This window comes from Lygodium microphyllum, chromosome 2 (genome assembly GCF_053477565.2).
Source record: "Lygodium microphyllum isolate KBCC chromosome 2, Lygodium_microphyllum_v1.1.10, whole genome shotgun sequence".
Classification (NCBI taxonomy): Eukaryota; Viridiplantae; Streptophyta; class Polypodiopsida; order Schizaeales; family Lygodiaceae; genus Lygodium; species Lygodium microphyllum.
The window spans coordinates 114090793-114234971 of NC_141136.1; the positions used below are offsets into that span (position 1 = coordinate 114090793).

The 144179-nt window shown below is 42.5% G+C and overlaps 1 protein-coding gene across 1 annotated transcript; it reads right to left on the reverse strand.

Annotated features, from left to right (window-relative positions):
* Positions 1 to 3838: 3838 nt before the first annotated feature.
* Positions 3839 to 120519, reverse strand: SAC9 (sacI homology domain-containing protein / WW domain-containing protein). The gene is made up of 13 exons (XM_087697552.1): positions 120196 to 120519; positions 105738 to 106336; positions 76426 to 76558; positions 40794 to 42019; positions 24015 to 24122; positions 23712 to 23882; positions 20621 to 20863; positions 19952 to 20425; positions 19055 to 19795; positions 6063 to 6260; positions 5226 to 5663; positions 4782 to 5012; positions 3839 to 4637 (listed from the first exon to the last, which is right to left on the reverse strand). The coding sequence occupies exons 1-13, from the start codon at positions 120197 to 120199 to the stop codon at positions 4356 to 4358; spliced, it is 4848 nt and encodes a 1615-aa protein (XP_087553678.1). The 5' UTR covers positions 120200 to 120519; the 3' UTR covers positions 3839 to 4355.
* Positions 120520 to 144179: the final 23660 nt, after the last annotated feature.

Genomic DNA, 144179 nt, shown 5'->3' on the forward strand with positions numbered 1-144179 from the left:
TGGCATTTAATAAGGCAATAATATGTACTATTACTTATGTGTTTGTGTGTGCAATAACCCACATGTTTATCTACACTTTAAAGTATTTTCTTTTGTAATCTAACATTTCTCCCGAGCAAAGGTGGTGGTTAGCTACTCTACAAAGTTATGACTTTGAGATATCTTATATGGTGGGGAAAGACAATGTAATGGGACTGATGCTTTATCTTGACTCTACAAAGTTATGACTTTGAGATATCTTATATGGCGGGGAAAGACAATACAATGGGACTGATGCTTTATCTTGCATGTGGGGATGCTCCCTAGCAACTATCTCTACCATTTACACAATTTGGATTCATGAAATTCAAGAGTACTTACAAGAAAGTCATACTACCATGTTAATGCAAAATTTACAATAAGATGACAATGAAGAATTTTCCAATTTTAAGTGGCATAATAGCCTCTTATGGTTCAAGGGACAAGTCTATTTGGCACCTCTAACTAACTTCAAATAGAAAGTTCTTCAAGAGATATATTCGTCTCCAATGGAGGGACATTTAGGCATATTCAATATATTTGATAAGGTATATAAGACCTATTGAAGGAGCTTTGAAAATATGTGAAGGGTTATGTACCTCAATGTTTACCATGTCAATGAAACAAGGATTCTTCTCTCTTACTCAATGGTTTATTATAGCCATTGCTAATTCCATATGGTAAATGGATTAATATTAGTATGGATTTTACCATAGGTCTTCCAAGACCACTAAGCATGGGTGGAATGGTATCTTTATCATTGTTGATTGATTAACAAAGTCAAGTCATTTTATCCCTAACAAAACTCAATATTCAACTAAACAAGTGGTGGAATAATTTATGGAATGAATCTTCAAGCTTCACGGTATGACTTTGAAGATTATTTTTTATAGAGATACAAAGTTTATGGGAAACTTTTGGAAGAGTTTATTCATCTATATGAGCACCGTTTCAACTCCTAGTACCACCTATCATCCGCGAATGAATGGTCAAACTGAGAGAGTACATAATTGGTTAGAAGTCTATTTACATAACTTTTGCCATGACACACAATCTTTATGGGACCAACGGCTTCATCTTGCTAAATTTTGTTACAATAATACATATCACATGAGTATTGAAATGTTATGTTTTGAGGCTCCTTATGGTTGCAAATTCCAAGTACCCTCCGCTTTGCTTCATGATGATGTTAATCCTCAACAAAGCACTAATGAAGTAGTGGATTCATAAAGCTCAAGAACTACGTAGAAGTAGAAGATATGGGCTTATCCCAAACAAAGATGGAGAAAGAGAAAAAAGTATCTAGATTAGTCACTACTTAAGAAGAACTAGCAGCTCACATAGTTATCTATTTATAATATGCCATATCCAACATTTTAAAAAAATCATATACTAGAGAGAGGCAGTGACATAACTACTTGGCCACATAAGTGAGCAATGACTATGCAAAAACTCCGGAAACATCAGTAAGTTGAGTGAGACACTTAGGCCCCACCCAATATAAGGTGATTCTATAATGGTGGGGTGATTAACAAACATGATGTACAAATATGAAGAATATCCTCAAAAGATATAGAAAAAGTTTAAGAAATCATACGGTGATGATAGAAGGAGAAATTTAGAGTATGAAGTTGGAGATTGGGCATTTTTGAAGGCACCAAAGTCTAGGTACACCTCTCTTAAAGGTGGATATAATAAATTGACTCATTAATTTTATGGTCCATATCAAATCACCCAAAGAGTTGTTACTCTTGCTTATCAACTTCAATTATCTTCTTCCACATGATGAGTACTTAAAGAAATATATTTCATGTCATAACTCAAGAAATATATGGGACCTGATATTCATGTACTTGAAAAATTACCACTCAATGATAAGTACTTGAATAACCACCCATTGATTAAGATATTCTAATTATTTATGAGGATGAAAAGATTCTAAGGAATCGTACAATTATGGAACCATCAAATGGCGAGAGTTATCTATGGAGTCATCTACTTGACAATCAACTTCTCATTTGGAGACTTTTCCATGGATTCTTCAAGAGAATTCACGACTTATAAAACAAGGGACATTATTTTGTATTAAATTTCCATGGTAATATTCATTATCCTAACAATATCAAAATATGATTTTTATATCATAGATAGGTAACTTGGACTTGTCTCATTCAAAGATTTCAACCCAAATTTATGGCATTTTTACTACAACTACTATAATGTTCAAGATAGCATTTAAGATTTCTTAGTTTTACAACAGCGATGGTGCTTCCTTATCATGGAGGATTCGTTATTGCTTTAAAGAGAATATTCAATGACAAACCTTCACGATCAAGCTCTTTCCTATGATTCATCTTTGTACTCTTAACATTCTCAAGTTTTGAGGACAAAACTTATTTAAGTAGGGACGATCTATAATAAAGTAAAATTTTGCATTAGTTCATGAAAGGCTTTGTAACAGCCTTAGAGAATTAGGTCTTCTTGTAAAGTCAAGCAGTTTCCCTTATAAATAATTTTTCTATCATTTTATTTAAGCAATCTAACTTGGAGCTCTCAAGGTTCTACATCCCAACATCATAAGGTATACTCATGAACACCGTTGCATGAGGTGAGTATCAAGTTGCCTACTTCTCTATCTAGTTCTTCATACCAGCTATTATGGCTTCCTTGTACCATATGTTGCACACGAATATATGGAATGGCTATGGCTTCTCATGGATATGATTTGCATTTCTTGGTTCTAGCATAATTTTCTTCCAATTAGAAGTTCCTTCCATTACATTAAATATTCGTGAGTAGACTCTGATTTGAAGAGATCAAGGTGATAAGAACACAATCTATAGATATTTTAATTGAATTAAAGACTTTGACTTGATTACATCAAATGCGTATGCGGATAATAAACCAATACATATAGAGATTTTGTCTTAGATTTAATCCAAATGCATACTTAAATGCAAGCTCAAACGGTTTCTATTTCATGAATACTAATGAACAACTCCTCCAAGATACAAGTATTTTCACATGGTGCCAATCTGGAGTTGGCATCTTCATGCAAGGCCAGTCTAGCTCTTCAATGTTCCCCTTGCTCCCCTAATTTCAGTAGTGCTGCAGTATTGCGTGAGACAGTTTTCTTTCTATTGCTCTTTAAAATATTATAGGTTGTATATCCCCCATGAAATTTGCCCCTCTGAGCTAGAGTGAGCCAATGAAGGAGGAGTGATTCATCCTCTTAAATTCTTGGGGTCTCTGAAGCTTGCTCTCATTACCTATGTCTGTAAATTTATTTTTATAGCATGATTTGTAAACAGATGACAGATATAGTTGATGAGAGAATTCTTTTTCTGTGGAGATACTATCCTCTCCTATTGAAGTTCATTTCCCTATCATTTAGCAACCACAATTTCAGATTGCGGACTTCGGACCAAAGTTTGAACCACCCCAGTATTATAACTCGCAATCTTTTAAGCCGTCTCTGATGTACAAAGCTTTTATTATTTTCACTCCCAGTATTGAGTTTTTTTCAAAACTCATTATCAACTTGATAAGCCTCCTCACACTCCAAGCCTTGCTCTAAACATATATTAAAGTCGGTTTCCTGGTTTCAAGTTTTGTTATCCTTGTTATATTTTTGCTCCTGTTGCTTCTACCAAAATATCAGCAACTATACATACACACAAGTGGGCATGTATATACATGCTTACAAATCAGTTTCATAATACAGGGAGATCTGGTGGCTTTCGATCTCATGGAATCGTAAGTTCAACATGTATCTTTGCATTAGAATCTCTAGAAGGAAATATCAATCATAGAAAAAGGACAAGCATGCTCTGCTAGACATACATGGTTGATGAATATTATAGATTTGATAAATTGAAAAAATGAACAAGGTTAATCAATAATAGGATGTTCATGCTCATTAGTGGAAGCATGGTATAGATTACAAAGATGGCTGAGCCTGTATGTACAAACTAAGCTAAACACAATTTAGCTGTGCTTAGCAAAGCCCAGCCTTGAATTATAAATTTTTAGAGCTCAAGGATCCGAGAATATCACCAGGCTCTTCTCAAACGAGCATGGTACTGTCTTCCTCTCCATGTGAATGATTTTAAGCTGGGTAAGTGCTATATCGACTCCTAGATTAAAGATCTAAGATGTGCTTGAAGAGAGACACCAAAACTGACAATGTGATCATACTGCAGCAGTATGAAGTAAAAAAATATGGCTGAGAAAGCTCAGGTTGCGAACCTTCAGAACTTTTACACTGCTTCATTGGGCGAATGTTTATGTTACAGGCTGAAGCACCAATTCATCTGATTTTCCACATTTAAATCTATTCAAACAGCTGATAGAAGAGCCCATTTTCCCATTTCTGATGCCAGGGAATAACGATAGACTTTTATTTTGTTTGCCAATGATAGACCACTTGCCATGGGTGGATTTTTAAGGGAAGTGTCATTCTGATCTGTTCTTTCATCACTAAAAGCTGTGATGTCCCCAAGTAATTCAAAAATAAGCCCCCTTGCCTGTATCGGTGTTACGAAATCAAAATACAAAAGTGTTCCAATTTGAGCTACTGGCACAGTGAAATTGCCAACATGCACGGGTTGTCTGTTGTCCTGTATTAGAAAACCCCCAACCACACACACAAAAAAACGAAATAAAAAAGCAAGGTCAACAAGAACTCATAGAACGGCCAAACCACAACACATGAGTCTAGAAAATCATTATGGGCTTATCATCCTTCTGCTAACTATGTGTACCTGAACAGCAGCAACTTGTATAAATAGACTGCCACGATTGGTCATCAAGGTTTCAACTGAATCCAAAAGGTCATGTAGAGGGCTCTCAGGGTTTACAGGAGTGTGTTTCAAGCTGTTCTGAATGGTATACAAAGCATCCAGCCGAAATCCAGCTATACTAGAAGCTGATGGTGGAAATGCCAGTTCCACTATACGATCACTCTCTTTGTAACCCTCTGCTTCAACTTGAACCTGCTCACCGTACTGACATCTTTAGCAGCCATTAAGAACATTATGTAATGTACATCAACATCATTACCCCACTTTCTAGACTTCAGCTGAGTACTCTTCCAATTACCACCATAATATTCTAAGTCCAAACAAGATTGAGTTGTGAGAGTATTCAGGCCAGCCTTTGAAGTTCAACTACACAAAAATGCAAACATCATGAAATGAGACACTAACCTTGTATCGCCCATACAGGACAGGCTGCTCAAGTGCAGACTTCCACGCTGATTTTGAAGCTTGCTGCGCTGTATCCAAAGTCTCAACATCATGCTTTCCAACTACTAATATTCTTCTGGCATGGATACAGGAAGATTCTACCAGGCCTCCATAAGGCCGTTGTTTATGTGATGATAAGGCCGTTGACCCCAGGTTGAGAATGTCAAAGTTCACATCTTCCACCCTTGGCATAGTTGGAATTGTAAGCTTTAACCAGAGGATGCGACATTGTTCATGCTTTTTGAACCTAAAATTCAAATGGCGTGGTACTTGCCCATTAGGGAGAGCAGTCCCTTTTCCATAGAGGTGAGGGCATGCTGCTGCCTCATCTTTTATGTCCCATCTCCCAACAAATGTGCGTTCTGTCTCTGTTATCCATTTGCCACACCAGACTTCCAACTACAACCAGCAAAAAACAATATGAAATAGGTGGTGGCCTAGGACTAATACCTCATGCCCTAGTTCTGCATGAAAATCAACACATAACATGCTACAGATGGAATGTCTCAAAGAAACTAAGAAACATAGCATCATAGAACCATGGAGAACTGCAGTGTTTATGAAAAACCGAGGTTTAATATTCAATCAATTGCAAATTCTCTACCAAGAACTCAGAGATTGAGGAAGAAGGTTTAAAACCTTGAAATTTACAAAACAATCTGGTTGTTAAAATGACAAGTACTTGTCATTCATTTCTAAAAGTTTTAATTAAAGGTTTCGGTGTCTGCTGCCGAATACACTTTTAGTGGACATTGGACAACTGATGCACTCCTTGAAAAGAATGAGGAGGATACTTACAGTTGGCGTGTCTAAGGCAGAGTAGCCACATGGACTGACAAGAAGTAACACTCCAGAGACTGTGGCAAGCGTGGAAAGGACTACAGTTAGCACAACACTTGTCACACCTGCAGGTGTTTTCCAATATGCACTGGGAGACCCTAGAAAAGGACATGCCAGTAGTGAAAGTGGAGATTCCGAACCTTCTGCAGTTTCTACCTGCAGTAAATCATTTTGTATATTCAGTAAGATGAAACAAGAAATAAGCATTGTGTTTCTACTGAAAATCCACAAAAGAGTCTCTAAATGTTATTTTTAACAAACAAAGAAAGTCAACAGATTGAGCAGGTCAGTATTTTCTGCAGATGGTTTTCTGTTAAAACATCCAATCTCAAGCTAGGATGTAAATATTGCAACATGCATATCATCTCATTCAACTGTAGGCTTGTGGTGTTCATCTTAATTTCAACCTTAGCAAACTCCCTTGCAAGATGGAAATCATAATCCTCTTCATAATTGTCATTTGTAGTAAGAAATTTCTGCATGACCACTCACTCTGGTTTGCCAACCACAGGTATTCATCCACCTGAACACCACAGCACACCAAGGACATCATACTTAAGGACTTTGTGCCACCCCAATGAAGCTAGATCACCATACTGCAACTTCATCTCGAACAGAGCCCGTCAAACTCTTATACATGTAGACACCGAGAATTCAACACACTCAGATCAATATTTGCATATCAAACGAAGTATACTACAGCATGCATTTAATATACCAACCAGTGTGTGTGATTGATAGATCCACCAGAAGAACACAGAGACAAGGAAAGGACAATGATTTTCATTTATAAGACACGCTGTGAAAGACAATTCCAGGCTATAATGTGCTCTTCCTTTCAGAAAACTAAAGTGTGCTCTCTATAACTTTCAAAAGTTCTTCACCAGCACTCATCTCAATTTCATAGGACAATCTAGGCCAAAGTGGTGAAGTATTAAATATTCAATTTTCATTTTTTTGGTGAATTTGTTGCTTGCTGTAAATTGCTGTAAATCAGTGTATTCTAGGGTTCCACCACCCTTCTGTGAAAAGGCTGGTTTCAAAGCAGTACTGCCCAAGAGGACGATCACACGAGGAAAAGACCATTTTCAGCACAAAGATGAAATGTAATGGATGACTATTGTCCTGCACATAGAATGGCCAAAAGGCATCTTAGCCATACCCATTCCATTGTAGTTGTACAAGTTACTTTGTACTCAGCTTCATAGTTGGTGGTGGAGACTGTTGTCTATTTCTAGTTCAGCCAAGAAATACATGAACACCCAAGTATAAAATAATTGTCATTGGTGGACACTTTTGTTCATAAGCCCCAGCTCACAATCACTGTCTTTAAAAGCAAGTGCAAAGGAGGCCCTCAAGCACACAAGTTTTCCAATGCTTGAGTGCCTTGGAGATATGTAAAAATGCACTAGGCTGCTTGTGGATGTTTTGTATCAAGCCTTGTGCATAAAGCATGCCACTTGGGAGACACCAAGCTGAATATCTGACCATGTACTGCACAAGTACAATAAGCATCCAATAGCTTGCCGAAAAAGAGAGGTATCAAATGGTTACCCTGAATCCCTAAAAGCATGAACATATGCACTATCTCAACAGGTATAAAGATGGGCTGACATTCCCCATCTCAAAACATTGAAAAAGCAGTACAATATACTTGGACTATTAATGACCCTCCAGAGTTCCAACAAAACCAAAATAATGCCAAGATAGTAGTGTGATAGACCAAGATTTGTGACATCAAAGATCTTTGCAAACCTACCTTCAAGGCTGCAATGTGCCACTCATTTGGCCCAGTCAATCCCATACCATCTACACAAAGAATAAGGATCAGTAAATCCTTGCCATCCTTGCAAACATCAGCATGCTCTCTATCAGTGAGTTGCAAAAACCAAGAGTGATCAAGGGAGCATGGATCTTCTCATGCCATGCTTGAGGTGCCTACTTCAAACCATGCAACACCGACACGCCATGCCCTCTAACCCTTTCTATACAAAACTTGGACATTGTGTGATATAACACTCTTCGTATAAATCATTGTTATGGTCCTACTTGAGAGTTGCAGAGCGCAGAGAGTTCCCACTACCTCTAGAGGTGGGGATCTTTGTGGTTCGTAAGTCAAGGAGGGGCAAGATCCATCTACTAACGCCACCGGATGGACCAAACTATGCCTTTTTTCTTCAGTCCTCTCACTCAGGGGAGTGGACGACGACACAAATAAACAAAGAGTTGAAAAGTCAGGTGGCGGAACACACCTCCCGGTGGATGGGAGAAGAAGGACTAGCATTGTTTGCACAGCAGTGGCCTGGTTGCATGATGGACATTAACTGGTGGGCTGGTGACGAGATCCCTCGCTTGAGCATTATCTTTCGAGCCCCTCCACAATCAAGAGCTCCGAGGGATGTGATTGAGTGGCCCCTGGCATAGGCGGCCCGTTTCTACCATTGCACAGAGTCTCAACTCTCAGCATGGTTGATAAATGCATTGATAGTACCACCTGGAACTTCTATCACCCCGTTGGTCCCGCTAAGGGGCACCATGGGGGAATGGAGCTCGCCGTCCAAACCGGCGGCAAAGTGTACCTGCATGCCTTATAGCTCCTCCTCGTCATCAGCAACCTCCACACCGAACAGATGCCTGTTTGGGCAGTCACAGATTTCCCCATGAGCTTATATCTTGCATCCTAGAATGTGAATACCCTCCACTACAGTTGGGCATATGGTTCCAAGAAATTGATTGTTCGGCAAGAGTTGCAACCTGCCCTTGCCGGACGGATCGACATCTTACTTCTACAGGAGCACAAGCTCACCCCCACCCAAGCCCAATGGGTAGGAAAGGTACTCCCACGCAGCTCGCACACTTACTGGGAGCACGCCATAGGTGCCCACGGTAGGAGTGGAGGCATATGCACCTCTATTGGTCCGAGTCTTACCACTTGTGTTCGAGACCACGGGACGATAGTGGCAAGGAGGGTGCTATGGATCAGATTGGATATTGGGGACTCGTGCCTTGGAGTCCTTAATAATATCTATGCCCCTACGGAGGTTAGGGCACGCAGCAGGTTCTGGGTGGAGATCGCATAAGGACTCCTAGAGGTGGACTCCTGGATTGTTGGAGGTGACTTCAACAACCTGGAGGCTTTGGAGGACCAACAGAGCAGAGGGAGAAACTATCAAGGCATGGCTGGGGAGGAGCAGGAGGCATGGGAGGTGTTTCTATTGGCAGTAAGAGCACCAATGCCTGGAGAGACCCTGCCTTCCACAGGCAGGAGAGGTCGTCAGACTTCTCTTGGGGATACAGGTAGCTAGGTGGAGTCCTGCTGGAGCGGTTGGACAAGTTTTATGTGGGAGAGTGGGGAGGCTCTCAGGGAGGCCAGAGTGGACAGTTGGCGGGCACCAGGTTGTCCGATCATTGCCCGGTTCTCCTAACACTAGATCCCTCAACATCTACCCTAGACTCACGATCTTGTCGGATTTCTGACTCGATCTACAGGAGGGAGGAGGTAACGAGACAGATAGAGCAGATTTGGACCAGAGAGTGGGGCAGGAGGGCCAGATCATAGAGCAGGTTGCAGAGGCCCTAGCTGAGTCGAGCAGAATCTGCCAAGAGACAGCCATACAGGCCAGGCAGCAGAGCTGGGAGGAGGAGAGAGCACTCCGGCAGGACCTTGCAGCCACATAGAGATTATTACAGGTGGCACCAAGGGATCCCACTCTCCACTCACAGGAGGTGCGTGCGCGAGCAGCCATTGCTAGCTTAGAGAACAGGCGCTCTGAGTTCTCTTTCCGCACCTCAGCAGCTTTCTAGGCGCGGAAGGGGGACACAATGTGCAGGGAGTTTTTTTAGGTGCACCAGCCTCGCACCTCTGGAGAGCAAATACGCAGCCTCCAAGATCAGTATGGAAGGAACCATTCTAGCCCAGACAAGGTGATGGAGATTGCCACCGACTACTATAGTCGCCTCTTCCAGCAGGAGACGGCCTCAGCTAGAGGACAGTGATGTAGACAGTAGGTCTGGGATAATATCCCATCCCTCATCATAGAGGAGATGGGACGCTCCCTCCTAGCCCCCTTCACAGAGAAGGAATTAGAGGAGGCTTTCCATACACAGGACGGGCAGAAATGCCCGGGAGAGGATGACCTCTCTAAAGCTTTCTTCACTACCTTTTGGGAAGTGGTGAAGGACCCCCTATTGTTGGCCTTTCAGGAGATTTTCACTTCAGGACAAATGCCAGGGACTCTATCGGCAGTCCTTATCAGTCTTCTCCCCAAAGGGGGAGACCGGTTGGAGCTTTTCCAGTGGAGACCGATCACCTTACTGTCAGTGGCCTATAAGGCATTTGCAAAGATGATTGGTAGGCGACTACGCCCCTTGCTTCCAGACATCATCCATGACACACAAACAGGCTTTGTCCAGGATAGGAGCATCCTGGACAATGTATTCACCTTCTTTGAGGCAACAAAGTGGGCCTAGTACAGTGGGCAGAGACTTGCCGTACTACTCTTGGATTTTGAGAAAGCATATGACAGGGTGGACTGGGATTTCCTAGAGGGCACCATGGTGAGGTGGGGTTTCCCCCAAGCTTGGATTTCCGGGGTCTCCGCACTTTACATATCGGCCACCAACAGGGTTCTCATAGGAGGGAGGCGAGGGGAGGAGTTTCGGCTGGAGAGATCGGTCTGACAGAGTTATCCCCTGGCCCCGTACCTGTTCCTTCTCTTTGCAGAGGCAATGTCTCACTTCCTCAGGTCACGTGTAAGCAGATTACGTGGCCTCCGACTTCCAATAAGAGAGGAAACCGAGCTGTTAGACTCAGAGTATGCAGATGACACAGCGCTCTGCATAGAGGATGACGAATTGATGCCGGAGAGAGTGAGGTTGGCTCTTGAGGTATTTTGTACTGCAACGGGAGCAAAAATCAATTGGCGAAAGTCGGTTGGTTTCCTCACAGACTCGGACTCTAGCACGGAGTGGGGCATGCACCTGGGATTTAGATGGGTGAGCAGAGGACAGACCGTCTGGTACCTAGGGTTCCAGGTGGGACTCGACATCACTCCTGCCCAGTAGTTTCTTCTAGTCCTCGATTCTATTCAGAGGAAGCTAACCTATTGGAGCACGGCTCGCCTCTCACTAGCCAGCCGAGCCCTGGTAGTTAACCAAGTACACCTAGCGACGGCCTGGTACATCGCCTCGTGTTGGTGCTTCTCCTCCTCCTACGTAATATAGCTTCGTCGCCTAGTGCAGAATTTCCTTTGGTCCGGGTTAGACGGCTCCAAGGATTCCCAGGCCAAGGTGGCATGGACAACCATTATACGACATCGGTCAGAGGGAGGGTTTGGGATCATAGACCCAGAGTATCAGAGTATTGCCCTCCTGGGCAAGCTAGTTGTCCACGGCCTCACACCGGGAGGGCAGACCTGGAAGGTCCTATTGCAGGAGGGTCTTCAAGACTATTGATCGAGGCTTGGCGGTGAGTGGAGGCCGTCCCTGAGATGGATCTTCACGACAGCCCAGATCACCCCCCCAGATCACCCTTCCTACGCAGCTTGCTCCATGTGTGGCAGGGCCTCTGTAAGGCCCTTATCCAGAGCCCCCCAGGCTGCCAGGAGGAGATAGACCGTCAGCTAGTGATTTGGCCCCCAGGTCAAAGACCGGAAAGCGGCACAGATCGGCGAGCGCCCCCACATCCAGTGAGCTGGTTGGGAGGCTGGCCCGGCTCGTACAATCAGGACATGGCGGGAGGTGTACAGGATGGCGAATGAGGAGATGCTGAAGCAAGCATCAAGCTGCCAGCGAGGAGTGGAGCTGAGGAGAAGGGAGATAGACACAGCAATACCTCAGGAGTGGCTTGCTCCCCCGATCCGAGAGCCGATAGAGCTCGAGGAGGTATGGGCCGCTAGGTTTTCACCAGCAGGAATCCCCTTACAGGTGGCAGGAAGAGTGGGTGGCGCTCCAAGTGGGACCTTTTTCACAGTGCAGGAGGGGGAGCGTCTAGCTCTTGACAAAGGGCAGCAGGATGAGGGGATAGCTGTCCTTTCATGGAAGAGAATCTGGATGGTTGGCCTTCAGGGGAAGACATGGCAACTGGACCCTTTGGTCTTTTGGTAGGAGCTCAGGGAGTGGCGCCTCTGGATCTTGGAGGGAAGGCCACTTGATAAGCTGGAGTGGGATCCGGGAGAGTGGCTTTGGCCGGCCACTGCGGTCGCCAAGAAGCCACCGAGGTTCCTAGAGTATACCGCCAGGATTGGCAGACACGTATTGATGCAAGAAGAGATGGATTGGGTGTCGTTGCGTAGCAGGCACTGCGCGGAGCACAGCATCACGGAGCTGTTCCGACGGACCTTCTGACACCGCCCATGGGATAGCTGGAGGCCGAGGAGGGTTTCATACTTTTTATGGCTGGTGGCACATGGAGGCTTGGCGGTGGGAAGCTAGCTTGCCCGGATGCAAAAGGAGAGAGTTTGTAAGTGCTGCACACAGCAGTCGATGGAAACCCCAAAGCACTGCCTTTAGTCGTGTGAGGCGGCACAACTCGTGTGGAGAGGAGTATGCCGCATCCTGCGTCGCATAGCACCCAGCTATGGATGTATCTCTTAGGATGCTTTTTGTTGGCAGGCCGTTAGCCAGGGCTATCACCTTCTGTATGAGGCCGGGATGCAAGACACGATATTCATGATCAAGGCAAGGTCGTGCGCAATGGTGGGTTTAGAGGCTCTACCCATCTGCCAGGTACTGGAGCACACAACAAACCGCTCTGAGGTATGGGAAATCGTAGGAAGTCTTACTGGTTGGCATATCTGGAAGGCGCGGTGTCAGATGCCTTTCGGCGGAGAGAGACCTTCAGTACCGATGACCCTAGCAGAGCTCTGGACCTCCATCATCCACTCCCTTCGAGGCTGATGGGATCAGGTGCAGGGCGAGTCCAGGGCTTGTCAGGAGCTCCGAGGTCATTTCATGCGCACTTGGGGCGGCCAGGACTTGTTCTTCGTGATGCAGGCAAGCAGCCCCAAATGGCGATACACCCCCTCTCCATGGCTTCTTGCCCCTATCCCCCCCCAGACCGCCTTGAGAGGCTTATATATATGATGTATCTGTGACTTTTACCAGCTCCAGCTTGGTCTGTTGAGCTTGAGCACTTCTTTGCATTCAGGTTTTTTTTTTTAAAGTAGTATAATTAGCCACACTTTATTTGCAAAAAAAAAAAAAAAAAAAAAAAAAAAAACACTAGCTTTCGTTGCTCCCTCCATCTACAGCAACATTCCCCCTAGTATCACAGCAGCTAGATTGGTAGCCCTTAGCAATGACGTGCAACGGAAACCTTTGGTCAAACGCCGGTGCATTCTGCGAGTGCCCCCCAGTCAAACACCTTGCGTGTCGTCCTCTCTAAGGAACAACTCTTTTCTGTCCATGCCACTGAGCTGGAACTGAAAGAAACAAAAATCTTTGGAGAGGTCATAGGACACTCTCCATCCATGGCCCAACTTTGGGATTGGCTTCACTCCACGCTACACATTGGCACAACGCAAATTGCGGAGGCAATTCTCATGGGTCAAGGAATCTTCATGGTTCGACTCACCTCCGTGGATGCAGCCCGCGAGCTAGTGGATAGCTCACCTTATGTCTCCACGAACGGGGTCATTTATATGGTTCCCTGGTATAGTGGCTTCACAATGGAGGAGTTTGCGCTCCACAATAGGTTTCCTAGACACTCGGTCACCCTTCTATTCCCCAGACTAGCAGTAGAGTATCGTCAGTTAGTGGAGGACTTTAGACGGCTTTTCGGCACAATTCTTCCTCCCTCCTTCGCGGATGCAGTGACAGTCGCAAGAGTCCCAAAGTATGGGTGACTATGAAAGATACAAAGAACATACCTAAGTTTCTTGAGATTGAGGCAGACATACTTCACAGTACATGTAAAGATGCTTACAATGTATTGCAAGCATAGCATGCTTGAGTTGAAGAAGCATTCTTCCACTCGATTCACTTTCATGTGGTTGCTTTCGGAGCGCCTTTATTAGGTGCCATCCATAGAAATGGTGTCCACTCTATGGAATGAGTGGGATAAGTATGAGATAGAGGAGGCCAAAGCTGTGCAACACTTCTGCCTCAATGAAAACTTTGGCAAAAGATCCGTGCTATTGTGATTGCAATTGTGAGGGGTCCACCATGGGCCTTCTCATTTACTTTTTGAAATCAGCATTGATAGAGGTATGGACTTGCATTGTGATTCTAGAGAAATAGCGTACACACCTCGTCGATATAGCAAAGAGAAGATGCACATGGATGCGTAAGCCTATCCAAGGTTTTGCAACTTTGATACATCAGGCCCACAATTTCTTGGTGATCATGGATGATAGAGAGCTCTAATCGAACCAGCTTGCCTACTTGACTTATGTGGTGCCTATGAATGGCTGCAATGCAGTGCTAGAGGAGCTTGGGTTGCTATGCAAGTCATAAAGCACATGTGGCATGTGCTTCTCTCGCTTATTGGAGGAGAGATTTACTTGTGAAGCCTCTCTTTTGGTGGCAAAATTTTGGCTACACACTATAGACTCTTTGACCCTTGCCCATAAGATTCCTCACATAGGATTGCTCTTCGGGTACATGTAAGAGAAATTGGAGGCCTATTCTCTCATACACACGAAGATTCGCAATCAATTTAGCACACAATAGTTAGAGCAGCTAGTCTATTGCCATACTAACTTCCACATGACAAGGGCCATGCTTAGTATGGATAATCCTAAGCACGTTAACACTTAAACATATATGAAAAGTCAACTTGTTATTTTCAGCATCATGCTTTACAATTTAGTATTTACAATATTTAAATTTTATATGCATTGTGTAGGTGATGTTGATACCTTCAAGTTAACAATCGGCAATCTTGCGAGTGTGCATCAAGAGAGTGATGAGGAGTAGTTGATATTTGCCGAGCTCTAGAGAGAGTTAATGGCAATCAACACTTGTGATACTTGCAATCAACGTGCTTGTGGGCAAGGACTTTGGGTAGATAGCAAGAGAAGTTTGGCCGTTTGGCACACTTTGACATCAACAAGGGGTGGTTCGAGAAGTTTGCAAACATATGTGAGGTGAGGCTCTAGTAGCTCTGATCTCATGCCTCACAATGGCATCCTCACGTTGCCTAGCCATGCACTACTTAGAGAGCCAATATTTGATGATGATGGTGCCCTCATTAGTGAGGATAAGTACGAGAGTGTCTCGGCATCTGATCCCAAATCAATCTATACATACATAGACTCAAATTTCAAAAGCCTAGAATCTCTCACCTACCTAGCTTCGATGGAGGACTGAAATCTCTCTTTCTTCTTCATCATTTCAAAAACCCTCTCATAGGCAGCTTCCTCACATCATGTCGGCCATCTCAGCACCACAAAGCTCGACATTGATGCCCAAATGCTCCAACATTGTCATGTTTGCTCAAACACGTGTAGTTTTCCCATATTGTGATTCAAACTGATCATGCTCCTGCCACAGCACCTTATCTACAAGCTACCATAGGGATTTGAAACACCTATTAGTTGCTTATCTTGAGATAAAAGCATTTTTGAAAATTCTCCATGTGCTGTCCTCTAGAACTATTTTACTCATAGCCTATCAAAGCTTCCATAGCTGGGGCTTCAAGAAAGCTCAATATCTTGAATATTTACCCCTCTTCTCTTTTGTTCTCTGATAATTATCTCAGATTTCTATGAAGATTGCACCATGGAGTTCATGTATTTAGAAGGCATAATCATCATCACCTTATAATCTCCAATCTCTTCACTAACAATGGATTTCTCCCCTTAATCTTCCATGGTGAATTTTCTCACTAAAAGAGTGGTTTTATCCACTAAGAAGAACAATTCAACTTTTGCATTTTGATAAAGTTCAATATGGAGCCACAGAAGGACTCTGTCATGAAGTTTAATGGAGTCAATTACCACACTAGGTCCATGAAAATGTAGTTTTTTCTCATCAAGAAGGGGTGGTGGAACGTTGTCAATGGGAAGAACAAATGGCCTAGTGCCCCAACAAAAAAGGAAACATGGACCACCAAGGACAAAAAGGCACTAGCCACACTGGTGCTTGGTATGGATGACAGGTACCTTCACCACATTTGTGACAATGATACCTCTAAAGAAGCATGGGACATTCTTAAAGAAACATTTGGTGTTAAGGGAAACGGCTCACTTACGTGTCTACCTATTGAGTTCTTTAGTCTAAACATGGATCTTGGAATGCCATTTTCAATCTCTTCAAACTGTATGAAGAGTCTCACCTCTCAAATCATCTATCCAGGAGAGACTCTGTCTAAAGAAGTCTCCATTGCAATTCTATCACCAAGCTATGGCAACCTTGTTACCACTCTAAAGAATATGCCAAATATCTCTTTGAAGAAAGTAGACTCCTCTATCTATGAAGAGGAAAGAAGACTTGCAAATCATGATAAATATATGGATGCAGTTGTGTACTTGAAGAATGGATCTACTTCAAGCTGCAAGGGCAAGACTTCTTGCAACCACTATGGTAAGATTGGACATTTGGAAAAGGATTGCCACCTGAAAATAAAGTGCTGCATGTGTGGAAAGATTGGGCATTTAGCTCATTATTGCTTCAACAAGATGAATCAAGTGAATATAATTGAAGAAATTAAATACAATAAGAAGCTCAATGTTGTCATAAATGTTGGTCATGATAACCATGAGTATGATTGGGCTTTTTAGGCTTTCCTTTTGTAGCAGCAATAAACTCTCCCTACTTTTGTACTAACTTTTTGCTACAGCATCTTTGTAATACTATCTTAGTAGGCAAGTCAATCTCAATGCTTTTTTGGAATAGTAGCCAAGTTGTAGGACCAAGCAGGCATACTTGGAATAGTAGCTACTAGAAACGTATATTTTAGGGTTTCAAGGACATGGATGCTTCTGTTTTTTGTAAGCATGGTTGTCATCTATATGCAGGTAGGCATGTTTCATTTAAACCCTTGATGACTGCATCTTGCATAAGAGAGAGTATGCTTACAGAGACAGGGAGGGTGTATACTTTTACTTGTGGAAAGAAATTTATGTGTGGAGCTACAGTGGCTGAATAAAGGAACAAAAAGAATGAATGAAAGAGGTCCGATACTGGGGAAACTCAACTGGAATCTCTCATCAGAAGCAGCATCCTACAATTTGTCACTCTTAATGAGAACACTCAAAATCTACAGGGATCATACAATCCTCATAGAACAGTTGAGAAGTTGTGCCATGGTGTGCATATTACTCCTGCAAATCCAAGTTTTCAATAATCTAAAAGCAGAAGATTCATTTTTAAGCCCTCTCCAGAATCACCTCAAACTCCCCTTTACTTTTTCTTTCTTGATTTGATTTCACTTTAGTTGGAAAGCCATCAAGCCATGAACCTCACTTGCCCTGTAAATTTTGGTTACTCGGGCAGCCTACCTCTTGTCATCCTAATCAATGTTTGCATGTGTGTTGTACAGATGGACAGAAAGAAGATTTCAGACACATTTGTAGAGCATTGAGCTTCTCACTCCATTGAGGGCAGCAGAGTAGGAAAACAAGATTTGGATGAAGTTCTGGAGGAGACAGAGATGCCAGGAGGTGGAAACACTGTCACACTGGTGTAAGAGGTTCAGCACTTGACCATAAGATGACTCTCAATGTCACAGGCCTGAGAGGGTGGTTATTTCACAAGGGGTGAGGCCTTCTTAGACAAGACCTCCACCAGGATTTAGTAGGAGGTCAATTGAGGCCACATACCATGTAGGTTGGCATCCAACCAAGTCCAGACTACCAATAGTAAGGGCAGCAGACTTATAGGCTTAGTATGCGTCAGAGTGGTAGAGTCTTGGGTGTCACCAATACAGACTTAGCATGTCATGCTCCCATAACACTTCTCAGGATCTATTGTCAGGATAAGAGCAGGGATAAGAGTATTTGTCAGAATAATAATATTTGGTAGGGACGTTGGTAGTCATGCCCCAAGCAATCAGACGGAGCAGAGGGAAATCTAGCATGCTCTTACCTTAGGTGGAACATTGGATACTAGTAGGAGGCTTCAACATGGTGGAGTCCTTGGAGAACAGGAGATGCACTGGTACAGGGGCTATCAAAGGCTGTGAGCAGGTGGCCTAGAAGCACATTTTTAACATCAAAGGACAACCCTCGGTTTTCCATACAGTCCAGGCAATCCACAGGATCACTACAATTCTCACTAAGTCAAGGCCAATCACTTTGTAAGGAACTCCTTATAAGATCATAGAAAAGGCGATTAGCCTGAAGGTCTCCGATGATGCCATACATTATTCATGTGACTCGAGCAGCATCTGTATAGGAGTGCAGCATCCTGGAAAACCTTTTCACACTTTGGGAGCCTATGACCTTAGTCAATGCTAGAAGGCAGAATCTTACGGTGTTGCACCTCAATTTTGAGAAGGCCTATGCCAGAGTAGATTGGAAGTGCTGGGAAAGCAGAATGTTGAAGATGGACTTTCCAAGGCAGTGAATCAGAGGTATTTCAGTGCATACTCTTCAGCAGACAGTTATGTGATCTCAATGATGCCAAAGGGGAGAGAATCTTCACTCAAGTGAACTCTTAATGTATTTCTTTTTTGTTGGGAATAAGCCAGTACATGCACTTTTTCTTTGGGTATAGAAAAGAATCCAATTTTCACATGTCCACAGCATCTCTTGCATGTTCTGTCCATGCTTCTTCTGCTGCCAATAACAAAGATTTATCAAGTATTACGCATTACAGTAGAGAAGAATTTTGTGATTGCTTTTGCAGAATCTAGGGTGAATTGCACCCGGTGAAGATGTTGCAAACTACAAGCACAGTTGGTAACTTGCAGATTTGACATTTAGTACATACATGAAACATAAAGCTATTATCTTTTTCTGGGGAGGAAAATTCCCTGAACATTTCATTGTTAGTCAAGAAGAACTTACTGTAGCTAGCAAGCTTGCATTTGGGTATTCTGCTAAAGAATCTTCACCCTTAAGGAGAGCATCAAGCCATGTTCCCTTAGTTGATGTTCGTTGATCAAAATTCCTTGGAATGGAACTAAACCAGTTGCCAAAAATCTCTTCAACTGCCTTGGCTGCAGCATTCCGAATTCGGCTTTTCCTTCTTTCAGATGCTAGAGATTTCAGCCTGTCCAGAAGAAAAGCATCAATAATAATTTGCGGACAACATTTTTTGCAGATAATATCAGTTGAACTGAGTTTCTCGTAAGTTGCTTGGCTGCCATTCAAACCATCATAATTTCCTGCAAGTACAACTTCCTCCTTACAAGCACTACAAGCTGGACAAACTTTTCTTTGGCACAAAGCACATGGTGCTAGTCCTGTTAACTTGAAAGAATTTCTCATTTTCCGAAATTTGGAATTACTGTGGATTTCACAGCCATCATTCTGATCCAGAATCTTACAGCTTCCTGATTGTAGCTTACTGATCCCAATATCTGATAAGTTTTGATCCTCAAATGCTATCTGATTAATGGAGGCAAGCTGTGTTGCCACCAGGCTAACTTGACCAGAATATAAAGGTGATAGTGACCGATTGGGATCCACAAACACAGGATCCTTGCCAAGTCCCAAGAGGACTCTATCCCTTTCTGCTGCAGATAAACCAACTTTGAAACGCATTATCTCGAGCTCCATGGTTTCAGAGAATGTCAGACGCTTTGCCTGTTAAGAAGGGTGTAGACACATGCATTTCAAAGTGCCGTTAAGACAGACATTATACAGAGAAGAATTTGTCAAACCATTAGAAAACCCTTCCAACTTGAATACAAGACAAAATTTGACGTGACCAGTGACAAGTTACAACATTTTCAAGCTTACCAGGCCTGAACCACAAAACGTTTTGACAGCATCTGAATATTCTCCTGATGCACTTTTTGCTTCTGTACTACAACTGTCAGAACTTCTGCGCAGAGGATCATCAAAGGAATCTGGAATCTCTTCAGAATCAGTTAAGAAGATTTCCCAGCTCTCATCCTTCTTATATGATGGTTGTTCCCAACTTCCAGGCTCTGAAACAGAACCCTGGACTGGTGCACCTATATCACCAGTAAGAAAATCCAGACCATGTCCAAGAATATTTGAACTCTGAATAGTAGACCCTGGTTTTTTCATGGCATTGTCAGCCTTGCAGGTGGATTCATATTTTTCATCAAAGCCTGAAAAAGGGTTTTGTGCTTCAAATACACTAGACTTAATTTGAGACTCAGATCCTTTCGCAGCAACTTCCAACCAAGGCTCATCCTCACTTGTCGTAAACTTGCCCCATGGGAGAAAGAATCCAAAAATCTCGATCTATACACTCAAACAAGCCATGCATTTAGAACAGAGATAGTGCAACAGGGAGTACATGCATTCTGTACAAAACCATGTGATAACAGTTAATAATTGTCAGTATGTATTTCTAGCGGCTGCCAATCAAAATAAAGCACAGTGCATCTTTTCTTGCCACAAAGGAAAACAAAAATCAATCCTGTTAAATAATCATACCTGCCCAAGAGTCATTGCAATGTTTCCCGGTGAAGCAGGATAGAAAGTTAGAGCAACCACCCTGGTCAAAAAATCAACTTCACCTTCTTGCTCTTCAAATTCATACAACCAAGGAAAAGATTTTCCTCCTGGGTTGCCTGGCCATGATCCAGCACCAGTTATTGCAGCATCTTCGGTATTCACAACACCGACCAGAGGATAAACCAATTTTGTCCCATTTGCACATCTTGGCAAAGTTGCTCCCTGCGATCAAGTAGAAAGTCTGACAGTCAAATAACTATCACACATGTTGAGTACCTATGTCATTTGTATGAATTTTGGCCTTCCATCTATAGCCATTGATGACAGATCCCATGAGCGTGAGTGTGATTGCAGTATTCTTTTAAAAGGGCAGCTAAGTGATGAAAGAGCCATAAGTGATTGATACCATGGGCTTCAGTATGATTGGAACACTCTTAAAAGAGCAGCTAAGATGGTGAAACAGTCATGAGTAACTCATTGAATTCTCAAGGCATGCAGTCAAACTGACATTACTTAACATACCCATTTACCTACCCAACTTCCTCCTCCCTCCCTCCAACATAACTCTTATTAGAGGGCATTTTAGGTTGTGCTTCTAAATTTAAGTCTCCAAAGTTTCTTTTTCACTGCCTTAGTAGACATGATATTGTGCAAGCATTCCAAACTTCTACCTCATATCACTTTTGACATTCTGAAGAAAATCTCTTTGTTCTTTCTCTCAGCTCTTGTGCAAGTATTCGGCATGCTCTCCTATTGTACATCTTTTTCCCCTCGTGCACTATAAGACAGCTTCCTTGGTCACTGTGTGCAGCAAGTCGTCTTCATCAAATTCACCAACACCATCAAACATACCTCTTGATGCAAGTCGTGCTTAACTGTAGCCTATGGGCTGAAGTGAAAGCCATATGAATACTTAGATATAATCAAATTGGGTGGGTTAACACTTAGATATAATCAAATTGGGTGGGTTAACAGGACTTCATAAAGCTTAGATTTCTTGGAGATTTTGGAGCAAACCCGCTATTCTAAAAATCACAAATCTTGCATGTGAACAGTTAGGTTTGGAATGTGTGATAACACTTGAGGTTTGAATGTAACTGTGACATATGGTTGAACTATGAAATGGACCTTTGACAAAGATAAGGCCCACAAGCCTATAAATTTGAACTTTCTTGTCATATCAAAAGCAATCAAGTGTTCACTGTTCACTTTACTCTCTTCATATGTCCACACAATTCTCAATTTTAATCTGATTTTCTCCTTCAAATTGGCATGTAAATGCCATTATGGAAGGTTCAAATACGAGCATCACTATAGTCAAAAAAGGCACTGGCCCACCTCTAGATCTTGGCTGAACAACCCCAATAAATCTTCGCCCTGGCTGGACCTCCATAACCATCTCATGGTATGAAGTTCCAAATGAGGAACTTCATCTGTCAACTAGAAGATCTAGAGAAAGGTCAACAAAACAGTAATCTACCACATCCTTGCAAATAAAACCTGGTTAGCAGGTAAAGGCAAGCTACCTATAGCTTCACAAGGTCCCTGGAGCCAAATCTTTTTCACAAGATCAGAACTAGAGACTTGGACAGACATTTTGAGGTCAAGTTTGCGGCACCCATTATTTGAACTTGGAGATTACTTTTTTTCAAGGAGCTCTAGTTCTCCTGAAGAGATGGCACCAGTCGCTTTGGTTATTGCACCGGACCAGCCTGGGTGTAGAGTACCCACACGTTTCTACTTTACTCCTCAGGAGATGAGTGTTGTAAACACTATAGTGTTCACTCAAGCAGATAGACTGCTGAACACTGTTCCAAATTTGGCTAGGACCACTTTATCTCATCAACTGAGAGTGAGAGAACTAAATAAGGATAAATCAGCTGTGCCAGACAGAGATGGAGACAGAGAAACACTATATATGACACTGCCAGTCTATTATGGGAGTAAGAAGAGATTCATTCTCTCTTCAGAGATCGATTCAACTATTATCCAAGAAGAGGAGATCCCTTGTCTCTTCAGAGATGGATTCACTCTTCTCAAAGAGTCCAAGGTCAAGGACTTTCAAGACTAAATGCGCACTGCATGAAGTTTTGCAAGCATAGAGACAATAGAAATGAGTTTGCTCATAACCCACACTTGTTCAGCAGCTGCTTGAGTCCTTCCATAGTTCAAAGAAAGGAGGAATGCCATTGTATATGTCATCATGTTGTCTCTATGCTGTAACCTTCCACATTTCTTTGGTCTCCAGCCTATTCTAAGCAACATGTACAGCAGTTCTTGCTCCTTAGGGCCTGGGCGTCTTACACATGAGAGAGGAGCTATCTGTTTCCCTTTACCTTCATTGTAATGACTTTTTCTCATGTACCCAGATGACTGTTCTTAACATGGCATTTAATGTCATCCAAAGTTTAAACTACATATAATTAAACTAACAGAACATTTGCTATACAAAGTTCAAAAAAAAAGACCATTATTCCAGTTACACTTTCTTATGGCAGCATTAAAACATGTCCTATCAGCTCGAAATAAAGCTTGTTGGAAATTCCAACTGTTCCTTATCGGCAGCAGTAGTGCTAAATACCCCAGATGGAGGACTTGTGTTCAAACTTTTCAAGATTTCCTTACATATTCTGACAAAAAACCTCTAGCAATTTGACAGAAAAGTGTATGGCATTTATCTATATCATAATTATTAGATCTTTGGAAAAAGAAACATCCACAGTGGGAAAATGCAGCTGCTTGGCTTGAATATTTAGTAGCTTCAACAAGATGTGCTGAGAAACATAGTAAAAAAAATTAGGCATAGTGGAGCATCCAAACAGCTCATAACTAGATAGAAGGGAAGCCCTGAAGAAATCTTCTGCTCATGAGCAGAATAACTCACATCCTTGACAGTCTACCAGTTATAATGAAGTACATTTTGAGTTTTGTCAAACGAGTTGGTGATCTAATCCAAAGTATCTATTCAGCTGTTGGATGGATGCAATGACTGTTCAGCTACCGGATGGAAAAAACCAAGAACCCTAACAGAAACACAAAACAAGTTTGAACGAAAGTTCCAACACTCAACTTCCAAAATAAGCTTCAGACCATCAATATAACGCCCAGCCCTCACATCAAAAGAGACAGGAGATGTCCCATCCTCTGACCCATGGGCTACTGTCAAAAGAAGCTTGCTTATATGACAAGGATTCTTCAAAAAGATAAAGACTTCCACTATTTCAGCAGCCGATGGGCAAACCTGCAAGCAACAAAAGAAGGCTATCACATCTCACAGAAAACTTCTTTTGAAGCCTTTACACACCAAATACACCAACCAGACTCAAATGACCCACAAAGAATATTGTAGAATTTGAATCGAACTGAGTGTTACCCAGACTAAGTCTTTGGGCTTAATTCCAATCAGGTCATTTGTCGAGTACAGACCAGGAAAGCTGCTTTGGACAGGTTTCAAAACACAAGCAGGGTACCGCGACAACACCTGTGAAAACAAAACCACTTGAATGTTACACTTGGAACACACAACCCCCAACCCCAAAAACCCAAAACAACAAAAAAAAGGTGGGGGCCATCCTCCTAAAAATTGCAGTTGCATCTATTGATACCCTTATATAAATCATGAGCAACAAAGTATAGGTTTTCAATATACTCTTTGATCTAAGCAGAAACCTTTCAAATGTCCAAGAAAAGAAAGACATGATGTGCAAGACAACAAAGGAGAATGGCATTACTTTAGGTTATTGGATTTTTGATCTGTCAAAAGTGGTGTCTTTTTTCCAATTTGGATTGAAATGCCAGTTTAAATCTTGCCTGACATAGTACCCGTGTTAACTTGAAAGTTTCAAAATTCATACATGAATACCAAGCAAGAGTTGTAGTCTCCCAAAAGGTAAAAGTATTCTCCCAAACCTATGTTTCCAAAACAAAACCATATCTGAGTGGGACGTATGATGGAATGATATCTGACATCATCGAGCACAGCCTGAGACTAATTTTGATGTTATAGGAAACACAAGAGCAATATGCAGCTGAAACAGACAGCTATGGTGAGTGAAGATGGAGGAATAAAATGGTGATAAAGAAGACAGCGTGGAGAGCAAACACTTGCAGAGTGTGGGAAAAGGATGAGAGATAATACTGCCAGTTATACACAATAAATTCCTCTATTCTTTATTCACCTAAGACACTGTCTACAATGAAAAGTGTATCCTTGCCGATGGGATACAAGCATCCACATTCTCTCATACACCCATTCATACATTCAAGTTAAATCGCGGGAGGTGAAACAGTAGCAAGTGCGATGCACTAGGAAGGTCATACTCTTAAAGTCCAACAATATCTAGTCTCATACCAAAGAAAATTGCAAATATATTTTTATGGAGTTTCATTAAGATGCAACAACTTTATCTTCATACTTCCATAGAAGTGCCACTCTGAATGGAGATTTCCAAGTCCCATGGATACTAGGTGGTGCATTTTGACAATGTGGTTTACAAAAAGAGAGATGTTTGAAACTCATAACACCATAGTTGATCAGGATGTGGTACGAGGTGGTGCATTTTGACAATGTGGTTTACAAAAAGAGAGATGTTTGAAAGTCATAACACCATAGTTGATCAGGATGTGGAACTGTAAAGGAACATCAAGGGTAATCAAATCTAATGATGATACATGAGACAGTCCAGGGATTATTGACCTAGATAGTCATAGCATAGCCTTGATTGGTTAAGCTTATTATCAAGGGTCTTCTTCCAATTGAGGAGCCTTGGGAGAAGCTACTACTATGGAGGTTATGGTCTCTTACCCTCACACTTGGAAGACCATGACAGCAAGACATACACTGGATTTTCCAAGAGATCACAACCAAAAATCTAGGGAGGAGCTTGGTGGTGAGATTCACGACAGCCATTACCAATGCCTAGAGATCTATATCATTTAGCTTCCATCAAGTAGCACCAATGGCTATTGAAGAGGTCTTTTTCCTTTCTAAGGGAGATTCTTCAAGCAAGTTGCCTTTTCACTAGGAGAGTGAATCCTCCTAAGTGGAGAGAAAATCCAAGCACTTGTCAGACCTAGATAGATCTCTTCTATTGAAGGGACAGCCTATTGGGAGTAATTGCGACTAATAGAGAAAGAGTCTTTACTTTCACAATGGAGGATGACAATCAGCTTTTGAGAGGGGGTTGGATCAAAAAGAATTTGCAAGCTATACCTTGTTGGCCCAAGTGTGCAGTAATTGTGCGTGATAGAGGGTTTTTTCTTTTTTCTTTTGTTTTTCTTTTTTGGGGTGTGTGTGTGTTTTTGCCCAGGGGGTTTGTGCGCAGCTAACATACAATGATACTCGATCACAAACGAAAGCCAATCTACTAACAAATAAATGAAAGTACAATGCTCAGAAGACCACAATGAAATAATGCCATACTTTATGTGCTAGGATTGCACAATGTCTCCTTTTATAGTCAAACCTAAACCTAAAACAGCTTAATCGTCATAAGAAACTCTAATCCTAGCAACCACAACCAGGGGTAAAAACTTTCATAAATGACAGTTTAGACACATTAATGAGCCCCAATAAAGGGCACTAATGCAGACCTAGTGAGATGACCTGCAAAACCCCCTCCACAGCATGGGTGAACATCTAGGAAAGCAAAAAAATTCCTAGAAAAATAATACATGTGGTCGTGGTTACACATGTTCAACCTAATGGATATAGCAACCCATAGCAAGACAATGAATGACAGATCATGTTTAAAAGGTATCAAATGTAGAGATAGCTGAAAAGCTTTAAATTCTAATGGAGGAAGAGCCTTCATGAAAAGATCTATGAAACTGTCTTCTGAGTAACCAGCCCAATCACAATCCATAGTCCATGCATAATAAGTGAAGAAATAGCCTTGAAGAAACAGGTTAAATCCTTGGTGTCTTTGAAACATGTGAAGATACTCTTCACTGACTGCCAAAGGTCCACAAAAGGGTCGTGGATGGTCCTGCTTGCCTAGGAAGTTGATTATTGTATGCCCACTCAATGGTGACAAACTGGGGAGCCAAAGATGAACGAAACACACCAAAATAAATGACAACAGGTGACTGCTGTAAGTAATGTTTTAATGCTGCAACTTGGTCAGCATTGATCCCAATAATAACCAAATCATCAATATATGAAATGAAAATCAAAAAATCTGAAATATGTGGCCTTGAAGAACCATGTGTCATAAAAAGGTCACTTGTTGCAAGAGCACCATCAATAGAGATTTTAACATGCTACTGATTATAAGAATCAAGACAATAAAGTCATGAAGTAGAGTGCTGGTCAAAACAATAGAAAACGGTACACAAACATCATAAACCGCACAGCGAGGGCCATCAAAGATAGCTTAAAAGCCAAAAATGGAAATGACTGAGAGAAAAAAGTTCTTCGTAATGCCTAGCACATAGGGGACATCCTAGAATGTCATGGAACTACCAAAAACTCTTAATGCTGTGCACATGACCAACGCCTTTAACTACATAAGAGGCATTGTTGGCGCACATAACTACATCCCCATTAGACACATGAGAAGTAGAAGAGAACAATTCTCAACATGAGGTGATGTACTAAGAAGCACTACTATCAAAATACTAGGTAAAAACACATCAGAGATCGAGAAACATTGATCATGAATAGAAGGATTATACTAGCACCAGATGGATGAAAGTATATTTCTTGTGCCTGGTAAAGTTGACTATCTTGTTGGTGACTACTCTGAGGGAATGCATTTCTGATATTCACTGACATCATGCCCCATCTTTCAATAGCAATTGCACCTCTTTGGATTTGAAGATGTACCTTTTTGGTGTTAAGCTAGAAGAGGTGCATTATTGCTGCCATCTTCTTCAGGTGGCTACTGCCCTCCATCTCCACGTGCTGCCTTGGACATCATATCACTGCCCTTCATCATCAGGCAGGCTATGTTTGCTCCCAACCTACTAACACCATCCGTTTGATACTGTTGGGGCCCCCCATCTACTACTGGCCTGATCTAGTCGAGTTTTCATGTTGTTAACAGTTATACTATTGAGCTAAAATATGCCTTGCTTGCTGATTAGCCTCTTAAGCAGCCCCAAAACACACTAAAAATACTCTTTTAGAGTAAAACCCTAAAGTGGGGAGCGGTTCGAGAGAGTTTAGTGGAAACCCTAATTTTTGGGGCGCCCTTCCACATCTATAAATAGACAGGCTGCCCCCATTCAGAAATCATCCTTGTTTGCAGGCTACACCAGTCCACACACCCTCTGCTGCTGTTGGTGCCCAGTTTTCAGCCTGCAGCCCGCCTCCATCTACTGTCCAGCCATCATAGACTGCACCCACATCATCTTCAGCCTGTCAATTGCTGTAGGCGACAGCTCTCAGCTGCTAGCGACTGCTCCAAATTGTCCCAGACTGCTGTTCAGCCTGCTGTCCATCATCTCCAGGGTCAGCCAACCTGCGTTTTCAGCATTGCAGGCCCTAACACTCTCAGACACTATTTCAGCCTGCTGTTTGAAGGAATCGATTAGGCACGGAGATAGAGGTAGACAAACCTTACGCTCACTGAGGGAGACAAAGACTGTGCGAGTGAGCAGAGTAGAGAGTGAACACGTTTTTCCGGTACAATGACGAGTGTACCACTTTAGGTTTTAGATAGATATATGTATGAAAGTACAATGTGCTAAGGGTGTGTTCACACCCACATATAAAAGGCACGATGGCCCTTTATTCCCAACAACCTCCCACCTAAAGGCAATGTGCCTTAAGAGGAGAAAAGAATCAGCTAAGTCTAAGTATGTACAAAGCTGAAATAAATATATCTATCCAACTCCCATCATCTGTCGGCAAGGAGCAAACCGCTCTGCTGGAAGACCCTTCGTGAGAAGGTCTGCAAGATTATCATCTATATGCACTTTGACAAGCTCAATGCTCTTGCTGTCAAGTACATCTCTAATCAAGTGATACTTCACCTGTATGTGCTTTGTCTTTGCAAGAAAGACAGGATTTCGTGCTAGCATAATAGCACTCTGACTATCACAATGGAAAACAGGTAACTCTGTGATGCCAAGCTCTCCCACCAGACGTGAAAGCCATAAAGCCTCCTTGCATGCCTCACTGGCAGCTACATACTCTGCCTCTGTAGTAGACAATGCAACATACTTTTGTAGCCTAGAGATCCAAGAGACCGCTCCTCCTGTGAAAGTAAACACATACCCAGAAGTGGACTTCCTGCAGTCCGCATGACAAGCATACGTAAAGCCAACAACAGATGCCTTTTGCTTTCCAAAGCAGATACACAACTCCTTTGTGCCTTTGAGGTATCTCATAATACCTTTCACTGCATCCCAATGCTTCTTGCCAAGGGTTGCCATGTATCTGCTAACCACTCCCACTGCAAAAGCAATGTCACGACGTGTAGCAACCATAGCATACATCAAACTGCCAACAGCTGAAGCATATGGTATCTTAGCCATTTCAGCCTTCTCATCATCAGATGTAGGGCTGTCCTCTGCGCTGAGTTTCACATATGGAGGCAATGGAACCCCAAATGTTTTCCCCCCCTCCATATTGAAACGCTACAAAACTTTGGAGATATACTCTTACTGAGATAGATAGAGTAAGCCTTTAGATCTATCTCTGATTATTCGCATGCCAAGAATGTGATTTGCATCACCGAGATCCTTCATGTCAAAGCTGCCATGAAGACTTTGCTTCAATGAATCCAAGGCATGAGTATCCCTGCCAGCAATCAACATGTCATCAACATACAAAACCAAGATAATCAGGCTACCATCTGCTGCCCTCTTGGTGTACAAGCAGGATCCACTTGACTTCTATGAAAGCCTTGGGACTGCATGAATGTATCAAATTTATGATACCATTCTCTTGGTGCTTGTTTCAGCCCATACAAACTTCTTTTGAGTTTACATACCATTTGTTATTTCCCTTTTTCAACAAACCCTTCAGGCTGCTGCATATATATGTCTTCATGCAGATCACCATGTAAAAACGCAGTCTTTACATCCATCTGTATGAGTTCCATATCCTCAACTGCAACCAAGCCCAAAATGGTTCTCAATGTAGTCATCTTGACTAAAGGAGAGAAAATCCCATCAAAGTCAATTGCATGCTCCTGCTTGTACCCCTTTGCAACCAATCTTGCTTTGTACTTTGATGAGGAACCAGAAGTGACTTTCATTTTGTAAAACCATTTGCATGGAAGGGTTTTCTGCCCTTTAGGCCACTGCACCAAGTCCCAAGTGCCATTTCCTTCAAGAGATTCCATCTCTGACAGCATGGCTTTATGCCATTTCTTGTTGTCCTGTCTGTCCATTGCTTCCTTGAAGCAAGACGGTTCACCACAATCTGTCAACATGACATATTCAGCTACATTAATTACACCACGAACAAATTTGTCACGTTGTCTAGTAGCCCTAGACGATCTCCTAACCCAATGGTCATTGTTTGCTGGCTGTTCCTGCAAATTTCCACTTTCAACATGCTGTCTTCGCATTTCAGCCTGCAAATCAACATTAACAGCTTGCTGTCTTGGCTGTTCCTACACATGTAATGGCTCATTTTCATGGACAATAGCTGGTTGATCATTTCCAGCATCATTTCCTGCATTTATAGGTTCATTTACAGCAGGTATTTGCTGCTGTACAGCAAACACATTTTGCTGTCCAAAAGGTATTTCTTCCCGGAATACAACCCTACGGACCTCCTCAGTCTTTTCGGGTTGTTTGTGCATGCGATCTTCTCGGAAGATGACATCATTGCTGTGTACTATTTTCCTTTTCTCGGGATCCCACGATTTATACCCCATTTCACCCTCGTCACCATATGCATTTACAGGACTTTGGCTCAAGTTTGCTGCGTTTTTCTTTACGAATGTGCACAAAAGCCTCGCAGTCAAACACTTTCAGATGAGCATATGAAGGTGGTTTGCCTGACCATGCTTCTTGGGGAACTCCCCCTCCCAAAGACTTGTTTGGTGACCGATTAATCAAGTGAATGGCTGTCATAACAGCCTCTACCCAAAAACCATGGGGTATGCAGCATGAGACAACATCGTACGAACCTTATCCTATATGGTCCGATTCATACGCTCTGCAACTCCATTTTGGGGTGGATTATGAGGGGTAGTGAGCTTCCTCTTTATCCCTTTGCTATCACAAAATTCCTGAAAGGCTTTGGACACATATTCCCCACCATTGTCAAAGCAAAGACACTTAAGTGTCTTATCTGTCTGATTTTCAGCCAATGCCAAGAATTTTTTAAACTTGTCAAGCAGTTCATCCTTGCTACGAATAGGGTAAACCCATACTTTCCGTGTAGCATCATCGACAAAGGTGACAAAATATTTCTTTCCCCCTAAAGATAACCCTAGCATTTGGCATTTATCCGAATGTACTAGCTCTAGAGGAGAAGATTTCAAAGAAAGAGACTTTTTATGAGAAGTTTGTGAATGTTTGCCATAAATACAATGATCACAATGCTCAAAATCAACATAATGAAGACAAGGCAAGTAACCCAAACGAGAAAGCACTTTCATTCCTGTTTGACTCATGTGTCCCAACCTGCCATGCCACAAAGAAACACTTGGCTGCTCAGTCACAGCAACAACATGGTCACGCATACTAGATACATGAAGTGGATACAATGTATCACTCTTGCAACCTCTGGCAATAACCCTGGATTTCTTACAGATCTTCCATTTTCCATCACCAAAGGTGGTATGAAAACCATCATCATCTAGCTACCCTGTGCTAATCAAGCTTTTTTGAGCTGAGGTACATGCCGTACATGTTGAAATGTAAAGACAGAGCCATGCTGAAACTGTAATTGCACATTGCCGATAGCTGCAATCTCACATACATAGTTGTCCCCAAGATGGACAACACCATGTCGACCCCCTGTATATGCGGAAAACCACTCACGATGAGGGGTGACATGAATGGAAGCACCTGAATCAAGAATCCAAGTATGCATGTCATCATCTGTATCTGCAAGTAGAGCATGTGCACCAAAATGTGAAGAGACAAAGAGTACACTCCCACTGTCACTATCATGAGTGACTACATTCACCTCTTTGATTTTTACACTGCTCTTCTTAGGCTGACTGTCCTTCTTCTCTTCCTTGCAATCATCTGTCTTCTTGCCTTTTCCTTTCTCTTTCTTCCATTTATAGCAATCACATTTAAAGTGACTCTTTTTGCCACAATGATGGCATTCAACATCTTTGCCACGTGATTTACTGCGTCCCCTGCCATCATATTTGCCCTTTTGCTGTGATCTGCCCCTAGTATGCAAAGCATTGGAAGACTTACTAAATGCATTGTTCTGCCGATTCATCTCTTCCATAAGTAGAGTACTCTCTACATCAGTATACAAAAGGATCACATTAGAATTGCTCATAGCAGTCCTGAATGTATCCCAATTCTCTGGTAGAGTGCAAAGCAAGAAAGTAGCCTTAATTTCCTCATCAATCATGAACTTCAAGGCAACCAGCTGGCTGAAAATGGAGTTAAACTCAAGTGAGTAGACATTGCTGTACCTTCTTTCATACACAAATCCATAAGCTTTTTCAACCAATGCACTTTACTTGCAGCGCTCTTCTGTGCATACAGTTCTTCCAGTTTAGTCCATATAGCATATGCAGAATCCAAACCTTTAATGTTGAACAGCAAGGCATCAGAAATCGATAGCTCTATGGTTGAGCGTGCAAGCTCATTCAACTCATCCCAATCCTCCTGATCCATGTCCACAGGCTTTGACCCTTTCGTTTTGATCGGCTTTGCTTGCTTCTTTTGTAACAGGATATTGTAGCACTGCTTTTGCCACACTGCAAAATTATGTGCGCCTTCAAGCTTCTTTATATGCATCAAATTACTACTGTCATTGTTCCAGCCATGTTTTCAGCTCAAAAGTGACCAAAAAACCAGTAAATGCAGACCCAAATTGTCACCCAAGTGACCAAGGTATAAACAAGTACCAATCAGCAATAAATGACCACGCAGAAGTACAGATTTCAGATCTGTAATTCAGTTTTCAGAAGCACCAAACCAAGTGCTACAGCATTATCCAACTGATTACAGCTGTTCCAAAGGGCATGTGCATCACATTACATGAGAAATCCCAAAATTTCAGCTGCAATTTCTGTTGTGCATGTACCCACAGGCATAAAATTTGACAAAACGGTCAAAAGCCCCAAAATTTTGTGCTCAAAAGCGTTAAACACACATCTGCATTTCCTCTGTCATGCATAGGGCTGTCCAATTTTGCAAAAATAAAGCAATTTCAGCAAAAGCCCCAAATTTCACCAAGTGTTGATGCCCAAATTGCGCGGAATTCAACCTGCATGTACATAAAATGACCAAATGCTGCACAAATTTTGCCCAAATTGCAAAAGCCCCAAATTGCACGGGGTCCAATGTGTCTCAATGTCTGGAAATTGGGTTAATTTCAGCCCAATTTGTGCATGTACATGAAAAGCTCCAAATGTCGGGGACAAAATGTCACAAATTCCCGCAATTTCTAAGACAAATTTGCTTGTCCTACATCAATTTTCCCAAATCTAGGAAAAGCCCCAAATTTCTGGGCTAAATGTTGAGAAATTTCACTCGGATGAGCAAAATTTCAACAATTTTGGCGAAATCCCCAATTCAAATGCGTACAATGTCTGCAATTCCGACGCAGATGCCTCAATTTTCCACGAACAGTGCTCAGTTTTCTAGGAAAAAATTGCACAAATTTGATGTTTTGTGCTTGCACGTGCGAACCCCGGTTAGAGGAAGGAGTTTGAGAAAAGGATTTTCTTTTTTTTTTTTTTTTGGAAAAAAGATGTTTCAAATGACGGGTCCGTTGACCCGTCAGACCTGTCTCACGTCCTCCCCGTCACGCGCTCACCCATTGCTCCCGTCACCGTTGCGCGCTCACCCGCTGCTCCCGTCACCGTCGCGCGCTGGTCTAACGGAAAGACAAACCAGCTGGTCAGCGCTTGACTGTCATCGTCGCCCGCTGGTCCCGTCACCATCGCCCGCTGGTCCAAGCACCTGTTGCAGGTCAATCGCAACCTGCCATGCGACGACTGCTGCCCACTACTCTGTTCGACCATGATGCGTGTCGCCTATCGCCTTCCAGTCGCCACGAGCCTTGTCACACAGCTAGAGCCTAGCCCTCGCACACTCTCCACACCCTGTCCACTTTCTGCAGCTCACGACTGCCTCAGTCTGACTGACGATCGTACTCGGCATCTTACGCTCTGATACCAGTTTAAAGGAATCAATTAGGCACAGAGATAGAGGTAGACAGACCTTACACTCAGTGAGGGAGACAGAGAGAGTGCGAGTGAGCAGAGTAGAGAGTGAACACGTTTTTCCAGTACAATGACGAGCGTACCACTTTAGGTTTTAGATAGATATATGTATGAAAGTACAATGTGCTAAGGGTGTGTTCACACCCATGCACATATAAAAGGCATGATGGCCCTTTATTCCCAACACTGTTTACAGCAGATTGTGCACATTTTCCAGCCCCTGATCGGTGGTACACTGCTGCGTTTACCAGTTTCCAGCCTCCCGACTGCTGCGTTTTGGTGACCAGCCTGCTGCCATTCACTATTCAGCACTCCTACACTCCGACTGGTGGTCACAGACTTGGGATCCGTCTTCGGTGGACGTCACACTCCGACATTGCTTTGCCCTTGAGCACACTGTACACTCTTACATTCATTTACAGCATTCATTCACTTCAGAGTTGTGTTCTCTCTCTCCCTTCTTCTGTTTCTGTTTCTGTTTGTGTTTGTGTTTGAGTTTTGAGTTTTGAGTTTTGCGTTTTGGGTTTGAGTTTTGAGTTTTGTGTTTAGGGTTTGAGTTTTGCCCTCTGTGTCTCTGTCTATCTTTGTGTTTCTGTCGTGGTCGTACACTCTGTGTATCCTCAGTGCAAACCCTAGCAATCTTCTTAACATGGTATCAGATCCGGTGCTCTTGTAAAGAGTATCCTGCGGATATTGTTGAGAGCTAGTCTTTGTGCAAGGCACACAATACGACTCATAACCGAATGACAATGTTCTAGGCACCTTCTTCTCCAGTTCCTATGATGTCTTATCAGGCTTCTCCATCATTGGAGGCGTTGAGACGGCATTATGGACACCGTGAGGAGGAGGACACTCCACCTTCACCAGATTTCACTAACATGACAGAGGAGGACTTTGAGGAGTACTATCGCAACAAGTACGGTGATGTTTACACCCCTCATACCAGTTTTGCTACCACATTCGGACCAGTTGGTGATGCTGGCCACCTCTCCGATCATTTGGCGATCCATCTTCATCATCTCCGCCAGGTCCAATGTCAGGTTTGTACAATTCTTTTGTGTTGCATGAATCAAAACCCTCGCCTGTTTCTTCTCTTGAGGTACAAGATCCGGATGGCTTTGCGTATGTGAACTTCAATAGAGGGGGCTCACGAAGCAAACGAAATTCAAGTACATCTACAGCTTCTGTTTCATTTGAGCATATTACACACACTTCTCACTTCCCTCCCATCCCACCCTCTTCTATATCACACCTTGATCATCTCTCATCATCTTTCCAAAATCTTGAATTACACTCCACATTTGCTTCACACACCCTAGGGGTTGGATCTTCCATCTCCGCTCCTAGCACCTTTTCCTTCTCCACGCCATTCTCTACCTCTTTGCACCATGGTACTTCGTTAGGGGGAATGCCACCCTTTAACACAGTGCCTCTCACCTTTCAACAAATGAGCACACCCATCACTCCTGGGTCGACTGTGATGGGCATCCCCCTCACTATCCCTAGCTTCACATCTCCCATGGCCACTCATACGCAGGGGTTTCCATCCTCAGCTTATGGTGCGTCTTCACACTCTCCTTGGGTTACACCTACGCAGGGATTCCCATCTTCTGCTCCCCGTGTTCCCATCCTAGCTCCTTGGGTTCCTCATGTGGCTACCATGTCCATGCCTAGTCAGCCCGTCCCTACCTATGGATCCACCTTGCACACTACCCGCATGCCTAGTGGGCACTCTAGGGCCCATTCCCAAGTATACTCCACTCCCCCATCCTACCCCCACTACACTTTTTCACACTATCCATTTCCGAGCACTACCACTCCTGTTGCAATGGCCAAGAATGCCTTCACGGATAAGACACGTTTTAACAGGTCAAATTTCACTACTTAGTCAAATTTCATGCAACAAGTGCTTGAGTCTCAGGGTCTTTGGGACCTCGTCATTGGTCTAGAGCCTATGCCGGACCCTCGACTAGCTCACCCTGACTACATCCGTCAATGGAGAGTCCACAATGCTACAGCTAATGTTGAGCTAATGCAGGGATTGCTTCCTGAGTTTCACTCTCAGTTGCAGCACTTCCCGCTCGCGTCAGAGCATTGGAGTCATCTTCTCGACCGCTATGCGGCTCGTAATCGTACTCAACGCATCAATCTCAACTTTGAGCTTCAAGAGTTCTCTCTTAAGGAAGGGGATGATCTGAAAGTCAAGATGGCTACCTATAGGTAGTTACTTGCCAAGTTCGCCACTACTGGCTCTCCAAAGTCAGATGACGATCAAATTACATTCTTCTTAAATAAGTTTCCCGCAAAATACTTCAATTTCATTCAACACATCATCTTCCCAACCTCGATTGCCAACCTTCTACAAGTTTGAGTGCCAGTTCTTGCGTTACGCAAGGCTACATGATGAAGTCCACAAGAAATCCTCATCACAGTCTTATTCAGAGCAGAGAGGGTTGGTTGCTTCTTCTTCAAGAGGAAAAACCACCAGTGGCAAGAACTCGCTAGATGCGAAGGCAAGCCAATCAAAGGGTGACTCCTCTTCCTCCGATGGAACCAAAGAATCAAGACCTATCTGGCAGCAACTCCCTAAGAAAAACCGGTTTTGCACACACTGCTAGAGAGCAGGCCATGTGGATGAGGAGTGTCGCTCCAAGGTCCAAGGTCTTCCACCTAAAAAGCCTCAGCAAACCGCTGTGACTTCACAGTCCAGTGGGGCTACGCCTTCCGCTGCTGCCCCATCTGCTTCTCCAGCCCCCACAGCGACTACTAGACATGTGGCACATGGACAGCCTCAGTGGCCACCCTTCTCTACTCCTGAAGGATTGGTTGATTGGTCTGCAGGGACCGATCCCGTTGCACTTCATGCATCTATCTCACCCTCCTCCCCACCTCATCAATATCATGCTTTTAGTGGCTGCAATGGAGATTTTCCATAGGCTCGCATTGATTGGAACAAATCCTAGGAATTGTGGTTTGCAGTCAACAACCAGATTGAAAGTCACATGACAACTTCACTTGTGTTCCTTGTGTCACGAGGACATGAAAATTTGATGCTTTGCTTATGTTTAATTGACATTTGATTAAAGGATTAATCAAATGTGCAATTAAAAGATGCACATGTGTTACACATGTGAGGTGCAAGCTACTTGTTTTACAGTTGAAGGCCCAAGGACCCTGTGAAAAAATATGGGTGTCAAAGACAAAAGTTGTAACAAGTTATACTTGTTAGATTCTATGTAAATTTTGGTGTCAGTTTGCCCCTAGGACCATTAATTGGCCATTAAGTGTCAGTGGTGACACTAGGGACTAGGCATTAATTAATGGATTAATGCTTGTCCAAGGGTCAATTAATGCATAGAACCACTTTGGGTTGCAAATGGCTTAGCCAATTAATTTTTGGATGAGCAAGGTCAATTTTTTGGGTATGGATTAAGGGCTGAATTAATTTTCGAAATTAATTAATTCAAAAAATTAATTAAATGGCTGGAAATTGCTGAAAATGGATTTAAAAAGCTGCCACTTGGCAAAACTTTCCCATGCAAGTGGGGGAAAGGCTAAATAGGGCTGAAGGGAGAGGAAAATCTTGTTTTTTCATTTTGGAGTTGTTGGGAAGAGGTGTTGGAATAATGCTGCCAGCTTTTGGGGCCATTTCCCAATCATTGGAGACCATTTTGGTGATGAAGATAGCACATTCTTGACCTTGGGAAACTGGCAATTGCTGCTGATGCACTTTCTCCTGAAGATCACAATCTCTGATGCTCCTATTGTTGTTGGTGCATCCGTTTGGGGCTGGTACAACAGGGCAGCAGCTGATTTTGATCAGTTCTTCGCGACAAATCTCAAAATTCTCTCTTTACAGCATTCTCTCATCTCCTTCAGCCTATGCTCAGCAATTCTCAACCATTCGGAGGAGATCTCAGCCATTTTTGGTAGGCTGATCTGTAATTTCTGCAGTAAACCCTAACTTATAGCAGAAATTAGGGTTTGGCAGCCACCTTGGGATCCGTGCCAGAGATTGAAGGCTCAAGGGACTGAAATCAGCAGCTGATAATTAAAAATTATCAAGGGATTTCAGGAGCCAGCCCATCCCAAATTGATTTGGGGCAGCATTTGGCTAGCCAAGGGTCAAATTGGAGAAGTCTTGGGTGAATCAAGGGGCAAATGACCCAAAAGGCTTGCTGGTCATTTATGACAGCAAGAGCAATTGGTTAGCAGGAGGAGATTGAAGAATCTCAAGTTGTACTCCTTCCAATTGAATGAAAGCTAAAGAAAAACCGCAAGGGGCGCCAGTTTTAGGGCCAACAAGGAGTCTACTGTCCAAGAATGTTATGGTAAAGTGTGTATTTCATTTTATGTGCATTTATTTATTGCTGTAATTAACTCTTAAATCAGGTTATCACCACCCATTCCAAGAAGGAAGGTTGGTTTCACCTTGCAGTACTTCAATTAGGTGCCTTGGGTACTTCACTTGTGTTCCTTGCAATACTTCAATTAGGTGCATTGGGTGTCATGTGGATATTGATATCAACTCAGACCAACATCTCGCACCCTTACTCTGGAGCATTAGGCAGAAGCTCCTTTATTGATAGAGTGAGATTTCCTCGAGCAAGGTGCGTGGTTGTGGGTAACTACTCACCACCATGTGGTATATCACTTCTTGTTGGGCCTCTTTCAAGTCATGCATTGGCCAGGTCAAGCACCTCATCACGAATTTTCTTTGGTTTGGTCAAGACAGAAGCCCAATGAGGCCTATAATAGCCTAGGACATTATCATTCATCAACCCAAATGTAAGGGTGGTTTGGGTGTCATAGACCTAGACAGTCAAAGTAAAGCATTTTCAGTAAAGCTCATTGTGAAGGGTCTTGACTCTTCTTCCAGGTCAGAAGTCATGGAAGAAGTTACTACTATGGAGACTAGAGACCATTACTCCTGCTGGGAACACCACAGCAGAAATCCAGCAAATCAGACCTACAAAATCTGGGAGGTTTTGATATCAGATTTGCAGCTGCTATTATCTAAACTTGGAGATCAATATCTTCAGTACTTCACCAAATTGCTCCCCTATCTCAAACCATCTATTGATGGCAAAGCTCTCTTGGGGGAGGTTCTCTTCTCATGTAGCTTCGACAGTGGGGGAGTGGTTTGCTTTTCTTGATTTACCAGCTGATTTACAAACATACAGACTTTCAGGTATAAAGGGGGCCAAGCCCATTATGAAGGCTATTAGATAGAGAGTTTCCTAAGGTGAAGGACTAATACAGACACCTCTCAGACCTGGATTAATACATCTACCAACAAGGCATTCTTCTTACAGTGGTTGCCACCAATGAAGACAGTGTGTTTACCTTCTCAATGCAGGGGGGTGGCAGACTCACGAGAGGTTCTAGATTAGTCCCAGTTCATAGGATGCTCTTGGAAAAACGATTAGAGTGGTGGCCTGTTGTGATAGGAGTTGATACTTTGATCTGGATCTAGTGACGTGTGTGTATGGATGGTTGGAGGTATTGAGCTTATCAAAGTAGGCATTTCTAGAGATCACAATGGGACACTGAGAAGTAAGTTTGGAGAGATCACTTTGTAGAGAGACCCAGGCATGTCCCCTTTTTCAAACACACTACCAAATTGGGCAGGAGGATCCAAATGAGCAAGATTACAGCAATGTCAGCTGCTATTCCACATTGGATTGGACAGGATATCCCACCAGCTTTCTTGGCTAACTTCTAGAGGAGATTGGATGATGGCTTTCAACCTGGAAAGATTTCGCTCATTCTATGGTAACTAAAAGCTTAGCCGTTGGCACTTCCCTGCATTATCGTAGGGATTCAATTGCATGTGCTAGATGTGAAGAGCCAGAGGAGATGCAAACACACTCCATGTGACTGCCCCCATGGAACAGGAGGTTTAGAGGAGAGCCCTCAAGATGGTTTTTGATGGCACAGCAAACTATGATAGGGACATGGGGGGCTATTTCTTGGGCCATGGACAGAGGCCCAACCTGTTGTTACCAGGCACAGTGAAGTGGTCTCACAGTAAGTTGGGTCATCCAAGGAAGCCATTCACCAGATCTTTCAAGAGTCAAGGGTGGACCAAGGGCCATTGTCATGGATGGACATTGATAGCTAGCATCATTTCTTGGTGTATTTAGACCAGAAGATGCAGTCATGCTATAGATTTACTGAATATCCCCTGCACAGAGTCTCACAGATTTGGACAGAGATTGTTCACTCTCTGTGGGAGGCGGGAGAGGCTACAAAGTGACTTGGAGACCATCATCAGGAGGAGATGCTTTTCTCACAATCCAGTATTCTGATACTTTTTTTCAATTTCAGCCACACATGGTCTAGCATTATAGACCTCCTGATTGGTTTTCAATCAGGTCTCTTAATAGACTTCTGTTTTTGCTTTATGTTTGTTGCTTTTTTTTTTAAATTGAAGTCCTTTACAAGCTTCATTCTGTACTTTGTTTTGAGATATTTTGTCCCAAGGGAATTTCTCAAAGGAATTGTTCTCTTCTCTGAAAAGAAAACTCCGAAAGAATATTACTTTCATAATTGCTTAAGTGGAGCAGAGCTCAGAACCTTCGAGCAGATTATCATTAAGTTATGGTAATTAAATCAAAGATGGCTAAAACATGCAGATCTCCCATGGCATATATGGATTGCTAAATTAGTCCTGCTAAAGATGGTCTAAGTGCCACAGTCTCACCAGATTTGGGACGCACTTGAAACAAAATCAAAGTATAACTATAGAAGCATTGCTAAATAAGTGAGACGGATGAAGCTCTGTTAATTTCAAAAATGATATTGACTTTAGAGTACATACAAACCTGTAACTGTGGGTCAACAACAGTGGGAAAATATTTCTTTTGACGAAGCCCAAGAAACATTTCTAACTGTTTTTGTCGAGTGTTATCCACAATAACATTCAAATACCTCCTTTGCAGTGTTATTTTCATATTCTGTGCAGCTGCATATTGCTTGTTTGATTTAGTGGCCTCTTCACTAAAAATCTGAAGAATATGACTGTGCATTGCTTTTGAACCTGTGTACAAGGTAGCATGTACATCTCCTGCATTCAAAAAAAGTTCTGCTAAAACAGAAATCGGAGAAGCTAATGTTGCTTCTTTGAACTCATCCACAGTCATGTCATATCTTCTCCATGCCTCATCAGGACAAGGGTGCACCCATGTAGTTGTCCTTGTATTATGGTCAATGTAAAAGACTTTCCCTGTAACGGCATCACATCGGCTTTCCCAGCCAGGTGGAAGAGGACCCAAAGCACTCTTCCTTTCATTAAAAGAAAAGCGTGCCTCAAATCCCCTGCTTGAGTTCAGAGATAGACCTAGCTGTCTGCATTGTTCAACCAATACTTGTAATGCAGAAAAAAAACTTGCAGCATTTGTCCTGTCCAGAGAATCAGCGCAATTAAATCGCATTACTCCTCTCTGTTTATTCAAGATCATAAACTTACCACCACCCACTGGAACTGTATTCTCTATTAAGCATGCATCTGAAGGCTTCCTTCCATCAGACTTAGAGAAAACTCCTGTCTTGAAACCGATATCCGGTGCATAGGATTTTAAGAGCTGCCATAAGCCGTTCACTGTCCCTGGATCACCTAAAAGCTTGTTCTGTGTATGCCAATCATAGTCAATCAAAGTAAGGTTCATACCCAACACTTCACCCTTCCTGTTTACAAATTCCACACACTTATGAAAGTGATGAGACAAAACTGCTTCAGGCTTGCCCACACCATTACGAAGTAGATTAACACAAACAACTGGTACAGAGCTGTTCTGTTTCTGCTCCTCTGTGTTATTTAAAAAGAGTTGATCTCTATACCGCTGGCTGATCCTAGAGAAGTAACATTCAGCACCTCTGTAAGGTTCACTTTCAGAAATGGAGATTTCTGCTTCTGCAACTGTTGATTTTATCTCTGCTTTCCACCAGATAGGCACTGTCCCTCGTCGCCAAACATGAACACTAAAAGGAACAGGTTTGTCGAGTGAGAGACCCGATGGCCAAACAAGCTGCTCACACTCTACTTCATTGCCTGAAAACAGAATAACAAATGAATCAGTTGAGAAGTCTGATTAGGTAAATGATAAAACAGAATAATAAAAAACATAATGATGTGAATTTGAAAAAACCAATTCACTAGGCAGAACTGTAGCCCTCGAAACAAACATTTCAAAATCAGTATGACCCTGGGAGTAACTATTGCAAGCATGATTACCCAGGAACATCTGAGACAGTGAAAAGCAGATGGCCTGAAAGTCTACCAGACAAACGTACTACATGCCTGCCCAATTTATTTTTTACAAAAGAAACCAGCCCATTAGGTTTAAGCGATTATAGAGTTCCCAAGGAGGGAACAAGATAAGGTTGTTGGGAATAAAGGCCCTCATGCCTTTAAATGTGCTCGGGTGTGAACACACCCTTAGCAGTTGTACTTACACATATATATCTATCTAAAAACCTAAAGCGGTACCCTCGTCATTGTACCCAAAAATTGCACACACTCACTACTCTGCTCTCTCTAAATCTTTCTGTCTCTCCGCGCATAAGGAATGACGACTGTCTCGATCTTCGTGCCGACCCGTCACTACAAACTGGTATCATAGCTGCAGTTGAGGCATTCATACCTCTCAGAGTTCGAGCAGGACAGGCGAGCAGGACGTGAGGTTGTTTTCTGACCTGACGAGCAGTCGTGAAGCAGTCAGTCATCAGGTAGCTGACGTGTTGCCAGTCGAACAGGCGACTGGCGGGAGCTGTAGCCGTGGCATCAGGCGGCACTTTCTCTGCAATGGGACCGGACGGCGCCTATAAAACAGCTGATGGGTGACCAGCGCAACTGGGACAGAGTGTCAGGCAGCAGCTGGCGAGCTGCACAAGCGACGGAACTAGTGGCAGCCTCCACACGCAACGGGGCAGCTGACAAGACGGTGGCTCTGACGAACCACCAGCAGCGACCTGCACGGCTGGTCAACGGACCCGTCATTCGACCTTTTTTTTTCCTTCAAAATTCTTTTTCTTGAAGTTCCCCTGCCGAGGGTTCACATGTGGAAGCACACCTTCAAATTTTCGTGCAATCCAAGCCTAGAAATTTGGGGCTTTTCCCGAATTTGGGGATCTTAACGCAAAACTAGACAATCTGACTCAGAAATTGCAAAGTCGGTGCTTTTTCACATTTTAGTGAAATTCTTTCAATTTCACTGAAATTAGTGCACGCAGGACTTGGAAATTTTGAAGATTTGTCCAAATTTAGTGCGAGCAAGATGCAACAATGATATCTGTCTCAGACATTGCAAGAATTTGTGACATTTTGCCTTCGACATTTGGGGCTTTTCATGTACATGCAAGAATTAGGCTGAAATTTACCCAATTTCTCAACATTGATGCACATTGGACCCCGTGCAATTTGGGGCTTTTGCTGTTTGGGCAAAATTTGTGCGCCATTTGGTCATTTTATGTACATGCAGGTTTAATTCCATACAATTTGGACACCTGGCACTTGGAGAAATTTGGGGGTTTTGCTGAAATTTCTCTATTTTGGCAAAATTGGCCTGTTCTATACATGTCAGAGACAGTGTAGATGTATGGTTGATGCTTTGAGCACAAAAATTTTGGGGTTTTTGACCGTGCGTGTCAAATTTTGTGCCCGTGGGTGCATGTACACCAAAAATTGCAGCTAAAATTTGGGACTTCTCATGCAATGTGATGTATTTCTCCCTAAAACAGCTGTAATCAATTGTGGAGTGCTGCAGCACAAGGTTTAGTGCTTCTAAAAATTTATCTGCAGATCTGAAACTTCTGCTTCTACGTGGTTATTTATTGCTCGTTGGTACTTGTTTGTACCTTGGTCACTTGCATGACAGTTTGGGCCTGCATTTGCTGAATTTTTTTGTCACATTTGGGCTGAAAATCATGGCTGGCAACAGTGACAGCAATAATCTCATGCACATTAGATAGCTTGAAGGAGCACATAACTTTGCAGTCTGGCAAAAACAGTGCTACAATATCCTCTTGCAGAAGAAGCAAGCAAAGCCGATTAAGACCAAAGGGGCAAAGCCTGTAGATATGGAACGGGAAGATTGGGATGAGTTAAATGAGCTTGCACGCTCAACCATCGAGCTATCAATTTCTGATGCCTTATTGTTTAACATTGAAGGTTTGGATTCTGCATATGCTATTTGGACTCGACTGGAAGAACTATATGCACAAAAGAGTTCCGCAAGCAAAGTATATGGCTGAAAATGCTTATGGATTTGCGTATGAAAGAGGGTACAGCAATGTCTACTCAATTGAGTGAGTTTAACTCCATTTCCAGCTAGTTGCCTTGAAGTTCTTGATTGATGAAGAATTTAAGGCTGCGTTCTTGCTTTGCACTCTGCCAAAGGGTTGGGATACATTCAGGACTGCTATGAGCAATTCTAATGTGACTCTTTTGTATGCTGATGTAGAGAGTGCTCTACTCATGGAAGAAATGAATCAGCAAAACAATGCAACCAGTAAGTCTTCCAATGCTTTGCATACTAGAGACAGATCACAGCACAAAGGCAAATCTCATAGCAAGGGACGCAGTAAATCACATGGCAAGGATGTTGAATGCCATCATGTGGCAAGAAGGGTCACTTTAAATGTGACTGCTACAAATGGAAGAAAGAAAAAGGAAAGGGCAAGAAGACACATGATACCAAGGAAGGAAAGAAAGAAAGTCAACCTAAGAAGAGTAGTGTCAAAATTGAAGAGGTGAATGTAGTCACTCATGACAGTGACAGTGGGAATGGCGTACTCTTGGTCTCTTCACACTTTAGTACACATGCTTTAATTGCAGATACGAATGATGACATGCATACTTGGATTCTAGATTCAGGTGCTTCTTTTCATCTCACCCCTCATCAAGAGTGGTTCTCTGCCTATACAGGGGGTCGACATGGTGTTGTCCATCTTGGGGACAACATTGCATGTGACATTGCAAGTATTGGCAGTGTGCAATTACAGTTTCAGCATGGCTTTGTCTTTACACTTCAGCATGTACGGCATGTACCTCAGCTCAAGAAAAGCTTGATTAGCACAGGGCAGCTAGATGATGATGGTTTTCATACCACCTTTGGTGATGGAAAATAGAAAATCTGTAAGGGATCTAGAGTGATTGCCAGAGGTTGTAAAAGTGATACTTTGTATCCCCTCCAGGCATCTAGTGTGAGTGATCATGTTGTTGCCATGACCGAGCAGCCAAGCGTTTCTTTGTGGCATGGCCGGTTGGGACACATGAGTCAAACAGGAAATGAAAGTGCTTTCTCGTTTGGGTTACTTTCCTTGTCTTCGTTATGCTTATTTTGAGCATTGTGATCATTGTATTTATGGTAAACATGCATAGACGTCTCACAAAAAGTCTCTTTCTTTAAAATCTTTTCCTCTAGAGTTAGTACATTCAAATGTATGTCAGATGCCAAGATTATCTTTAGTAAAAAATAAATATTTTGTCACCTTTGTCGATGATGCTACACGAAAGGTATCGGTTTATCCTATTCGTAGCAAACATTAAGTGCTTAACAAGTTCAAAAAATTATTGGCATTGGTTGAAAATCAAACTAATAAGGCACTCAAGTGTCTTCGCTCTGATAATGGTGGGGAATATGTGTCCAAGGCCTTTCAAGCATTTTGTGACAGCAACGGGATAAAGAGGGGGCTCACTGCCCCTCATAATCCGCCCTGAAATGGAATTCCAAAGTGTATGAATCGGACCATACAACATAGGGTGATGTCTCATGCTGCATTACCCCATGGTTTTTGGGCAGAGGATGTTATGACAGCCGTACACCTAATTAATCAATCACCAAACAAGTCTTTTTTTTTTTTTTTTGGGGGGGTGGGGGGAGGGGGGGGGGAGGGGATTCCCCAAGAAGCACTGTCGGGCAATCCACCTTCATATACTCACCTCAGTGTGTTTGGCTACGAGGCTTTTGTACACATTCATAAAGAAAAACACAGCAAACTTGAGCCAAAGTCTTGTAAATGCATTTTCCTAGGATATGGTGACGAGGGTGAAATGGGTTATAGACTGTGGGATACCGAGAAAAGGAAAGTAGTACACAACAATGATGTTATCTTCCGGGAAGATCGCATGCATAAACAGCCCGAAAAGATTGAGGAGGTCCGTAGGGTTGTATTCCGGAAAGAAATAACTTTTGGACGGCAAAATGTGCCAACTATACAACAGCAAATACCTGCTGTAAATGAACTTGTAAATACAGAAAATAATGCTGGAAATGATCAGCCAGCTATTGCCCATGATAATGAGCCACTACATGTGTAGGAACAGCCAGGACAGCAAGCTCTCAATGCTGATTTGCAAGCTGAAATGCCAAGACAGCAAGCTGAAAATGCTCAATAGCCAGCAAAAAATGATCATTGGGTTACGAGATCGTCTAGGGCTACTAGACAACCTGATAGATTCATTCTTGGTACAAACAATGTGGCTGATTATGTCATGTTGACAGACTGTGATGAACCGCCATGCATCAAGGAAGCAATGGACAGGCAGGACAGCAAGAAATGGTATAAAGCAATATTGTCACAAATGGAATCTCTTGAGAAAAATGGCACTTGAGACTTGGTGCAATTGCCTAAAAGGCGAAAAACACTTCCATGCAAATGGGTTTACAAGATGAAGGTCGCTTCTGGTTCCTCACCAAAGTATAAAGCAAGATTGGTTGCAAAGGTGTACAAGCAAGAACATGGAGTTGACTTTGATGAGATCTTCTCTCTTGTAGTCAAGATGACTACATTGAGAACCATTTTGGGCTTGGTTGCAGCTGAAGATATGGAGCTCATACATATGGATGTAAAGACTACATTTTTACATGGTGATCTGCATGAAGACATATATATGCAGTAGCCTGAAGGGTTTGTTGAAAAAGGGAAAGAAAAGATGGTATGTAAACTTAAAAGGAGTTTGTATGGATTGAAACAAGCACCAAGAGAATGGTATCATAAATTTGATACATTTATGCAATCTCAAGGTTTCCATAGAAGTCGAGTGGATCACTGCTTGTACACTAAGAAGGCAGCAGATAGCAGCCTGATTATCTTGGTTTTGTATGTTGATGACATGTTGAGTGCTGGCAGGGATACTCATGCCTTGGATTCACTGAAGCAAAGTCTTCATGGCAGCTTTGACATGAAGGATCTTGGTGATGCAAAGCAAATTCTTGGCATGCAAATACTCAGAGATAGATCGAAAGGCTTACTCTATCTATCTCAGCAGGAGTATGTCTCCAAGGTTTTACAGTGTTTCAATATGTAGGGGGGGAAACAATTGGGGTTCCATTGTCTCCATATGTGAAACTCAGTGCAGAGGACAACCCTACATCTGATGATGAGAAGGCTGAAATGACCAAGTTACCATATGCTTCAGCTGTTGGCAGTTTGACGTATGCTATGGTTGCTACACGTCGTGACATTGCCTTTGCAGTGGAAGTGGTTAGCAGATACATGGCAAACCCTGGCAAAAAGCATTGGGATGTAGTGAATGGTATTATGAGATACCTCAAAGGCACAAAGGAGTCGTGCATTTGATTTGGAAAGCAAAAGGCATCTGTTGTTGGCTTTACGGATGCAGACTATGATGGTCATGCGGATTGCAAAAAGTCCACTTCTGGGTATATGTTTACTTTCACAAGAGGAGCAGTCTCTTAGATCTCCAGGCTACAAAAGTGTATTGCATTGTCTACTACAGAGGCAGAGTATATGAATGCCACTGAGGCATGCAAGGGGGCTTTATGGCTTTCACGTCTGGTGGGAAAGCTTGGCAGCAGTCAGAGTACTATCATGCTAGCATGAAATCCATTCTTTCATGCAAAGACAAAGCACATACAGATGAAGTACCACTTCATTAGAGATGTACTTGACAGCAAGAGCATTGAGCTTGTCAAAGTGCATACAGATGATAATCCTGCAGACCTTTTCACGAAGGGTCTTCCAACAGAGCGGTTTGCTCATTGCCGATAGATGATGGGAGTTGGATAGATATATGTATTTCAACTTTGTACATGCCTAGACTTAGCTGATTCTTTTCTCCTCTTAAGGCACATTGCCTTTAGGTGGAAGGTTGTTGGGAATAAAGGCCCTCATGCCTTTAAATGTGCTCAGGTGTAAACACACCCTTAGCACTTGTACTTACACATACATATCTATCTAAAAACCTAAAGTGGTATACTCATCATTGTACCCAAAAATCGTGCACACTCTCTACTCTGCTCTCTCTCACTCTTTTTGTCTCTCCGCACATAAGGAACAACGACTGTCTCCATCTTTGTGCCGACCCGTCACCTACAATAAGGTGCTGCACAGCAGTTGCTCTGGTCAAAGAGAGAAGTGTAGCAATCTTTTTCTCAAGAAACTAGAAATCCTATCAAGAAACCCCCTCGTGACAAAGTATCCAAATATAAGTACAAAAAATAGCCCTTTGGGGGACTTCAAAAATCATATGATAAGGAAAGCCTATCACAAAGCCTGAATTAATAAATAATCACGTCTATAATCCCAAACCATGTATGGCTGACAATGAAAGAAAGTCATTTTGGTCAACCTGGCTACAACCACCCACACACAGTTGTGCCACCTGTGTCCTAGGTAATCCAATAATAAAAATTGATGGAGATTCTCTCCAATTCTCTCGAAGGAAATTCTAAAGGGTTGAAAACTCCCACCTTTTATGTTTCAGCTTCATTGACCTGGACACTTATTATAAACAATTACACAGTCCAGGGCATCCTTATACATTCCACGCCAATCGAATTAGCTCTTAACAAGACTAAAACTCTTGTTAACTCATAAGTATTCCACATTAGGACTATCTTGACACTCATAGACAATCCACCACTCAAGTTCTTGATCCTTCAAGACATATACTCTTACCTTTGTAGAGCAGATAGCCATATTCTACAGCAAAAGCATGCATTTAGACATACAGGAGTAGGCCTCTCTAGAGGATCTATAGCACGGTGGACTATCTCTCAGGGCCCTTACCTCTCATCCCCGACATATAGTCTTTCAGAGTGTCCCCTCATCCACTAGCGGTGACAACCAACCACGCTTACCTATAGTTTACCATCACCTACAAACATGATATGATCCCTCCAGCGAGCAACCACCCGAGATTCCCCAAATACCACTTCACCAAATTGATTGTGAGCACCTACTCAAATCATCTCTATTGGAGCTTGTAGGAGATGGATCCCCACATATCCTAGCTCGTCAGAGCACCTCACACCTTAGCTGCCATGCATTTTCCCCACACATGCGCCCATTCCACCCCTCCAAGCAAGAATGTCCCATTGAATAGCTGGTATGACAAGGAGTGTAAGAAAACCAGTGTGAAGATATACTAGGGTTTGCAATGAGGAAACGCAGCATATACAACCAAGACTCAAACAAAGACAAGCAAAACTCAAACCCTAAACACAAAATGCAAAACGCAAATCAAAGCTCAAACATAGAGACAAACACAAAGAGAAGAAACTCTGAAGTGAATGAATGATGTAAATGAATGTAAGAGTGTACAAAATGCCCAAGGGCAAAGTAATGCAGTGTCGAAGAGTGACATCCACCAAAGACGGATCCCAAGTGTACTAACCACCAATCGCAGATGAGAGAGTGTTGAATAATGAAGGACAACAAGTTGGTCACCAGAACACTAGTTGAAGGCTGAAATCTAGTAAACCCAACAGTGTGCCACCACAAGATGGCTGAAAACTGATCACCCAAGGTAAAAAACTGTCAGCCCAAGCAACAACACGAGAGGTGTTTCTTGATGTAGACAGCCTCCTGGACAACAAAAACGCAGGTACTGCAACAGTCGCCCGGTGGGAGAGATGGCAGCAACCTGTCGCCTAGCACCAGATGCTGAAAACGCACACTGATCAGGTGCTATGATGACGCAGCAAATGGAGACCTCCAAACACCAACGCAATGGCTGACCTAGGGCTGGATAGTGATGGGCTGCAGTTGGTGATGGTTGAACAACAGATAATAGGTGGCCGATGGCTGAAATCTACACGGTAGAGTGAGAAACCTGCACAAAAGGATAAGGTTGATGCCCCAAAAAAGTAGGGTTTTCGGGGACGACTGAAACTCTCTCGAACCACATATTAAATTTGTGTTTTTCAATAATTAAGCATGTTTTGGAGTTGTTTAAGAATGCTAATCAGCTGTAAAGTGTGTTTTAGCTTAACAACCCGTCTTTGTCTCCACCAAGGCAAAACAGGGATACACACACACAGCCAAACACACTCGATCTTTTGTCACCTAGTGCAGTGGAAGAACAAGGCATATCTATCCAACTTGGAGCATGAATTCTACCAGCTATGCTTGGGATAGGATAGCAAAGAAGTGTGGAAGGCATTCCAAGAGCCCTGAGCCTATACACCCATTACTTCCCTAGATACGTGGCATGCATATGCTACCTTACTATATCAAGTACCCAGGCAGCCTCCATTGCCTCACAGAGGACAGTCCCATATCATCTACCTTCTTCAACACAAAGAGAATTTGCGACGTCATTGTTAAAAATGGCCAGGCTCAATACCATGATGGACTAGTAGTAGAGCAGCTATTACATACCAAAGATATACTCACAACACTTCTAGCCCACTTGTTCAACAAGACCCTATGTGAAGGCTTCCATGCCAGTTAGTCAACTAATATCAATCCTGAAAGTTGAAGAACCCATGGTTCCTACGAACTACAGAATGGTCATGGTTGGCCATGTGCTAGCCAAGCTTTATGGATCGATACTAAAGCATGAGCCAAGCAAATGGCCAAAGAAGCTCCAAAATCGAGCATGTGGACAGGTAGGGTTTAGAAGGGGATACTCAACTCTTGATCATATCCTCATACTTTGGGTTGTCATCGAGGAGAGTAAGGCACAAGGGAGGCAAGTATACTATTGTTTCAACATGGTTCTGTCTTCACATTTTAGCATGTACGACATGTACCTCGGCTCAAGAAGAGCTTGATTAGCACAAAGCAGCTAGATGACAATGGATTACATACCACCTTTGGTGATGGGAAATGGAAGATCTGTAAGAAATCTAGAGTGATTGCCAGAGGTTGTAAAAGTGATACCTTGTATTCTCTTCATGTATCTAGTGTGAGTGATCATGTTCTTGCCGTGACCGCGCAGCCAAGTGTTTCTTTGTAGCATGGCCGGTTGGGACATATAAGTCAAATTGAAATGAAAGTGCTTTCTCGTTTGGGTTACTTGCCTTGCCTTCGTTATGCTGATTTTGAGCATTGTGATCATTGTGTTTATGGTAAACATGCACAGACATCTCATAAGAAGTCTCTTTTGCTGAAATTTTCTCCTCTAGAGTCAGTACATTTCGATGTATGTCATATGCCAAGGTTATCTTTAGGGGGAAAGAAATATTTTGTCACCTTTGTCGATGATGCTACACAGAAGGTATGGGTTTACCCTATTCATAGCAAGGATGAAGTGCTTGACAAGTTTAAGAAATTATTGGCATTCGTTAAAAATCAGACTGATAGGACACTTAAGTGCCATCGCTCTGACAATGGTGGGGAATATGTGTCCAAGGCCTTTCACGCTTTTTGTGACAGCAAAGAGATAAAGAGGGAGCTCACTACCCCTTATAATCCAACCCAAAATGGAGTTGCAGAGCGTATGAATTGGACCATACAGGATAAGGTCCATACAATGCTGTCTCATGCTACATTACCCCATGCTTTTTTAGCAAGGCCGTTATGACAGCCGTACACTTGATTAATTAGTCACCAAACCGGTCTTTGAGGGGGGAGTTCCCCAAGAAGCGTGGTCGGGCAAGCCACCTTCATATGCACACTTGAAAGTGTTTGGCTGCGAAGCATTTGTGCACATTCGTAAAGAAAAACACAGCAAACTTGAGCCAAAGTCTTGTAAATGCATTTTCCTAGGATATGGTGACGAGGGTGAAATGGGGTATAAATTATGGGATCCCAAGAAAAGGAAAGTACTACGCAGCAATGATGTTATCTTCCGAGAAGATCGCCAGCATAAACAGCCCAAAAAGACTGAGAAGGTCCGTAGGGTTGTATTCCACGAAAAATAACCTTTTGTACAGAAAAATATGCCCGCTGTACAGCAGCAAATACCTGCTGTAAATGAACCTACAAATGCAGAAAATAATGCTGGAAATGATCAGCCAGCTATTGCCCATGATAATGAGCCACAACACGTGCAGGAACAGCCAGGACAGCAAGCTGTTAATGCTGATTTGCAGGCTGAAATGCTAGGACAGCAAGCTGAAAATGCTCAACAGCCAGCAAACAATGATCATTAGGTTATGAGATCGTCTAGGGCTACTATGCAACCTGATAGATTCATTCTTGGTGCAAACAATGTGGCTAATTATGTCATGTTGACAGACTGTGGTGAACCGTCATGCTTCAAAGAAGCAATGGACAGGCAGGACAGCAAGAAATGGTATAAAGCCATATTGTCAAAAATGGAATCTCTTGAGAAAAATGGCACTTGAGACTTGGTGCAATTGCCTAAAGGGCGGAAAACACTTCCATGCAAATGGATTTACAAGATGAAGGTCACTTCTGGTTCCTCACCAAAGTACAAAGCAAGATTGGTTGCAAAGGTGTACAAGCAAGAACATGGAGTTGACTTTGATGAGATCTCCTCTCTTGTAGTCAAGATGACTACATTGAGAACCATTTTGGGCTTGGTTGGAGCTGAAGATATGGAGCTCATACAGATGGATGTAAAGACTACATTCTTACATGGTGATCTGCATGAAGACATATATGCAATAGCCTGAAGGGTTTGTTGAAAAAGGGAAAGAAAAGATGGTATGTAAACTCAAAAGGAGTTTGTATGGGTTGAAACAAGCACCAAGAGAATGGTATCATAAGTTTAATACATTTATGCAATCTCAAGGTTTTCATAGAAGTCAAGTGGATCACTGCTTGTACACCAAGAAGGCAGCAGATAATAACCTGATTATCTTGGTTATCTATGTAGATGACATGCTAATTGTTGGCAGGGATACTCATGCTTTGGACTCACTAAAGCAAAGTCTTCAGGGTAGCTTTGACATAAAAGATCTTGGTGATGTAAATCACATTCTTAGCATGTGAATGCTTAGAGATAGGTCAAAAGGATTACTCAATCTATCTCAGTAGAAGTATATCTCCAAGGTTTTGCAGCGTTTCAATATGGATGGGGGGAAACAATTGGGGTTCCATTGTCTCCATATGTGAAACTCAGTGCAGAGGACAACCCTAGATCTAATGATGAGAAGGCTGAAATGGCCAAGATACCATATGCTTCAGCTGTTGGCAATTTGATGTATGCTATGGTTGCTACACGTCCTGGCATTGCCTTTGCAGTGGGAGTAGTTAGCAAATACATGGCAAACCCTAGTAAAAAGCATTGGGATGCAATGAAAGGTATTATGAGATACCTCAAAAGCACAAAGGAGTTGTGCATTTGCTTTGGGAAGCAGAAGGCATCTGTCGTTGGCTTTACACATACAGACTATGCTGTTCAAGCAGATTGCAGAAAGTCCACTTCTGGGTATGTGTTTACCTTCACAAGAGAAGATCTCCAGGCTACAAAAGTGTGTTGCATTGTCTACTATAGAGGCAGAGTATGTGGCTGCCGTTGAGACATGCAAGGAGGCTTTATGGCTTTCGCGTCTGGTGGGAGAGCTTGGCATTACAGAGTTACATGTTCTCTATTGTGATAGTCAAAGTGCTATCATGCTAGCACGAAATCCCGTCTTTCATACAAAGACGAAGCACATACAAGTGACGTATCACTTCGTTAGAGATGTACTTGACAGCAAGAGCATTGATCTTGTCAAAGTGCATGCAGATGATAATCCTGCAGATCTTCTCACGAAGGGTCTTCCAGCAGAGCAGTTTGCTCATTGCCGACAGATGATGGGAGTTGGATAGATATATGTATTTCAGCTTTGTACATACCTAGACTTAGCTGATTCTTTTCTCCTCTTAAGGCACATTGCCTTTAGGTGAGAGGTTGTTGAGGATAAAGGGCCCTCGTGCCTTTTATATGTGCTCGGATGTGAACACACCCTTAGCACACTTGTACATTCATATATATATCTATCTAAAAACCTAAAGAGGTACGCTCGTCATTGTACCCACAAGTCTTACTCACTCTCACTCTACTCTTCACTCTCTCTCTTTGTCTCTCTGTTGTGTGTAAGCACTGCGTGTCTCAATCCTCGCACCAAGGAGCTCAACAATTATGAATTGTAACAAAGCCCTCTGACTAGACATGGGCTTTTAAGGAGACATTCAAAGAGAGAGATATAGTATTCTATTCAAAGACACATCAAGGACTACATACTACGCTCCTACGAGTGAGGCTATAGGTGGGAGTCGGCTTGTAGGAAGGAGACGTGAAGAAACTACAATAGACGAGGGTCAAGAGGAATGGCAATTTTATTCAAGGAGGAGCTAAAGTAGATGATCCACGTAGTCTGCAAAGATGAGCAGGCCACATACATGTGGGTGAGTGTGTGTGGAGAGGAGTGCAATTTGTATGTCATCGTATGCTATTTCCCCCCTTTGATGTCCAGATATGTTGCACCCATGGAGCAATCACCATATGTGGCTTTGGATGAGGATATTTGGGGGGAGGGAGATGTTATCTTACTAGGAGACTTTAATGCCAGGACAACCTCCCATCAAGTGTCTTTCTTTGATGCATCTAAGGAGATGTTACAAGAGCAAGATGTATTAGAGCTACAGTTAGAGAGGACATCTTAGGATATGGGGAAGTCACAAAATATGGGAGATACCTTGTGGAGATGGGCACAACACACAGATTGGCCATCCTTAATGGGCTAGCTAGATACCCCTTATCTAGTGCCTTCACATGTTATCCTCATAGACATGGTGCCAACACAATAGACTTTGTACTCACTCCACCGGTGCCGATATCTCAACTCTAGGACCTCTCAATATCACCACACCTCCTCAAAGGTGCAGTAGATCATGCCTACCTATCATTCACCATTGACCTCCCATTCACTCATATGCAAACCCTCATGCAACTCACCGACACCCAAGATACTTATTTTTCACAGAGAGGATATTTGCTAGGCAAAGATTCTTAGACTATTACATGATGTAGACCCCGACATTCCATTACAAGAGCTAACTCAAAAGCTCAATGAGGCCCTACACATCAATGCAGGTATAGCCTTTCCACACTCAAAAATCACACAGAAAGCCTCCATCGGGCTGACACCTCGAAACAGTTGGTATGATGATGAGTCTCACGAGACCAAAGCACAGCTATAGAGAGGGATAGCACTAAGGTCCACTATCCACAAGCAGGCACAAATACTCTTTGGATGCCTCACACGGCGAAAGAAGAGAACCTTCTTGACCCAATTGGAACAAGGCCTATATCAATTGTTCTTGAGCCAAGATTCTAGAGAGGCTAGGAGGCTTTTTAGAGAGAATTGCCAGGCCACAACTATTACGTCCACTACTACATGGGAGGAGTATGCAACTAGTCTATACTACAGAGCATCAGTCACCTCTTCTTGAACCACCTGAGCCTTGTCCAAAGACCACCACTTTCTTTACAGAGAGTAGGGTCCAAGGGCCATTGATAGACTCAACAAAGGAAAAGGCACAAGATCATGATGGATAAGTAGCTAAGCACCTAATTCATGCTAGAGTTTCAGTGGCAAGATTCCTAGCTTACATATTTAACAAAGCCATGTGTGAAGGCCTCCTAGAGAGCTGAGCACGAATACTATTGTGCCTATCCTCAAGTCAAGGGACCCTACTTTACCCAATAATTATCAAGCTATCATGGTTGGGCGCACATACATTGACCAAGCTATATGCTTCTATCCTTGAGCATGAGAGTAAGTGGGCAGAGAGGTGGAGGCTTAGAGCACAAGGAGAAGCTAGCTTGAGGAGAGGCTTCTCCACATTGGATCACATCCTCACACTCAGAGTGATCGTTGAGGAGGGAAGGGCCCATGGTCGACAGACTTACTACTACTTTATGGACTTCCCCAAAGCCGTTGACACAGTGCCGAGAGACAAGTTGATACACCGGTTGCATGCCATGGAAGTACCGAAGAGCTCCTTTGGGGCATTTTGATGTTGTATGAGAGTGTTGTGGGTAGAGTACAGACACTTGAGGGCCTTTCGATCCCTATTCACTCCACCACTCGGGTGAAGTAGGGCTGCCCCCTCTCTCCACTGACATTATTTGGCCTATACATTAATGGAATTGCTAATTATATTTCACACGGAGGAGACAAAGGAGCTCCACTAGCTGGCACTTAGATAGCTCTCCTACTGTATGCAAATGACATTGTATTGATCGCAAACCTTTCAAAGGGACTACAAAGACACTTGGATGCATTACACTCTTATGCACTGGATAGTGGGCTTTCAATGAACCTTGGTAAAACCAAGGTGATAGTATTTAATACTAGACCACAGTGGGTTAGGAGATCAACATCGAAACTCACATATGGACGGGATGAGTTGGAGTATGTGGATTCTTATACATACCTAGGAGTCTTATTCACGGGGCCCGCCTTTTCTATGCAAGAGCCAGAAGACACTAGATTAACTCGTAGATACACATCACTAGATTAACTCATAGATACACATCACTAGGAGGTTTGGAGAGGATGTGCTAATAGGTATAGTTCTAGGAACCCCGCACCAAGCTATGGCTATTTGATACACTGGTTACATCCTCACTACTCTATGGAGTACAAATATGGGGGCCTAGTCTTGACCACCACGGCAGATCAGGGCATATTTATGATGGATAGAGGTCGATGGAGAGACCCCTAGTTTCCATGATATACAAGATGATCAAAGGTAAGGTCTCAAATCCACAAGATTATCAGAGCTGAGCTAGTGTTTACATTGATTGTGGTAAGGCCCTTGCCTGATCAATCACATACATACATAGCCTATGCAACTTACTCGGACACATGCACGGTTGGCTCTTTAGTCCTCTAGGAAACTTGCCAAAGAGGGTGATACTTCATGTTGGTATGCACAGATATCGACCTGGTTTGAGCTACATGGCTTTAACATGGACAAGTTACCGCCCTTCCAATACTCCTTTGATGCACCATCTCTTGATTTGAGTAGATCAGAGATTCACAGGATCATTAGGAGAGATCTTACCCAATTGGAAATCGAGTGGACATGGTTGATGTCTATGCAAGAGCTAGGAACAAAGATGGCTCTTTACTACAAACATTTTCTTCATACTAGAGATGATGGGTTTATTGTTCGCTCGAGATACATGGATACCCACCTTTCACATGGGATCTAATGTACTATTGATCAATTGCACACCTCCTCAAATCAATTAGAGATTGAGACTAGCAGATACAAATCTATCCCACCAAAGAAGCACATGTGCCAAATATGCCAATTAGAGCCAGAGACAAAGGAGCATTACATTTGTCATTGCCCAACTTATTATGAGTTTCGTGGTTGTTTCCACTATCTGTTTAAAGACAGATTTGGACCACTATCCAGAATCATGGATTTTACCGATCAACAATGTCTTGGCCTCTTCCTCCTTGAGATACGATGGCTTCGTGGCATGCTCCTCAGGAATATAGCTGCTCCCGGATGCAAAGACCCTTCACACAAGCAACTCACAATCTTCTTTGTAAGAAAGACTCAACAGACCTCGGTACACTTATAGCCCCAATCCACACAGGAGACTCTCTCAAAGTCCACACATAAACAGGAACTATTGATTGATTGAGCCATCTAGCTTAGCCAATCAAGAGGTCCTAGGCCTCAAGATAGACACCAACACCACCTTCGTAGGTGGATACAAGAGATTATCACTTGGGCTAGAGCTAGGTCCTCCATATCCACATGAGATTGTACCATCAAAAATTATAGAGTTCTATGTTTTACACATAGCCATGAATTATAGAGTTCTATATTACTTTTACACATATTTTGCTTAGACATTCGTACCATCATACACATGATTGTAACTCATGATCTCATAGGTCATTTTGGCCTTTTGCAAACGTTAATATATGGACAAAACTTCCAAAGCCATGTCAAAGTGAAGCAATGTGGAAGCGAATGACCAAGACAAAGAGTGAAGAGAGACAGAAGAGAGAGAGAGAGAGAAAGAGACAGTGAAACACAGAACATCTGTAGTGAAGAATGCTGTATAAGGATGCAAAAATATACACGGGTGCAGAGAGAATGTCTGCATATGTCTCCACCTCGAAGAACTGAATCTGTGTCAGCCCTAAGGGCAGTCTCCATAGTCTGCAGCCTGAAAACTGGGAGCACAACTCAAGAAAACTGCAAAAACCAAGGCCAATAAATAGGCCAAAAATAAAGTGCCAAACATATCAGGTCGGCTGCAGCCAATTGAACAGCAAATCTGCCTGACACGTTAGCTGCCACGTGGCACTCCTGCTGCACCTATCGCCTATTGTACCTACTGCTCCTGCCTGTCCAAGGAATGTCCAGCATTAACACCCCCTCTCAAATCCTAGACACGGAAGAATGCTAAGGGGTCTGGAGTGCTGTCAAAGTAAAGCCTAAGGAAGCGCTTTGGTAAACAAATCTACAAGATTTCCCTTTGTTTTGCAATAAACCAGGGAAATAGTCTCATCCAGAATCTTCTCCCGAATGAAATGGTACTGGATCTCAATATGCTTCGTCCGAACATGAAACACAAGATTCCTGGCCAAGGCAATGCAACTTTCATTGCCGCACTAAAGAACAATAGGACCTCTCTGTGGGCACCCAAGCTCCTCCAAGACCCTGCGAAGCCACACTTCTCACATGTAGTAGAAGACGTCGCCCAATACTCCGCCTCAATCAAAGATAGGGCACCCGTGGGTTGCTTCTTGCTGCTCTAGGAAACAGCACTAGCACCCAAGGTGAAGCAATAACCTGTCGTGGACCTCTGATGATCCACGTTGCTAGCCCAATATGAATCACTCCATCTAGTAAGTACCAAGTCTGTAGCACCAATACCAACGGGACAATAGATACCAAGATCAAGAGTCCCTCGTCTCCCCATTCAAGAAGACAGATTTCACATCCAGCTAATAGACCGGCCATCTCCTATGGCTAGCCAAGGAGAGGACTATGCAAATAGTAGCCATCCGAGCTGTAGGGGCAAAAGTATCATAGAAATCAATAACTAGGCGCCATGCAAAACCTTTAGCAACAAGGCGGGCCTTTTGCTTGTCCAACATGCCATCACTGCAGTACCTAGTCTTGAAGACCCATTTGACTCCAATGACCTTCTTATGAGGAGGCTTCGGCATGAGATACCAAGTGTTATTCCTCTCAATCGACTCCAACTCTTACTCCATCGCTTTCCACCAATGATCATGCTATAAAGGCTCCTTCACGAAGGTGGGCTCGCAATCGTGCACAACACGAGTCATCAAGCAGTAATTAGTGTAAACAAGCTCGGTGTGGTGTGCTTGGTTCCTCTAAGAATGCCATGGGCCATCCTATAGCTTCCACTCCTCAGGGACCCCCTCAATCCCTGCATCACGAAGAGTGTCACATGCCCAACGAGGAGACTGGATCTCGCCTCATTGTTCTCCATCTGCTGAAGTTTTTGGAAGGTCCACCAACGGTGGAGGAGCAATCGGTGAAACTGGTGGCTAAGAACTAAGCTCCTCATCCAAAGAAGAGTCATCAAGAGGCACGTGCTCCAGAGAAACAGTCCTTGGTGCCCAACTATCACCGAGATCTCCAAGATCAGGGTGTTCCTCATCCCCCTCTAAGGCTGGAACTTCCACGAAACTAACATTACGGTTCGTACAGACATCCTGCTTAACGAGATCATACAATCAATAGCCTTGAGACTGCGTGCTATAGCCCACAAACACTTGCCTTTTGGAAGCCGCTTCAAATTTGTCACGCTATGTCTTTAGTATGTGAACATAGGCATCACACCCAAAAACCCTAAAATAAGAAACATCTGGCTTAGCCCCAAAGTGTGCCGCATACAATGTCATACCAACAACAGCAAAAGTAGGAAAACGATTAAGGATGTGAACTACAGTAGCCATAGCCTCAACCCAAAGACACTGAGGTGTCTGACGATACTCCATCATGGTACGGGCCATCTCGATCACACTGTGATTCTTCCACTCCAATATGCCATTCTCCTAAGGGGTGTTTGTATTGGCAAACTCGTGGTGAGCACCACAATGTGCACAAAAACGAGCAAGCTCATTAGAAATAAATTATATGCCCTTATCGGATCTTAAGGTCTTCAGCTACCAGCCCAATCGGTTTTCCTCAAAGAGCAATCAATCCTTAAATTTGGAGAAAGCCTCAAACTTCAACTTCGAGAAATAAGTCCATGTCATCCTACTATAATCATCCACAATTAGCATAAAATACAAGCTCCCTCAAAGGGACTCTGTTCTCATCAGTCCCCAAAGATTGGTACAAACAAGCTCCAAGGGCACTGAAGAGTGCCTCGAAGCCTTGCTGGGAACAGTATCACGAGTCTGCATCCCACGGATGTAGGATACACAAGGCTGTTGGCTCACCACGATAGCGAGCAAACCTCGAACAAGCTATCCCTTGGATGCCTTCCAAAGGTAATCATAGTTGAGGTGGCTAAACCGAGCATGCCAAAGCTTGGGATGGGTTGGGGAGGTAAGAAGAAGATAAGTCAAGGCAGAAGAAGACTACTACTTATAGACTCCATTTTCCTCATATCCTCAAGAAAGTACATGTCTCGATCCACGATCAAGAATCCGAAAAGAATCCATATCAAATTCAACCAAGAGGCCGAGGGCACAAATCTTATGCATCGAAAGTAGATGGTACCCCAAGGCCCGCACATAAGACACCTCAGATGTATGGATACCACCTCGCCGGGCAATCCTTCTTCCAGTGACTTGTCTTGCCATAGATGTGACAAGTGGACTCCTTTTCTTTGTTTTTCTTGGATTTTTCCTCCTTTTGATCCTTCCCCTTCTTCTGAGAGGATAAACCAACCAAAGCCTCAGATTTAGAAGCATTGGTACCTTTTAACTGCTCCTCTTGGTCCAAGACCATAGGAACCAACTCTTCCCACTGAAGAGTCTCAGATAGCCCTAAAGCAATCAAGGCAAAATAAAAACCATTGAAACGGGGCGGTAACTGTGAAAGAAGAGTTGTCGCCATGCCTTCAGAAGTGATCACCTTCCCTGCGTTTTGTACCTGCATTCATCTAAAGCTACCTCAGCTTGTTAATATGCTCTTGCATGGAGGAAGACTTGTTGGCACTCACGGTCCTCATTTGCACTTCCAAAGAAACTTGCTTCATGACGGTCATATGATTATATATCTGATCAAGCTCGAGCCATATCTCCCGGGCCACCATCAAATGCTCAATATGAGAGATAACAGCTGTAGTACATGAAAGAAATAAAAACAAGCGGATGCAAGCATTGAGTTTATCCCAGTATGCCTGAGCCTTTGCTAACTCCACCTTATCATCGGAAGAGAGTATGGACTCATCTCACCAAGAAGGACAATAAATAGCCTCCGTAACAAGCTCCGCCAAATCATAGGACTCCAAAATGGCAAGCATCATGACCCGCCAGATATGGTAATTCTTGCCATCGAGCTTTTGATCTAATGGAAGAGCCGGTAAGACGGGCACCTTCCGGTCCATGATCATTTGGAACTCTATCTCGGCCTCAAAAGACAACTTCACCTACAATGCCTACACAAAAGACAAAAATCAGTCTCCCTCTGACTATGAGAATACAACCTGCTAGAGCTCTTGACCGCTCTCCCGCTCCTTCTTCACCCACTAGAGGCAATGAAAAGGTAAAAATTGCACTTGAAGGCCGAAAACACAGCTTTCTTCCTTCTCTAACAGCAAAAACCAACAGTAGCTTCAACAAATCTTCTCCTTTCTCGCAAGCCCACGCTCACCTCAACCTTGTTTCAATGTGCAACCCTCGTACTTGCCCTTGAACGCTGAAAATGCAGCCTTGTGTCGTACTGAAATCACCTCTTCAAATGGGTCCACCCTAGGTTAGTCCTTCAATGCTCTGATACCATGTTAGAGTGAAGCAATGCGGAAGTGAATGACCAAGACAAAGAGTGAATAGAGAGAGGCGAGAGAGAGACAAAGAAAGAGATAGTGAAACGCAAAAAATTTGCAGTGAAGAATGTTGTATAAGTATGCAAAAATATACACAGTGCAAAGAGAATGTCTGTGTATGTCTCCACCTCGAAGATCTCAGTCTCCGTCAGCCCCGAGGGTAGTCTCCACGGTCTGCAACCTAAAAATTGGGAGAACAACTGAAGAAGACTGCAAAAAACGAGGCCAATAAATAGACCAGCAAAAAAATGCCAAACATACTAGGTCAGCTGCATTAAATACCAGGTCTGTTCAACTAGCTATCCGACTGTAGTCTGGCATCTGCCTAACACGTCAACTGCCACATGGCACTCCTGCTGCACCTATCACCTGTTGTACCTGCTGTACCTGTTGCTCCTACAGCTCCTGCCTGTCCAAGGAATGTCCAACTCTAACACGCCCGTGGCTGCAACCTTGTCCATCATAGCTTCTTCCCTTAAGACAGCACCCTTGGGAGACGTGGACTCTTCTTCCTTGGGACATCATGATCTTGTGCTAATGCAAGAAATGGTTGTGGGCCATCCTGCACTTTGGTTGGTGGAAGGTGAAGCATCAAAGAATTTCATCCAAGACAAGTTTGTCAAGAAGTATCGTCTCCACATGGTACTCGCCAGTGTGGCACAACCCATGGAGCAATCTTTTTAGCCTAAGATGGAGACCAAAGCCAAGAAATATTACTTAAGGGAGCAAGTGCAGGACATAGCTGTCTAGCTAGAAGATTTTGAGGTTCAAGATGTTCTAGATGTGACTCCTCTCCTCAACATCGCTGTGATTTGAGGGCAACCATGGCTCTATGACCACATGGTGTTTGTGGATCATTCCTTCTGCACCATCCTCATTCAGGATCGGACATGGCACATGGTGAAGACCTTGCATGGTGTTGTTGCAACCTCTGTGGTTCAAGCTCAACACGTGGTTGTTATTTCTCAGCTCCAAGCCAAGTGAGTAGTTCATTAGGGTGATCATGCCATGATGGTGTAAATGCGGAATCTTGAAGAGTCGTCTTCTTCTTCACAACACAAAGATGTGGAATGAGACGAGATTGGCATTGTTGCGGGCATAGTTTTTTTCATACATTACCACATGGCATACGCATGCAAGTATGTAAGTAGGGAATAAGCATGGTTCCCTTCCCTTAGGTGAACCATACATGACCCTTGAATTTTCCATGCTTTCAAAATGGAATGATAGAATCTAAAGTTAAAACTTTAAGGTGATACCATTAACATTGAGAAGATCATTGTATGCATGCCTCTTGGAAGCTTTTGAAGAACAGTGACAAAATCCCATTCCTAGCTTTTTGTCCTTCACATCCCCACAATCTGTGTGAGAAGAGAAGATACTTCTCCCAAATCCATATTGAAAGTCCAAGAGAGAATTAAAAAATTGTCCACAGATTGCAGATGAAAGCATCCAAGTAGGTAAATCAGACTTTTGCCGTGAAAGAGGGCTTGTTTGTGTTCACTCTTACCAAACATGATGAATACAAGAGAAAAAAAGGCTGAAACATGACATTACCTTCAATTTTACCTGGATAGGTGAGAGAGAGGGGCTGTATGAACTTCGAGGCTGCTGCCAGCTGGTTTGTGCAGTTAACAGCTGGTCATGTGCTGGTTCATGCAGTCAACTAGCTCCAAAGAGTGCAAAGCAGTGTTTGGAGACAACACAACAACAAAAACAAACAAAAAAATGCTAAATTGTGGGAGCAAAAGGGCGATCATCACTTTTTTTTCGCCAAGGCAATGTGTGTTATTTTTTTCATACATCTTCCATACCATACCCTTGCAAATGTTTGGTATTTCAAACTCACATGTATTAAAAAACTATGGTTGCGGGAGTTTAATTCTCTTTTATTGGATGAGTTACCTCAAGAGTTACACCCATTACGACTAGGGGATTTTAAGATTGAGATAGTTCCAAAAGCAAATCAAAGGCACCCTACTGGATAAGCAAGAAGGAGGTCGAAGGCTTCGAGCACAAATTGAGGACCTTTTGAAGCAGGGACTGATTTAAGTCAGCTCTAACCCATTCGGTGCTCCAATCTCATTGGTAAAAGAGAAAGATGGGAGCCCATGCATGTGTGTGGATTACAAGGCACTCAATAAGCTCACTATCAAAAACAAGTTTCCCTTGCTGCAGCTAGATGGGTTGTTGGATCAGCTAGTAGGCTCAATGATTTTCAGAAAGCTGCATTTGAAGTCTGATTAGCACTAGATTCAGATTGCTCCGGAAGATATTCCAAAGACTACATTTTGGACTCCATTTGCATTGTTCCCGTTTGTGCTGCTTCCTTTTGGGCCATCTAATCTAGCTACTTACTTTTCTAGGCTCATGGCTTGGGTATTACAGCCTCTTCTTGGAAAGTCTTGTACTACTGCCCTAGTCCCATGGAATCCTATCCCAGATCCCCAATCAAGTCATGGCCCCTTTGGCCATGGAGGTTCTTGATGGCACTTGTTGAGAGTGATTTGAGCCTCTTCTTCAACAAACATGATTCCAAGTACCAAGGGATGTTGAGCAACCAAATTTGTCACATCCATTAACAATGAATTGTAGTGCATTAACACTTAACTTTGGTCTTCAGTAACAGTCCCAAAAAGATGGTTCTCTTGGCTCACACTCGGAGTAAGGGGTCTGGCTGCCGCACAGCTAGATAGAGAACCCTACATGGCTGGAGGTGAAAGATGGTTGCTCCAAGGAACATGGTGCCAAGGGGGGGAGGGGGGGGAGACATTATTGTGTTCCTAGATGATATCGTGGTCTACAGTAATTCTCGAGAGGAGCCTTACAATCACTTGTAGAGAGCCCTAGGGTTGTTGCAAGAGAATCAACTTTTGTAGAATAGGAAGAAGTGTGAATTGTACATGATATCAGTCTCTAATCTGGGGCACATCCTTTCCACAAGGATGATTTCTATGGATCATGAGAAGATCCAAGCAATTGTGGAGTGGCCAAGGGCCTTGTCCTAAGGATGCATCGAAGATGAGCATGTTATTGGGATTGACAATGTCTTATCGCACATTCATGGAGCATTATGCACAAGTGACATTGGCTCTTACAAATACCACAAGGCATGAGATACATGGACATGGACGTGGAAGATAGACCAAGCTTTCAAGAAGTTGAAGGCTATCTACTCTTCAAGTCTTATGTTGAGATTTGCACCTCTCAATGAAACTTATGTGGCAATGTTTTATGCCAACAAACGTGCAAAAGCGATGTTGCAATGGTGAGCCATCCAATGGCTTCTAAAAGTTAGAAATTCAAGGAAGCTAAGTTAAATAGTTTCACCTATATGACAAAGAAATATTTACCATTGCTCATGCCTTAAAGAAGTGGAGACACTATTTGATCCGACAAAATTTTTATATCAGGTCTGATCAACAAACTTTACACTATCTCCTCACTCAGACGTAGCAAGATAAGACTCCTTACCAATTGCACTAATGGAAATTCTTGTCTCAATTCAGCTACGAGATCAAGTACGTGTTGGGTTTCACTCATGCCTACGGTCACAGAGGAGTGTCGATGATCGGTAGGACATTGGGGCACTTTTTACTCTTTGTACGAGAGGTTTTCCCCCCCAGACTTACTGTCTTCTTTCATGTGTGCTTATGTTTACAGGCACTTATCGTATTCGGGTGTGAACACCCCCTACAACCCTAAGGTTTAAGGGTTGTACTTTGTACTTTCAGCTTACACTCTTTCACTCTATTGCATTGGGTGTCATGCTTCACTCTCCACACTATCTACTACACTCTCAGCTGAGCTTCGATCCTCTCACCCTCTCACATTTGGTATCAGATCTCCAACTTCTCAACTTTGCTCAACCTCCAAGAGTCCCCACTCAATACCAGATCTGCCCCCTATCCACTGTCACCTAGAGCCACCCTACTCTTGCTCAATCAGCCAGTGCCACTTTAGAAGGAGCCACCTTGCTCTCGCCCAGTCAACCAACACTGCTATGCCCGCTGCCCCTGCGCCTACCAGCCCCTTGCCCGACTGCCCTTCTTGACTATGACCTGGGCACTGCATGTGACCAGCGCCTGCCTTCTGTTCTGCGCCCGCCTGGAAGCCCCGCCAGTCTGCGCCCTCCCACTTAGACTCTACCACCCGCTTGTGGCAACGCTCGCCACGACTGCATCTAGCTCGCCATCGTCGCTCGCATGTCCGCATGGGAGCGCCGCCAGCCTGCGCCCGCCCACCTCCAATGCTGCCCCTGCCGCTTCTTGCCCTATGCCACACCCGCCTCCAGCACCGCCTGCACCTGTGTTAGCGCCGCGGTGCCACCCTACGGCCTGATCTCCTGCACTCGGCCTCCAACGCGATACGAGCCTCTCTAGATAAAGGTTAAAGTTTTTTTATTATTTAATCCAAATTCATCTCTGAACAAGGGCAAGCACAGAAATCAAAATATGTGTCTGGAACACGATTGATGCAAATTTCTTGGCAAATAAGTCAAGAATTTTGAGGCTTTAGGGGTTTCTGAAGACATTGGCACATGTACTACAGTATCAGTCAGAGATAGACTGTTTTGGAAAAATTTGGAGCAAGAAATTTTGGGGGTTTTACTCATACAATGTTGCTGAACATTGAATGCACCTTGGATTGCATGCATTACAAACAGTTTTGACAGAGTGTACCTTAGTGTACTAATTGCAACGACCTATTTGCAGTAATTTCTGAAAATTTTGGAGATTTCCAAGTTGGTCCAGCTTGGACATTACTCTTTTGCCTTCTTTTGGTATTGATTATCATGGCAAATCAGGGAGATGTATTTACCTATGTATCCAAGGAGGACAGATTGGATGGTAACAACTACTCACTTTGGTCCTTCATGATGAAGAATGTGCTTGTTGCGAAAAATCTTTGGGACTATGTCAATGGAGAAGAAGTTAGGCCCGGAGTTGTGACTCCTGCTACTACTACTCCAGGAGGACGTGGATAACGGGCACCTCAGCCTATTCAGCCTACTCCACTTCAGCCACTTCCCCAAAGATCAGCAGCTCAAAAAGCATGGGATACACGGGATGCACAGGCTTTGTCATTGATTGCATTGGCAGTTAAGCAGTCCATCATCCCTCACATTCGGTCTGTAGCTTCTTCATGAGAAGCTTGGCTAACTTTGGAGCAAATGTTTGCTGGTCAGAATGAGACCCGCATCTCTTTCTTAAAGAAAGAGCTTGAGACATTGAAGATGGATGAGGGTGATTCCATGCAAGATCACTTGAATAAAATTCAAGACTTGTGAGAGCAACTTATGAATGTCGATGAGTATTATGCAGATGCATAGCTAATATCTACTACATTGAACTCACTACCTCCTTCGTACTAGGCTTTTCATACGGCCCTAAACCTCACCATAAGGATTGCCTCACAGCCTCTTACTTTTCTTCAGCTAGTCAATTTGCTTCTAGAGGAGGAGCAAACAAGAAGAAATAATGGTGTGGATATCATAGCCTATAGGTAGGCTTTTATAACAAGACAGAAGGGCAAAGGCAACCAAGTAAAGAATGCTCTGCAAAGCTCTGGGACTTCAGGCACTTCACAAGGTAATAAAAAACAAGGGGACACGCAAGCCAAGAAGGAAAAATGCCATTATTGCAAGAAGCCAAGCCACTACATCAGTGAGTATAGAAAGAGCATCGCCAAGGAGAAGAAAAAGGAGTTAGAGATGTCTGTTTTTTATGCTCCTTCCACTGCTACTGAGTTAGTGTCCTTTGTTGTTGCACACAAGGACTATTGCTTTTACACATGCAGTTATGACTCTTCTTGGGTTGATAGAGCATTTAGCTCTATTGAGAATGCAGGCACTTGGTTTTTTGACAGTGCTGCTTCTAAGCACATCACATCTCGCAAAGATTTATTTGCTTCTGTTGGTATAGCTCCAGTTGGCAAGTCTGTACAATATGCAAACAATGCATCATACCCTATTCAAGGTATTGGGGAGATTGGGCTCACAGCCATTGATGGCTCTATTCTCCCCCTACAAGATGCTTTGTTTGTGCCAGGTATAAAGAAGAATCTGCTCTCTATTTCTTCTTTGGCACGTTGTGGATTGCAAGTCACCTTTGATGATGACAGATGCATGGTGAGGGATAAGGAACACATGACTTTGGTCTTTGCTGGCACTTTATGTCATGGGTTATATGAGTTGGATGCTCTTTCAATTGATCAGTCAGCATACTTGGCATCCACTCTTACTCCTGCTATGATACAGGCAGAGTTATGGCATGCTCGCATGGGGCATGTGAACTATGGTAGCTTGATGCTCTTATAGCATATACAGATGCTAGATGGATTACCTCTTTTGGAGAGACCTCATGAGCACTTGTGCGAAGGATGTATTTTGGAAAAAATGCATCATTTTTCGTTTCCCCATGATGTTGCTTTTAGAGCCATGGCCAAGTTATAGTTAATGCATTCGGATGTGTGTGGGACTATGCAGACAAAGTCATTGGGTGGATGTTACTATTTTGTGACTTTTTTTATGACTTTACTCGCTTCTATTGGGTTGATTCTTTGTTGAAAAAGTCATAAATATATGATGCATTCTTAGCTTTTGTAGCACTTGTTGAGAACCAATCTGGCTATAAAATAAAGTCTCTCCGTTCGGACCGAGGGGGGAATATATATCCTCTATACTAAGTTCTTTTTTGAAGTAGAAGGGCATTGTTTATCAATTCACTATTGCTTATACTCCACAGCACAATGGGGTTGCAAAGAGGAAGAATCGATCACTCATGGAGATGGCCAAATGTATGCTGAAAGCAAAGAGCTTGCCCCACAGTTTTTGGATGGAAGCTGTAATGTGTGCTTGCCATGTTTTAAACAAATGTCCCACCAAGGCATTAAAGAATGTTACACCTTTTGAGGCTTGGAATAGCCAGAAACCTTCTATTGGGCACTTTCATACCTTTGGGTGTCTTGCATATATACACATTCCCTAGGTACTTAGAAAAAAGTTAGATAACAAGGCTCTCAAATGCATTTTTGTGGGATATAGTCGTGAGAGCAAAGGCTACACACTCTATAATCCAATCCCTAAAAAGGTGTTTGTCAGTAGGGATATACTCTTTGATGAAAAATCAAAATTGTCCCTTGCTAGTTTGGACAAATATCAGGCTGCCCGTAATGTATTTAAACGGCTGTTGCCCATTTCATTTAGTGATTCAGCTGGAGTTTCAACAAGTGAACTTAATGTTCAACCAGCTGCTCTATTGGAAAATGCAAAAAATCAGCCATTGGCTAATCGGAATATTCAGCAAAGTGCTGAAACTGAAATTCAGCAACAGCTTATGCACAATAGGAGGCAAGACAAATGCCTAGATAGTATTTACAAACGATGAAAGATAGTCATCTGGATGCACCCATGGCTCGTCGTACTAGAAGGAAAGCTTGTATGCATGATACTACACATACCATGGAGTTTGCTATGGCAGCAAGTATAGTTGATGATGAGGAGCCTGAATGTTTTGAGGATGCACAAAAAGTGTGCATTGGATGGCAACAATGCAAGCTGAATTTGATTCTATCATTAAGAATCAAACATGGGATTTAGTGTCTTTGCCCTTTGGGAAGAAAGCCATTGGAACAAAATGGATCTACAAGTTGAAACGGAATGCAGATGGATCCATTGACAAATATAAGGCAAGGCTTGTAGCTAAAGGCTATGCACAGAAGAAAGGCATTGACTATGAGGAGACATTTGCTCCTACCCACTGATTGACTATCATCAGGTCTATGGTTGCTTTGGCTGCCCATTATGGATGGACTATGCATCAGGTAGATATTAAAATTGTGTTTTTACATGGGGAACTTCATGAGGAAATATATGTACAATAGCCCATAGGTTTTGTAGTTGAGGGATCCGAACACTTGGTTTGCAAGCTGAAAAAGGCTTTATATGGCTTGAAACAAGCTCCTAGAGCTTGGTATGCAAAGATTGATGCCTTTTTAATCAGCCAAGGGTTTATAAACAACTCATTTGAGTCTACCATTTACGAATGTAAAGAGGGGGCATCCATGCTGATCATTTGTCTATATATTGATGATCTTTTGCTTACAAGGACACATGCTGATCAGATTTCAGCATTTAAACAAAATTTGCAACAAACTTTCGAGATATCAAACTTGGGGTCTTTGCATTATTACTTGGGCATTCAGTTCATACATGATGCTAGAGGTATTGGTTTATCACAGTCAAGATACATTGGTAAACTTCTTGAGAAGTTTGGCTTACAAGATTGCAAGTCTGTCTGTACACCAATGGAACTTGGACTAAAGCTGTCATTACATGATGACAGTGATTTGTTTGCACACATATATGTTCCAACAATTGGATGTCTTATTTACCTATGCAACACTAGGGCGGACATACACTTTGCAGTTTCAAGCTTCAGCCCTGAGCAGATATATGCATCGGCCACACATGTCACATTGGCCAACTGTCAAGCGTGTCTTTCGTTACTTATAGGGTACTAGATCTCTTGGATTGCTTTATGCCAAGGGGGGACCACTGCAGTTACATGCTTACAGTGATTCTAATTGGGCTAGTGATTATGATTCACATCGCTCCACTAGTGACAATTGTTTCTTTCTTGGCTCATCTTGCATACCTCGGCTTAGCAAGAAACAATCCATCATTCCCACAGCGTCATGTGAAGCTGAATACAAGGCAGCTTTCACTACCACAATTGAATGCGTATGGATTAGACGCTTGCTAGTTGATTTGGATGTCTCTTACGGAACCTACTCCTTTGTTCACTAATAGTCAGAGTGCCATTGCAGTGGCACGGAACCCAGTGTTTCATGCACGCACGAAACACATTGAGATACATTATCACTTTGTCAGAGAGAGGCTACATGCAAGTGATATCAGCCTTGTCTATTGTCCTACCACCAGTAATGTGTCAGATATCTTTACCAAAGCTCTTCCTCATGGCAAATTTGAACCATTTCGCAATGCTTTAAATTTGATCTCCTTTGGTGGCGGATGATCCTTGCACTTTTGATCACTCTTCACTCCAAGGGGGTTTGTTGGGTTTCACTCACGCCTACACTCACAGAGGAGTGTTGGTGATCAATAGGACACTAGGGCACTTTTTACTCTCAGTACGAGAGGTTTTTACCCCCAAACTTATTGTCTTCTTTCGTATGTGCTTATGTTACACACTTACGGGCACTTATTGTGTTCGGGTGTGAACACCCCCTATAACCCAAAGATTTAAGGGTTATACTTTGTACTTTCAGCTTACACTCTTTCAGTCCATTGCATTGGGTGTCGTGCTTCACTCTCCACACTATCTACTGCTCTTAGTTGAGCTTTGATCCTCTCACAGTATGTACCTAAGAAGGAGAATAGAGTAGTGGATGCATTAAGCTGGTGACCACATGAAATGATATGGTTACTTCCATAGAGTTTGATTTCTTCACTATTATGAAGGAGCTCTATTAGGCTGATCCAAATTTTGGTCTAGAGAAGTAGGATGCAAGCAAGGTCTTTCCTTAGATTATGTGTTGAAGAATGGGTGGATATATTTTCATGATAGACTTTATCTTGTTGCCGCAAGGCGTTACTTGGCTACCATACTACAAGAGACGCATAATGCAACTATTGCGGGACATCACAATGCAAGTCCCACACTTGAGAAGCTTTCGCACGATTTCTTTTGCCTGCTGACCAGCCACATCAAGCCTCAAATTGCCCCTAGATTACAAGAACATGTGGGCACAAACTAGGTCTTGACCACTTGCATACAAGTCTCCAATGGCTAACAACATCAAGCCCCAAATCACCCCTTTGCTATTGCATGTAAATTAGCAAACCTGTAAATCCAAAATCTCACCTATTTTGTTGACCATTGGCTGAATTTACACCAGCAACCTTCTTGAATCACTGAGGCGCACATGCATGCATTCCAATACTTGCATACAAACCCTAATCCTCACTGGTTACACACAGAGATCAGCAAATCAGCAACCATGACACAATCAGGTTTACATCTAAGGCTCAAGTCTTCAATTGACTTCATTAGATGGCACATCTATGACCAGCAGCACAAATTCCCAAATTTCCCCTTGATTACAGGCACAATTTAGGCCTTCTCTAGCTGCATGCAAATTACTTCAGCTGTGAATGGGCAATCTTTGACAAACATGCTGTAATTATTCAGATTTGCAGCAGATCTCCTTCTTCTCTAGCTGAGATTCAATGGCACACTTCTAGAGACAGCCAATAAACCCCAATTACAGCAGTATTTGAGTCTGCATTCAGGAAAACAATGCTGAATATCTTCAGATTTGCTGAGTTGAGGGAGAAGGAAAGTAGAGGAGAGGAGAGAGAAATCTTCAATCCGATGCCAAGAAAGTGCTGTAACAGCAATCCCCTGCTGTTTTAGAGACAGAAAATCAGGTCAGCAGCTGGTTTTAAGGCTTTGTTGTTGTCTGAAACCCTAATTTGTGGACCATTATTTGTCAATGACCTCATTATTAGGGCTTTTTGGCAACTCATGCTGTCAAGTAAGGCTTTAAGAGACCCCTTCCTCTTTCGCCCTTGCTGTTCTTTGTTGCAGCACACGAAAATTCCATAAACCAAAGATCCTTTGCAAGCTATGCAAAGATATCAATTGTTGTCCTCAATTTCGCTTTGAACTAGGCATCATTATCATCTTCCCCCTCCTGATCATCTACATTTGAAGGCCTCAAAGGACCTACCTCATGATCAAATCCCACATTGTCAACATGCTGCCCATGTTGTGTACCCATAACAATATCAAGCATTGCATTTCTTTCAATGCTCTATGATCTTTCAAATTATGACGCATCACCATTGCCTGAACCCATATCACTAGAGTATGATGATAACATGCTTGTTGATTTGCCCTCGGCTGATAACAAATTCAACAAATTGCAAATGCATTGGCTTGCAATCAAGTGTTTGGGGCCCATCGAAGGAGTTGATGTATCCTGGCAATGGAACCATGAAACCAGTCTTCCCTCTTGGATAAGGTGGTAGACGACTTGATTTTACACTAATTATAGCAAGCAAATAGCTTCACAATTCTGAAATGAAACTTCACTATGAAAATCTCGGACAGCTGATACCCCATTGGCCCCAAAATTGGTGCCCCCTGCGGAATTTCTTTAACTTGGATTGCCTTGAATATGAGGTACACTGAGATATGGACTAATCTCACTACAAATTACAATGCATTGGGTTGTCACAAATGACACTAGTATCAAGGTCCAATTCGCCCCTTGATTCTGATCACATTCTGGCACAAATTACATCAAGAACACTTGCATATAGGTCAACTTCAATGTGGATGTAGAATCTCTATCAGATCTGCTGAAATCACTTCAATTCTAGCAGCTGCTCTGATCTTTGGACCTCCAGTTAATGGGCACGCTTCTCAAGATGGATGAAGAACCCTAAATTCAACAGAAATTAGGGTTTATGACAGCAAATTCAATATTGTCCCTTTCAATTCTGTTGGGAAAGGCTGAGAATTTATCAAAGAGAGAGAATCTACTGAGAAGATAGAAAATTCCGCAGTTCAGCCCTCAAATAGTGACCAACAACAAAATCCCCAAATTTGCCCCTTGATTTGAAGCACATGCAGGCACAAATTGGGTCTTCCACACTTGCATGCGAGTCAGCCTAGCTGTAGATAAGCAATCCTTCTCATAGCTGCTGTAATTTCTCAGATTTCCAGCAAATCTCCTTGTGGCATGGCTGAGATTTGATGGCACACTTCTTGAGGCACCTAAGAGACTCTAATTTCTAGAGAAATTCACAGCTATACCAACAATTAGCACTGAGAAAATTCAGATCTGCTAAGAAGAATAAATGAGCAATATATTAGACAAAAATCTTTGACTTTCTCACGATAGAAATGCTTGCACGGTAGTTGTCAAAGCCCCAGAAAGTGTTGTAGATCAGGTCTCTTTGTTGTCTCTCATGGCTTAATTGCTCTCTCTCAGCCCACCACTCAATTCTCCACCCTCAAACCTGCCCCAAAGAGCTCAAAATGGGAGAAAAACAGCCCAACATGGAAGATACACTTGCATGGCAACCCAAGACTATCCCAAACTTGATATTTGGCAAATTTCCATTTTCATTTGGGCCTCCACATGCAAAAACGAGCTGCATAGCCCTTTGGCCCTACCCTCATTTTTAATAATATATAACTATGCCCACCTTCAGTTTTAAATTCCTAACCTCTTTGGACTTGAAAGTGTTGAAACTCTCCACAAACCTTAGTCTAGGACATCAATCATTTAAATCTCTAACCCCCATGACACCAAAAGTCGTTTCCAAGGGGAAATTCAATGTCCTTGACCAAGACTTGACACTAGGCACTCATTGGCACATGTCCACAGCAACTTTTGCTAATGTACCCCACTACAAAAGCTAGGATAATCTGTCACTGTGGCACACATCTAACTTAATCACAATGACAATGGTGCCAAAACAAGTGTTTCTTTACAAGTACAAAAGGCTGCATGGAGCAAGAAGCTCAATGTTTGCTCAAAATTGGATGCTTCTTACAATTGTAGAAGAGTATTCTAAATATTTTTCAGGATTCAGAATCGAGACCCCATCATGTGGAGTCAACGAAAACAATAAGAATTATTTCTATCTATTCGATAAGACTCAGTTTCAAGAAATACCAAGCCTTTGAAAAGAGAGGCTTGGTATTTCGTTATACTGCAAGGCCAAAGAAGTATTATCTGTTTACAAAAGGAGCTTCAATAGAAGCTAAGTCTAGAGGGAAGTTATGAGCATTATGTTCGTGCATAACTTCCATACCTAAATTAGCACCGTTGACAATATCAGCCCAAGTGTTATGACTTGCTTACATGCTACAAGGAATGCCAAATTGAGGCAAGCCAGAATGTTCAATGCATGATCGAGGTGAAGACTCTTCAAGGTAAATTGAAACAGAATGAAGGGATGTCCTGGATAGGACGATTAGGTGATTTTGCACATTTGAAGTGCCGGTTCATACTCGAACTCTTGCAATTGATACTATCAAACTGTTGTGATAAAGATTTGAGAATCTCTTCCCCCTTTCTTGGGTTCTCCCATCTTCAATTGAGATGTGCATTAGGACTTTTGAGTCTTACATATGTGATCCTTCATGCAGCAGAACCATATACAAATCTCACCAGCAATGCACATATGCTTGATGTGCACAAGAACAAAGTTACTCCAATTCAAGAAGAGAAAGGAGCAAGCACGGGAGTTCAAATGTTCCATAAGGCTTTCAAATCTCCAAAAGCACTTGAACGAGAATCCCTAGTAGGTCAAGGACGAGGGATTGTAGTCAAAGGTGTCAATGTTGGCCTCGACCTTCCAAGACCAAATGGTGTAATCGGTTCCATCCAGCTTTTGGTCAAGGGTAAGATTGGGAAGGACAGGCACCTCCTCTTGGGGTGCCATGAGAGTGAGACAAGTCACACATGTCTCAAAAGAAGGGGGAAACAAGACATGAATGGATGAGGGATAGGAAGGAGTTTTGTCCAGTTAGCTATATCAGCCCTTCTTGATCTCATCAAATTTTCTGACAACCAAAAACAGGCTGAGAATTTCAAGTCCACAAATCTTTAGGTTCAAAACCCGAAAGTCCTTCAAACAAAGCCAAAACACTACATCAGTGGACTATGCAGGCCTCCCTAAGGTTTATGTTTCCAAACAGTCATTGACCCAAGTGAGATGTTACAGTAAATGAGGCAGCCTGTTGTTAGTTTTTTTATGACCAATTCGCTCGTAGGCTTGTGTTTCGTGTTGTGAGAACCATTACATAAGTGGACTGCGAATGCCTCCTTCAGGATTATGTTTCCAAGCAAATATTGACCCAACTGTGATTGTACATAGTGATCACAAACTAGGCTGCCTGTTTTCACCAATTTGATGGCTAACACCTGAAGGTTTCCATTTGGTGTGGACTTCTACATAACCAGACCCATGTAAGCACCTTATGAGAAGTAAACAGAAAACATTTACTTTCCAGAGTGGTCGCTTTAAGTCCAGGCACTACAAAGCAAATAGACTGCTTGCATTCTCCGGGCTCAGGTGAACGAAAGGAAATGCTTGTACTGCAACCTTGTAAGAATGTACATTATCAATGGATATTTAAGCCATCATTTAATCCATCATTTGAACAAACAGTAAAATTTATAAATCTCAACAGGCCACCAAAAAGGAGAGAACCTTGCAAAGCATCCAAAACCAAGGTAGATGGCAAGGCTGATACCTGTGCTAAACACAGAATTTAAACCACGTGCCAAATAGCGGGTTCCAGGATGTAATCGACTGCGCCGTGCTATCAAAGCAATTGTGACCTGCTGACCTCTTCCATCTGTAAACATTCGACTGTCTGAGAAACCCTGCCACGTAGCATTTTAAACAATATTCAAGATTCCTTATGCTTGGGAAGTTTCTGAGGTTAGAGACAATTTCCATGCATTTGTAAGTCAAGTGCAAAGTCACACAACTCAACAGCAGGGGACTATAGTCTCAGCAGTCAATATATCTAATACCCAGAGAAACCACAGAGGGAAAAAAAAGCATGTTACACTAATCGACTTACTACCCCTCAGATGAAAAAATGTACAATACCAAGTTGTGAAACCCCAAGGAAGCCTTAATTAAGCATGGACAGAACATGCAGTGAGAGACAGCATCAGAGCACTATCCTGCTTACTGCATCACCAGTGCCCAGCGATAAACTTTCAGGTTTCAGTATAGAAAACTAATGGTCTAACAAGTCTTCCATCATAGGGGGAAAACCAAATGTCATGAAGCTGCAGGGTTTCTGTACTGCTTTGAGCATAGTGATAGTTTTCAGAAGAATTTAGATATTATGGAGTTGCACAGTACTTGTCTAGCACAAAAAGCAGAACCATATAACTTTATTGGTTAAAATCAGGTGACAAAAGGTTACAGATAGATATGATCTTTGTCCACTTAGGCCATAGTTTTGGTCACCGTCCACTTTTTCAGTACACCCAGCCTATTTTTCATTTGAACACCAATCTACAGTCATTGTCTCATATTTGCTTATTTCAACACAGCCTGTGAATATGGTGCCACACGCCATCTCACACTTAACCATATTCCCAGTCTTCACCCTCAGTGCCCTCACTGCCAATGCATATTGCACCTAGTAGAATGGCTGCCACTGTATTCAGGCATCCTGAGGTAAAATACAAAGCACACCCCTGTAAAGAAAAGTTGAGTAATCATAAATACAATGGTTGAGTGGACAACCAATACATAGAGCTATACTGCCCAACCGTGTGGGGGGCTAGGTGAAAGAAGGTGCTCAAATCCCAAGTCTGCAAGAAGGCATCTCTCCTCCTCCTCATCCTTTCAAGACCAACCTACAGCTTCTCCCATCTAACAAGTGGAGAGTACGGAAGATCAATATACAAGTCTTTGAAAGAGTCTCTGCAGTCAAGACATCTTGGAGGTCTATAGCATGGATACACCTCTCAGTCCAAATGTGTCACACAATAATACTAGCAATCAGCTGCCATCTGTGACAATGTCATTGAGTCCACTGTGCTTGTGAGTAGTTTGGAGCAGGGATCCTGCTCAGATGCTGACCAATGATGAGAAAGGACCAGCGGCTCCCCTGAAAATCATATATTTGCCTGCTGCGCCTTTGTCTGTGACCCAAGCTATGGCCACCCAAGTTATAACCATCCTCTCTATTGCGCTGCAGAAGAGCATCCTGAGGATCTCTTCCACACCTCCTAAGCTCTAGTGCAGTCCCATAGACCAATGCCTCTGTGTCTCCTATGGCTTAGCACATCTCACACATGCCACTCAGGCCCTGCCATACCTGAGCCACGTGCCAAATGCTAACCTCCTATCAGCTACTAGCTATTTAAGCATTTATTTCACCTTATCCTGCTTTCACAAGCATTCCAACATGGTTATGATTACAAAACATACATATCTACTCTATAAAGTGTTATTGGGTTCCCTCTAAGGAGGCCCTTATAGTGGGGTTCTTCCGCTCTCACACATGCCAACTCTCTGAAGTCTTATATTTGTAACCTATCAAACATTGCCCTATTTGGCACTCTTCACATATCAATCCACTCATTGTGGCTCTTTGGTTAGTGCTTTGCTCTTGGCTCCAACTTGTGGTAAGTGTTTGCTCTTGGTCATGCTTCACATTATCTTCCAACTAAGTGCATGATCGTGTAATGTTGTTAACACACGTTCTAGCATGATGAGGACTCCCCAAACTTTAGACTCTTTAAGAGGAGAAGAACAAAGACTCCAGAAAAAATTGATATAGATGCATGCTCAAGAGAGTTGGGTAACCTACACACCAAGATATAGCACTACACAGATCACTTTCTAAGATTCATAGAGGACATGTTTATCAAACAAGTAGCCTACACCATGTGCACAAGTCCCAAGCTATGAGGGCTGCTATCAGCTAGATCAAAGTATTATCCCATGCATAGCTACCAAGAACAGGCAACAGCATAGGAACAGGGAGGACACATTCCAAGAATGGGGAGGAATGTTAACAAATACGAAAAATTAGGACTTTTCCAGATTATGAGATAGACATTTCACAAGCATTCAAAGACATCCTAAACACATCACACTAAAGATCATATTGCATTAGAAAAAACAAAATGAACAGTGCATCATATATTAAGACCACTCGATACTGCACAATGAATACATACTACATTAAAAAAGCTGAATAAAGTAAGGCTTAAGCTTACATATAGGCAAGCCACAAAGCCTGAAGTAGGTGCAAAAGGGCAAAGGCCAATACAAGTGTCAATGTCAAGACTGATGGCTCAAGACAATCACACATGAAAGAGAGAGAGAGAGAGAGAGGAGAACAAGAACAAGAACAAGAAAGTTATATTAATGTCTACAAAAGGCCAAATCAGCCTATGAGACCAAAATAATACATCTGAAAAGTCAGAGAACTTTCTGAAGTCCCAAAATAGCTGTCATCTAATGCTATGACTACCTAAATGGAAAATAAACAATAAACAATACATAGCTAATGAGTACAAAATGATGTCTAAGCCAAATACAATGTGGAACTGCTCAAGAGGCACTTTCATCCCAAGATATCTCGTATCTAGCATAGAGAAGTTGAAGTGGCAATTATGGTCCCCCGATGATGGTGTAGTATCCTCTGTACTTGCACGTGCGCATGCACGCACGCGCACACACGTGTGTGCGCGCGCGTGTGTGTGTGTGAAGAGTTGAAAGAGAGAGAGAGATGTTACATGAAAATCGGGCTAGAAGCACCACAAAGGAGTGTAAGTGAAAAACGATCCACTGGCAAAAAAAGATTATTGAAAAGTAATTCTTCTTTTGTGTCATTGATGTCTATTACCCACCATCACATTCCCTACAAGAGGAACGTGGCTGGAATATTTCAAATACAAAAATAGGGGCCGGAACATTTCCCCATCTTGGAATGCATTCCACATCCTTGGCCATCAAGGACCAACATTTTGGAGTTCGAAACCCACATTCCCTCCATTCCATGTCACTATGTCACACACCCTTAAGATTAAAAGTTAAAACAAGCAAAGCAGCACAGGTGGCCAAGGAGAATAGGAAATGCAAGTTTTGCTATCAAAAGATAAAGTTAGAGCATTACATTTGTAGATGCCCAATGTGCTATGAGATCAAGGGGAGATACAACTACATGATCAAAGAAAACTTTGGTATGCTTAATCAAGCAATCAAATATTGTAACCAAAGATGCCATGGCCTTATAACATGGTGGAGCTACAAAGGCATCAAGAGGAGCTTATACATATTCAAAGCCGAAGATCGCAGCCACAAATCACCGACTTTTTCAAGGCCACCCAAGCACCACACCCCCTCCTCCCCCCATACTATCCACTTGCAACAAGGACCATAGTTGCAAAGGGTTTCTAAAACGAGAGGTATAAAACGGGTTTCATAGGTTTCATATGAGTTTCCTAAAATGTTAGAAATTGGTCTCATTCAAGATATAAAAAGTAAGAAAGTTTTATATACACATACTGTATGACTCATGTGACATAGAAAACACAAATTGACATTATTCATTATTCTATACAATGCAAATGAATATTCACCATAGCATTAATATTTGTATACATCATGGTCCACTATCCATGCCCAACATCAACTTTAGTTGTAGAAGGAGTTATCAATATTTGCAATCATCATGGATAACAACTCAAAACAAAGCTCCAACAATCAATGCCAATATCCATGTCAATGTGTTGAGTAAATCCATGATATATGATGATTAAAAAAGTCCCAAGACATTTAGGGATTTCTTAAAGTTTAAGATAGGTGTTTCATACGTTTATGAAATGCCTAGGCATGAAACGGGTTTCTTGGCAACTATGGCAAGACCTTATAGACAAAAAGCCTCAAGTATTAGGGTCACTATGAGACTTGGACTAGACGTGTAGACTACCCATAGTGCCCACATCACGCACGGATTTAGACTAGTCACAGTGTTGTGCTAAGAAATGCACTTAGCCACATAAACAGCCCCAAAAAACATGGTCATTTTAGCCAAAACCCTAAAATGGGGAGCGGATCGAGAGAGTTAAGTGGGAGAGGATCTAGAACCCTAATTTTCTATAAATAGGCAGCCAGCCTCCACTCTTCTACAATCTCATTTTTGCAAATTTCAGGTGTTTCAGCTTGCTGCCCACACCCCGTTCGCAGAGGACATCTCAGCCGAAGCTATCCATTGCTGTCTCCATCAGTTGGTGCCTAATTTCCAGCCCTCTTCACGCAGTTTGGAGCTAATTCCAGCTAGGCAACTGCTGTTCCTGTGCAAACCTACTACCGTACAGCCTGCCACATCATCACAGTCCTACTGCCTGCGTTTTTAGTCTTTCTCTCTTCTACAAACTATCTTGCCTGCGTTTTTAGTCTTTCTCTCACCTATTGCCTATGTTATTAGTCTTTCTCTCTCCTACAGGTTGTCCTACTTGCGTTTTTACTCTTTCTCTCACCTACTGCCTGCGTTTTTAATCTTTCTCTCTCCTCTCTGCTATCCGCATCAGATCCAGCTTCTCACTATTGCATTTGCTGGTGTTCAACATTCGGAGGTTGCTTGCTGTGATTCGGGATCCATTCACAGTACGAAAAACTCTCCAACTCATTACCCTTGCCTTGATTCTTGAGATACAGGAGTTCGAGGTTCAGTATTCATTCACTGCATAGTGTGTTTGTTGCATAAGTATCGTATATTCAATAGTTATATCACTTCATTCATTCACTATGTTCATTATCTCTGAGTTACTCTAACCTTAACTGTGTTCTTTTATCAATCTGTGCTTTGTCGCACGGTTTCTGTTTATGTTTCTGTGTTAGGGCATTTCTTTACATGGTATTAGAGCCTGGTACTCTCTAAGAAACCTAGGCCTTTGATTTGAAAGCTCTACACAAGAAGCAAGAACAACAGTAGGTTCAAATGACTTCAAACACAACAACACCGATTCAGTCTCCAAAACCAACTATGCCAAGAACAAAGCGAGAGTGGGTCGATCAACTTGCTCCACAAAGTTTCAACATGGTGGAAGACACTTCTGATTACATGGAAGAAAAGCTAGGTAAGGTGACCTCTGAAAAATACAAACTGATCGTAGCTTATAGACGAAAGAAGATTGAGGAGCTCAATCGAAGGATTGTCCTTCAAGAAAAGCTTCTAAATGAAGGTATGCATGAATTTCTCTCTTCAGATGTTACGCATAAATCTGATGATGTTGCAGGGCCGTTGAGACCTCCATCAGGGATGGGCCCCCCTCTTGGAGAACAAGACCCAGAGTATGTTCCTTTCTTTCATCCTCTTCCGTTCACTCCGGTGCAAGGTACTTTAGATTTGTCTTTTGTTCCTTCTTCTTTTACCTCTTCCGCTTTGCAATATTATGGTAGAGATCATGTGGAAGAAAGAGTCCAGTCTATTGACTACAGAAAATGTCCTCTTGAGGACCAATTCCTATATATTAACACACATCGTGGGGATTATAAGAAAAAGCCATGTACCTCTTCTTCTACCCTTCCTTCTTTTCCGTCTACTTTCCAAAATCAGAATGAATTTGGTGTTCCTTTTTCTTCATTGTATGGTACATCATTATCTTCACATTTTCATTTCCAATCATTAAATGATAAAAATGAACAAAATGCATCTGCATCTCATACACCTCATTTTCAAAACCCACCCATCCCACCACATTCATCCAATGCTTCTCCACTTCCATTCACACCATTCACTTTTCCATTTCAGACACCTTATGTCGCACCGCACATCACACCGAGAGGTTATGGAAACATAGGCACATCCTTTAGGACCTCATCCTTACCTCTGTCGGGTGATGTTCCACCTACTTCACACACACTATCGAGATCATTGCAGCCTGGGTATCCCCTCCAGTCTCTCCCGAGTGTGGATCAATTGACTCCACAGTTTGCCTCCATGGCTTTACCTAATGGACCTTCTAGTCATATTACTGTGCCCCAACCTCACTTTTGACAAAGCTTCCATGTCCCAGTGCCACCACCTACACCAACACCCTATGGAAACATTCATGTTCCAGTGCCTCCGCCTCAATCAGCACTCATTGGACACTCACAGCCTACTTTTGCCTACCCATCATTTTCCCCTCCTCCTTATTAGACACATCCACCTCCATCATCTTACCCTCCACAATCTTATCCCCCACATCCATCTTACCCTACCTACTCGACACCTCATGGTTCTAGCTCATCTTCTGCCAAGCATGCATTTAATGACAAGACTCATTTTAACGGGTCAAACTTTACTACTTGGTCGAACTTGATGAGATATGTCCTTGACTCCCAGAACCTATGGGATCTTGTGCAGGGGTTGGAACCCCAACCCGATCCCGCATTTGTTCTATACGAGGTTGTCCGCTCATGGAAGGCTAGAAATGCCTCCGCTATAGTTGAGCTGATGCAGGGCTTATTGCCTGAATTTCATTCTCAACTTCAGCATTTTGACTTAGCGTCAAAGCAATGGGCACACTTGACTGCCCACTATGTGGCTCGAGATAAAGCCCGAGCCGTATTAATCTTGACCAAAGAGCAAAATCCATCCGGGAATCCCAAGGAACATCCCAATCTCTCAAACCTGGGTGGCAGAATGTACCTAAGAAGAATAGGCATAGAAACAGGGGACGCACGTTCTGGGCCTTAGGAATGGATTAACGCGTTCCGGCATGTGTCTACCAGCGAAACGCCCATGGAACGTTCCTGTCCGTTCCCAGCCCCGTTCCTGTCTGTTTCGCACCGTTTCGGGCCGTTCCAGCAGCCGTTCCCTGTTTAGAACAGCCGTTCCCTGGAACCCACCTGCTCTCTCCAGCTCCCGTCTCTGTCGCCTGTTCCACCTCCCTCGCCCGCCTGCTCCCGCTTGCCTCGCCTAGGCCCTACCGGCTCTTGCCTCTCCTACCCGCCTAAGTGAGTGAGTGGGTGAGACACACACACACGAGATAGATATTAGATACACATACACACATCACACATATATACAAACATGTATGCATGTGTGGGTGTGTGGGTGTGTGTGACATATGATTACTAATCATGTTGCTACTAATTGTATTGTTGGTCCCCCCTTGAAAAACGTGATACATTAGGTCACTAAATTGGCATGTCGAACATGACCTTTTTAATGCCTACCATACTACTACCCATAATCTAGTTGTCCCATATTGTACCTAGCATATCATGCCACCCTTCTCACTTCCACCATGCTACTAGATAAACCAATTTGCAATCTTTCAACTAACTTAATCTATGAACTCTCTCTCTTTTTTTTCATAAAAGGTAATTCTATTAATTACGAAAAAAAGGTACAAGTTTACATGATTACAAGATACACAATGGCTCTAAGCCAACGTGTGTAAACTGTCAGTACAAAACCAGGAAAGAGTTACACAAGTCATGGCAAGGACGCAGAGAAAATTGCCATATGCCAAGGAAGTAAGTCTTCCCGAGGGAGCAAGTCAGAGTGCCGAATGAGATCTATCTACCAAAGCAAGAGGCCTTTAAGCCTGGCAATGTGTCTCGGAACATTAGAGGCCGAATTAAAAAGAAAGGCATTCCGATTGGTCCAATTGTGCCAGCATCCCCAGTATCTAAGAAAGTGGAACAAGATCTTCATATGCAACTGAGCCGGTGTGGGGTATTTTGGGCGTACAAAAACCCAATCGAAAGGGCTTAGTGAGAAACCAACCACAGCTCGCCAAACCGCTGACAAAAGCAACCAGATCTTCTTTGCGAGAGGGCAAGAAATAAATCGATGACGGGCCGATTCCACAATAGTGGTGTAGAAGAAACAATTGTCGTTAGAGATTTGACGCTTGGAAAGGGCCGAGACAAGAGGAAGACCACCAATCATTACCCTCCAAAGAAAGACCTTGCATTTCAAAGGTGTCTTGTTCAACCAGCCCTCCATCACAGTTGCCTTCCACCATGACTGAGATTTCTGCAACCCCCATACAATATTAGCTTTAGTAACCAGCCATTGATGATCTTTAATCAGAAGATGGTACACCTAGTTAGCTGAGGCCTTTTCCAAATTCAACCTACCTGCAAGGACCCAGTCCTGCCAAGGACGATCCACAGCAAGGGCAGGAAAGGGTTGCCTACTCTGGAGCACTAAGAAAAGTTGTTCCCACAAATCATGGTATCCACGAGGGATTCTGAAAAGCCTCCTGGCAGTACGAAACGATATGAAGACATTATGACTAGCAAGGGTGGCATCTGCAAAACTGAAGTCAAACCCAAACGGCCCATGTGGTTAAATTTTGGTCTGAGCTCATGTTTGCCTTCCCATGAAAGTAATCTCGAGGCTGCCAACAATTCCAGTTGAAAAGAGTTAGTATGTAAGCGTTCCTCCGCTGGATGCCAACGCGCCTTCTGGAGAACCAATTGCCAAGATCCGACCAAATGAACAAGCAGGGATAAGGAAGGACTCGAAAACCGAGAGTTTGCATTAAGAACATGCCACCAGGAGCTTCGAATTTGTGTATTACCATGCAGAAGCACGTGGTCCTCAAGAAAAAAACGGACTATAACGGCCCACGGGTGATGTTCCACACACATGGCACGAAAAAGAGACCAATGAAGTGCCAGCATACGAGTTTCGGCATCCAAAATAGCCCCACCACCTAGGCGTTTGGGGGTACATGTATGTGACCACAAAATCCACGAAATACCTGCATGTAATGAATCCTTCTTCCATAACATGAAACGAATGGGCCGAGTGAGAGCATTCAAAGTAGTAGGAGTCCAAGGCAGCAATGATAAGAAATATGTGAGCATTGGCAGCATAATTGTCTGAGCCACTTTGAGGCGAACATGGAAGGGCCAGGCTTGCGACTTTCAATACAAAAACTTAGCTGCTAGTTTCTATGAAATCCACTGTAGTAGTTGTTTTGGCCGAACATCAACACCCAAAGGGTACCCAAGATGCCTAACAATGGAACCACGGGGAACCACCTGTCCCTGCCAACCCAATGACTGTAAATCAGACTCCGTGCAACTGAGAATGGCTGATTTGAAAGCATTGATACGAAGACCCGAAGCATGGCCAAAGAGCGTCCAAACATCTAATGCCTTGCGAATATTGTCCTTGTCCACACGCAAAATCATAAAGCTGTCATCAGCCAAAGATTGACTAATGAAGTGCTGACCAAAAGGAAGAGACAGTCCGGCCAACTGAGAAGAAGCTGCCATGGAAGATAACATCGAAAGAACCGGATGAGTCGCCAAGGCAAAGAAGAGAGGACTCAAAGGGCAACCCTGTCTCACAGAGCGTGCAAGGACAAAGGGCTCTGTAACACCACCATTTAGCATAACTCGCGAAGAAGCCGCAACACTAATGGTGTAGATCAAGCGGGACATCCGAGTACCAAAGCCCATAGTAGACATAAGTTCTACAATGAAAGACCAATCTAAATAGTCAAAAGCCTTTTCCAGATCCAATTGAATCAAGACCACCTCCTGACTAGAGTACCTTGCATAGTCAATAGCCATTTGCACATTCAAGATATTATGCAGAATATTGTGGCCCTTAATGAAACCGTATTGAAGAGGATACACAATGGCCGGAAGATGCTTGTGGAGCCGATTCGCCAGCACTTTGGAAAAGATTTTATATATCGAACCCATCAAAGAAATTGGTCTCCAATGTTGCAACATTGACGGCGAAGGAACCTTTGGAAGCACTTTGATAAGACCTTCTTTCCAGGAGGAAGGCATGAACCCTGTTTCCCAAACCTGCTAAAACATAGCCGTCAATGGCTTTACCAGTTGGGTAGCAGAACTCTCAAAGAATTCATTGGTGAGACCATCCCAACCAGGACTTTTATCCTTAGGCAGGCGTAACAAAACCTCCATAACCTCCTCCTCACAAATATCTGTCTCCAAAGCAGTTTGCATATCAAGTGGAACCTGATGTTGGACCAAATCATAGAAGACTGAATGTGCATGCGTAACCTGGTCAGAAGGTGACTGAGAAGAACCAAGAAGATCTAGAAAATAATTCCGGCACGTATTGACAATAGTCTAAGGGGCCAGTGACCATTTGACCTTCTGAATTCTTGAGTCTAGTCATATTTTCTTGAGCAGGAGAGGCATGCGGAGCGTGAAAGAACTTATGATTTTGACAAGCACTATCTTGCAAATTCTCAATCAAATTTTGCAATTTGGCGTGCTGATAAGATTTCAATTGAAACTCTTTAATAAGATCAGCCAAACGCATCGCCAGTGACAGCAGAAATTCATCATCTGGAGTGTCCACCAACAGAGAACGAACCAAAGCCAGTAAGTCCTCCACTGTGTGTCGGTGCCGCCAACAAAGAGAGGCATGGTGGATCCCATACTGCTGAGCAACTCGCTGCACATTTGAGAGCAATCGTTCAAAGGAAGCAGTCCCCTCAATGACGAAGTCCAATAAAAATCTATCAATCAATTGCTGCATATAGCCCCGAAAGATTGAGTGCTTCAAATTAGACGAGTTGAAACGTAAAGGGAGTCTATCCAGCAATTGCATAAAAGATGCAATGGGTTGTGCAAGTATCTCAAGCTGGAGAGGAAAATGGTCCGACAAGGCATATTGCTGCAAGACTGTCATTTCGAGCATCTCAGGAAGAAAATCATCATCATGCATAATGTACATTCGGGCCAACCGCCACCATGTAGTTGCATATTGCGCCGAATGGAAAGTAAACCCTGTAGAAGAAGGGTGTAGCCAAGACCATAGATCTTGCTTAAGTACCGCAAGCGCAAACGCATTCCACACCCAACTTTCCGGCGCGTCCATCACCAAATGCTCTGAAGTGGACTGTGAAGAATCAACATACATATTAAAATCCCCCATCAAAAAACCCCGTCTGCCAAGGGACAAGGAGTTCTTCAAAGAATTCCAAAGATCCTAGCGGGATAAAGGGTCATTCGGAGCATAAAGGCCCAGCAACCATAAGATCTCTCCTTCAAATAAGACTTCAACTACCACAAAGCGGCCATGTACATCATTTTTAATAAGAACAGGCTGATATTTCTCATGTACAATCATAAGCACACCAGAATAATGCCCTGCGTGTGTCCTTGCATAAAACAAGCGAAACCCATGGCAATCCATAACTTTTCCTGCTTCACCATGACTCTTGTGCTCAACCGCACACAAGACATCCCACTGATTCTCATGCAATACGGTCCACATGGCATGTTGCTTATGGTGAGAACAAAATGCTGCACACATTCCACGTGGCTATCTTCATGTGTATTCAAAAAGAAAATCAGGAGCGAGGCGCCGCTTGCCTCGATTTAACCTTTTCTGCTAGCATATCAAGGACATCCTCATCCAAAAAATCAGCTACAAGGCAAAAGAGTTCTGACGGCCAACTTTGGAGGTAGATGAAATATCCACTGTCTTGGGGATGGAACGGGGATAACGAGGATCCCATGGTGTAATCACATTCCCTCTAGTATCAAAAGCCAGCTTAGCGGGTGGGCCCTTTGGACCGTTTGTATATACTTTCCTAGTAGACTGATTACGGGGAGCAAAAGGAACCATAGTATGCACAGTGTGCTCTAAAGACAACATTTCTTTCCTGCGTACATACGTGTGCATGGAATCTTGTGAAACATAAGGCCCAGTATCTGCCAGGCCAACATCAAACTTTTTACCTTTTTTGGGACGCGCCTCTACCCAGTCATTGCCACGGGAATCCAATCCTGAAACAGATTGTTTACCTTTATCCAAAACTTTAGGTGGCTGGGTTGCATCCTGTGACGGAGCATCAAGCACCATGTCTTCCATAGGTAGCACAACATGCTCATCATCTAAAGATGGTTGCTTCTCTGGGCATTCGGCCATAAGATGCCCCAATTTTCCACACGAAAAGCAGTGACCTGCAAAGTTGCCCCATTTCAAACGAAAGTGCAAAGGATGCATGCCAGAGCAATTAATACGAAGCCATGTAGGCCTTTTCCTAGCAGTGTCCCATAACATACACAAACGGTTACGATTCATGGCCCTTAGGCTCGGGGGGACCAGAACAGTTCCCACAACGGCCATGGCATCCTTTAACAAAGGCCAATAGACAATCGGGCAATTTTCTACTTCAACTCACACCGGGCATTCACGTTGAAGCAAGCGTTGAAAGTCTGCCATAGGGCGCCATGGCACAACATGGACCAAACGGCGATCAAAGAACAATGGCAATTTAGACAGGAGATCAGCCCGATGCTTCTCCGATTTCAACAGCACCTCATAGAAGCCTCGGGGCCCAACAAAGATCACCTCAACACACTCCCCTTATAGTAAATGGTGCAGCCATTGGCGAATATGGGAAAGCACTCGGATCCTGCCAGTGAAGAAGAGTATAACAGCACGGTCATAAAACACCGAAAAAGAGCGCAAGACATTTTTCGAGTCCACCATGGCTTCCAAAACATCTTCAGATCCAGAGTCAGAAAAAGCTTCATGATTATGTTGGACATAATCGCCAAGCAGAGTGTTGGCAAACTCCAGCAAATGCTCCCAGTCAATATCTTGAGAATCCACAGAATTAGAGGCAACATGCACATAAGAGCGTTCCTAATGACCCATTGTCTCTTCTGAAGCATGCTTGGAGCGTTTGCCCGCAGGCTGAAAGTCAAGACCGGGAGGCATCTCCTCTGTGCAAGGAACCATATTCTCTGGTTCCTCTGTATCAGAATTCGGACCAAGGGCTGCCACCGTTTGATCGAGAAAAGCCATATCCAGACCAGCCATGCTTCTCTCTCTCTCTCTCTCTCTCTCTCTCTCTCTCTCTCTCTCTCTCTCTCTCTCTCTCTCTCTCTCTCTCTCTCTCTCTCTCTCTCTCTCTCTCTCTCTCTCTCTCTCTCTCTCTCTCTCTCTCTCTATCTATCTATCTATCTATCTATCTATATATATATATATATATGCCATTCCCTCCGTTCCCATTCCCCGTTCCTGGTAACTATGAGAATAGGTATTGTCAACATTGTCAAAAGGCTGGCCATTTTGACGACGAGTGTAGATCAAAGGCAAGAGGCACAGCACCAAAACCTAAGTCTCAGACCCCCGCCCCTCAGTCGGGCAACCCCTAGCAGGGGAGGGAGGGTGATGGCAACGGGCAGTTTAAAGGTCGGACTCATACTGCCACAACTCAACCATCTCAATCGACAACGTTCTCAACTCCAAAGGGCTTGTTTGACTGGTCTACAGAGGCCCACATTGTCTCCATAGAGACATCAGATGAGAGTCTCATCCACATGTGAGTTGCCTCCTGACGAGGTTACTGCAAAGGTCCACTCGTCACAGCCGGGCACTTCAGCTCTTGTTTGGATTGTGGACAGTGGAGCTATATATCATATGACTCCTATAGTGGACATTTTCCGTTCTCGAGCCCGTGCAGCCGGACGAGTCTACGTAAAAAACAAATCATCAGTCAAGATTCAGGCTCAAGGTTGCGTTAGTTTCGCCACTAACAAGTGTCCAAATCCGGCTACGCTGAACAATGTATATCATGTCCCTCAGCTTGTGGTGAACTTGTTATATGTTCAGTAGCTTTGCCGGTTGGGGCAAGCGGTTTTCTTTACAGCAACCAAAGTCGAGATGCTTGACTCCCAAACAAGTTTAGTGATTGCTCGCAGTGAGGCACAACCTAATGGCCTATACCACATGACTCACTTTCTGATCGAGCCAACAGCCAAGGGCTCCGTGTTCCATACCTTCCAAGCCTTAGCCACATCTCGAGAGCCTACGAACAATGAGCGTCTTTGGCATTTTGACTTAGGGCATCTTGGTTATGACTCACTTTATGAGTTGTCACGCCGTGAGCTAGTTGAGGGCCTTCCACGCCTGAAGCTAGCTTGAGATGTCTCTAAAGCTTCTCAGCTCGAGAAGCAACACCGTGTTGGAAAAAAAGAGCCATCGTGCCTTTTATATGTGCATGGGTGTGCACACACCCTTAGTACATTGTACTTTTATACATATATCTATCTAAAACCTAAAGTGGTACTCTGGTTATTGTACCGAAAAACGTGTTTACTCTCTACTCTGCTCACTCACACTCTCTGTCTCTCTCACTGTGCGTAAGGTCTGTCTACCTCGATCTCCGTGCCTAACCTTGCCCTACAAATTGGTATCAGAGCCACAATGGTTCGCTCAAGCCACAAGCATTAGTCACCAGTTGCAAGCCCGACAGACGAGAAGCTGTTGAAGAGGCTACAGTCGCAGGAAGAAGTCCCATACAAATAGCCAACGAACACGTCGTGAAGAAGACCAGCACGACTGCTCACGATTGGGCGGCAAGTCCAATAGGGACTAGGCGACAGCTGGCTGACGACGACTAGAAAACTGCAGCAGGCGCTGACGAGCGCGACTGCAAACTGATGACGAGCGCGACAATTGCATGACGGGCGACGGGTGCATCTGCATAACGGGCGACGGGGGCATCCAGCTGATGCGGCGTGAGAAACAGGCGAATAGGCGCCGTGTCCAGCGAGCGCCAAAGCCCACGACTGACGGCATTGACCAGTCTTTTTTTTTTCAAAAAAAAATCAACCTTTTTTTTTCTTTGATATTTGCTTCACCCACCACTAATGGGGTTTCGCACGCGTAAGCACAAGACTTCAGATCTGTGCAAAATCGGCTCAGAAATTTGGGGCTTTTCTCGAATCTGGGGATCCCAACACAGAATTGGACAATCTGACTCAGAAATTGCAAAGTCAGTGTACATTTGCCCGGGACTTTTGGGGCTTTTCACATTTTAGTGAAATTCTTTCAATTTCACTGAAATTAGTGCACGCAGGACTTGGAAAATTAGGGGATTTGTCCAATTTTCATGCGAGCAAGATGCAACAATGATATTTGTCTCAGAAATTGCAGGAATTTGTCGCATTTTGTCCCCGACATTTGGGGCTTTTCATGTGCATGCAAAAATTGGGCTGAAATTGACCCAATTTCTCGACATTGAGGCACATTGGACCCCGTGCAATTTGGGGCTTTTGCTATTTGGGCAAAATTTGTGCAGCATTTGGTCATTTTATGTATATGCAGGTTGAATTCCGCGTAATTTGGACATCAACACTTGGTGAAATTTGGGGGTTTTGCTGAAATTGCTTTATTTTGGCAAAATTGGACAGTCCTATGCATGACAGAGGAAATGCATATGTGTGTTTGACGCTTTTGAACACAAAATTTTGGGGCTTTTGACAGTTCGTGTCAAATTTTATGCGTGTGGGTACACGTACAACAAAAATTGCAGCTGAAATTTTGGGATTTCTCATGTAATGTGATGCACATGCCCTTTGGAAGAGCTGTAATCAGTTGGATAATGCTGTAGCACTTGGTTTGGTGCTTCTGAAAACTGAATTACAGATCTGAAATCTGTACTTCTGCATGGTCATTTATTGTTGACTGGTACTTGTTTGTACCTTGGTCACTTGGGTGACAATTTGGGCCTGCATTTACTGATTTTTCAGTCACATTTGACCTGAAAACCATGGCTGGCAGCAATGACAGCAGTAATTTGATGCATATAAATAAGCTTGAAGGCGCACATAATTTTGCAGTATGGCAAAAACAATGCTACAATATCCTGTTACAAAAGAAGCAAGCAAAGCCGATCAAAACTAAAGGGGCAAAGCTTGTGGGCATGGATCAGGACGATTGGGATGAGTTGAATGAGCTTGCACGCTCAACCATAGAGCTATCGATTTCTAATGCCTTGCTCTTCAACATTGAAGGTTTAGATTCTGCATATGCTATATGGACTAGACTGGAAGAACTATATGCACAGAAGAGCGTTGCAAGTAAAGTGTATTGGCTGAAAAAGCTTATGGATTTGTATATGAAAGAAGGTACAGCAATGTCTACTCACTTGAGTGAGTTTAACTCCATTTTCAGCCAGCTGGTTGCCTTGAAGTTCATGATTGATGAGGAATTTAAGGCTACTTTCTTGCTTTGCACTCTACCAGAGAGTTGGGATACATTCAGAATTGCTATGAGCAATTCTAATGTGATCCTTTTGTATGTTGATGTAGAGAGTGCTCTACTTATGGAAGAGATGAATCGGCAGAACAATGCATCCAGTAAGTCTTCCAGTGCTTTGCATACTAGGGGCAGATCACAGCAAAAGGGTAAATATGATGGCAAGGGACGCAGTAAATCACCTGGAAAGCTACGAATGGAAAAAAGAGAAAGGAAAAGGCAAGAAGACAGATGACTGCAAGGAAGAGAAGAAGGACAATCAGCCTAAGAAAAGCAGTGTAAAAATTGAAGAGGTGAATGTTGTCACTCATGAGAGTGACAATGGGAGTGATGTACTCTTTGTCTCTTCACATTTTGGTGCACATGCTCTACTAGCAGATACAGATGATGACATGCATACCTGGATTCTTAATTCAGGTGCTTCCTTTCATGTCGCCCCTCATCATGAGTGGTTTTCCACATATACAGGGGGTCACAGTTTCAGCATGGCTCTGTCTTTACACTTCAACATGTACGGCATGTACCTCAGCTCAAGAAGAGCTTGGTTAGCACAGGGCAGCTAGATGATGATGGTTTTCATACCACCTTTGGTGATGGAAAATGGAAGATCTGTAAGGAATCCAAGGTTATTGCCAGAGGTTGCAAGAGTGATACATTGTATCCACTTCATGTATCTAGTGTGCGTGACCATGTTGTTGCCGTGACCGAGCAGCCAAGTGTTTCTTTGTGGCATGGCCGGTTGGGACACATGAGTCAAAAAGGAATGAAAGTGCTTTCTCGTTTGGGTTACTTGCCTTGTCTTTGTTATGCTGATTTTGAGCATTGTGATCATTGTATTTATGGCAAACATGCACAAACTTCTCACAAAAAGTCTCTTTCTTTGAAATCTTCTCCTCTAGAGTTAGTACATTCAGATGTATGTCAAATGCCAGGATTATCTTTAGGGGGAAATAAATATTTTGTCACCTTTGTCAATGATGCTACACGGAAAGTATGGGTTTACCCTATTCGTAGCAAGGATGAAGTGCTTGACAAGTTTAAAAAATTCTTGGCATTGGCTGAAAATCAAACAGATCGGACACTTAACTGTCTTCGCTCTAACAATGTAGGAAATCTGTGTCCAAAGCCTTTCAGGCATTTTGTGACAGCAAAGGGATAAAGAGGGAGCTCACTGCCCCTCATAATCCACCCCAAAATGGAGTTGCAAGGCGTATGAATCGGACCATACAGGATAAGGTCCGTACGATGCTGTCTCATGCTGCATTACCCCATGGTTTTTGGGCAAAGGCTGTTATGGCAGCCGTTCACTTGATTAATCGGTCACCAAACAGATCTTTGGGGGGGGAGAGTTCCCCAAGAAGCATGGTTGGGAGAGCCACCTTCATATGCTCATCTGAAAGTGTTTGGCTGCGAGGCTTTTGTGCACATTCGTAAAGAAAAACACAGCAAACTTGAGCCAAAGTCCTGTAAATGCATTTTCCTAGGATATGGTGACGAGGGTGAAATGGGGTATAAATTGTGGGATCTCAAGAAAAGGAAAATAGTACATAGCAATGACGTTATCTTCCGGGAAGATCGCATGCACAAACAATCCGAAAAGACTGAGGGGGTCCGTAGGGTTGTATTCCGGGAAGAAATACCTTTTGGACAGCAAAATGTGCCCGCTGTACAGCAGCAAATACCTGCTGTAAATGAACCTATAAATGCAGGAAATAATGCTGGAAATGATCAGCCAGCTATTACCCATGAAAATGAGCCATTACATATGCAAGAACAGCCAGGACAGCAAGCTGTTAATGTTGATTTGCAAGCTGAAATGCCAGGACAGCATGCTGAAAATGGAAATTTGTAGGAACAGCCAGCAAACAATGACCATTGGGTTAGGAGATCGTCTAGGGCTACTAGACAACCTGACAGATTTGTTCCTGGTGCAATTAATATGGCTGATTATGTCATGTTGACAGACTATGGTGAACTGTCTTGCTTCAAGGAAGAAATGGACAGACAGGACAGCAAGAAATGGTATAAAGCCATGCTGTTAGAGATGGAATCTCTTGAAAAAAATGGCACTTGGGACTTAGCGCAGTTGCCTAAAGGGCAGAAAACCCTTCCATGCAAATGGGTTTACAAAATGAAGGTCACTTCTCGTGCCTCACCAAAGTACAAAGCAAGATTGGTTGCAAAATGGTACAAGCAGAAGCATGGAATTGACTTTGATGAGATTTTCTCTCCTGTAGTCAAGATGACTACATTGAGAACCATTTTGGGCTTGGTTACAGTTGAGGATATGGAGCTCATACAGATGGATGTAAAGACTGTGTTTTTACACGATGATCTGCATGAAGACATATATATGCAACAGCCTGAAGGGTTTGTTGAACAAGGGAAAGAAATAATGGTATGTAAACTCAAAAGGAGTTTAAATGGGCTGAAACAAGCACCAAGAGAATGGTATCATAAGTTTGTTACATTCATGCAGTCCCAAGGCTTTCATAAAAGTCAAGTGGATCACTGCTTGTATACCAAGAAGGCAACAAATGGCAGCCTGATTATCTTGGTTTTGTATGTTGATGACATGCTGGTTGCTGGCAGGGATACTCATGCCTTGGATTCATTGAAGCAAAGTCTTCATGGCAGCTTTGACATGAAGGATCTGGGTGATGCAAATCACATTCTTAGCATGCGAATACTCAGAGATAGGTCAAAAGGATTACTCTATCTATCTCAGCAAAAGTATATCTCCAAGGTTTTGCAACGTTTCAATATGGAGGGGGGGAAACAATTGGGGTTCCATTGTCTCCATATGTGAAACTCGGTGCAGAGGACAACTCTACATCTGATGATGAGGAGGCTGAAATGGCCAAGATACCATATGCTTCAGCTGTTGGCAATTCGATGTATGCTATGGTTGCTACACGTTCTGGCATTGCCTTTGCAGTGGGAGTGGTTAGCAAATACATGGCAAACCCTTGTAAAAAGCATTGGGATGCAATGAAAGATATTATGAGATACCTCAAAGGCACAAAGGAGTTGTGCATCTGCTTTGGGAAGAAAAAGGCATCAGTCGTTGGCTTTACAGATGCAGACTATGCTAGTCAAGCGGATTGCAGAAAGTCCACTTCTGGGTATGTGTTTACCTTCACAAGAGGAGCAGTCTCTTGGATCTCCAGGCTACAAAAGTGTGTTGCATTGTCCACTACAGAGGCAGAGTATGTGGCTGCCACTGAGACATGCAAGGAGGCTTTATGGATTTCACGTCTGGAGGGAGAGCTTGGCATTACAGAGTTACATATTCTCTATTGTGATAGTCAGAGTGCTATCATACTAGCACGAAATCCCGTCTTTTATGCAAAGACGAAGCACATACAGGTGAAGTATCACTTCGTTAGAGATGTACTTGACAGCAAGAGCATTGAGCTTGCCAAAGTGCATACAGATGATAATCATGCAAACCTTCTCACAAAGGGTCTTCCAGCAGAGCAGTTTGCTCATTGCCGACAGATAATGAGAGTTGGATAGATATATTTATTTCAGCTTTGTACATACTTAGACTTAGCTGATTTTTTTCTCATCTTAAGGCACATTGCCTTTAGGTGGAAGGTTGTTGGGAATAAAGGGCCATCGTGCCTTTTATATATGCACGGGTGTGAGCACACCCTTAGTATATTGTACTTTTATACATATATCTATCTAAAACTTAAAGTGGTACTCTGGTTATTGTACCGAAAAACGTGTTCACTCTCTACTCTGCTCACTCGCACTCTCTCTATCTCTCTCATTGCGCGTAAGGTCTGTCTACCTCAATCTCCGTGCCTAACCTTGCCCTACACACTGTACCCCATTTTCTCAACAGACCTCACATAGAGTTGAGGCACCTCTTAGATTGATTCATGTTGATCTTTGTGGGCCGACATCCACTGCTGCCTTGAGTGGCGCACTATACTTCTTTTTGATAGTGGATGATCATTCTAGATACATGTGGGTGTACTTCCTCAAGCATAAGTCCGATGCTTTCACATACTTTTCTAATTGGGTGTTGCTGGTTCATAACCAAACTCGTCGTGTTGGTTACATGAGGAGTGATAGTGGTGGTGAGTTTATCTCCCACGAGTTCTCCGAGTTTCTACAGCAACATGGCATTTCTCGCCAGCTCACCTCTACCAACTCCCCTTCTCAGAATGGAGTCATAGAGGGTAGGAACCAGACAATCATGGAAATGCCGCACTCTATTGTTGGGTATTTCACTCACGCCTCACTTATGCCTATGCTCACATCGGCGTGTCAGTGATCAGTAGGACACTGGGGCACTTTTTACTCTCAGTAGGAGAGGTTTTTTCCCCTAGACTTATGGTATTATTTCGTATGTGCTTATGACACACACTTACGGGCACTTACCGTATTCGGGTGTGAACACCCCCCTACAACCCTAAGGTTTAAGGGTTGTACCTTGTACTTTCAGTTTACACTCTTTCAGTCTATTGCATTGGGTGTCGTGCTTCACTCTCTACTGTCTACTGTTTTCTATGCTGAGCTTCGATCCTACCTCTACTCTCACATTTGGTATCGGAGCCAGGTTAGCTCTGTTTAGCTCAACTCCGTTCAGCATTCGAGACTCTCTACTTAGGTCCAGCCTCAACCTTCAAGACTACCCTGCTCTTCTGCCTGCATCCTCAGTACCCTGCTCGTCACGCGTGCCCTGCCAGTCTTCAGTTACCTGCGTCTATGGTCAGTCCAAACTGTCCCGCCAAACAGCCCGTCAGTCGTCAGGGCGTGCCGCCAGACAGCACGTCAACCAATCAGTCGTCTGAACTGCCGCCAGACAGCCGCCCATCGACTGTGCTTCTGTGCTGTTTGTCACGCCACGCCAGCTCGCCACGCCAGCTCACCTCCTGTCCGCCGTATGCTGCTGCGCCACGTCAACGACAGCACACCTCTTTTCAGCGCCGTGTCTGACGCCTCCTGTCCGCCGTGTGCTGCTGCGCCACGTCAACGACACGCAGGTTTTTTTTTTTAATTTCTTAATCCTTTCATTCCAGTAAATTTCTGGAAGAGGGGATTTCCACGCAGCAGCAGGCACAGCATTCAATAACGTGTTTGGGACACATTGAACGCAAATTTTTGGCCAAATTTATCAGACATTTTGGGGCTTTTATGTTTTTTGAGGACATTGGCATATGAACTGCAGCTATAGTCACAAAAAGACTATTTTGAACACATTTGAGGCAAGAAATTTTGGGGATTTTGCTGGTACAATGTTGCTGAACACTGATTGTACGTTGGACTGCGTGCATAACAGACAGTTTTGACAGAGTGCACCTCTGTACACTAATTGCAGAAAGTTATTTCCTACAATTTCTGGAAATTTTCAGATTTCCAGTGAAGTTCTGCTTCGACATTGCTCTTTTGCATTTTCAGTAATTGAAAAATCATGGCAAATCAGGGAGGAGATGTTTTTACCTATTGTATCCAAGGAGGACAGATTGGATGGAAATAACTATTCACTTTGGTCCTTCATGACGAAGAATGTACTTGTGGCCAAAAATCTTTGGGATTATGTTAGTGGAGAAGAAGCTTGACCTGGAGTTGTGGCTCAACCTACTCCTCCTCTAGGAGGACGTGCACCACGGGCACCTCAGCCTGCTCCACTTCAGCCACTTCCCCAAAGAAGAACAACTCAAAAAGCATGGGATACACGGGATGCACAGGCTTTGTCGCTGATTGCATTGGCACTTCAGCGGTCAATCATCCCCCACATTCGTTTAGCAGCTTCTTCACGAGAAGCTTGGCTAACTTTGGAGCAGATGTTTGTAGGCAAGAATGAGACTCACATCTCTTTCTTAAAGAAAGAGCTAGAGACATTGAAAATGGATGAAGGTGATTCTATTCAGGATCACTTCAACAAAATTCAGGACTTACGAGAGCAACTCATGAATGTTGATGAGTACTATTCGGATGCACAGATGATATCCACCACTTTGAACTCATTACCTCCTTCTTACTTGGCTTTTCATACGGCCTTAAACCTCATAACGAGGATTGCCGCGCAGCCAATCACTTTTCTTCAGTTAGTCAATTTGCTTCTAGAGGAGGAGCAAACACGGAGGAATAGTGGTGTGGATGCTATAGCCTCTGAGCAGGCTTTTATGGCTAGACAGAAGGGCAAAGGCAGCCAAGTGAAGAATGCTCCGCAGAGTTCTGGAACTTCTGGCACATCCCAGGCAAACAAAAAACAAGGAGGCACGCAAGCCAAAAAGGATAAATGCCATTACTGCAAGAAGCCAGGCCACTACATTACTGAGTGCAGAAAGCGCATTGCCAAAGAGAAGAAAAAGGAATCAGAAATGTCTGTTTCTGATGCTCCTTCCACTGCTACTGAGTCCGAGTCCTTTGTTGCAGACAGGGACTATTGTTTTTACACATGCAGTTATGACACTTCTTGGGCAGATCGAGCATTCAGCTCTACTGAGGATATAGGCACTTGGTTTTTTGACAGTGGTGCTTCTAGGCATATTACATCTCACGGAGATTTATTTGCATCTGTTCATGCAGCTCCAATTGGCAAGTCTGTACAGTGTGCCAACAATGCATCATACCCTGTTAGAGGTATTGGGGAGATTGTGCTCACAGCCATTGATAGCTCTATTCTCCGCCTACAGGATGCTTTATTTGTGCCAAGCATAAAGAAGAATTTGCTTTCTATCTCTTCTTTGGCACGTTGTGGATTGCAGGTCACATTTGATGATGACCGATGCATGATGAGAGACAAAGAACACATGACTTTGGTCTTGACAAGCACTTTATGTCATGGATTATATGAGTTGGATGCTCTTTCAGTTGATCAATCAGCGTACTTGGCATCCACTCTTACTCTTGCTATGCTACAGGCAGAGTTATGGCATGCCAGGATGGGGCATGTGAACTTTGGCAGCTTGATGCTCTTACAGCGTACAGATGCTAGATGGATTACCTCTACTAGAGAGACCTCCTGAACACTCGTGCGAAGGATGTATTTTGGGGAAAATGCATCATTTCTCGTTTCCCCGTGATGTTGCTTTTAGAGCAATAGCCAGGTTGCAGTTAGTGCATTCAGATGTATGTAGACCTATGCAGACAAAGTCATTGGGAGGATGTTACTATTTTGTGACTTTTATTGATGACTTTACACGATTTTGCTAGGTCTACTTTATGGTCAAAAAGTCAGAAGTGTATGATGCATTCTTGGCTTTTATTGCACTTGTTGAAAACTAGTCTGGTTGTAAAATTAAGACTCTCCGTTCGGACCGAGGGGGAGAATACATGTCCTCTATACTGAATTCTTTTTTGAAGCATAAGGGCATTGTCCATCAGTACACTACTGCTTATACTCCACATCAGAATGGGTTTGCAGAGAGAAAGAATCGGTCACTCATGGAGATGGCTAGATGTATTCTGAAGGCAAAGAGCTTGCCTCACAGTTTCTGGATGGAAGCCGTCATGTGTGCTTGCCATGTTTTAAACAGATGCCCCAACAAAGCATTGAAGAAAATTACACCTTTTGAGGCTTGGAACAGCCAGAAACCTTTTGTTGGACACTTTCGTACCTTTGGGTGCCTTGCATATGCACATATTCCAAAGGTACTCAGGAAAAAGTTGGATAACAAGGCTATCAAATGCATTTTTATGGGATATAGCAGTGAGAGCAAAGGCTACAGACTCTATGATCCTGTTTCTAAAAAGGTGTTTGTCAGTAGGGATGTACTATTTGATGAAAAATCAGAATTGTCCCTGGCTGGTTTAGATACATATCCGGTTGCCCGTGATGTATTTGAAGGGCTGCTGCCCATTACATTTGGTGATTCAGCTGGAGTTTCAGCAAGTGAACTCAATTTTCAGCTAATTTTCAGCTAGCTACTCCTTTGGAAAATGCAGAAAATCAGCCATTGGCTGATTTGAATATTCAGCAAAGTGCTGAAACTGAAATTCAGCAAGAGCTTATGCATAGTCAGGAGGCAAGACAAATGCCTAGATGGTATTTACAGACTATGAAAGATAGTCATTTGGATGCACCCATGGCTGGTCGTACTAGAAGGCAAGCTTGTATGCATGATATTGCACATACCATGGAGTTTGTTATGGCAGCAAGCACCTTCAATGATGAGGAGCCTGAATGTTTTGAGGATGCACAACAGAGTGTGCATTGGATGGCAGCAATGAAAGCTGAATTGGATTCTATCACTAAGAATCAAACATGGGATTTAGTGTCTTTGCCCTTTGGGAAGAAAGCCATTGGAACAAAATGGGTCTACAAGCTGAAACGGAATGCAGATGGATCCATTGACAAATACAAGGCAAGGCTTGTAGCTAAAGGCTATGCACAGAAAAAAGGTTTTGACTATGAGGAGACATTTGCTCCTATCTCCCGTGTGACGACCATAAGGTCTATGGTTGCTTTGGCTGCTCATTATGGATGGACTGTGCATCAGTTGGATATTAAAACTGCATTTTTACATGGGGAACTTCATGAGGAAGTATATGTACAGCAGCCCATTGGTTTTGTAGTTGAGGGCTTGGAACACTTGGTATGCAAGCTGAAAAAAGCTTTGTATGGTTTGAAACAAGCTCCTAGAGCTTGGTATGCAAAGATAGATGCTTTCTTGCTTAGCCAAGGGTTCATAAACAGCTCATCTGAGTCTACCCTTTACGTATGTAAAGAGGGGGCATCCATGCTGATCATTTGCCTTTATGTTGATGATCTCTTGCTTACAGGGACACATACTGATCAGATTTCAACATTTAAACAAAATTTGCAGCAAACTTTTGACATGTCTGACTTGGGGTCTTTGCATTATTACTTGGGCATTCAGTTCATACATGATGCTAGAGGTATTGGGTTATCACAGTCAAGATACATTGGTAAACTTCTTGAGAAGTTTGGCTTACAGGATTACAAGCCAATTTGTACACCAATGGAACCTGGACTTAAACTGTCATTACATGATGATAGTGATTTGTTTGATATACACACATATGCTCTAGCAATTGGATGTCTTATTTACTTATGCAACACTAGGCCAGACATACAGTTTGCAGTTTCAGCCCTGAGCAGATATATGCATCAGCCACGCATGTCACATTGGCAAGCTGTTAAGCGTGTCTTCCGTTACTTGCAGGGTACTAGATCTCTTGGATTGCTTTATGCCAAGAGGGGACCACTGCAGTTACATGCTTACAGTGATTCTGATTGGGCTAGTGATTATGATTCACGTCACTCCACTAGTGGCAATTGTTTCTTTCTTGGCTCGTCTTGCATATCTTGGCTTAGCAAGAAACAGTCCACTGTTTCCACATCGTCATGTGAAGCTGAATACAAGGCAGCTTTCACTACCACAGTTGAATGTGTATGGATTAGACGCTTGCTTGCACCAAAAAAAGTGTCAAGTCTCTTCCATGTATCATCTGAAGTATCACAGTTATCCACATGGTAGATATAGCTATCGTCTAGCTCCGGTTTGACAGGGGGCGGCTTCTACTCTTGATCGTGATAGTGATGATGCTTATAATTTTTAGACATTACATTCATTTATTCTTTTGTATTGTATTATGGACATTTGTAACTTCATATGCATTGTCAGGATGACCTGATTGTAAAAGGGCATTTGGACAAGTGAACAATTCTCCTGCAAGGGCACTGTCCAAGTGGCACCGTTGCATAGCATATTGCATGAGCATAACATCTTGCATCTCCCTTTGCATTACCTCATGCATTGGCATTCTGTTCATGTAAACATGCATCTATGTGCATTTATCCCTCTTCGGTCTTTTGGAGTGGTCGACTCTAGGATCCACCATATTCGTGGCATAACACATGGCAGTTCTTCTAAAGGCAGTTTCCTTACCCTTGCTTGCTTTCTTTGCCTTGCTAAGCCCACTATCATCTTTTTTGCATCTCCCCATATTCACCACATGATTGGCACACACACACACTTTTATCATCCTTAGGCTCTTATCCTAATCTGTGTGAGGGATTGGCTTGCTAGTTTTGTGCATGACTTGGATTTGAAACTCTCTTTATCTTTTCCTATTTGTCACTTAATCGGCCATTGCCCCTATATTACTTATGTATTTTCAAAACACTTTTCAACCAATCACAAAAAAAAAAAACAAAACAAACAAGTCCATTGTTGTTTCCATCAGCCTTTGTAGGCCTTGATTGGCCCTTGGACAGCCACCGTACACCCTTGGTCCAATGCCCTGGCCTCTCTGGGGTAATCACTTGGGCCCCCTTGGTAAGATTACCCTCGCCTCTGTAGTCTTAGTAGGCCACTGGGCAGCTGACGTGCACCCTTTGTCCAATACCCTAGTTGCTTTGGGATAGGACGCCTTGGGGTAAATTAATATTTAGGTTGGTCTACTTTTCTAGCCATATTTTGGGCCTGAGAGGGGGTGTTGTGCTAAGAAATGCACTTAGCCACTTAAACAACCCAAAACATGCTTATTGTAGCCAAAACCCTAAAATGGAAAGCGGAATGAAAGAGTTAAGTGGAAGAGGATCTAGAACCATAATTTTCTATAAATAGGCAGCCAGCCCTCCACTCTTTTACAATCTCGTTTTTGCAAATTTCAGGTGTTTCAGCTTGCTGTCCACACCCCGTTCGCGGAAGACATCTCAGCCGAAGTTGTCCATTGCTGTCTCCATCAGTCAGCGCCTGATTTCCAGCCCTCTTCACATAGTTTGGAGCTGATTCCAGCCAGGCGACTGTTGTTCCTGTGCAGACCTGCTGCCGTACAGCCTCCCACATCATCACAGTCCTGCTGCCTGCGTTTTTAGTCTTTCTCTCTCCTAACTGCTGTCTGCATCAGATCCAACTCTCACTGCTGCGTTTGCTAGTGTTCGACATTTGGAGGCTGCCTTGCTGCAATTCGGGATCCGTTCATAGTACGAAACACTCTCCAGCTCATTACCCTTGCCCTGATCCTTGAGATACAAGATTTCGAGGTACAGTATTCATTCACTGCATAGTGTGTTTGCTGCATGAGCATTGTATATTCAATAGTCATATCACTTCATTCATTCACTATGTTCATTGTCTCTGAGTTACCCTAACCCTAATTGTGTTCTTTTATCAGTCTGTGCTTTGTCGTACGGTTTCTGTTTATGTTTCTATGTTAGGGCATTTCTTTACACACAGTGCCCACATCAAATACAAATTTCTCAAATCCATACATGACATTATATAAAAACAAGGAAGAGATTACAACACATACAAGAAGACAAAGTATATATGAGAGCCCACTTCGCCCACTACCCCACGTAGAATGTATACAACTCTATCATATTTACTAGATGGGGTTAGTAGGAGATGATTCAATACTTGTTGCTCATTGTGATTGCATCTCTAAAGCATGTTAAATAGAGACTAGGCACACAAACCATTTGACTAGAATTAGTTTCCTTTCAATTTTTGCATGATACCAAAGACATGCACTTGCTTTATATCGATTTGCCTCGTATGTTGGTTTGGCCTTTGGAAAATGTTAGTATATCTTATTTCTTTCTTCTTTCTCCCAAGCTCTCTCAAGCCACCACACTTCCAACATGGTATTAGAGCTCTTAATCCTACCTAAGCAAGATTCAAGTGAGGAGACAAGTGTGTTCTACTTCATCATTGGAGTAAATTTAGCGGGGCTTGGAGCATCGCCAAGAGCTAAGTTGTTCCTTCAAACCTGGGGTTGCTATAGTATGTTTTTCACATTGCAAGATGGGAAACCTCAATGGTGTTGTATCCCCCCAACTTGGCTTCCATCTCCCATTCCCCCTTGACCACCCTAAGAGGCCATGTACATATCTCATTTGTTTGGGAATTACCTCTAGCTTGATTATTGAGCATTTGTACTTCTTTATATTTTCTTTTGAGCAATATAATTAAACACACTTTATTTTGCCAAAAGAAAAAGCATCTTAGCTGGACGCATGTGAAGAGAAAAACCCTCTCAAATGGCATCAATACGTGCCCAATACTCGACCCTAGAAGAGGAAGCTGACAATTTCCAACTCCATGCTGGTATAAGTCAAAGGGCCCATTTGAGAGAGAATATGGGCTCTACAACCAAGACCACCTTCCAAGAGCGGGCATCCCATATTACCAGCTCACAACATCCGTACATCAGCCCATGCACCAAGAGTCCAAGAGTAGTGATCAAACAATAGTGTGCACAATAAGGCCTAACCCTAACCCTAAAGTGCCCCTAGGGCATTCGTACTAGATGACTTTTATGACCACTATGACCAATGTTTACTAGCCTCCATCCGGATGTCCAAGGATGTAACACAAAGTCCCACCTAAGAATAAACATAAGGAGACCTAAGATGTACATGAGGAGACCAAAGAAGCTACATTAAAACAAGTGAATGAGGCCAAACATAAGGAGAACTAAGAAGCCACACCTAAACAAGTGAGTTAGGCTGAATCTACCTGAAGAAATGTAGAGGAACCTACATGAGAACTAGAAAAGGGAAAGAGCAGTAGGATTTGAGAAGGTGGAGCATCAAAATTATGCATAATGTAAACTTTGAGGATGCCATGGCAATATGGTGATCAAGATGATAGATTGCAGGAAGACTAGGACTGCATGCAAGGCTGGAGGACCTGGGCTGCTGACTGGCACAGCTAAGAGGTAAGCAGTACATGAGCTTGTTGCTGAAAATGCAACAGTCTTGGACCAAGACAGGGTTGCCTTTGCTGCAGGACTGCTGGCAGCAACATGTGAAAGTAGGGGAGCTAGAAAATGCAGAAATTGAAGTACATGTGGCACTAAGAGACTATTTGGTACCATATATAGTCTGTTTTCATCATGGTAGAAATCAAGCATCATTCAAATGAAATCTTTAAATTTAGAAACGGTTATCGGCAGACATCAGATAATGCAATTATTCAACTGAGCAAGTTTAAACGAATTACTACAAAAGACTTGAAATATTTCAGAACTACCAAAACAGATGACCAACAACATGAGTTAGATAGACATGAAAAATTTAAGTTTGTAAGAACCTGAAGCAGGACAATGCAGTGGTGATCCAACCCAAGTTCCTTGAATGGCTTAGATAACCATTCATTCCAAACAAACTCTTTGTCTGGATCTGTAACCAAATGACCACTAGGAAATGGTCTTGTAATGTCTCTCGTCTCACTAAAAAAATACATGCTGTCAAGATCCATATCCTGCAAATCTGAAGCATTTTTTAATTCCAATTTGGACAGAGGTTGTGGATCCCTCAACTGGATTTTTATCCACTGGGTCTCCTCAACCAAAAATACCGAACCACCTCCTGGAAATTGTCGTATTGATGCCCTCAACTTTGTTGCAACAAGAAGCAGACTAATGTTTCCAAGGACTGCATATCCCAATATAGCCCTTGCATAAACTGTGCTCTTGATTAGCCAACGTGAATGAGCTGTTATATGTTGAATTGCATCATCTTCTGACAAAAATGTGTCGATTTTATCCCTGCCAACGTAATTGAGGACACCTGTGGTGGGGTCAATTGTAATCACTTGAGTATCATTTCTTGTTGAAAGGGTGGTGACAATAAACCTCTCACTAGACTCCAGCTCTAATATGACTATTGAAGTGTCTTTGCCTTGATAAGCTGCAAAATAGTACAATTAGATATTGTCATTCACTAAGCATTTGACCCTTCTGAAATAGTGCAAATTAAGTTCACACAGTCAAATAACATTGAAGTGTCTCTGGAAAGTCAAAATTTTCAATAATTCCGCATATCGACTTTGCTGAAAGAATCTGTGAACAGTACTATTCAATGAGCTCACCAGTGAAACAATATAACATACAGCGTGCAAAAATGGACCCTGTTACCAAAAGCTCAAGAAAACATAAAACTGTTTTCTTTTGACAAGCAATCTTTTAGGATCTTCCAAGCTTTGAGGAGCAGTCAATGTTATCTTGAGTCTAACTACAAACCAGCTTTGGCATGCTTCTAAACTGAGAGCAACCGGCCTTTGTTTCATATTCTCGCCTTCATCAATCAGAGACAGAGAGAGAGAGAATGAAATGAAATCATATGATATAATATATTATGATGGTAGTGCGCAGAGAAGTGTGGGGTTTTTTCGTCTTTCAGGTTTTGCATAGTATCAAACAGCACAGCTCACTCTCCCTTCTGAAACCAGCCTTCCTTGAACAGGGTGGTGAATGACCTGGTTTAACTTAACTTACAGCACGATAAATTCACAAATCTGAAAATAATACTTCACCCAATTAATCTTGGGCAGCCAACACCTGATTGGCCCCAACAATTGGCACCTCTTGCAGTATTTCTTTAGCTTGTATTGCTTGAACTTGTAGTACAAAGAAGTATTGGCTGATCCCTCTACAAATTCCAACACTATGAGTTATCACAAATGACCAGTAGCATCAAGAATCAACTTGCCCCTTGATTTGACTACAGTTTGGGCACAAATCATCCTTGAACACTTGCATGCAAGCCAAAACAATTGTACATGGACTAATCCTTCAGATCAGCTATGAATTCTTCAATCACAACTGCTACATTGATCACCAGGTCTTCAATTAATGGGCATGGTCTTCAAATTGGCTAAGAAAGCCCTAATTTCTGCTGCAAATTGGAATTCTGACAGCACAGACACTGCTCTTCATCTTCAAACTACAGGGAATGGCTGAAAATGGTTGAGAACGACTAAGGAAGATTGAGAACTTGTCAAAGGAGAGGCAAGATCTACTCCAAAGAGAGAGAATGATCAAATTTCAGCCTAAGAAGTTCCCCAAACTGCTGTCAGTTGATGTTCCAGACCCAGATCCTATTGTCACCTACTGCCCAGACTCTCCAACAGCAGTCACCTACAACCTGGACCCCTCTGCTGCTGTCGCCCAAACAGTCCCAAGTCAGCTTGCATGGCAGATTCTCTCTTTTTCTGACAAGTAGCACAACTTCCTAAGAAATCCCCCAAACTGCTGTCAGATGCAGTTCCAGGCCCAGATCCTATTGTCACCTACTGCCCAGACTCTCCAACAGCAATCGCCTACAACCTGGACCCCTCTGCTGCTGTCAGCTACTGGCAGACTAATCTCTGATTGCTGGAAACCCTCCTGAATGCTGCCACCTGCAGCAAAAGTGCCCTCTCCCAGCCTCAGACAGCCCAAACAGTCCCAACTCAGCTTGCATGGCAGATTCTTTCCTTTTCTGACAAGTAGCACAACTTCCAAATTAAAACTCAGTCTCTAAACTTAATTTTCAACAATTAATAATTGGCTGAAAATTAATTTTCCTCTTGTCCCTGCCCATCCACATTTAATGTGCTAAGCCCTTTGGACTTAGTTGTTTAAACTTTCATTTAAACTTAATTTTCCACCATTAAATGATTGGCTGAAAATTAATTTTCCTCTTGTCCCTGCCCATCCACATTTAATGTGCTAAGCCCTATGGACTTAGTTGTTTAAACTTTCATTTGGCCTTCGTCAAACATTAAATGTTTATTTTTTGCCTAGGCCACATGATACTACAAGTCATTTCAAGGGCCCATTTAATGCTCTAGGCCAAAATTGACACCAACCACCCACAAGTTCTTGTCCAAATAGCTTAACACAACTTTTGCCATTGTCCCCAATTGCAAACTTAGATTTCGAACTTGTCACCGTGCCTTAACTAACTTGAACTTCACATGTGCACCTCACATGTGCACAACTTAATAATGCCAAAGCTAAGCATAGGAAATTCACATCCCCATGACAATCTTGGCATTTCACACATCTGAAGGAGGTTGGCAGTTGTTCACTTAAGAGTCGAGCATTACATCATTTTCCCAAAGGGACAACTAGGTAGAAAGAGGTTGCATCTAATAGGTCAAGTGCAGCCAGCCAATCAACAGCACAAGGCTGCATTTTTAGTGGGATGCTATTCTTGAAACACCAAAAGGTTCCACTCACCCAAATTCTCTCTCTCTCTCTCTCTCTCTCTCTCTCTCTCTCTCTCTCGCTCTCTCTCTCTCCCCCCCCAAGGCCACTTGCTCCTCTCACCACCTCTATCATTGTCCTACGCCACCACAACCTTGCTCTATCCTACACCACTAGTCTATCCTACATTGCCACCTATCTTGCACTGCCATTGGTCTATCCCACACCACCATAGCCCCACTATTGTTCAATCCTATGCCACCCTATCTGTTACATCCTTGGACATCTAGATGGATGCTAGTAGCATTGGTTTATTCTAGGCCCATTGGCCAACACATCCATCCCCTAGGATGGTGTGGATTGGTGGTATGGGACACCAACCCAGTTAGCGATTAATCATCCCCTGGACTGGCATTCTTAAGGCTACGGTTGGTATAGTCAGTTCTCTCAGGCACAATTACGCATTTCCTATAAGTTTTGGGCATTTTCAGCAGTCACCACATGCAGTCACCATTTACCGGGCAGGTTGGACAAGAGTCACGGACAGGTCAGGCAGGCGAAAGTGCCAAGTGGCAGATCACTGATTATTTTATATGCAACAGTCAGCAGCTTTTGTTGTTAGGTCGGCCAGTTTGCTGGCCGCCCTAATTATTTTATTGGCCTATTTCTTGCTATTTATAGCCACTAGGCTGCCTGCCTTCATCACTTGTTATTCTAGGTGGTGGAGAGAGAGATTGGCTCAAGGAGATACTTCAACAGCCCATTTGTATATCTACCTTCTTCATTTCAGCATTCATTGACTGCAGATTTCTGTGTTCTTCTATCTCTTTTCTCTCTCCCTCTTATCTCGTGTTCATTGTCTTTCAATCTTATCCACACACTTCCACATTCGCTACACTTTGACATGGTATCAAAGAAGTGTAGAAGGGCTAATTGATCATGGCCAGACCTGATCGGGAGAATTCTTTGCGACAAAAGTTTGTGTTTTCAGCATTCGAAGGCTGAGGCGAACAGATGAAGTGCTGAGAAGGAGTGAAGTTGCTATTTTTGTAGATTTTGCTATTGGTGAAGGAGAAAAGGCTGTATTTTCAGCCTTTTGGAGCAAATTTTGAGTTTTCATTACCTCTAGCAAGTGAAACTCTTTGAGGACGAGGAGGAAGCCCTAGCTAGCACCAACATCATGCGTGAAGTGAGAGAGAGCTGCCTTTGTTTTTTGCAAGTCATTCCATTTACAATGTCAACCGAACTTAATGTGGAGTTTCAAGCTATTATGGACCGCAAGGTCCCCGTGTTGCCACCTCTTTCTTCAGATCAAAAGCTCGATGGAGAGAATTACTACATTTGGCACATAATGATGCTTGCCATACTAGAGTCCTATGGTTTAATGGAGCCCATGACTGAGACTTTAGACCGTCCTGCAGCCCGTGATGCCTCCAAACTTTCTACAAATGAGAAAGCCCAATTGATGAAGGTACATGCACATTGGGACAAATTGAATGCCCACATCCATTATTTTCCTCTTTCTCTCATGCACTTCAACCATCATTGCTCTCATCAGACACTTGACCGTGGCTCAAGAGATATGGCTGGAGTTAGACCAAATGTACAATCAAATGCCGTGATGAAATGGGTGTCTCTAGAGGTTTAGATAAAGACTTTGAGTCCTAACAAGTCTTCTTCTATGCAAAAGTATGTTAATAAGCTTCGGCAATTGCAAATGTAGGTCAAAAATGCAAGGAAGGTGATTACCTTGAAGGATATGGCTTTAAATCTTCTCTCACAGTTATCGCCCTGATTTAGTGCATTTTATTCCACCTTGATTGCTTCAAGGAAGACCAAGACCCATAAGTGGGAGGAGTTGGTTCCAATGGTCTTGGACCAAGAGGAACAACTCAAAGGTCAAAACACTCCCAAGTTAAAGGCTTTGACAGGTCAATCTTCCCAATAGAAGGGAAAGAACAACAACAACAACAAGAAGGATGAGAAGTCCAAACAGAACAAAGCCAAGGAGTCTACTTGCCACATATGTGGCAAGACAGGTGATTGGAAGAAAGATTGCCCAGACAAGGACAAGAAGGACACCGAGAAGGAGAAGACTACAAGGGACTTGGGAGCGGTAATTGCTCCTTCATTGGCCACCTTCTTCCAGTTGGAGGTGATAAAGGATGTTCCTCCGACAGTCGCTAATGCAGCCATGTTGGCCCCACAATCTCTTGAGTGGATTGTGGATAGAGGTGCTTCCCACCGAATGACTCTTTCAGATGGTATTACCCATACACATCCGATGCATGGAAAAATTTTCATAGGTGACAGTTCTTCAGTCCTGACCAAAGGCAAAGGTGATATACAGCTTATTCTGAATGGGCAAGGGGGTGCCCACACATCAGAGGTACTCTATGTGTCTGGTTTAGGGCATCATCTACTTTCAATGAACAAGATTTGTGCTCTTGATTTGACAGTCGAGTTTGGTGAGGGCTCCTTCCAAGTTCTTGATGGGATATCTCAACAGGTTCCTTGTGCAAGACATGAGGAGAATGGAGTCTACAAGATGCGGTCTCCTTCTATCTTTTATTCTCTACTTCTTTCTTTACAAACTCAGACTAAGCTTTGGCATGCTAGGTTTGGCCACATCAACTACGAGTACTCAGCTTGGTTAATCCAAACATCCTAGATCTCAACACATACATATGAGGATATAAGAGATTATTGCTTGCATGCCCTATGTACCTCTATGATATTACTAGTCTCGAACCTTGTACATTAGGCTTTATCACTTGTGATTGTATCAGTTGGAGCTTTCTTTTAATTTTTAGCTCTATAGCTCGTACCTTTCTTTTATTGTTCATTTACATTTACTGTTTTTCCCAAACAATTATATCATCACACAAATGGTTGTAAGTCATAGTCTCTCAGATTTTTTTTAAATTAAGTGGCTACCCTAGCAATAAACCACTTGTCTTCATTAACCCACTAATCGGGGTTCAATTCTCCCTTTTTGTAACATCTATACTAAATGATTGTGCGGAATGTAGGAGTTGAACAAAAGACCTTCTGGTCACAGTCACCACCTTGTTCAACTTAACCGGCTAAGCTACACCCATTTGGTCTGTAATTTCTTCTCTCTCTCTCTCTCTCTCTCTCTCTCTCTCTCTCTCTCTCTCTCATATACGAGGCAGATACCACTCTGTTTCAAGAGGATTTTGGACCCCTAAGACAAATCATACAGTTTGAGGATCATAGATGCTTGGGTTTCTTCCTCTTGGAGCACCAGAGACACAAAGCAACTTTTCTATGGAATAGGAGGTCCCCGTAGCTCGGCTCACATAGACAAAGAATAGTCACTGACTTTTTCACAGCTACACAACTAAGTATGGCACATACCACTACTACTTGCGACAGGCTACAGGAGTACATCATCATTACACCTCATCTTCCATAGGTGTCTCTTTGGATAGAGCAATGGCATTTTCTCTCTCCCCCCCCCTTTTCACAGAATAGCACTAGCCATCTATTAGCACATCACACTTGGATGTCTAGTGACGATCAACATTGTACATGATTTTGTAACTTGGCTCATAGGCAAATTTGGCCTCGAAAGATGTTAATATAGCTCTCTCTCTCTTTCTTTTTTTTTTTCTTTTTTTTTTCGTAAAAGCTCTCTCTCTCTCTCTCTCTCTCTCTCTCTCTCTCTCTCTCTCTCTCTCTCTCTTCATGGACTATTGATCACTTTGTATGCTATGATACTAATATCGTAACTCTCAAGTAGGATAATAGGTTTAGTGCCATATTGATACATCATATTATTTTGCACACAAAAGAGACTCAATGAACCTTGGAAGCCAAGTTCATGGTATTTCACACATCTAGGCAAGTTATGGAACGATCACTTATATATATTCGGGTGGAGGTGGCAGTATCCACTTAGGCATCACTTTTACTAGCACAAGGAAACATTTTTCCATGAGGCGAGCATCACAAGACACATTCATGATGTTGCACAAGGATGTGTCACCGTTGAACAAATGGAGCAACAATGCCACCAAGCCCACTTTCAAGAATCCCACACAAAAGTATGGTTGTTTGATACATTGATCAATGTAGTTGTTGTAAGAATAGGATGTAGTGATGAAAGTGCAACAATATGTTATTGGCCATTAGAATGGACCATGGATACCCAAGCAATGGGTCAAGCCACACCAAGGTGCCTCAGAGAGAATCTAATGCCGATGTCAATCATACCAGCTCTTGAAAACAGAAAGTAGTCATAGCAATTCTCTATGCCTATCAAAAATGCCTTTGATAGTAGCATACATGGCCATGGATTCCCTGCCTTCTGCTTAGATTGCCAAGGTATCCCCTCATGTGAGCTCGGACTAGGAGCAAAGCTTACTCTCTATCATGAAACAACTCATCATGAACCTAGATGTCAATCTCAGCTCTAGGATTTAAAAACCTACCAAACATCATCGATGCCGAAGGGGAGCCCCTAGCTAGGCCCTTTGCACCTATATCAAAAATATAGATGAGGCTCAACTACCCCGCCACTACCACCCTCTCACACTCCCTCTCTCGCACTGGAGAGTCATGAGGAATGATTCATTGCAAAAGATCAGCCCTTCAACGCCCTAGTCTTCACCTTTTCCAAATGGTCTAAATCGAAGTCGGATGAGGATGAGAATGACAACTTGTCAAAGGAGTCTGTATCTTGCTTCTTTTTACTCTCCTTCTTCTTTCACAATGCTGCTAGTTCCTTACAATCCTTGGGAAACCGGCCTTCCTTCCATGGACGGGTGGTAGTAACTGATTATAACTTAATTACAAGTAATAATTAATGAAATGTTGAAACACGAACATTTACCAATCAATTTTGGAGATACCCTATTCGCCCCAAAACTAGCACCCCCTTCACTATATCTTTATCTTTAACTGCAATTGAATTTAAATACAATGGGATTCCTTCAATCCCCTCCGCAATCCAAAAGCCCTTGCTGTCAAGAATGACCAACAAGTCTTCAAATTGATTTGTCCCTTAATTTGCTCGGGCAATTGGCCGTCATCAACTCCTAAGGAAATGAAATATGCCCCAAATTTGAATATTCGTTGGTCCCTCACTTGATCGAGGTGAAGACTCTTCCTAGCAAATCAAGATAAAGTGAAAAGCTATCTTGGATACGACAGTTAGGTGACTTCATGGTTTCAAAGTGTCATTCATGCTTGGGCTCTCAGAGAGCTAACACTTGTACAAATCTGTAACTAAGATTTGAGGATCTCTTCCACCTTTCTTGAGTTCTCTCTCATCTTGAGTCGAGTAGTGCAGTGGGACCAAGTCTTACAAGATGGCAACAATTAGAGCAAGGGGTAGCAACTGGTGAAGAGGAAGATGATGAATGATTGTTTTACCAAAGTGTGCAGATGATAAGGCTCCTTGGCTACAAAGCAACATTTGTTCAAATAGTATGTCCATTGGAGAAAAAACATACATGTACAGCTTACAAACATGCACAAACAATGCTTCGTATAAGAACAGACCCTTACAACAAGACAAATTCTGTAGGTTATTTGTTGCCCTTATAGATGAATCAAGAAACAATAATGCTTTTTCCTTATGGCGTCATAGTAGGCAATAAGATTCTGAACAAATCCATATCCTATAAGGCAATAGACAGTCCAATAAAGACCTATCAATTGCACTACTTATTTGTCACAATTTCTTCTATCTCCAAACCCACTCCTAGTACCCTCACTACAACTATGCCTTGTTCCACGTGCAAGGGTTGTTCATGTATCAGTCTTCTTCATCACTTTCATCTTGCTCTTCGGTGTTCTTGTCTTTTTTTTGTTTCCACTTCCACTAATATTTTGATAGGACCTCCAAGATAGCACTCATTCTTTGGTAAAGGGGAAACCATGTTTTGCAGCCTTATTACACTGGATGCACTTTGTGTGCATCCTTGGCTCTTTTCATGTTCTTTTTCCTTGATATGTTGCTGAGAGGAGGTCTTGATTTTGTGTGTCCAACTTCCATATCAAGCACGAGTACCTAGCCACTAGAATTTAGTTTAGGGTATTTTCATTCATGCCACCTATGGTAGGTCGTCCATTTCCTGTGCCCGCATGATCAAGGTTCACTCCCACTTGTATATGATTCCATCTCAGTCATTTTGTTGAGTTCCTTTCCTAAGTTTTGCCATTCTTTAGCATTCATTCTTCTTCTCTAATTGCCTCATCTTCATTGTGCATCTATTTCCATCGCCATTTTTTTAGCAAGGGCAATGAAGAGAGAATTGACCCACACCTAGGCAGCGCCAAGCTCTAGAAAATTGAACAAAAAAATATGTTTAGTCAAAATATATAAAGACAAAAGAATAAAGAAACACAAATAAGAAGAGGAAAGAGACGAGAGAGAGAGCAAGAAGAAAAGAGAATAAAGTGATAATCTACACTAAATCTAAAATGAATGATGAATATAATGGTAGACTGATCAGTCCCTGCATGCAACCCAAAGCGTCAGTGAAGGCACCAAATTAGGCTGATGATGATGGCAACACAGCAGGAGGAGGAGGAGGAGGAGGAGGCGGCGGCGACGGCGGCGGCAGCAGCGGCTGAAGTCAAAGTGTGCACAATCTACAAAAAAGATGAATGATCTGCCCGACCAGGGGCAAGGTATATATAGGCAAGAAGTGCCCAAACTGGCTAGAGGAGGAGGAGGAGAAGGAGGCTGAAGTCAAAGTGTGCACAATCTACAAAAAAGATGAATGATCTGCCCGACCGGGGGCAGGGTATATATAGGCAAGAAGTGCCCAAACTGGCCAACTGCTATCTGGGGCCAAAAATGGTGCAGTCGGCCAGTCAAAAACTGGCTGATCAACTTGCTAAAATGCCAAAAATGTTGTCATTGATGCCTATGCAAGCCAACCTGACCTGATCGCAGCCATACAGTCTGCCTGGCCATTGCAAAGGCTGGAAACTGGCCACAGATAATGTAAAACACAGCCGACACTCACTGAAAAAGATATGCACACAAATTAAATGGGCAGAAACAGTCATAGCTCAAATGTCTCCATTAAAGTTTGACAAAGCTCACAACCAGGGGACAACAGACTAACAAAATGTAGGCTAACACCCCCTCTAAGATCCTAGGAGTGTCTAAAGACCCACAAACCTCATGTGATGAAGCATAGAAGCCTAAGACAATGGTTTCATGAAGAGATCCATTGCATTGTCCTCCTCGGACAGTAGGCCACCGCTAACTCGGAATCCACAATCCACTCTCGTATAAAATGGCAAGAACCTCTACGTGCTTCATACAAACATGAAACATATGGTTCTTTGCTAGAGCTATGACACTCTCATTACCCATGCACAGCTATGTGGGTTCTATCTATGAAAAGCCAATCTTTGCCAACAATCGACGAAGTCAAATTGCCTCTTAAGTGGTAGAACAAAGTGCTCGATACTCAACTTCCATAGAAGATAAAGCCATTGTAGGTTGCTTCTTATTGCTCCATGAGATAGCTCCTGAACCAAGGGAGAAAGAAAAACCTATGGTGGAGTGTCAAGAGTCTAAGAAGAGTCTCATGTACCTTGAAGGTAAGTAGACTAGTGTAGAAGATATCGTACTTAGCACATGGCAATTGAGTAAGAAGGACTATTTCCATATCTTCTGAAGATATCATCTATCCTAGGGATGCAAGTTCATCCCACATATCCTCCATCTTGTTGATGTGATCCTCCATGAAAGGAGAGTCATCAGCAAAAAGCATTTTGAGTTTCTTCTCATCAACAATACGGTGAGCAAAGGTCTTCTCATGATAGAGGGAAGAAAGCTTCGTCCACACCTCTGCTGCCGTCCGCAACTTGCATGCATGAACAAGAACAACATCCCGTAAACTCATAAAAAGAAAGAACATAGCTCACATATTGAGCCGATTCCATAGAGATACTTGATCCATGGTAGAACCAATCATGGGATCCTCCACAAGGCAAGGAATGGGAGTAGCAACAAGATCCCATACATCAAAAGTATCAAGGATGCACTCCACTTTGCATGACCAAAGGGAATACTTCGACCTGTCATATCAATCTTCTTCAGGTGAGGAAGGAAGAACCCATACATGTATAGGGGGTGCCATCATGGCAATACAAGGGCTAGAAGGACACGCCCTATGTGAGACATGTAAAGAAGCGGGAGAAGGAGAAAGCCACTCCAATCTTCAAGACTTGTCAAAATGATGTTCCCTTTCCCAACAAGGCTTTGTTCTTCACATCACTCTTCAAGATGTTCTAACCAGTGATAATGCCTATCTTCAAAGGAAAGAATGAATTCCTTATTGGAGTCATCAAATGCATTGAACTAATAGTACTCCATCTCTATAATAGGCCTACAAACACACTAGAAATTTTGAATTTTGGTATATCAGGATGCCCAAACAGAGGGTAATTTAGTTACACCCTACAAAAGAAGTTTATAGAGGTCCCACACACTTGGTAAAAGGCCCGAAAATAGCAACAAGTTCATGTTCTTCAAGACAAATCAGCTCCAAACAGCAACTCAATGCAATCTCCTCTTGTCGAAGCCTCTACAACCTCACTTAGACAAAAATACCATGCAAAAGTGCACAACATAAGACAGAACATGGAGAAGAAAGAGAGGAGAGAGACTGCAAGACGAGAAGAGAAGAGAATGAAATGATAATTTGCAATGAATCTAAAACGAATGTTGGATACAATGGCGGACTAACCAGTCCCTACATGCAGCCCAAAGCATCACTGAGGACACCAAATCAAACTAATGATGATGGAAACGCTGAAGAGGAGGAAGAAGCTAAAGTCAAATTGTGCACAACATGTAGAAAAGATGAATGATCTCCCCCAACTAGGGGCTGGCTATATATAGCCAAGGACTGTCCAAATTGGCCAGCTATTGGCCGACTAGCCTACTAAAATAGCAAAAATGTCATTACTAATGCATGTGCACACCAACCTAACATGATCACACATAAAAGACTGCAAGGCCACTATGAAGGTTGAAAATTGGCCACAGAGTATGTAAACACACCCAACACTCACTGAAAAAGAAATGCACACAAACTAAATGGGCAGAAATGGTCAGAGCTCCAATGTCTCTATTTGACTCTGACAGAGCTCACAACCAAGAGATGACAGACTGACAAAACGTGGGCTAACAAATTGCTCCAATCTCCTTCGCTTTCCTATGTCTTTGTTGTCATAACAAACCAACAAGCCTTCCAAAAATTTGCCCCCCTTGGTTTGACAAGGGATTGGCCTTCATTTGCTCCTGGGATGACAAATTTTGCCCAAATCCAATGTTGACTGCCTGGCCTCTTGAAATTCTCTGAATGCCCAAATTTCAGCAACTGAATTTCAAGTACTAGGCCTCCAATTTCTCAGCACTCTTCCCAAGGTGGCTGGTAAACACTACTTTCTGCTGTAAATTAGAGTTTAACAACAAAAATTCTTCAATTGCACCCTCTTGGGACTGAACTTGGCTGAGATTTCTTGAGGGAAGTTGTGAATTGGCTGAAAGAATAGAGAGGAAACTGAAGATAGAGAAACTTCATAGTTTCATGGCCAAAATTGGCTGAAATTCAATGCTGCTCTACTGAGATTGCCTGATAACCAGCAACCAAGTCCAATAGGGGCCTCAATTTGATGTCACCAATGGCTAGATTCACTTCTATCAAAGGCTGCAAACGGAGTTATCAGCAGCAAAAAGGTGTACTTCAGCAAGAATTTACCCCAATTCAGCAATTGCCAGCAGCCAAACTCTCTCCTTTGCTGGTCACAATTGCAAATCAGTTTCTCACCCACTCCTCCAGCTCCAAACGGCCTTTCCACCTTTTGCATGGCAAGTTTTGCCAAGTGGCAGACTTCCTTATCCATTTTCCAGCAATTTTCAGCCCAATTTAACTGTTAATTCTTGCTAGCAAAGATAATTGTGCCAACCAACAATTAAATGGGCTAGGGCAATTTGTCATCCAAGCAATCCTAGGCATTTATTAGCCCCTTAAGTTGCATTATTTAATTAATTAATTAATGCATAATTCCTAATGTCACTACTCAAATTAGGGTCTATCCCTTTCTCTTAATATCACCTTGAGGGAGTGCCGCATCATCTCTTGATTCTGACTCCTATCACTAAATCAATGGGGGACATCTTGGGGTTCTGATAGTTATTGTCAATTTGTCTTTGGTTTTGTCATTTTTGTCCATTGTGGCCAATCGTGATATGGCTGGACACTTTTAGTCCGCTTGGACATTTTAGGTCACACCTAGGGTTTTCTATATATAGGCCCTAGTGCTCTCTCTTTAGTACTTTTTGGCCCAAACACCCCATTGTGGGTATGTCCATCTCTCTCAACATCACCCACACTCATGCATCTAGCACTCACTCGGGGCTGCCAACTTGTATCTTGTTCATTGTAATTTGTGTTTCCCTTCAACTTCTAAGTTCATGTCTTCATTCATTCTTCCCATGCCATTCTGACATGGTATCAAAGCTCAGGCATCCACCATGGCATCAAGCTGAAGGTTCATTACCATACTTCATCACGAGGCTGTATTACAACATCTTCTCCAGCCCTTCCCCCCTCTCATCAACATTGCATTTGCTGTAGCAGCCCTGCATTTTGCTGCAGCAGACACCCCCTCGCCCTCTCCTATTATTGTGCTACTGTGCCAGACCTAATAGCCTATGAATGCTAGAAGACACAACCACTACCACTACCTTTTCCACAAGGATTTCGTCCCCACGTCAAGTCAAGGCATTCTTTGACCAAACATGCCTAGGACTCCACTTTTGGAGATTCACAAACACCAAGATTCATATATCTAGCCCCTAGCAAAGACAACAGTAGTGCAACTGTGCATGACATGCAGCAATGTACACTTACAGGCTTCTTCAAAGTCATAGCACTACCAGCACACCTGGACCACTATTATCAGCTCCAGCCAGCCCCTATCGATCCTATAGATGGTTCAAAGAATTAATCACAAGAGCTTTTTCTCAGTCGTGAGAGCTCTTCCTTTACTTGCTAAAAAACTCTGGCGAATGCGCAAGAGGTTTACTCATACCTGATCACAAAGTGCATTCAAGATCACTCCTGTGTTCATGATTGAACATAGCAGCCACAGTGTGCACTTCTTCAACTTAAAATTCCACATTTTCACACTTCACAACAGGATGGAAGATGTGTGACTCAATGACAATACTACTTTGAAATCTGACTCTGGCTGAACAGACTTGTTACATTTTGAAGGAATATGTACCAATTCTATTTTAAATCTGATCCTGGCTGAAAAGACTTGTTTACGATTTCCACAGAATGGGAGTAATGACAATAAGCAAATGATGAAAGGCTTCTAATTCTTGTATCAAATAGTTGAGCGGTAAGCAAATCTGTAACTGATCGCAGTGTTTCTACACATACAGAGTCGAATCTGGACATGAGCTCAATTTTCTACAATCGCATCAGTGCAGCAGCTTATTCTATGTGGAGCGATTAGGAACAAAATGTTCAATGATGTACAAATATTAGGTGATTCAAAAATGTGTACCCATTTCTTCGAGACCAGAGGCTCCCTGCTGCGACGATCTTTTTTCTCAGTGATTACAAGGCCATTTGACGCTCTACCATCGATCGGTAGCAAGCCCTGCTTGTTTGTCCCCCTTCTCGCTTGCGATCAGTGATGGTGCTGTGGTGGAAATTAGGAGCTTGTTTGCCCACTTCTCGCTTAGCATACACTGCCGCTATGACAACGCGTCAATGGTGACCATTCCATGAATTAATCAGATTTTAGGGCCTCATACAGAAAGTGGGTCTCATTCTATAAGGGGCCTTTTGCAATTGAACGAAGACCCTTCCTTTGAAGGTTCACAAGCCACAAAATCAAAATTCACTCTATGAAGATGATGAATCTCGAGGTTACCATTTTAGCCGGAGGCTTTAAAAGCAATGCATCTTGAGTGATATAAAGATGGACAATAGTGTAATAAAACATTCATTACAATTAGTGAGTGACATCGTAGTGAGCAACCCAAAGAGTACTACAATGTAAGTCTTGGAAAGGATCAAAAGTCATGGATCCTCTTGCTTTAAAATTTGTTTTTGTAAAAGGTTGTCACCAAGCTACAAAGGTTTTGCTATTGAAGCAACAGTGTGAGAATACTCTCTCTCTCTCTCTCTCTCTCTCTCTCTCTCTCTCTCTCTCTCTCTCATGAGTAATGCTAGGTGCTCGATGCCTAGACTCTCTCGGTGCTTCACATCAGTGTTCTCACTAAGGCTCAAAAGCACATTTCATGTGGCAAGAGGTTTTATGGGAGGTTGATATAAGGAACATAATTTGAACTTCAAAAGCTTTGGCAACTTAGACTCGTACAATGTTGAATGCATGAAAATGTAATATATGGGGATGTGGCACCTACTGATATATTGGGAGTGGAAGACCAACATTAATACAATCAAGTCTAAACTATATCTCCAAAGAACCTTTCTGACCACTTCATAAAGTTCTTCAAAGACAAACATGTTTAATGGTGATTTCTATTCTCATTGAGCTTAAAATTGCATGGATATTATCCTCACACACTAGGTCTACACCATTACATAAATTTGACAATCCATAAACTAGATTGAGGATTTCTTCTTTTTCTTGGTCCCTCCCTCCCTTCACCTCTCTCTCTCTCTCTCTCTCTCTCTCTCTCTCTCTCTCTCTCTCTCTCTCTCTCTCTCTCTCTCTCTCTCTCTCTCTCTCTCTCTCTCTCTCTCAACATTAATAATTAACAACACATATAAATAATTATATATGTAATATGCTAATTAAAATACAATTGTACATATTTTATTAATACTTAATGGAAGTATTAATATATACTAAAAATTATTTATCAATACATGATCAATTACATTATTGGATCATTATACATGTATTTAACCACATTAAAGTATTAGTAATTATAACAATATATTACAATGATCATTAATACAAATAATAAATGAAGGATAATTATACATAATATTGTGTATTATAGCTATATATTAATGCATATATATAATACATAATACATCTACACATTAATCAATTTATCAATTACTATATGCATATACATTATGCATCTTTTATTAATAATTAATGGTTAATATATCATTAATTATTTTAACATATTGCTAATTATATTCAATAAATAAATTATTGAATATAACATTCAATTATATCATATGTATCATTATTATTATACATGTTTGTTTTATTTTTATATATATTAATTATTATATTTATATTAATAATTAGTATATATTAAGTATAACTAATTAAAATAATAAATAAATGATACTTATGCATAGTAATTAAGTATTAAGATGTCATATAAACATTAACTATAAATATACATATTAATTATAGAGTATAATTTACATAATGATATTTAACAAGACACCTCAAGTGAGAGAACGCTCAACGAGCAGGGGGAGCAAGGCTCAGCACCATCTAGTTAGGGAGAGAGGTGAAGATTTGTGCTAAGGATTCCCATTAAGAAGACTAAAACCACTAATGAAGAAAGCAGAGACCTGCAGAGGGCTGAAGAAGAGTCAAGGAAACTTGAAGAGGAACATAAAAAGAAACAAGAGGAGGAGGAGCATGTGGCCATTGTAAAAATTACACGGCGTAGCGAACAGAATCTGAGAAAGAGATAGAGATGGAGAGTACACAACAGATAAGAGGAGAATGAGAAAATTTCTTTAGCTCCAAACAATTGATACAGTGATGGCTCTGTCCACCCGTGCGTTTCCATAGTGAAGCTTAGATGGCGATCTAGACAAAAGATAGGTGAAGAGCTTAAGGCTAGCTGGAACAACTCTGAATGGGTGAAAGATAGATTATCGATGGCTGTGAAGGGGTTTAGCTTTTATAGCCCGTGAAGGCGGTTAGGTCGGCATGACCGACCTACCATATAAGCCTCCATTAGTCGGCCAAGGAATATTCTAGGGAATATTCCCTTTGCCGTTGGGCCGGGGGCACTACCCCCGGACCCCTGCCAAGGGGTCCAACGCCAAGGGCCGCTTCTGCGGCCCCTGAACCCCAAAATAGGGGGCCCTTTTAACTCCCTTACCTCGCAACTTGATGCAATGTGCTTCAAGTTGCTACTAGCTTAACTACTTGGTCCAACCCAAAGATTAGACCCACAATGGTCACCTTTTTGCCATTCGGTCACATAGACCTCATCAGATATACAAGTCAGGACTCAACCAATGTCCGGGCTCACATTTGGCTTCTCCTCATAATGGGGGCCTTACAACTTTGAGCACCATGGATCATCGGTGGCACCTTATGAGGGTGGGGCCTTGAGCATATCTAACAACCCCCCCCCCCCCCCCCTCAATGTCCACCCATAGGTGAACTATCTCCTCAGTCCAATGCCGAGTCTATGAAGATGAACTTGAAGCACATCCTTCGTAAGTGCTTTGGTGAAGATATTCGCTCCATTCTCCTTTGTTGGATAGTAGACCAGCTCCACTATCCCATCCTCCATCAAATCACGTACATAGTGATATTGGATCTCTATATGTTTGGTGCATGCATGAAACACTAGATTTTTGGCAATGGCGATGCAACTCTGATTGTCACATCTCAACACAGTTGGTTCTTCATCCTGCACTTCCATATGCCATAGGATCCTTCTCAACCATACTGCTTCACATGCAACAAAACAAGCTGCCTTGTACTCTGCTTCGGTAGAAGACAATGCCATTGTTGGCTGCTTCTTACTAATCCAAGAGAAAATTCCTGAACCTAAAGAGAAACAAAAACCAGAAACTGACTTCTTCGAATCACTATCTCCTCCCCAATCTGAGTCACAATTCTTCACAAGAGAAGTTCCGAAGCTGTATGTGATACCATAGTCAAGAGTTTCCTTCAAATATTTGAGCACCCGCATCCCAGCCTTCCAATGACTCTCATGAGGTTTGTTTGAGAACTTGCTCAAAACACCAACAGCAAAACTGATATCTCGTATGGTATTACACAAGTAGATCAAAGTGCCGACCATCCTCCTGTACCTCCCAATTTCTGCCAATGCTGATGTATCCTCAACGGATAACTTTGCATTCACCTCCATAGGTGTAGCTATCTCCTTACACTCGCTCATGCCAAATGCCTTCAAGATCTCCCATGCATACTTCTTTTGAGAGATGAAGATCTTTCGTGGCTCTTGCCAGACTTCAATTCCCAAACAATAGTGCAGCAAGCCCAAGTCTGTCATTTCAAACTCAGAACTCAAAGCCTTTCGAGTTTGGTTGATCATATCTTCATAGTCACATGTAATAAGAAGGTCGTCCACATATAGGACAATCACTGCAGAATTTTCACCATCCCTGTAAACATACAAGTTAGCATCTGAGGCACATCTTTTGAAGTTTAAGCTTAAAAAGAACTTATCTATCTGCTGGTACCATACTCTGGGGGCTTGTTTCAGCCTATACAATGCCTTCTTCAGCTTACACACTTTGTTCTTGGAATGGGGGGTCTCAAATCCTAGTGGTTGAGCCACGTACACCTCCTCCTTGAGGTCACCATTTAAGAACGCTAACTTAACATCCATTTGGTAAACTGGCCACTGCTTGTGGGCGACCACTGCAAGTATTATGCGAATAGTGGTCATTCTGGTAGTTGGGGCAAATGACTCTTGAAAATCAAACCCTTCAACCTGTGAAAATCCTTGTGCAACCAATCTAGCTTTGTACTTTTCTAAGGTACCATCAGCCTTGTACTTTACCTTCCAGAGTGATGCCAGGAGGCATATTTCACAGTGGATTTCGTGCCACGATGGATTCCATGAGGTTTTACGGTGGATTCCGTGAGGTTTTACGGTGGATTCCGTAAACTTTGATGACCGGGGCTCATACACAAAGTGGATTCTTTGTGTGAGAAGTTGATGGGGATGCCTATCCTTTTCGGGCATTTCATTAATTTAGTGTGTACATGGGTGATTCCATAGCGGGTGATTCCGCAAAATGCATATTAAATTAATAAACGTTTATGAGTTTAGAGTGCGCACTCGTAATAAATTAAGGTTAGGATTGATTTCTAACCAGTTGATTTATTTATATAGCTGAAGACTGCTAGGTATTTACTTTTGTCGGTTTAATTGTATTATTTTACTAACAATTGTGAATGCTTCAGTTGATGTGTAGAGATAGTAGTAGTGGCGGAGGAAAGCATTGGAGGATAGCGAGTATTCGATTTATCATTTATATTTTGATGGGCGCATACCTTTGGCATGGCGCCTATATTTTGTCACGTCTATTTATTGAGGCGTTGGATATTTATTATTATTTTGTATGCGCATGGGCGCATGATTATGTTATTTGTACTTGGACATTGTATTGGGCATGCCAGACTCTTTGGGCACCGTCCGTTAGCTTTATTTCTATCTTGTGTTAAAGCAAACTCAAAAGCTAAAAGCTTGCTATTTTGTAATTTGGGCTATTATTTGAGCTTGAAGATGATTAATACATAAAAATACATGCTTTGTGGAGCGCTCACACAAGGCATGGGGGGAGATTGTACCCAATTGTTCTCCAAGTTCAAGTTCTGCAAGTTTATCAAGTCGAAATTCTGCAAGTCACATAAAGCAATCAAGTTCTGCAAGTCTTCAAACTCTGCAAGTCACATAAGTCTGCCACTCTACAAGTCAGACAAGTCACCTGAAGTCAAAACTGACTTCTGTTCAAAACTCATAGAAGGGCTGTTCCTGCGCAGAAACTCCGAACTGCAAAGTTGTTCATTGGAAGGTACTCTACGCATACGCAGGTTTGCTGAAGCATTTTCAGCATACAAAGAAGGATAAAACGCAAATTTTTCAAAGATTACAAATCCCGCAATAGTCGAGGACAAAGATTGTGAAAGCCACACCCAAAAATATATAAGCCTTGTATTCCCGATCTTGAGCTACGCTCATCCCGCTAACTTGATTTTGAGAGTGAGAGGTCTTTTTGAGTTTTGCAGGATGACGGAACCACATATGGATGATTTAATGGCTGAAGGCGACCTACCTGAACCTACGATGAAGCAAAAGCTGGACTTAATTATGATGCAATTGGATGAAGAACGACGAGCTAGGCAAGCATTGCAAGTTCAATTGGCTAATTTACAAAGATCGACTACCGATAAAGAGGAACCTCAATCTGAAGATCTTATTCGACGTACCATCGATGCGACTCTCGAAGCTCAAACTATCCGCAAGGAATCAAAGATAAGTAAAAGAAATTTCAAATTCTGTACTTTCAATGGCACTCGAGAGGGAAAAACTGTTCTTGCATTCATTAGTCAGTTTGCTTTCGTGAGGAAACCTATGCAGAAAAAGATAAAATCAAGTGTGTCACTAATCATTTAGTGGATAGAGCATCTCTTTGGTGGACCGTGGTTCGTAAGAGTATAGATTGTCCCACTACCTGGGAGAATTTCAAGAAAAAGTTTATGCAGAATTTCCTTCCTCCACAATTTCATGAAAAAGCCATAAAGCAATGGGATCTTCTTCAGCAACGGGATCGTGAGCCTATTCCTCAGTACACAGAGCGCTTTTGGAATGCATTACTCCAATTACACATGCTTGAAGACGTACCTAAAGCGACATACAAGCGCAAGTATATGTTTGGATTACTTGGGCATTACTACACTGAAATTAATATGTTCAAGCCTGCAACTCTTGAAGACGCAATTTCATTAGCTCACGACACTGAAGACAAGCTGCGAGGTAGAGATAGACGTCCACAGCAATTCCAACCTAATGGTAACTATGGATCTAAGCAATTCAACTCAAATTTTAGAAGATTTAATCAAGGTCGTTTTCCTTCATCATCTTTCCGTAAAAATTGGGCAAAACCTCCTGATTTACCATCCAATGCCAATCAAAACCCCAAGCCTATTCCACATCCAAATCCTAATGTACCTAGACTTCCTGCCATTGCAAATGTAACCAAAGCCAAGCCTATAGTATGTTATAAATGCCACCAGCCTGGACATTTAGCAGGAAATTTCCATTCGAAGAAGCCACCTGTCCATATCAACTACCTTGGAGCAATGGAAGATGACGAACATGAAGAAATGCCTGATTTCACGGAAGATGAGGACGACACTACTACTCCTTCGGATACTTTACTAGGTATGCCAACTCCACATTCTTTATTGACTATGAAATGTTTAGTGTATGGAAAGGAAAAGATTATTTTGCATGATGACGGTAGTACTCATGATTTTATTTCTGCAAAGCTAGTAAAAGAATTGAAATTATAGATTGTACCTACGCATTATCGCATCAAAGCAGCATTCTTAGGCACTAGGTATAATGGTACACAGGAAGTGCATGACTTAGAGATTCAAATTGGTGAATACACTGAAAGAAGAAATTTTCTAGTTGTTCCATTACAGTCAAGTGACATTATTTTAGGTATGCCTTGGCGTCATCAGCATAACCCTGATATAGATTATTCCACACATTCAATTAATATTCAATTTCAAGGAAAATATATTACATTGTATGGTATGCATGCATCTAATGCTTTTCCACTGCTTTCGCATACTCAAGCTAAACGTGCATTACGCAAAAGTAGTAAATCTTATCTCATTTGGGTGAATGAACTGCAAGTAAAAGAAAATCATATGCACCCTAGGCATAAAGAATTTCTTGCACATTTTAAAGACTGTTTTGCCGAAGATCTACCACCTGGTTTACCTCCTTCACGTCCAGAAGACCATAAAATAGATTTGATTCCTGGTACCCAACCACCTTGTAAAGCACCATATAGGCATAACCAGATAGAGCAAAAATAAATTCAAAGTCAAGTTGAGGAATTACTAAATAGAGGATTGATTAGACTTAGTAGTTCTCCATTTGGTGCACCTGTTCTGTTAGTAAAGAAAAAGAATAATACCTATCGTATGTGCATTGACTATCGAGCTTTAAATAAGGTCACTGTAAAGAATAGGTATCCAATTCCTAAAGTCAATGACCTTATGGATAAACTGCAAGGATCTGGAATATTTAGTAAAATAGACCTTAAGTCTGGTTATCATCAGGTGAGACTAGATAAGTCTGACATATTCAAGACCGCATTTAGGACACAATTTGGTCATTATGAATTTTTAGTAATGCCTTTCAGATTGACTAATGCACCTGCTACATTTAGTAGAATGATGAACTGTATATTTTTGAAATATCAGTACTATGTTATTGTCTTCTTTGATGATATTTTGGTGTTTAGTCAAAATGAGAAAGAACATTATGAGCATTTGTCCTTGGTTTTTCCAGTTATTAAAAGATAATCAATTGTATGCAAATTTGGAAAAGAGTGAATTCTTTAAAACATAAATTGAGTATTTAGGTCATATTGTATCATCTGATGGAATTAAAGTTGACCCTAAGAAAATAGATGCAATATTGAATTGGCCTGTACCTAAAAATGTGCATGAGTTACGATCTTTCCTAGGTCTTGCTAGTTTCTATAGGAAGTTAGTGCGTAATTTTTCATTACTTGCTTTACCATTAACCAAACTTCTGAAGAAAGGTATTGTTTATCATTGGTCCGATAATCAACAGAAGTCCTTTGACTTATTGAAACATGCATTAACCCATGCTCCTGTCTTACAGTTGCCTGATTTTAATAGACCATTCTTTTTAGTAGTGACTGATGCTAGTGGATCAGGAATAGGAGCCGTACTTATGCAAGATAATCATCCCATAGCCTATTCTAGTTGTAAGCTGAAACCCTCTGAACTGAAATATTCCACATATGACAAAGAATTATTAGCTGTCGTACAAGCATTAAGACAGTGGAAACACTACTTAATGGGTTCAGAATTTATGATTAAGACCGATCAGCAAAGTATTAGACATTTACTTAGCCAACCCCAAATATCTGACCGACATATCAAATGGGCATCCTTTATTCAGAGTTTTCATCCTATCATTCAATATCAACCCGGTAAAGAAAATGTAATGGCTGATGCATTAAGTAGAAGACCTGCCATTCATAATATTTCTGTTATATCATTTGATTCTTTGATTGCTATGAAAGATACTTATCATCAGGACATTACTTTTCATGTTGATTGGAATAAATTAGTTCAAAATAACTTGATTCCTATTGATTCACTATCTTATAATGATGGATTTATGTTTTATGAAAAGAAATTATGTGTTACAGTTCCATTCAGATCTTTTGTTTTGAATGAGATTCATTGTCCTTCATATCAAGGTCATAGAGGTATCATATCTACTTTACGTACATTAATTGAAGATTTTTATTGGCCGTATATAGACACTGATGTATCTAACTTTGTTTCTGAATGTTTGATTTGTCAAAGAGTTAAGAGACATCATGGTAAACAGTATGGATTACTTATGCCTTTGTCTATTCCATCAAGACCATGGGAACAAATTTCTATGGATTTTATTACTGGTTTACCTAATACTAAATCTAACCATGATATGATTTGGACAGTAGTAGATAGGTTTAGTAAACAAGCATATTTCATTCCATGTAAGAAAACTTTAACAGCATCACAAGCAACACAAATATTTTTAAAAACTGTTTTCACTAACCATGGATTACCAAAAGTTATTATTTCTGACCGTGATTCTAGATTTTGTAACAACTTTTGGATTACTTTGTTTGCTAACCTAGGCACAAAATTTGATTTTTCATCTGCATTTCATCCTGAAACTAATGGACAAACAGAGGCCACTAATAGCACTATTTTAGATCTTTTACGTGCTTATACTATTTCTAAACCACAGACATGGGACACACATTTGCATTTATTACAGTTTACATATAACAATACACCACACACATCTACAAAGAAAGCACCATTTGAAGTGATTTATGGTTATAGATTGTCTACACCTGTTGCATTTTTGTCAAATAGAATTCACAGTGCTGATGATATTACTAGTATGCATAATACTATTTTTGATGAGGTTAAAGACATGATTGCCAAAGCCCAGCAATCATATACCAAACAAGCCAATAAGAAAAGATAAGCAATGAATTTCAAAGTTGATGACTATGTTTGGTTGAGAATAGAAAAACGTAGATTACAAAGTGTAGATAGACACCCAGTTGTGAAATTAGCCCCTAGATTCTATGGACCATTTAGGATCATTCATAAAATTAATAACAATGCATTCAAGTTAGAATTACCACCTCACTGGAAAATTCACAACACATTTCACATTAGTTTATTACGACCCTTTAGAGGCCAATTACCTGTACACCCTGTTTATGAAAACCCACCTTTGTTAGAGGAAGAGACTGAAATACTTGAACCAGAAGCTATCATAGATACTGATTTTATGACCACTAGAACTGGCCGAAGATATTCTAGATATCTTGTTAAATTTAAGAACCATCCTGTGGAAGAAGCCCAATGGATGCACGCTAGAGATTTAAATGCTTTCCCCACTCTGTTACCTCCACATTGAGCTAATAATTGCTATCCCACCCCGGGGGTATGATGCCAGGATGCATATTTCACGGTAGATTCCATGCCACGGTGGATTCCATGAGGTTTTAAGGTGGATTCCGTAAACTTTGATGACCGGGGCTCATATACAAAGTGGATTCTTTGTGCGAGAAGTTGATGGGGACGCCTATCCTTTTCGGGCATTTCATTAATTTAGTGTGTACATGGGTGATTCCATAGCGTGTGATTCCGCAAAATGCATATTAAATTAATAAATGTTTATGAGTTTAGAGTGCGCACTCGTAATAAATTAAGGTTAGGATTGATTTCTAACCAGTTGATTTATTTATATAGCTGAAGATTGCTAGGTATTCACTTTTGTCGGTTTAATTATATTATTTTACTAAGGATTGTGAATGCTTCAGTTGATGTGTAGAGATAGCAGTAGTGGCAGAGGAAAGCATCGGAGGATAGCGAGTATTCGATTTATCATTTATATTTTGATGGGCGCATACCTTTGGCATGGCGCCTATATTTTGTCACGCCTATTTATTGAGGCGTTGGATATTTATTATTATTTTGTATGCGCATGGGCGCACAATTATGTTATTTGTACTTGGACATTGTATTGTGCATGCCAGACTCTTTGGGCACCGTCCATTAGCTTTATTCCTACTTTGTGTTAAAGCAAACTCAAAAGCTAAAAGCTTGCTATTTTGTAATTTAGGCTATTATTTGAGCTTGAAGATGATTAATACATAAAAATACATGCTTTTTGGAGTGCTCACACAAGGCATGGGGGGAGATTGCACCCAATTGGTCTCTTGTTCATGTCGTGCATGTTTTTTACCTTGTATTTTGTGCAAAAAGTAGAGTTCTATTGTTCTTGGGGACCTTCCGGCATTCACTACGTGAGCGTACAACATCCGATCTGCGCACCATAGAGCCACTTGGTGCCAATAAACTTCCGCTTTGCTGGCCAATCCACTAGCTCCCAAGTGTCATTCTTCATTATGCTGTCATACTCAGCTTGCATAGCTGCCTTCCATGTTGGATCTGTAAGTGCTTCTTCTAAGTCGGTTGGCTCCTTTACTTCTTTCATAATCTCAGTCATCAAGGCCATATTGACTATGTGAGCAGAAGCCCTCCTTTGCTCCTCTATTCTCTGAAACCTCCTTGGTCCGTCTGCCTTCTCCTCAACAAATGTGGGCATAGGATTATTGTGGTCATAGAGCTACTTCACCCAACGTGGCAATGGCTTTTCCAGTGGGGTGATGTTAGGTTGGTGAACTTTTTCCTCATCATCAGAAGATGATGCTTCCTTCTTCTTAAGGATAGGGATAGCTCTCGGGACAAGTTCATAATGGACTACTTCTTCGCTTGATGATAAAGTGAAAGAACTTGCCTTCTCCTCCTCCACTATATGTAGCTGCTCCTTGAACACCACATCACGACTTGCAATGATCTTCTTTGCCTCTTGGTCATATAATTTGTAAGCCTTCTACTCATCACTATAACCCAAAAAGATACATTTTCTGATTTTTGGTTGTAACTTGTTTCTCTTCTCATCTGGAATATGTACATAACATTCACATCCAAAAATTCTGAAGTGTGAGATAGATGGTTTCTTACCAATGTAAGCCTCATGAGGCATTTTTCCCTTGAGAGCCTTTGTGTAGCTCCGATTTAAAATGTAGACTGCAGTATTAACAGCTTCAGCCCAAAAATGGTTAGGCAATCCCTTGCCCTTTAGCATGCATCTTGCCATCTCCACAATGGTGCGATTCCTGCATTTCACAACACCGTTCTGTTGAGATGTGTGAGGCATAGTCAATTGACGCTTGATCTGTTTGCTCTTACAAAAGTCTTCAAACTCCTTTGAGTTGAACTCACCACCACCATCTGTTCTGAATTTCTTCACACTTTTCCCTGTTTCATTCTCAACAAGTTTTAGCCATTCTTTAAACTTACCAAAAGCTTGAGCCTTATCACGAAGAAAGTACACCCACATCTTCCTCCTGCAGTCGTCGACAATCAACATAAAATAAGAAGATCCCCCCAAGGCCCATGTAGGCATCTTTCCGCACAAGTCAACATGCACCAACTCTAGAGAAGCCTGTGCTCTATTCTTGCTTTCTTGTGGAAATGCCTTTCTCTGTTGCTTGCCCATCATACAAGCTTCACATGGTTCCTTCAATTCAATCATTGCAGGTAGGTGAGCAACCATATCTTGCATGTGCATCTCCTTCAACACTGCATATCCAATGTGTCCAAACTTTTCATGCCAAAGCTTACTTGTGCCCACTCCAACGGTGGATGTAAGAGCACTTAACTCATATAGGTTGTTCCTTCTTTCTCCTTTGCCAACAACTTTGCCATCACTGTCAAGAATTTTTGCACTTGTCTTCTTGAACCTCACTTCATGACCAAGATCAGTTATAGAGTAGCAACTGATAACAGATTTCTCCTAATTTCGGGAACATACAACACATTTGAAAGCTTTTTGACATCATCATTTGCAGCAACAAATGAAATAGTACCTGGGCCCGCAGCAGGGCATTTTGCATCATTTGCAACCGTCATAATGATGGATTCTTGTAGAGGCTACATAGAACTGTATAGACCTTTCTTGTTGGTCATGTGATGGGAGGCCCCACTATCCAACACCCATGAGTCAGTGGTAGATTCTTCTTGCGCCGAGGAGCACACCTCCTCAATGGTCGCCATGAATAACTCCAACTCTGCTTTAGTCGTATTGGCTGTCTCTTTTCCTTTACTTTTAAGTGTACCATTCTTTTCATGTGCCTTCTTGACATGACAATCTGTGATTGCATGGCCTTTCTTCTTACAATAGAAGCACTCGTCTTGAAACTTCTTCTTACCGCCCTTCTTCTTTTTGTTACCATCATTTTTGGTAGAGGAAACACCTTTGCCTTTTGCATTGGCAGAGAATGCAGCATCTCCATTGTTGCTTCCTTCTCGGGCTTTCAGCCTCAAGTCCTCCTCCAGCAATAATGCACAAAACTCCTTAAAACTCAAAGCTTGAGGCCTCACCTGAGTATTAAGGGCAGTTACTAGTCCATCAAACTTTTGTGGACAAATCCGAAGATATCTCCTCGCTAGCTCCTCGCTAGTCTTTTGTATTCCAGCACTAGCCATCTGGTCGCGCAGATTCTTAATCCGAGTGATGAATGCTTCAGCTGTCTCTCCTTCAACAAACTTCTCCGCAGCTAGTTGATTCTCCAAGTTTTGAATCCTTGTTTGGTTTCACGTTTCATACTGACTCCTCAGTACATTCCAAGCCTCTAATGCTTTGGTTGTATGCTGAATCAAAGTCAAAACACTGTCATAACAGCTTGTAACTAAGGCACACAATGCATCTGCATTCTTTCATTTCCAAGCTCGTAGAAGATCTGCATTCGGAGGAATCATCACACCAGGATTTGATGGGTCAGGGGTAGGCTGTGGTTCTACATCAGTCCCCAGCACAGTCTCCAAAAGCTCATAAGAATCAAGGATAGTTGTAATTTTGAACTTCCATAAGGTATAGTTTGTACCATCTAACTTTCCTTCGCTAAAGGTTGGTGGACGAATCCTCAGTGTTTGAATAGCTGGTACAACAGCACCACCTCCTGCACCGCTTCCTGATGTGCTAGAACCGTTTCCGGAAGATGACATTGTTGCTCTTTGCTGTTGAAGCCTTTGTCTCTTGCGCACTCTTCGATCCTTAGACCCCCCTGGACTCTGATACCATGTAAAAATTACACAGCGCAACGAACAGAATCTGAGAAAGAGATAGAGATAGAGAGTACACAACAGATAATAAGAGAATTAGAATATTTCTCTAGCTCCAAACAACTGATACAGAGATGGCTCTGTCCACCCGTGCGCTTCCACAGTGAAGCTTAGATGGCGATCTAGATAGAAGATAGGTGAAGAGCTTAAGGCTAGCTGGAGCAGCTCTGAGTGGATGAAAGATAGACGATCGATGGCTGTGAAGGGGTTTAGCTTTTATAGCCCGTGAAAGCAGTAAGGTCGGCATGATCGACCTACCATATGAGCCTCCACCAGGGTATATTCCCTTTACCGTCAGGCCGAGAGCACTGCCCCCGAACCCCCTCTAGGGAGACCAGCACCAGGGGCTGCTTTCGCGACCCCCAGACCCCAAAATAGGGGGCCCTTTTAATCCCCTTATCCCGCAACTCGATGCAATGTGCCTCGAGTTGCTACCAGCTTAACTACTCAGTCCAACCCAAAGATTAGACCCACAATGGTCACCTTTTTGCCATCCACTCACATAAACCTCATCTAATATACAAGTCAGCACTCAATCAATGTCCGGGCTCACATTTGGCTTCTCCTCATAATGGGGGCCTTACAACTTTGAGCACCATGGATCATTGGTGGCACCTTATGAGGGTGGGGCATTGAGCATATCTAACAGCCATTCCCATCAGAAGATCAGCTGAACACAAACCTCTCGATCCCAAGAACTAGCCCACAAGAGTGAATTAATATATAATTATATCATATGTATTATTATTATTATTATTAATTATATTGATATATATATATATATATAATTATAAATTTATTATATTATATATAATAATTAAGTATTATTATATAATATAAGTATTAATTATATCTTTTTCTTATTCCCCTCTCTCCTATACACATGTATGTGTGTGTGTGTACTTATGTGCATGTTTTATACGTCTCTCTTTCTCTCTCTCTCTCTCTCTCTCTTTGTGCATTTTTTCTCTCATATATGTTTACATGTGTATGAGCATGTATGTATATACATGTGTGTATATGTGCATACATGTACGTAAGTATTTACATATATGCATGCATGGATACATGTGTATGTGTGCATGTATTATTCATGTGTTTTATAATATATGTGCATTTGTGTGTGTGGTTGTAGAGTATATGTATATTGCATGAACTCCTTGTGCCGTATAAGCTTTGAAACCTTTTGGTTGGTTCGACATCCCCAAGGCAGAAAACCTCTAAATAATATATAGAATAGATTCTATATCTATACTACTTTATTATTCGAGCTACAAGTTCGCGAAGCACCAAGAAGTTCCCGAACCCAAAAAAGTTAAGAGCACGTTATGAGTACCTTTTTTGGATTAATTGCTCATGATTATGTAGGATTGGGAGTAGAGAGATGTAGTGGTCTCTTTCCTCCTCTCACACACACACTCTCTCACTTGGTCTTTTCAACATTCCATGATCCTCCCTCTCTCTTTTCTCTCTCTCTCTCTTTGGGAGCAGCAGGTGCAGTAGGCAAGTGAGTCATCATTTCCTTCTCTCTCTCTCTCTCTCTCTCTCTCTCTCTCTCTCTCTCGGAGCAGTAGGTGCAGTAGGCAAGTGAGTCATTATTTCCCTCTCTCTCTCTCTCTCTCCACGATCTTTCTCACTTTTTTCTCCCTCTCCATGATTGACTTGCGGGGCCCACCTCACTACTTGGGGTCCCAGCTACGTCATGTGGAGGGCCAGAGCCCAATTGCGCGGCCCACCTCATGCCATCCCTGTTGCGAGCTACGTCGTCATCATTGGCAGGAGGGAGCTGCACACGGGATCCTCGGAGGGTTGGGTGGCCTCGGTATGGTGGAGAGACTAGGCGAGCCCATCCCCACGAAGCTGGGCGGGCGGCGGGCTGGAGGGAGCTGCGCATGGCGCATGTGGTGGAGCTCATGGCGCGCACAGTGGACGTGGTGGAGCTTATGGCGCACGGCACACGGGGAGGTGGCATGGAGGGAGTTGCACGCGGGATCCTTGGAGGGTTGGGTGGGGTGGAGCAGCTAGGCGGGCCCATCCCGGCGGAGCTGGCACGGGCTGGAAGGAGCTATAGCGCACCCGAAGGAGCCCTGGTGCATGGTCGACGTAGCTCAACATCAGGAGATGCATATGGTGGAGCTAGCTCGGGTGGAGAGGCTAGTCGTGGCAGGGAAAGTTGGCTGGGTGAGCCTAGTGGTGGTGGCCGGGAACAGGCGACTGGATGGGTCCATCCCGGTGAAGCTCAACATCGATTGGGTGGGCCCATCCTGGTGGAGCTCAACATCAGTTGGGTGGAGCTCAACATGGGGTAGCTAGGCGGGCTGGAGGGAGCCTGGTGGATGGGTGGCTAGGCGAGCTGGGCGGTGGCCGAGGAACGGGTAGTTGGGCGGTGGCTGGGGAACAAGCGATTGGGGCGGGCCCATCCCGGTGGAGCTTCTTCTTTGTGCCTGTCTTCTTCGTGCAGAATGCGACCTTTAGCCCGTCCTTGTGGGAGAGAGAGGGAGGGAGAGAGGTGAGAAGAGAGGGATGAGAAGAGAGGGAGGAGAGAGAGAGAGAGAGATGAGGAGGGAGAGAAAGGGAGAAGAAGAGAGAGAGAGAGGGAGGGAGAGGTGAGAGAACAGGGAGAGAGAGGAGAGAGGTGAAGAGGGAGAGGAAGAAGAGAGTGAGAGGTGAGAAGAGAGGGAGAAGAGAGAGAGGGAGAGGGAGAGAGGGAAAAGAAGAAAGAGAGGTGGAAAGAGAGTGGGAGAGGGAGAAGAAGAAAGAGAGAGAGGTGAGAGGAGAGAGAGGGAGAGAGGTGAGAGGAGAAGAGAGAGGTGAGAGGGAAAAGGGGAGAGGGAGGGAGGGAGAGAGAGAGGTGAGAGAAGAGGGAGAGAGAGGGATGGAGAGAGGTGAGAGGGAGAAGAAGAGAGGCAAGGAGAGAGGGAGGGAGGTGAGAGGAGAGAGAAAGAGAAAAAGAGAGAGGTGAGAGGGAGATGAGAGAGAGAGGTAAGGAGAATATAGTGAATTGTCTAAAGGCCAATCACATATAGAGTCAAAATGACGATGACATCATCTCCATCGAATAAAGGCTAGCCATTGGCAATCACTAAAGGCTAGCCAAGCATTGCCTAAAGGAACATCCATTGGCAATCACTAAAGGCTAGCCAAGCATTGCCTAAAGGCCGTGCCAATGGATGTTCCTTCATCTATATCTACACATTCTTGAGAGAAAAAAATGTGTCCTACACGGGAAGGTGTCCCCGGTCTCTTGAAATACTTATTGGTGCCAATTCCATAGGACTATATTTTGAGATGACTTACAATAACTTACAAACTCACAATAAAGAAGATAGAACCTACTAACCTAACTATCCAATCAACCAACCCACTAACTAACCAACCAACTAAGAGAGAGAGAGAGAGAAGAGGAGGAAAAAGAAACACACGAAGAAGAATGTGTGAGAGAGAGAGAGAGAGAGAGAGAGAGAGAGAGAGAGAGAGAGAGTGTGTGTGTGTGTGTGAGAAGAAGAAGAAGAAGGAGAGAGAGAGAGTGAGATACAATAGGGGAGCCACACATAAGCCACCCACATGTGAGAGAGAGAGAGGGAGAGCGAGAGAGAGGCATATGAACCTTGGTTGCAAAGCCAAACTATACAAGATGTTGCAATATGTCTAAGCTTCAATCATTCTATGTATCTAATCTAATCTGAGTTACGAAAGCACTTTAGTAAAGTTGTATAGTAATCGAGAGAGAGATAGAGAGACTATTAAAATGGTTTAAAAATAGTTTTATAACTTGCAAGAGACAGACAATGTGTTTCAAAATGGAGATTTTCATAAAAAAACTCATTTAAGAAGTCTTATAGGGATTACATGTACCAAGAAAACCATGGCAAAGAAGCATGGGTTAACATTGCCAAAAACCTATTATGATAAACTTTCAAAGAAGCAAGCTACATATCAAGGGCAATGTTCTCCAATTGCAAGAAGATGCACCTACACAGTGATTCATCTGTATTAACATTGGTGAAAATCTATCAAGATAAACTTTCAAAGAAGTAAGTTGCACATCAAGAGCAATGTTCTTAAGGGGAACCAAGCTCTCATTCTTTTGTGCATTTAACTCACATACTCCATCCTTTATATGACTTGCACTATTAAGAATCTTTCAACTTCTCTTCTTTATCATTTGAAGATCCAGCACGCAGCCACCAATATTTTTGAATATGTTCATAAATGTCACCTGTATAACCCCTAATCTCTTCTAACTCGCCCTGTATTGTTACTCCTTCGATAAGGTGCCCTTCATATTTCTCTTCCAACATTCTCTCAATCCTTTGTAGGCGGTCACCAATGTTCTCACAAAGAGAAATTGAAGCTTTTTTACACCAAAACAATGTCTTCACTTGCTTTTCAATCCCAAATGACCAATCTTGTACCAAGCAAACCAAAACACCAACAAAGAGTAAGATAATAATTTAAACCATACCAAGCAAACCAACCCACCATCTCTCTCTCTCTCTCTCTCTCTCTCATAACTAACCCATAACTAACTTGCAATAATGTACTCTAACTAACCTACATAACCACTAATTAACTAAGCCACTATCTCTTTCTCTCTCTTTAAACTTACCAACTAATAACATCATAAACTAATCTACTAACAGCTAACTTATAATAACCTACTAACTAACCAACAATAACTCACTAACTAATAACTCTCTCTCTCTCTCTAACCACCTAGCTTACAATAACCTACCAACTCACAAAATCATAAACTAACCAACCAACAACTAACTTACAATAACCAGCTAACTAATAACATCACAAACTAAGCTACACACACACACACACTCTCTCTCTCTCTCTCTCTCTCTCCTCTTTCTCTTTTTCTCTCTCTCTCTCTCCTCTCACCACCCTCCCTCTCTCTCTCTCTCCCTCTCTCTCCTCGCCTCTCTTCTTCTCCCTCTCACCTCTTTCTATTCCTCTTCTCTCACCTCTTTCTATTCCTCTTCTCTCACCTCTCCCCATCCCTCTCTCTCACCCCCTCTCTCTCTCCCTCTTCTCTCACCTCTCTCCCTCTTTCTTCTTTTTCTCTCCCCCTCTCTCTCTTCTTCTCCCTCTCACCTCTCTCCCTCTCTCTCTCTCTCTTTCTTCTCCCTCTCTTCTCACCCCTCTCTCTCTTCTTCCTCTCCCTCTTCCTCTTCACCTCTCTCCTCTCACCTCTCTCTCCCTCTTCTCTCACCTCTCCCTCTCTCTCTTCTTTCTCTCTCCTCACTTCTCTTTCTCCTCACCTCTCTCTCTCACCTCCCTCTCACCTAAAGGCTAGCCAAGCATTGCCTAAAGGCTTCCATTGCTTCCACCAAAGTCTTGCTTCACTGGTAAGCTTCAGTTTGGCGAGCATTGCTTGGTTAGCGGGTGCAGTATCGGCTGCTTCAAAATAATCCTCCATGGATTCGATCCAGATCTCGGCATTAGTTTGGACGGTCCTTCCCTTGCCATCAAATTTAGGTGGTTTGATCTGCTTGAGAAGGAACTTATTCTCTTGAATCACAGCTGTACTTGGTGTAGTGGTCGGACTAGGAATCTGCACTTGGTGTTGTGCATGGGCATTGAAATTATTTACGTTAAAAACTTGCTAAACGTTTCTCACATTACATTTCATGCCCAATTTAGCTTTTAGCCAAGTGACCTAATCACTTAACTTCTTTATTAATACTCGCAGTCAAGACGATCATCAATAACATCCGCATCTCTTATTCAATCACGAGGCTCTATCGGCTCATTCAAGGTTATTTGATAAATATCCTTTGTAATGGACCCTTCCTTAGATCCATCACTCAATGACGTCTCACTATTAGATGGATCATCTACTGTTTCTAGTTCAGTGGAGGATAAATGAGCTCTCTCACTTTGAGGAGACTCAGGGTAAGCATCCACTATTACACGATGCACACCTCGACCTAAAATCACTTGACCAGTGGGTATATTGACTTGACAGTCTATTCGTAAAATCCAGGGCCTTCCTAACAAACCTCAATAGCTAAGACGTCCTGCAAACCTTATCACCTAAAGTCTAGATAGCATTCCATGCTTACAACAGTAACATGGACTTTAGTGATGCAACCTTCCGGTTGTCTTAGACTATCATCTGCCATCTTAAGAAGCGTGGTACCGTCTTTTTGAATTTCGAGACATAGCCGCTCTATCAAGTCTGAACTTATGATCTTGACGGACGATCCAATGTCCACCATAGCGTGCTCCAGTAATATTCCATCCACGTACGCTAGAACCCTAGGGCAATGCTTTTCAGCATGATCGTGTAATGAAGCATTCAACCAGGAAAAGAAATCTAACAAGAAATCTAACTAAACTAAATTAGACATAAAGTAACAAAGAACTATTGCACCAAGACATCTTGCCATGTATTGATGATGAGAATTCCAAAGAATACATGACAGCCATGGCTGATGCTTCATCTAACAAGAAGGAAGCTAACTTCAAGAAAGTGAACAGTAAAAATTTTTGTGAATGAACCAAAAGATGTTTTCTCTTAGCCTCTTGCCTTCTTTATCCTAACCCCTCATCTCCAAAGTTAAGGGCACATTTACATAAGCAAGGGCTGAATTTACAAAGGCCGGAAATTACAAGGTATGGAATTAGCATGATTCCCAATTACAAAAGTATCAAGGTATTTTCTTTTATGACAAACCATCCCGTCCTAAGATGGTTTTGTCCTCAAAACCAAGGATAAATGGACCAAATCCAAGCCAAGGATGATAGTAATCATGTCCATGTAGCTCCAATACAATAGGAAAGCACTTTTCATATAAGAGAGATCTTTATGTATACCAAACTGTGAGTAAATTGGCTGCTGTCCAAACAAGGATGATTCACAAAAATTGTCATAACTTCTGATAGAGTGGTCCAAATGACATATATAAAGTATAGAAATGAAGTATACAATCCCTAGTATCACCCCATAATGTCAAAATCAATTTTTAATAACGTCAGGATAGCTTTATTGCCAACAGAAATATCTCATAGCAAGCTGTCCCTGCACAGTCTGTCATGTATCATCCTGCAATAACCAAGGAAAATCATTCACATAAGTGGATGGTTTCCAAGAAGATTCCTCTATAGGTAAGCTCTTCCAATTAATGAGGTTATCAGTAAGAGTATGATTTTTGAGCACTTTTTCTCTCTTTCCAATAATACTTTCAGATTCATATATAACAAGTCCCTCTTCATCCATTGGTGGCAACTCTTCCAATACTTGCACTTCAGGTCCAACATACTTCTTAAGCTGTGAAACATGAAATAAATCATGTATGCTAGTGGAAGAAGATAGTTGAAGCTTATAAGCAAGCTCTCCAACCTTGTCCACTACCAAATATGGTCCATAAAATCTGTGAGCAAGCTTATTGTTCCCACCCTTCAATGAACCGTAGTGTGTCTTGGGCACTTTAAGAAATACCCAATCTCCAACTTTGAAGTCCAAATATATTCTCTTCTCATTTGCATATGCTTTCATTACTTCTTGTGCTTTCCTTATGTTGTCCTTGCATTGTCTCATGAGCGATTCCATCCTGTCTGACTCTTCCTTTGCTTGGGGGTTGACATCTTCATGAAACAAAACTGATGGAATTTGGACTTTGTACCCATAAAGTGCTTCAAATGGAGACACACCTATGCTCATGTGATGCGTGTTGTTATAAAAAAATTCAGCAAGGTGGATCCAATGATCCCATAAAGCTTGTGTGTCATGACAATAATGCCTAAGGTACACTTCCACCCACTGATTGACCCTTTCCATTTGCCCATCGGTTTGGGGGTGATAGACTGTACTAGGAGTGAGGAAAGTACCCATAGAAGAGAATAGACTTCTCCAAAAGTTGCCCATAATTTTGTATCTCTATCCGATACTATTCTCATTGGCATACCATGCAACTTGAACACACCTTCCATAAATTGCCTAGCCACTTGCCTTGCTGAATATTGTATTTTGGTTGGAATAAAGTGGGATGATTTAGTCAATCTATCAACAACCACATAGATACTATTCCATCCATGACTAGTAGTAGGTAATCCCATTATAAATTCCATGGAAATATCGGTCCATTTGCCCGTAGGAATAGGTAAAGGCTGAAGGAATCCGGCTGATAATAAAGTGGAGTCCTTATTTTGCTGGCACTCTAAACACTTGGATACATGCTCCTTGACATCCTTCCATAAACCCTTCCAATAAAAACTTTTATGGACCTTGTCAAAGGTCTTAAAAAGACCCAAATGTCCAGCCATTGGTGATGAATGCATCTCATGGAGCACTTTCAGCTTGAATTTATTGTTAGGAACCAACTACACTTTACCCTTGAACCATAAGAGTCCATTATGCACTTTGAAATTTGGAAATTCTTCATCATGTCCTTGATGCAATTTCTATAAAATCTGGACAACATGCTCATCTAGTACATATTCTTCTTGGATGTCATTTATCCAATCCTTATAAATTGTAGACACTGTAGATAAACTACATGCCCACATTCTAGATAACGCATCAGCCACAACATTATCCTTTCCAGCCATATATGCTATTTCAAAATCATATGACTGCAAGGTAGCCAACCATCTCTTTTGCTTGGGAGAAAGGTTGGGCTGTGAGAGATCGCTCTTGCTATAGATTAAAATGTCATCAAAGAATACCAAAACTATCTAAAATAGCAAGGGCTGAAGTCTCTTATTCATAAGAGATTGGAATGTGGCTGGAGCATTGGATAAACCAAAAGGCATAACCATGAATTGATAGAGGCCTCTTTCCATCCTAAAGGCTGTTTTGAACTCGTCCCCTTCCTTCATGCATATTTGATGATACCCCAATCGCAATTCAATTTTGGAGAACACCTTAGCATCCTTCAATTCATTTAAGAGGTCATCTATTCTAGGTATTGGATACTTATTCTTGATAGTGACCTTGTTAAGATCGCGGTAGTCGATAACATTTCTAATAACTCATTCCTAATAACTCATTCACCTTAGCATCCTTCAATTCATTTAACTCATTCACTTTCTAATAAAAGGCGATTGGCTTGCCTTGATTAGACCCATTTCTAATAACTCATTCACTTGACGCTCTACTTCTTTCCTTTCCACTGTGGAGAGGCGATATGGTGGTTTGTTAATAGGCTTGGTGTTGGACAGCAAGTCTATAGGATGATCCACTTCTCTTTTGGGAGAAGTAGATCACCTTCTTCTCTTTTGGGAGAAAGAGAAGAAGGTGGCTGAAAAATATAATCATAATCCTTTAGCAACTTGCAAAGACATGGATCTATGTCATTAGTAGAAGGAGAGGGATGATCCTCAGCAATCTTTGAAAGAAGAATAGTGAACATGCATGCCTTTGCATTTATCTCTTTTTTAATCTTCTTAGGGTTGATCACCTCTATTTTCTTCTTCTCAACACCATGTAGGATTACTTACTATCCACACCATTGAAATTCCATTTCAAGCTTGTTAAGATCCATAGTAAAATTGCCCAAAGATTTCGGCCAATTGCAACCAAGTATAATGTCAATGGGACCCATTTCTAATGCGATCAAACTCACTGATGTAGTGCACAATGGAGATAGAGTGATAGGAAAATTTGGATAGCATTGATTACTATTTTCAAAATCTCCATTGGCCACTTGGATTTTTAGGGAAGAAGGCATATCCTGTGTACTCAATTTCAACCCATGGAGTAATTTGGAATTAATAAAACTATGTGTGCTGCCCGTATCAATGAGTATGTGAGTGGTCCTTCTGTTGATTTGGCCTTTGAGGCGTAGGGTATTGTCCCCTCTTGAACCACTCCATGCGTCATTTGATATGGAACATAGCAAGGGATGTAAATCAGTCCAAGAATCATCCATGTAATGACCACCCGAATCAAAAGGAAAGCCATCCATTGGGTCATAATACTCGTCAAGGATACTCTCTTCATTTTCATGCATCTCTTCTTGAGTAATAGAGCCTTCAAGCTGTGCTATACTTCCCTCAATAGGTTCAGCATCAGAATCATCTTCAAAAATCATACTAACCTTCAAATTCTTAGCCTTGCACTTGGACTTATGGTCGGGTGACCATTTCTCCCCGCACTTCAAACATAGGCCCTTGGCATACATTTCCTTGAGCTTGTCATTAGACACATGCTTGTCTTGGGTAGGGGCTAAAATTTTGACACTAATATCAGTCATTTTTCCATCAAACTTAGTTTTAGCATTAGATCTGAAATTACTGCCCTGCTTTGGCCCATAAACAATGGGAAAAGTTGG

Coding starts and splice junctions, on each gene's coding strand:
- SAC9 (XM_087697552.1), bottom strand. Junction 20,426..20,620: donor TTGCAATGACTCTTGGGCAG/GTATGATTATTT, acceptor TTGAGTGTATAG/ATCGAGATTTTTGGATTCTT. Junction 5,013..5,225: donor TCCTGTATGGGCGATACAAG/GTTAGTGTCTCA, acceptor TACGGTGAGCAG/GTTCAAGTTGAAGCAGAGGG.